The following is a 144,179-nucleotide window of genomic DNA, read 5'->3' on the forward strand; positions in this document are numbered from 1 at the left end:
TTCATCGTTCTACGAACTGGTACTTTCCTAATTTTTCCGTTTTCTTCAGTGACTGAACTGATAAACAGCGAACTGTAGTAATTCAAGTGGACTAAGGAACTTGAGTAACTTGTGAGTAAACCTTTGAAGGACGTTTCATACAAGTGCTCATTCGGAGATTTAATTTTGTATGCTTTGTTTGTTTGGTTGTTTTTTCAAATGTGATTGTTTGAAGGTGATCATTTGAAAAGGGGAGAATTGGTGGGTTTACAAATTGACAAATTGCAAGTGATCTCATTTTGTAGCTTCTTAAGAGATTTGTTATACCACAAGTGAAAGGTCAACTGTTGTGTTGAAAGTGTTAGTGTGAATTCAAAAGATAACACACATACTGTAAATTATTTTCTTTTCTTTTATTTAATCCTTTACTCAAACAGAAGAAATAATTAATCATAAGAACAAGGAATCTAAAAGAATAAACTCTGTTTAATTCCGTTTGGCACCTATTTACAGTGTACCTTTTTGTTGAAAGCTGCTAGGGAGTGGGGAAGTCTCGCTTACTTTATTAGATCTGGGGAGGGAGGAGCATATCACACTGTGTTCTCACATATGTAGTTCCACTTCAGGAAGCCACCGTGTAACATTACCATACCTGAAGCCTACCCTTGTCAATCAGTAGTGTTAAAACACAATAAGGTAAGAAACCACATACACACGCTAGTGTGTAACGAGACTAAAAAGTTTGTGGAGCGGGGACCAAGATCCTTTCGTTATCCAAACTTCCAGGGCAGTCGTAATCCATTTCCCCTACACAACGGGCTAAATACACCCCCGTTACAAAAGTGGCGTCACGAACAGGATCGAATTAGGCACATTTAATTAGTCACACGTCTCCAGGCCCACAAGTAGTTTTTGTCAAGTAAGATGATGTCTGAGCTGGAGGAACTAAAAAGAGAGATAGCAGAGATGCAGAGGAGGTTTGCTGAGCAGGCAGGGGTACTTGACCAAGCCAGGGCAGAGCAGACAGAAGCCCTATCCTTGGCAAAGGTGGTAATTGAGAGCCAGGCCTCTGCACAAATGACCCCAGCTGCCATTTATATCCTTCGAGACCGGAAGCTCCCTGATTTCACTGGTTGCGTGTCCAAACCAGGAGAGCTGAGTGTTGAAGAATGGGTGGCATCTATGAAGTCTGCATTTCAAGTCATGAGGGTGCCCACTGAGGATCGGGTTGAGCTGGTGAAACAGCACATAAAAGATGAGGCCAAAGCCACAGTGAAGTTCATGATGGACGGAAAAGAGGAGTCTGTTGACAACATCTTCACCGTTCTCCTTGACACTTATGGAGATAAAGTGCCCATTGGTACAAGGCTGAAAGACTTCTATGACCGTGCTCAGAATGCAGGAGAAACAATACGCTCCTATGCATATGACCTTCGGGAGAGACTTAATCATGATCAGCGCCGAGAGCCAGCTAGAGTGGCAGATGCTGAAAAGGTTCTGAAAGAGCAACTGGTGCTAGGCTTAAAAGATGACTTCTTGCGTCGAGAGATGAAGCGCAGAATTAAGGCTGAGCCAGAATTGAGTTTCGTGTAGTTGATGCAAGCGGCAATTACCTGGTCAGAAGAGGAGGAAGTGCAGCCTTCCAGTAATGTCAGGCCCAGTATCCGTGCCAGAGGGGTAGTGAATGTGGCTGCAGCGCAGGATGCTCCCTCCACTCTGTCTTTAGAGAAATTGCATGAGGCGATACAGAAAATAGCTGCTCGTCAAGAGGAATTATATCAAGTCATTCACGCGAAAGAAAGTAACAGACCACAGCAGAGCCGTCCAATGAAACAACCGTTAAAAGACAGTGAAGGCCGTTATATTTGTTATTCGTGTGGTGAACCCGGACACACCAGTCGCTATTGTCCACAAGGTGGAAAGACTGGGAGGGGACCAGCTCCGCCACAGTGTACAGTGGAGTCAGCTGAAGTTACAGAGAAAGACTCAGGAGGTGCAGTGCAGAAAAGCCCGGGACCCTCATTGATTAGATGTCACACAGCGGAATGGCTGGCTGATGAGTCTGCTGAAAACTTGAAGGATAGTGCTTTTGGGGATTGTCTCACTGTTGAGGTGAAGATAGCAGGTGTCAAGACCAAGTGCCTCTTAGATACAGGGTCAGAGGTGTCCACCATCTCTGAGTCACACTTCAGACAGCACTTTGGGGAGCAAAAGCTGAAGTTGTCCTCTGCATGCTGGGTCAAACTGACAGCTGCCAATGGACTAGACATTCCTGTCTTAGGTTGCTTACAGGCTGACGTAGAATGTCTGGGAAAAGTGCTTCCTAGGAAGTGTATATTCGTTCTGACTGACACAAGTTCAGACGTCAAGGAAATGAAAGGAGTGTCTGGGATCATCGGTATGAATATACTCAATGAAGTTCAGTCTCTGTTCATCTCAGTGGAAGGGATGGAAAAGGTAGACAAGTACAGTCAGCGAGATGTAGCTCAAGTCCGGAGGGTACTTGCTAGAGTTGAGAAGGAAGCAGGACATCTAAGGTCTGACGGAAGGATTGGGTATGTTAAGATTGCTGGAAGACAAGCTGTCACTATTCCTCCCCGCTGTGAGAAGGTACTTGAAGGCCACTGTGGAGTGTCTCCTAGGTTGAAAAGTAATGTGCTAGTAGAACCTGCAGCCGGAGCGAGTCTGCCGAAAGGACTTTTAGTGGCTCACGTTCTTGCTAAAACAGACTGTGGAAAGGTCCCTGTGCGTATGGTGAACTTGAGTGAAAAGGCCGTTAGGATTGCACCCCGATCTAGAGTGGCTTCTGTTTTTAAGCCAAAGGAAGTGGTCACAAAGGATGTTCTTGAATTTAAAGAAGATGACGGTATACTTCATGTCAAGAAATTAAAGGGAGACAAGGTCCAGGATTTCAATAACTTATACAGCCACCGGTTCCAGTTGAAGTAAACTTTGAAGGTCTCACACCAGCACAATGTGAAAAGCTTGTCAAGTTGTTATCAGAACACAGGGATGTCTTCTCCAGAGATGATCAAGATTACGGTTACACCACGGCTGTGGTGCATGATATCCCTACTGGTGAAGCACCACCAATAAAACAGCGTCATCGTAGAGTACCACCGCAGTTATTTCAAGAAGTCAAAAGGCATGTCCAGAACCTGGTGTCTCGGGGAATCCTCCAAGAGAGCAGTAGCACCTGGGCATCACCCGCAGTTATCGTTATGAAGAAAGATGGCAGCGTGCGTTTCTGCTGTGATTATCGAAAGCTGAACCAAGTGACGTATAAGGACACATATTCGCTTCCAAGGGTGGATGAGTCCTTGGACGTGTTGGGCAATGCCAAACTGTTCTCTACGCCGGATTTGACTGCTGGGTATTTCCAGGTGGCTGTGAGTGAGAAAGATAGGGAGAAGACAGTCGTTACCACCCCATTTGGGCTGTTTGAGTGGACCAGGATGCCGTTCGGGCTGTGCAACGCTCCGGCCACCTTTCAGCGCCTTATGGGTGTGGTGCTTGGTGACTTGGCTTTTGACGTTCTTCTGGTCTATCTGGATGATGTCATTATCTTCTCCAGAGATTGTGAAAGCCACTGTGAGAGGTTAGAACTTGTCTTTAACCGGCTAAGACAACATGGCCTGAAGTTAAAGCCAAGCAAGTGTTTCCTTCTAAGGCCGGAAGTAAAGTTTTTAGGGCACCAGATCTCCGCAGAAGGCATAAAAGTGGATGGTGAGAAAGTTAAAGCTCTGGACACATGGCCAGCTCCCAGAAACGTGAGAGAGGTCAGGCAAGTGCTTGGTTTTATGAGCGATTACCGAAGATTTGTCCCAAGGTTCGCTCAAATTGCCAAACCACTGCATGCACTGGTAAGTGGAGGAAAGATGAGCAAGACCCCAGTAATGTTCACTTGGAGCCAAGAATGTCAGACCGCATTGGATGAGATGAAGGGGTGTTTGATGTCACCACCAATTCTGGCATATCCCGACTTCAGTGAGCCCTTTATACTCACCACAGATGGAAGTCTTCATGGACTGGGGGCAGTCCTCAGCCAGAAGCAGGAGGGGATTGAGCGTGTTGTGGCGTATGCAAGCAGAGGACTAAGAGGTTCAGAAAAGAATGACAAAAACTATAGTGCGTTCAAGTTGGAGCTGCTTGCATTAAAGTGGGCGATCACAGAAAAATTTAGAGAATACCTTATGTATTCAAAGTTTACTGTGATTACTGACCATAACCCGCTACGGTACCTCTACTCCGCTAATCTTGGTGCAGTTGAGCAGCGCTGGGTAGCGCAGCTGGCCAAGTATGACTTTGAAGTATGCTACAAACCAGGCCGACACAACACAAATGCCGATGCCTTGTCAAGGATCCCCTCTAGGGAAGAACCAGAGAAGGATGGTGATGGTAAGGATTTCATCCAGCTAGGAGCTGATGAAGTGAGAGCATGCTTGTGGCCAGGCAAGAGGATTGACCAAGAGGAACCCGAAAGTAAAGCTGTGGTGCAAGCATCAATAAGAGGAGAAATAAACGGGTATAGCTGGAGCGAGATAGGAAAGCAGCAGAGGAACGATCCCGTGATCTGCCCCATTTATAAAGCAGTATCCGAGAACAAGAGACCAAGTAGAATGGATCACAGTTGTATGGAGCCAAAACTGAAGAAGCTTTCCAGAGAATTTGACCGTCTTAATCCAGGGAGTGCTGTTCAGACGCATCCTGGACCCTAGGGATGGAGAGGAGATCTGGCAGGTGGTTGTTCCTGAGCCTTTACAGCGTGAAGTATATGAGGGACAACATGAACACGGAGGTCATTTCGGAGAGAGAAGTACATTAACTCGAATGAGACGAAGTTATTACTAGCCTACAATGTCTGCAGATGTTCCATGCTGGATAAAGCAGTGCAAGAGATGTACACTAGTCAAAGATGTTTTCCCCAGACTTCGAGCCCCTATGACATGCAGTAATGTTTCAGCTCCGTTAGAGGTCCTAGCCATGGATTATACGCAGCTTGAGCAGTCTTCTGGAGGATATGAAAATGTGCTCGTTCTTACTGATATGTTTACCAGATTCACAGTCGCTGTTCCTACCAGGAATCAGACAGCAAACACAACAGCCAAAGCCCTGCCCAAGCACTGGTTTGCTTATTACGGCTGTCCGGCTCGCCTGCATTCTGACCAGGGCAGGTGTTTTGAGGCCAATGTGATCAAAGAGCTTTGTAGATTCTATGGTATAGGAAAAAGTCGTACAAGCCCATACCATCCACAGGGAAACTCTCAATGTGAGAGATTTAATCGTACCATGCACGACTTAAGAACCTTGCCTCCAGAGAAGAAGAGAGATTGGAAGACTCCCCTTCCAGAACTGGTAATGGCAGTCATGTCCATTCATCTACTGGTTATTCTCCGTTCTATTTAATGTTCGGAAGGGATGCACGTTTACCAATGGATGTTCTTGGAGAAAAGGATCTAGAAGAGGATGAGGTTGATAACCTGGACGACTGGGTGAAGGGTCATCATGCAAGACTGAAGACGGCTGTGGAGGTTGCAAATGCAGCATCTCAAGAGGCTTCCAGAAAGAGAAAGAGGATTTATGACCGCAAGTCATTTGGAGCTCTTGTGAGGCCTGGAGATCGGGTGCTACTGCGCAATCACAAACACAGGGGTAGAAATAAAATTCAGGATAAATGGGAAGGCACACCATACATAGTGTTAAAGCAAAACCATGCAGACATACCTGTGTTTGCGATCAAACCAGAAAAGGGGGGTCCTACAAAGGTTGTACACCGAGATCAGCTTCGGCACTGTTCGTTCCCCTCACCCACAACACCGCGTACATGCCGGCGCAGTGTAAGAGACAATATAGAGACAGACACAGACTTTGTCTGTTTTCCCAAAGCTCCACAACACTCCACTTACCATGCACACACAAGGGTGGGTCAAGGGGAGTCACAGGAAGTAGGGCGGGGTGACAGCAGTGAGAATCGGAATGTAATGGTTGAGTTGAGAGTACAAGATGATTCAGATGATGCTGATGTCTCAGAATCTGAAAGAGAAAGTATTCCTGAGCTTAGACACTCTGAGGCGAAACAAGGGTATCTTACCTGTGAAGTACAGAAGTGACTATGTTGTAAAATAAGAGTTCAGAGTCTTCTGTAACTTCGAGTAATAACATATGAAGTTATTCATTTATAATGTCATGTTTTTCTAACATGTTGTTTTGTGTTTCAGAGATGAATTCCCCAGAGATGTCAATGGAGTGGCAGGGTTTAGCAGGGGGGAATGTAACGGGTATATTATTTTGAAAGGAGCTTATTTTTGGGATACTTTTATTTTGGCGAGCGGTCCGCTTTTTGGACGTGCTGTGAGTGCAGCAGAGAGAGACGAAGAAGTGAGTGCAGTGTCGTGATCGAGAAGCTTGTTCGATAAAGTTGCTTCAACGGAAGATTAACGGGGCTTGAGTCGAATAAAGGACGACAGCACTAAGTGAGAGTGTGGACAGTGACCCACGTTTCATAGTGAAGAAGAGTTTTTCCAGTTTCGTTCTCGTGGTATGTGCTGGCTGTTAGAGTGACGCAGTAACATATCGTGAAGGCCACGGAAGCTGTGAGTACGTTTAAAGTGCAAACCCCGCTTTATTTTTGTCATCAAGAGTTTTTTTACACGTCTTTTTGCTGTATTTTGCACTTCTCGTGTTTTGGTTGAAAAGCATCGCCAAGAGTTGACAGTTTAACGGGACTGTTCACGTGTAATTAAGTTTCCCGCACGTGTCAGAGCACGTGAGACCGAGATCGCTGTATAATGCAGTTAATGCAGAGACGTAACCTTTCCGCCGATTCAAGTTTGAAGATTGTGTTACTACCCTGCCATCCAAGTGACATCTCAGTTTGATTCATCTTCAGTTTGGTCCTGGTTGAGACAGTTTATCTGTGGAACATTTTATACAAAGTTGAGTGAATTTTTGAACTTGAACTACGTGGTCTCCAGTTTATTTCAACGCAGACAACGCACTCTAATTCATCGTTCTACGAACTGGTATTTTCCTAATTTTTCAGTTTTCTTCAGTGACTGAACTGATAAACAGCGAACTGTAGTAATTCAAGTGGACTAAGGAACTTGAGTAACTTGTGAGTAAACCTTTGAAGGGACGTTTCATACAAGTGCTCATTCGGAGATTTAATTTTGTATGCTTTGTTTTTTTGGTTGTTGTTTTCAAATGTGATTGTTTGAAGGTGATCATTTGAAAAGGGGAGAATTGGTGGGTTTACAAATTGACAAATTGCAAGTGATCTCATTTTGTAGCTTCTTAAGAGATTTGTTATACCACAAGTGAAAGGTCAACTGTTGTGTTGAAAGTGTTAGTGTGAATTCAAAAGATAACACAAATACTGTAAATTATTTTCTTTTCTTTTATTTAATCCTTTACTCAAACAGAATAAATAATTAATCATAAGAACAAGGAATCTAAAAGAATAAACTCTGTTTAATTCCGTTTTGCACCTATTTACAGTGTACCTTTTTGTTGAAAGCTGCTAGGGAGTGGGGGAGTCTCGCTTACTTTATTAGATCTGGGGAGGGAGGAGCATATCACACTGTGTTCTCACATATGTAGTTCCACTTCAGGAAGCCACTGTGTAACATTACCATACCTGAAGCCTACCCTTGTCAATCAGTAGTGTTAAAACACAATAAGGTAAGAAACCACATACACACGCTAGTGTGTAACGAGACTAAAAAGTTTGGGGAGCGGGGACCAAGATCCTTTCGTAATACAAACTTCCAGGGCAGCCGTAATCCATTTCCCCTACACGACGGGCTAAATACACCCCCGTTACTTTTTGAAGAACACCATTGCATTGACAAAAAACATTTCTTACCTTCTTTACTGTTTCACAGAAGAAAGTAAGCCATACAGTTTTAGAACGAGGTGAAGATGAGCAAATAAAGACAGATTGTTCATTTTTGTCTGAACTATCCCTTTAAGATGCAAGTGTACCATAATAGCGCCGACTTGCATCCAAAAGTACTCAAGTACATCCACTGCTCCATTCACGACAGACCAACAACAATGTGGCCTGCATCCTCCCATTTCAAACTGTTGTTTATCTCCGTCTCGGATGAGTGGGGCTTTATGTTTTATTAGTATGCTCTCCCTGAGCTCGACAACAGATAAAGGTTTACCTGCCCACCAACAGGTGCATTTGATGCTTGAGATCTCATGCATGCACACACAGACATGGCTTTATGACGAACGCTTTGTGAAGCAACTTTTACCCCAGTGTCGCCTAGCAACCATCATCTCCATTAAGTTTAGCGTAAGGAGGACAAATAAAAATCATGTAGTTGCTTGGCTTGCTTAGCACAAACATTGTGAAGCGAGAAAAATGGGGAGAAAAGGTATTTATGAAGCCTTGGCACACACCTGTGAGGCAGCAGGGCAGGTGATGAGCTGTCTGACCTCTGGCGTCGCTGTATGTGTCGAGTAGCAGGTCTTGGCACAGGCTGCAATTAATAATGGATGGATGTTATTTACACGCGAAACAGCAAAGGCATTTCCTCCAGACCTCCTCTGATGAGTTTCTGCCTCATTTAGGATCATGTTCCTGGCGTTTCTCGCGGGAACTCTTTAAAGCTGGCTGAGATATGTCTCGCTTTCTGTCGTTCTCCATTCAGATGGCTTCTGTTCTGCTGCAGTCTATTGCCGGATGGAAAGGTTATGAAACAGACCATGAAATTCAGCTGCACATGTTGTCACCTCACACAAATGACTGTAAAATCCTGTCATGGCATACTTGCAAATTGAGGATTTACAGTATGGAATTGGTATTTGAACCACTGGGGTCTGAAGAGAGACGATTAATGTGGATTTGTACTTCATTAAAGCTCTGTGCCCCTGCGGTCCCGTGTCAGGTTCTGATAAAGGCCGTGTGGGACTCACGAGGGTGATATATTTTATCTCGTTCCATCCAGCCTTGTTCAACCAAGGTTTTCATCTACTGTAATGGATGCCTGTTTATCTGAATCTGACAAATGACACTATGTCTGCTGGAGTGGTTGGGAAGCTACAATCTGTTCATTTTTATGCTTAACTACAAAAGCCATGGGATGCGTTTAAGTGACATACTGCATACAATTCTTTGAAAGAAAGTATGGATGGAATACTAAATGTCTAGGCCTATAACTACAATCCAAGTGCACTGTGTTGAACACAAAAGAAGATATTTTGAAGAATGTGGGTAACCAGACAGTTTCTGGTCCCCATTGACTTTTTCCATACTATGGAAGTCAATGGGGACCATCAACTGTTTGGTTATGCACATTCTACAGCTTCTTTTATGTTTAACAGAAGAAATAAACTCATACAGGTTTGGAACAACTTGGGTTGGAGTATGATGGCAGAAGTTTCATTTTCATTTTTAGGTGAAAAGCTGCTTTTACATTTGCTGCTGTTCTATAAATTTTCGCAGTTGGATTGTAGTTCTTTTAATAGGAATCCACACAATTGGGAATTTAGCATGAATTTGATGTAGACTTCATTTGAAATGTCTTGAAATGAAACTGAGGCAATAACAAACAGACTCTCTTATGCTGGATCTAGGCCTAGTCCGAATCTGATCAATTCAGGTGAATTGGTTTGGCTTGGCTCAGACTATAATATATCACTGGATAGCTTTTTTTTTTTTGTAGCTAACTACCTGTTCAAAACAGTAGCTTGGATGTTAAATAATAACAGAGGAGCTTGTAGCTTAGCTAGCAGTTTTAGAATAGTTTCCACAATGCTGCATTATGTCCCACAATGCAATGCTCCCAACCTGACATTTCTAGTGTGCTGAATGAACTGATAGCGATATAATGTTGCATTTTCATTCCATTTCACCAGCTTTCTCTTTCAGGTCAATTGAGTATCAAACTATTTTAAAAATAACCTTGTTTTTGAAGTTAGCTAAACTGCAACCATGTTTATAGCTATCCTAAACATGCAAAGTAATAAGGTCAAATGACAACAAAGCTTCATAAATGTTTGAAAAGTTTGTTGTTGCATACAGTTTCACATACTGTAAAAAAAAAATACAGTATTTCACAGAAGTGAGTACATCCCTCACATTTTTGTAAATATTTTATTATATCTTTTCATGTGACAACACTGAAGAAATGACACTTTGCTACAATGTAAAGTAGTGAGTGTACAGCTTGTATAACAGTGTAGATTTGCTGTCCCCTCAAAATAACTCAACACACAGCCATTAATGTCTAAACCGCTGGCCACAAAAGTGAGTACACTAGAAGGGGTGTACTCACTTCTGTGAGATACATATGTATGCTTATATTCCATTTTGAACACAGCCATAAAAGTAAACAAGAAAATAATGAACTTATAGTTCATTTAAAAAGACGCTTCTGATGTGATCAAAGCCCTGAAAAAGGAAATAAAACAGAATAGAAAAGGACAGAACAACATCTACACCTTTAAAGGGACCAGACAGTCCTAGGGGCCAAATCTCTCAGTAGCCCACAAGCTGGTCACCGTCATTCGCATCTGACATCTTGTAGAACACCAAAAATCATCCAGCTGCATCTAAACCTCATTCCTTTCAAGTTTCAAGGAGTGAAGATGCAGCAAAGTTCAAAAGAGAGTTACCTTTTGGTGAGCTCTCGTCCTGGGCTCTTTCTGCTCTGTATTCCACAGCTCTCTCTGCGTGATTTGGAAGGCATTGTTTTCTTCTTGTGGACGGTCGATGTCCAGAGCCTGTCTGCATCTGGAAATGAGATACAATCCTCTTTTCTCACACTATAGTGCATCTCAATTAACTTCCAGAGCTCTGGTCTAAGCACACTCACTTACAAGAGCCGACTTGACTGCTCTTTTCTTTTCTGAATTTGCAGTGAAAATATTTTGGCAGCATTTTGTTTCTGTTTTTGTGACCTTGATTCAATGCAGCATTGTGTAGAAATGTCAATACAAATCTGAGTCGTGCTTAAACTAACCCCCAACAGAGCAGTTCTGAAATATTAACATCTAAATCAGGCAATGAGTGAGCAAAGTTAACATCAAACCAATGACGAAATTGGAATCAAGTCAGATAAAAAAAAGGCAAAAACTGTTTGATATTTTATTAAAAGCTATTTAAAGTTACATTTAAGCCGACAACTAGTACTACTAGCATCACAAAGAAACTGCACCCAAAAATAGTCCATTCTCGTATTTAAAGGGATAGTTCACCCAAAAATATCATTAATGTCACACAAAAGATTCTGTCATTAATTACTCACCCTCATGTCATTCCAAACCTGAAAGACCTTCGTTCATCTTCTGAACAAAAATTAAGATATTTTTGATGAAATCCACAAGATTTTTCTGTCCCTGCATGGACAGCAATGCAACTACCACGTTCATGGCACAGAAAGGTAGTAAGGACATTATTAAAATAGTTCAACCTTCATTTTATGAAAGTACGAGAATACTTTTTGTGCACAACGAAAACAAAAATAATGACTTTAATCAGGTTGAGAAACTGAAGTCACATGGACTATTTTATCGATATCCTTACTACCTGTCTGGGCCTTGCATGTGGTAGTTCTGTTGCTATGCAAAAAATAACGAATGACAATGTAATTAACAGGATTTTCATTTTTGGGTGAACTATTCCTTTAAGCACTAATTTAGTTTAGGACAAAGTATTAAACTTCAGTCAAACATTAATTTATTAGCTACAAGCCTTCATAAAAGGCCATACAACTAACAATCTGCCTGTTTCTGGAAATGATACCATTTCCAATTTTATTTTCAGGGTATGCAACTTCGCAGAGGCTACCGCTGCGCGTCGGGTGGTTCTTCGCCTCCACGTCGTGCATTCAAATCGTTTAATGCACAGCTAGCCGTTGATTATCGCTTATGCCATGGTCATTTGCCAGCATTCACATATTAAATGACACGCAAAAATCATCCATTTAGCCTAGCTAAGTAAATCGAAAATTTATCCGTTAAGTAAATAGTCTCATTCTGTATTACTATTCAACTGTAATTGTATGTTACTATGGTTACCAATGTTTATAGGAAGCGCATTAATATAGAACGTGATTAAACTGACCTGGAACTACCTGCAGTTCAACGAATTTAATCAACACCTGCCAGCCAATCAGAATCGAGTATTCAGACAGACCATGGCATAAGTAGTAATACTATAGTTTTATTTCAAGAAAGGTTTGTTTCTTCATGGGAACTGATTTGGAGAAATTTAGCATTACTTGTTCACCAATGGATCCTTTGCAGTGAATGGGTGCCGTCAGAATGAGAGTCCAAACAGCTGATAAAAACATCATAATTCAAAAGCAATCCACACAACTCCAGTCCATTAATTAAAAGCTGTGTGTTTTAAAAGAAACAAATTCATTATGAAGGCATTTTCATTTTAAACGGAGTCCATTATCCCCAAAAAATGCTTCCTTTTTAATCAGCTATTTGGACATTCTGACGCAATTCACAATTCTGACTTTGTTCTCTTTCTCTGATGTGCTCAATACTGTAATGTTCTAATGCTACAGCAGGAAGATCTCATTGCCAGGGCTCTGCACCATAAACACTTCAGATCCTGCCATGGGGCTCTTCATCAGATGAGTGCCCTTGAATGAGGATCATTACCCCCTCGTACTTTAGGGACGCTGTCCTGCTTTGACCCCGGTCTTTGCCCGCAGATGTCTGCTGAAGTCGGAGTAAATATGGCCTGTGCTTAGTAACAAAAAAAAAAAAAAAAAGACTCATAATAGCAAACAGTAGCTTAAGTTAATGAAGCAGAAATATCCTTCACTGGAAGCTATAAAGGACAGACTTTCTCATACCTGTACCATCCTGACAGAAAAGCAATGAGCTATGGAAGCCGGTTTCGGTCACAGAATAAAACATTATTCCAAGGTGGAAACGGGCTTACATAATAAGCTGCTCTTAATGAGTGTATAAATAACAAACTAAAGAACAAACTAAAAACCTTTTTTAAAAAAAATGATAAAATATATTTTAGAATGATCAGGTTTTTCTCTGGCCTTGATGTGAAAACAAACAGATAATGAGTGTTTACATGCAAAATCACTAGGTTCTTTAATATAGGCTAAATCATACAGGCAACAATTAAAATTGTTGTTCATGACCCTTGTCATCAGAAATGAATTAATGGTAAAAATAAATGATAAATAAATAAATCGCTATCAGTGTGAACGATAAACTGTTAATATATTGAGCAAAAATAACAAATTTGTCCATTAACATTTTGCTTTGCATGTTTGCATGTGTGAAAGCTGATTTTGCTTAAACCTTTCAGCTTTTCCTTGATAAAATCACTGTTTAAGGCATTTACTTGACATAAGTTCTTAAAAATTTTAAAATAATTCTCTTTATGCTTACCAAGGCTGCATTTGATTAAAAATACAGTAAAAACTAATAGTGTGAAATATTGTTACAATTTATTTATTCTTTGTGAATATATTTTTTACTCCAGTGATGCAAAGCTGAAATCTTTTGTAACATTAGCATTATCGTCTTTACTTTTGATCAATTTATTGCATCCTTGCTGAATAAAAGCATATTTTTTTGGAAATCTTACCACAAACTTTTTAATGGTAGTGCACATATAAAGTAAATAATTGTTTAGCCAAGCATGTTCATAAATGTAAAAAAAAAAAAAATATATATATATATTTTTCCAAAAGAGCAAGTATAATACTGGTTAAGTATCTGCTAAAAATGGCTCTGAAACCTGCCTATAAATCAAACACTTTAGACAACACTTCTAGTAACAAGTCTCTTTCAGAACCTATTTCAACCAGGAAATGTAAGACAAAGAAAATAAAAGTCAATCAGCTTTAGCATCATCCATTATTATTTCTGAACATACAAAAAAGCGTGTACAGTCACACTCTGAGCAGAGTTTGGTAACACAGACCAGAAGATGCTTTGGCAAGAAAAGTTTCTGATTACACCTGAAGCATGTCGGCAATGTACTCATTTTGATAAATGACACTTTTAACCTCTGAAAAGTTAGACTGTAGTCTAAAACATAAGTATGACTGGTATGATTAACTGCCAAACTCCCACAAGTCCATTTCATTCACTGTACAGTTCACTCTGAACACGTTTAAGCATATGGCTAATTGGAGTTTTACATCATTCTTTGACTTACAAGCGCTGCTGTTAAAGCCTGCACACGCAAGCACTCATACAAAGATAAAGAGTCTATCATGTCTCAGGATTTCTCTGTCTAAGCATGTGTCCAGGCCTGCGATTCTCCTCAAGGGTCACTGGCCTCCATGTCGGGCTGCTGGGACGAGGGATGAGGTGGCAGGTCAGAGGAGGAAACGGGGTCACCTGAGCCATACGTGTTCTGCAGAGAACGGGACACGTAATTCCAGTATTCCCTTCTAATGGTGTCCTTTTCCTCGGCCAGGAGTTTACAAAGCTAAAAAAAACAAAGAGGTGTAAAAGAGTGAGGAAAATCAAGGCTCTTTTTATTGATTGAGATAGCGGAGGGGAGATGTGGAAATGCATTCTGACGAGAACCACAAAAAAAAAAAAAAAAAAATAGTAAACTCCAAGATATTGCGTGAACACTAAACATATTTAAGAGTGTAAAACAACAGGGGAGTGGAAGTCTAAATGCAGCTCTGACATTTTCCCATGTAAAGAGCGTCTGCGTACAGCAGTGAGACGGCCGGCTCCCTCTGAGCAGCAGTAAAAGCCAGTTCAGACCTTATGAAAGGAAATCTGCTGCTTGCGCTCATCAATATTCTGCACTTCACAGCCTTACTGAAAGGTCAGCGGCCTGAGTTCTCCAGCTCGACCTGCTGAGGAATTCTCTAGAAGCATGGGAGAAACACAAGCAGAATCCTTTCTAGAATTGTAAGGCTTCCACAGTAGAACCCTTCTGAACCATTTTAGAATTTTAAGGGTTCCACTGTAGAAACCATTCGAAATAGTTTTCCACAGTAGAACCTCTCAGAACTGTTCTAGAACCATTGTGAGGCTTCCACTGTAGAAACATTCTAGAACCATGTGAAGTTACACAGAAGAACCTGTCAGAACCATTCTAGAACTCTGAGGTTTCCACATTAGTTCCCCTTAAAACCATTTTCAGGGCTTCATCAGATTTAATGAAACAAAATTAAAGAAAAGCCAAGAAAATTTAGGGAATAAATAAAAGGGAACACAAAATGCTAATATGGTTTCTTAATGTAAATGTCTAGGGAACAGACAATGAGTTACATTAGCAACACTTCAAAGTTTGAAAATACAACAAATCTCCATTACTTTAATACATTTTTTTCAAAAGAATACAACTAGCTTGAATAGCTCCGTTCACAACCACTACAATACAGAAATAATTTTCACTGCATGAACCTTTGACCACACTGCAAAAAAGCGATGTTCTTCATACGTATTTTTGTCGTTTTCCAGAGCAAATGTCTAAAGATTCTTAAATCAAGACATTTACTTGAGAAGCAGAATGACATAAGTAGAAATTGATCAAAATGAAGTGCGTTTATATTTAAAACAAGAAAAGATATCTGCCAAAGGGCACAGAAAAATCAATTTAATTCAAAGGGAAAGAAATTTCTGACCTCATTGGCAGATATTTGTTCTTTTTTAAAGCATAAACACTTTTGCATTTTACATCTGTATCTTGATTTATGGATGTTTATGGATATTTGTATTGCAAAAACTAATACTAAGGAAGACATTCTTTCTAGAACCATATGAGGGTAACATCAAATATCATCATTATATCATCTTTTATAATTATTCTATAACTGATGTGAGCATTCCACTGTAGAACCAATCAGAATATTATCATTATTTTATGTTATAACATTATTTGTGGGAGTTTCACTGTAGAAGCCCTCCATTTGAGGGTTACAATAAAAAATTTTCACCATGTGGGAGCTACAATGTCCAGATTCTACAGAAACATTCTAGAATTATGTAAATTCCATTTCTCTACAACTTTGAGAACTTTAGCATAGATTCTGTGCTGAAACTTAGGGTTAGAACTTACAAAATGAAGTTTGTTCAAGAATCTAATTCAGAGCATTTTCAGATGTGTAGATGGCTTTTTGTGAAACAGGGACTTAAACTGAATTTTCTTTTTGGATATACATACATACAGCAGGGAACCAATTATGTGTGCATATATCTATAAATACATATATGTGACCCTGGACCACAAAACCAGTCTTAAGTGTCAAATTTATTCAAATTGAAGCTGAATAAATAAGCTTTCCATTGATGTATGGTTTGTTAGGATCACACAATATTTGGCCGAGATACAACTATTTGAAAATCTGGAATCTGTGGGTGCAAAAAAATCTAAATATTGAGAAAATCGCCTTTAAATTTATGCAAATGAAGTTGTTAGCAATGCATATTACCAATCAGAAATGAATTTTTTATACATTTACGGTAAGAAATTTACAAAATATCTTCATGGAACATGATCTTTACTTAATGTCCTAATGATTTTTGGCATAAAAGAAAAATCAAGAATTTTGACCCATACAATGTATTTTTGGCTATTGCTACAAATATACCCCAGCGACTTAAGACTGGTTTTGTGGTCCAGGGTCACATATTTATTAGACTGGGAATCAAAGCTTCATACTTGCACCTGTTTTGGAGAACAGCAATTACACAACACTTTAGGATAAAGAGTTTTTTTTGTGTGTTTTTTTTTTTTTTTAAAGCTGTGATAACTAATGTGTTCAATTAGGATACAGTTTGGTTCATCGATCTAAGATTGTGTTGGTGTGAATGTCATGTTTACATATGCCTAAATGAACCAAACTAAGATGGGAAACTGCACCAGGTTATGACAAACACTCCAAACGAGCCAGGTGTGAAAACATCCTTAGAGATTACAATCAGGTCTAGAATTCTGCAACTTGCTGAATACCATCCACCCCACATTACTTTAAAGTTTCTTTTTTTGTCTTGGCACAAAACTACTCATTTCATACACATTTCATGGACACTTTTCCTCTGACAGCTTTCATATTCCTCATCTCGTATGCGTGCAGCTGAAAGGTTGATGTGGTTTTTTAACATATACACATGCACGTGGCCTCAATTTCAAAACAGAAAATCATTTTCAACTCCATCATCATCGCGGCACAGGATGAGAAACCCACAGCAAAGAAATCTCATTAACCTCAACACAGACACAACATCCGCACGTTTGCAGAGGAAAACACAAGGCCTGTCACGGAGAAATACTCAAGAGGCGAATAATACTTTCTCTGTCCCGATTTTCCTTCCTTTATGGTGGAGACAAGCTTTTTGACATGCAGAGGCAGCCATGTTACATTTTATATTCATTTTGTTTATTGGTATGGAACCACAGATCAATTATTAATTAACATTTATTAAAGTTGTGTTGAGTTAATATTTAAAGATAAGCGCTTTCAGCCAAAGACAGAATTCCAAAATCTCTAATTACCTTAATCACTGGCTGTGGATGACGTCTATTTTTGTACAAACCACCAAACTGTGAAATATTTAACAGATTCTATGAAATATAGATATCTATGAGTGAACCTACATGCTAAGAGAGATGAAACAATCACTACACCATAGAATTAAACCACATATTCTTTAAGAGAACACTTTACATGTGATACGGGCTAATGAAATATTTATGATTAAAAAAGCGTTTGATAGTGTTATGCATAATAAAGTTCCGTTCTTACAGTAATGTTGCAGATGGGCACATTATGTAAGTTTTGTGAAGTTTTACAACAGCAGTTCTGCTTCATTAATACGCTTTGTTGATTAATTAATGATTTAAATCACAATATACTGTAACTTACCTTAAAGGCAGCTATTTATAGTGGTTATTCACACAAAACTGAGACTTCACAGTGATTATGTTTACATGCACATTAATATCTGTATTTGATGTATGCATGACGTAAATGCATTAACACAACTGCCATGTGACTGTATACAGGTGAGTAGCAGAAAAAAAGTGGACAAAGTGTGCATAGTTTACTTGTATCTTTTTCTGGAAAAAAAGCTTAATCGTTTATCTAAAAGTGATAATTTGCTGAACATTTGCAGGCCAGATGTAGATGAGTTTGTTTCTTCATCAGAACAGATTTGGAGAAATGTAGCATTACATCAGTACATTACATCACTTGCTCACCAATGGATTCTCTGCAGTGAATGGGTGCCGTCAGAATGAGAGTCCAAACTGCTGATAAAAACATCAAAATAATCCACACCACTCTTGTCCATCAGTAAATGTATTGTGAAGTGACAAGCAGCATGTTTTTAAACCCCAAAAACACAAATCCGTCATTGCAACGTTTTAACTTAAAAACAACGCAAAATACAAGTCCATAAACCATAATTACATGCCCTGCAGTGAAAAAGTCTATACCCTGTTGTCCTCTCACATCAAAATCACTTATAATTGGTGCTTGATCTGTGCAGATTTCTCTTTTTGATTCAGACTTTTTCACTGGAGGAAGCAATGTTTTGGATAGAGGACTTGTATTTTAGCCCAATGCAAAGATTTATGTTAAAAATGTCTTAATGATGGATTTGTTTCTTACAAACAATCAGCTTTTTGCTTCACAAGACGTTAATTGATGGACAGGAGTCGTGTGGATTACTTGTGGATTATTGTGATGTTTTTATCAGCTGTTTGAACTCTCACTCTGACGGCACCCATTCACTGCAGAGGATCCATTGCTGAGCAAGTGATGTAACGTTACATTTCTCCAAATCCGTTCTGATAAAGAAAACTCATCTACATCTTGGATGGTCTGAGAGTGAGTAAACTTTCAGCAAATTTTCCTTTTTAGCTGAGCTATTTCTTCAATATATATCTTAATCTGAAAATGATCTTCATGCACACATGGCTACTGTTTTCTCCATATGAAAACTCACAGCTCACCTCCAAAGCCTTGTTGAGTGTTTCTTGCTGGTCGTAGCTGGAGTTGTTGGTCTCCAGAGCATCGTCGTAGAGGTCGACCAGGAAGGCGGTGAGATATGGAGAACTATATGTGTCCTGAAGCTCTGTCACCTGTTCCAGCAGTCCAGGATATGAGGAGAGCACACCATCCTGTAGGATCCTGAGCCACAGAACAGATGCTTTGAGACAAATCACAATATGCGCGCAATGTTTAAATTCATGCAAATACTATAAATATTTATATTTATTTCCAAGTATGAGCAACAATAATAGTGATGCTTGCCTTGGCAAACCCTGTTAATGATCCATCTTATGTTTTTGCCAATATATAGTCATAAACATTCATTCTGGCTCTTCAGTTGAAACTAAGTATTTATGCAAGACATCTACGTCTGTTAATGGTGAAAATCTGCCATCTGCTGGTTGACTTGGATGACTTCACAGGCTGTTTATATCTATTTGCAAATTGCAACACTCACCCTTTTAAATAGTTCCAAGCGCTCTCATTGTGAGGAGCTTTCTTTATTTGTTTAAGAGTGTACCTAAAGAGAGAAAGACAGAGAGAAAGGGAAAGAGAGGCACTGAATGGTTTTAACTGGCCATATTTGCTTATCAGCAACAAATAATGGTCTTAATGTGTAAATTCTACATAAACTGTTCCTTTAACAGCAGTGTCACACAACAAGCAACCACACTAACGTGCTCTTCAGATAAGCAGCTTTACATGTGCACAGTGCTGTGACTATTATGTTAATCATTTTATAGGTAATGCATTTTTGTTAATGTTATAGAACTATGCACTATTATATAGCCTGTTCCCATATTTACATAAATTATTTGCTACTTCTCATCTCAAAATTCTTTTCTCTCGCAATTCTGAGTTTATATCTCACAATTCTGACTTTTTTACTTGCAATTCTGACTCTTTTTCTTTCAATTAATCAGTAGAAATTCAGTGCAATATAAACTCGCAATTGTGAGCAAAAAAAGTCAGAATTGTGAAATAGAAACTTGCAATTGCAAGGGGAAAAAGTCAGAATTGTGAGATAAAAAGTTGCAATTAACGTTTTATTTTTATTCCATGGCAGAAAAAAAAAAAAAAAATGTAAATGTAAATTCAGAATTATGAGATATAAACTTGGAATTGTGAAAAAAGTCAGAATTTTTATATTTTATATCTTGCAATTCTCAGTTTATATCTTGCAATTATGACTTCCCCTCCCCTCAGACTTGATTAAAAAAAAGTCACAAAAACTTTTCGTTATTGGAATTTTTCGGATGTAGTTATTGAATAATCACTCTCAATTGCATAAAGCATAACTTCAAAAACCTGAGAAATATGACATAAAAGTATTCGGTCCCACTTTATATTAGGTGGCCTTAACTACTATGTACTTACATTTAAATTAATTATTTGATACAATGCATTTATTGTGTACATACATGTTTTTACATTGTACTTATATTTTTAAAAATACCTATATGTACTTACATCTGTAATTAATTTCTGTAATTACATTTATAATTACACTGTTGACCCATCCCTTACACCTTAAGCCACCCTTAAACCTACCCATACCACCAAACCTGTCCCTAACCTTACCCGTATCCCACCTCAATAGCAGCAAAAGTGTTTTGCTATACAGTATGAACACAATAAGTACATTGTACTTATTTTTTGATGTAAGTACTTGGTAGTTAAGGCCACTTAATATAAAGTGTAACCAAGTATTCATTCAAGGCCATTTTTATAACTTCGTGTGATCATTTGTATTTTTGCAATGCATTTCAGCTAGGGATGCACTATATTGGATTTTTGCCGATATCCGATATTTTTCAACTCATTTTGGCCGATAGCCGTTGCCGATACCGATATATTTCCTTTTGTTTGGATACAACAAGTCTCTCCTGTGCAGAAATTATAAGCAAATTATTTTTAATTTTGGTTAGTTTTTATCAAGAACTTATTTGTTAGAATTAAATAACCAACAATGAATTTCTTTTATAATGATAGTACATTGAATATTTGAAAATAACTATAAATAAACTATATTCAATCGCTGCATTTTTTCCCCCAGAAAGATGCAGTGGTAAGCTTTAACATTTGTAAATGGTCTAAAGCAAGAGTTGTAAAAATTCTGAAAATCTTTTAGAGCTCATAATTTGTTTAAAAATATAGCATATTACACATTAATGAATAAATCAGCATATATAAAACTTTTTTTTCTTCATGTAAGCTATAGCTTCTGAACTTTAAATCAAAACATACTCATGATTTTATGACATCAATTACTGCTTTATTTAATCAGAAACAGTCTAAATATTATTTGTGTATTTTGCTTTCATCTTATTAGAAGTAGGCCAACAGCGCCCCCTATGGAATTAAAACTCCTTACCGAACGGGCGTTAGGACCCGGGGAGGCTGCCGCTGCACGTGCTATTACTATTACTGACTATATCACACACCAAACGCGTAGGTGCATTCTCAGTTTAAATGCAGCGATCCAAAACAATGAATCTAATCATCATTCAGGAAAAACTTTGCTTCAAGAATAAGCCACACTGCTGACGTGATCTAAACAATAGCACACCCTGAGCACATGTGAGTAGGGGTCGACCGATATGTGTTTTTCAGGGCCGATGTCGATACCGATTATTACAGACCAAGTGGACCGATAACCGATATTTTTAACCGATATATTATGTCTAATGTAAAAATGAAAATTAATGTCAAAATTAAGAACAACAAGGGCTCTGACAAAAACTGCCTTCCCTTGTGTTGATTGCCCTTCTTACTCTTGTCATCCTCCATGCATCCATCTACAATAAGGGTAATATAAAGAGAGAGTTAAAAGTGGGGCCACTGCATGCTTCATGATTAAGCCTATGAATACTGTACTACCGCTAAACAGCTTGGGGAAATGTAAGTATTTGGCTTCAATAATTTACATGTTAGAAATGTATGTGGAATAGCATAACCTCTCATAATTATAATATAAAAGTGTAAATAATTTAATTGTCTTCATAGCTCCATTGTAGAAGTTGTGAAGAAGACTGCAACTATTTTAATTAAACTATAACACTAATAGCCTGTTATAGGCACGCTTGGTTCAATAGCCTATTGAAATGTCACAATTTATGTCGTCATAATCTTGGCCTGTGTGACAGTATCTTAATCTTGGGCTATGTGACAGTAATTTCGATTAGTTTTAATTTACAGTGCAGTGCAAATGAAGCCATAAAACATTAATTTCAGTTATCTTTTATTCAAATGAGAGTTAAACTCTTTTTTGGCAAACAAATGGGTTTACCATTCAAATTAAAACATGGAATAAATAGCGTATTGTGTGATTATTCTTTTAAACAAAAGTTGTTGTTGTTGTTGTAGTAGTAGTAGTAGATAAACCAAACTTTTATTTTGACAGGGTGCCATGAGGACCTCTTAAGTTTCTGTATAGCCTATGTATGTGATATGACGATCGTTTTACTCAAATGAAACGGTCAAATGCTCATGAAGCAACTCTCAGAGCAGTTCTGGGGATGTTGTTCATGTATTTATGTCCTCATTTAGTGAGACGGCAGATGCTGAAAACACCGTGAGCTTCGCGCACTTCAGTGTGTGTGTGTGTGTGTAATCAAAACCGCGTGTCTGTGCCATTCACATATACAGAGACACGCAGAACTCATATTTAAATAAGTCTTTTTGCAGCTTAATATTTACAGACACTAGTCCATAGCGCGAGTTGATTTAAGTGTACTGACCTACTTTTGATTAATTCATCCAAACTTTGACGAACTCTGTGACTCCGCGTTATACAGTAAATTCCTTTATATGACAGGATTCCGCGATTCCGTCTGCGTTTTCCCCATCACGGAAACCATAAATAGATAATATTGAGGTGTTTTGCAACTTCAGTGTAGTGGATTGTGATTCATTGCAACTTGAGCAACGTCTGCTGCTGCCTTTGAGAGACGACTGATGCGTGATGATCACTGAAACTGTAGCAAGCGCTTTCAGTGCGAGAGTGCCTTAGTCTTCCACATTGATTGGTCTGACTCGTGACTCCCAACAAATCAGATGCGCGGTGGGCGAAGACTGCTCGAGGCCACAGAGTGGTGAGTTCTGACAGGCTGCATCAGAGCCAAATAGCGCGTTTCAAAATTAAATAATTTTTATCGGCACATCGGTTTTGAAAATAACCGATACCGATAATCATAAAAATGCTTAATATCGGCACCGATAATCGGTCGACCCCTACATGTGAGTTAATGTATTCCTCTTATGGGCAAGACATATTAGCATAATTTTTCATATTGGGCCGATGCCGATATTTACATTTAAAGCTATATTTATGCTATAATTTGGAAACGAATGAGACTCACTGCACTTCTCTGTCGAGGATGGCTGGGTCGGAGTATCCGCTGGTGTGACTAATGACAAAGTGTCTCTGATTCCAGGCAGAGTTATTCCTCACATCTTCCTCTAACAGTTCCTCCACATACTCCAGCTCTCCATCCCACAGCTTATACTCCTGTGACACACAGAGATGGACCATGTACACACATGCAGATCAGCAAACTGTTACACACCACACTGGATCTGGATCTGTACCTGGATGACCCACTGCCTGTGCTGCCATGCGTGGTAGTTCTTGGCATCTTGACTAAGAATTTCTGCTACAAACTGCAGCTCATCAGACGGGTCGTTCAGCCACTCCACCACCATCCGCCTGTGATGCCTGTATATTTGCACAAATTGATTAATAAATAATAATAACCAACAGGGCTTGATTTACTAATATACTCTAAAAATGGCTTTGCAATGGTTGTTTTAGTATCAATGAGATGTCTAAATAGCTTTTATTAATTTTAATTTTTATTCCTTGTGTGTTAGGCAAACAACACGTAAACACGTCCTGGGATTAATTTCGGGATCGATCCCAGGTTGGGGACCTAGTAACATTGCCGGGTTCAGTCCCGGAACGAGCTCTGTGTGAACAGAAGCCAGAACCAATGCCGTAAAGGCTGATGACGCGTGTAATCATGCAACTCTTTTACCGGGTGTTTTGAAGGCAGATCAATGTTACAGATGAAAAAATATGTGCAAACTGTAATGAAGCAGAGATCAGGGAGCTCATCACTGCCCGCGCTGAAGCGGAGATCATTGGCCAGTTAGTGGAATGGTATGCGTTGCATTACACATCACATCCTAATGTCACGTGTCTTTAAGGGATCTTTACAGGTTGTGTGTGAACACGTGCGCAGATTCCGGAAAAATCACTGGCAGTGTGAATGAACCAAAATCAAACGATTACGGGACAAATCACAGCTCACATTATCCCTGTATTTTCCAGAATAGCTGTGTGAAAGAGGTTAAAGAAACTACAAGTAACACACTGAATAAAATGTGACATTTTAAAGCAGAAAGACTAATATATATTTACTTGACAAACATAATCTTTTGTTTTATTTACAGTTTTGAAAAATGATTTTTTTTTATAGTGTGCTAGTAAAATACGAGAGATTTTGTACATACAGCAAAACTAATGAAAAAAAAAAAAAAATTAAACATCAAACATTGGTAATGCTTTTATTTATTGATTGATTGATTTATTCATTCGCTTTTACTCAAACTTCAAATTTGCACCAAGAGGTTGAGGTGGACTTACCAGACTTGGTAGTTCTTAGGTTGATCCTCTATGATGGCTGTGATATACTTCATCTCTTCTCTCAGGTCTTTATCTAGAGCCTGCAGTAAAACTCTTCTGTAGTGCCTACAGACATCAAACACCACACTTTAATGTAGGATGCAAGTGTCTTGCACTGACTTTGTAGCTTTTTGCAGAACAAAGCAACCAGAAGGCTTGCTTATGTTTAAATCTGTAGCCACTGCAGACTTGGTTTATGTGTTATGTACATTGCCATTTAAAATGTTTGTTTTGAAAAGAAATGAATGTTTATTCAGCAAGGATGCATTAAAGCTGATCAAAGGTGACAGTAAAGACACTTATGATGTTACAAAAGTTTTCTATTTCAAATAAAAATGCTGTTCTTTTGAATTTTCTATTCTTCAAAGAATTCTAAAAAACGTATCACATTGATAAAAATAATAAATAAGCAGAAAATCAGCATATAATAAATTCTGAAGAATCATGTTACACTGAAGACTGGAGTAATGATGCTGAAAATTAAGCTTTGCATCACAGGGAAAAAAAAAATCACATTTTAAATTGTATTAAAATAGAAAACATATTTTAAATAATAACAATATTTAACTGTTTTTACAGTAGTTTTAATCAAATAAATGCAGCCTTGGTAAGCATAAAACATATATATATATATATATATATATATATATAAATAAAAAATCTTAGTAGTGTATTAAGTTTGCCATTAAAAATTCTCTGGGACCTAACATATTCACATTTAGATGTTCATTTAAATATCCTCTATCTCACCATACTGTGTAATTTGCAGCATTGAGGTCGATGGCTTCAACAGTCAATGCAAACGCTCTCTCACTCTTCTCATCGTTCTTCAGGAGCGCTCTGAACATGTCAAACACATCTGTGACTGCAGATAAAAAGACAAACATGTTCAGCAAATGACCACCTGATAATACAGGTGCATATCAATGAATTAGAATGTCGTGGAAAAGTTCATTTATTTCAGTAATTCAACTCAAATTGTGAAACTCGTGTATTAAATAAATTCAATGCACACAGACTGAAGTAGTTTAAGTCTTTGGTTCTTTTAATTGTGATGATTTTGGCTCACATTTAACAAATTAGAATATGGTGACATGCCAATAAGCTAATCAACTCAAAACACCTGCAAAGGTTTCCTGAGCCTTCAAAATGGTCTCTCAGTTTGGTTCACTAGGCTACACGATCATGGGGAAGACTGCTGATCTGACAGTTGTCCAGAAGACAATCATTGACACCCTTCACAAGGAGGGTAAGCCACAAACATTCATTGCCAAAGAAGCTGGCTGTTCACAGAGTGCTGTATCCAAGCATGTTAACAGAAAGTTGAGTGGAAGGAAAAAGTGTGGAAGAAAAAGATGCACAACCAACCGAGAGAACCGCAGCCTTATGAGGATTGTCAAGCAAAATCGATTCAAGAATTTGGGTGAACTTCACAAGGAATGGACTGAGGCTGGGGTCAAGGCATCAAGAGCCACCACACACAGACGTGTCAAAGAATTTGGCTACAGTTGTCGTATTCCTCTTGTTAAGCCACTCCTGAACCACAGACAGCGTCAGAGGCGTCTTACCTGGGCTAAGGAGAAGAAGAACTGGACTGTTGCCCAGTGGTCCAAAGTCCTCTTTTCAGATGACAGCAAGTTTTGTATTTCATTTGGAAACCAAGGTCCTAGAGTCTGAAGGAAGGGTGGAGAAGCTCATAGCCCAAGTTGCTTGAAGTCCAGTGTTAAGTTTCCACAGTCTGTGATGATTTGGGGTGCAATGTCATCTGCTGGTGTTGGTCCATTGTGTTTTTTGAAAACCAAAGTCACTGCACCCGTTTACAAAGAAATTTTGGAGCACTTCATGCTTCCTTCTGCTGACCAGCTTTTTAAAGATCCTGATTTCATTTTCCAGCAGGATTTGGCACCTGCCCACACTGCCAAAAGCACCAAAAGTTGGTTAAATGACCATGGTGTTGGTGTGCTTGACTGGCCAGCAAACTCACCAGACCTGAACCCCGTAGAGAATCTGTGGGGTATTGTCAAGAGGAAAATAAGAAACAAGAGACCAAAAAATGCAGATGAGCTGAAGGCCACTGTCAAAGAAACCTGGGCTTCTACACCACCTCAGCAGTGCCACAAACTGATCACCTTGTAATTAAAGCAAAAGGAGACCCTACCAAGTATTGAGTATATATACAGTAAATGAACATACTTTCCAGAAGGCCAACAATTCACTAAAAAAAAATGTTTTATTGGTCTTATGAAGTATTCTAATTTGCTGAGATGGGTTTTTGTTAAATGTGAGCCAAAATCATCACAATTAAAAGAACCAAAGACTTAAACTACTTCAGTCTGAGTGCACTGAATTTATTTAATACACGAGTTTCACAATTTGAGTTGAATTACTGAAATAAATGAACTTTTCCATGACATTCTAATTTATTGAGATGCACCTGTATACAGTAAGGAAAACAAACCCTGACAGCATGATTAGACTGGTTTGTTTTGTAATAATTCCAGCAGACTGTACATGATCCCATTAATTGCATGATTACTTAAAATAAAGGAGCATAAAACAGAGAGTTGAGATTATTCTATCATATGAGGAGAAAAGTGTGGAGTGATATGAGAGACATGAAAGACATGAGAAATCAATGGCCTGATTGACTGAAAAGACACTTACATTTCTCTGAATAAGCTATTTTCACGACAGGGTTTGGTCCATCATCTTGAGGAACGGGTTCTAGATCGGCCCACTCTTTTCTTTCCCTAAAATAGAAAAACAAGCACATTAAATAACAGTTCATAGAATTGCTAGTTAAATGGCTCAGTCATTTCACCAAGACTTCATTAAATTAACCTCTTTTTAAATTAATAAAGCCAAATTTCTAGTGCTCAACCAAGTGATTTAGATCATATGCATCTCCTGAATGTGATATCACTCGAGATGACATATATCACAGAGTGTCCGCATCAAACCATCCAGTCAACAGAATGAATCAATAAAGAAAATGGTTCATATGCATCTCTAATTCTCAAAGACTTCTCTCAGTTTTATTCAGTTCAACCAGAAAATAGGTGACAGCATCAACAGAACATATTTCTTTAGGCTCAATTTTCTGGATTCATTTCATGTGACTTCGAATGAATGAATCAATGTCGAAAAATTACCCTCAGAAAACACCTACTGTATAATGGTACCTGGATTAAACAGACTTTTACAGTTCTGATCAGGATTTAAAAGACTCCTTTAGCCCACGTATACCTCTGGAGAAAATGAAAACCACCATAAGAAAACATCTAATTTAGTGTTAAAATGCGATGAAAAGTACTCCTTTAGTTCTGCTCTGGATTACACAGACTGTTTACATCCTGTTCAATTCTCTTGATTCAGTTCAAATGAATCATTTTGACATATTGATTCAGCTCACGTGATTCACTCAGAGAGCTAACATCAAAGCATGTCTGTAGCGATCATAGACTAAAGTATTATCAAAGGATTACACTATTAACTAAAACGTATTCACGATTTAAGGCATTGTTAATTCTTTTCTTCTATACGCTCCCGATTCAGTTCATCTTAACAAAAACTAATACAGCTGCCTGCACACTAAAGTGCACTGCTTGTATGTACGTTACGAGCCAGATGTAATCTAAAACGTTATTAAAAGCTTATGTCTCACATAATACAGAGGAGAATAACTAAACATCTCTTACTGAAGAGAGTAGCTGCACACACACTCATTCAGTTATCATGCTAAGCTAGCTGCTAAACTCACCTATAGAAGATATAACCTCCTTTAACAGGCTCCTCATATTCCATCTCCGCCTCCTCTACAGTGTTCTCCTCTTCTACTCCGTCCTCCTCCAAATTCTCCGCCACGGAGTTGGAGATTTCTTCAACAGAAGACATTGTTTAAACTATACCTGGCTAACAGTGCAGATAGCTGTGGGAGCTGACAGATGCGTGAAGGCAGAGACACGCCTGATCTACATCGATTTCAAAATAAAAGCCTGTCAAAGTCTAGCAGTATAGAAACAGTAGGCAAGTGTATTTACATAGCACATTTCATACACAATGGAAATTCAAAGTGCTTTACATAAAAGGAAGGCTGCGTCCGAAATCGCATACTACTTGTGTAGGTACTACATTTGAATTCGAACGTACTACTCGACCGTTAAAAAAGTACTTTCTATATAGTATGAATGAGGGTAGTATGAATGGAATTCGGACGTATTACATCCGCCATGTTGATGTTGTCACGTGTCATGCGTCTTCACAACAGCGCGAAAATTTAAAGAGCCCACTTCACTGCGCGAACATCGTTAATGATTTAAATTCTTAACGCTTAACGAACTGCCTATTTAAAGAAAGCAGCGTTAACAAGCTGATGTACTACAATGAGGTTAACATAACTCCATCTGATCGGTAATGATTAGAGATCTTTTTACACACAATTCACACAATCGTTTAATCTGTTTGTTAAACCCTCAACAAGTCAGCCGTTTACTTGGATGATGTTAAACAAGTACAAGTTAACCACAATGAACAACAATGTTTTTCCCTGAGGTACTTTACACTTGAAGACAGCGGCGTCGCGGCTTTCCGCCATTTTTCGAATATGACGCTGCCTCTCCCGCGGCCTCATGGGATAGTAAAGTGTCCATCGTATGCCTACTACAGAATTCGGAAGGAAGTAGTAGGTCATCCGGGTACTTCTCGCCTACTATTTTTCGAATACTATGAATTCGGACATACTACTCGCCTTGCATACTGTTTTTCACATACTATATAGTAGGGAAGTATGCGATTTCGGACGCACCCATCATCTTTTAAAATTCTGGAAGTTTAATGCCTACAAAAACAGCTGGTAAGGGACTACAACGAACTACTTCCCGGGTCTGATATGTCACTGACCCAGATAAACCCCGCCCTCGGGAACATGTAAGGAAGGGGGCGAGGCCATGCTGTGCTGCTTTAGAGAAGAGGAAGAGAAAACTAGGGGTGCATGTAAAAATCTTTTCATATATGAATCGCGATTCTGTCTTCTAACTACTCTAATGGATTCAAAAGTTTCAAAATCAATGTTCTAAAACAGCTGTTCTTAATACTGTTCCTCGCTTCCCCCTGCTCTACATGTCTCTCTCTCTCTCATTCAGATCGTCAGATCAGCTCCAACAAACTGTTCCAATTATACATTTTCACATAGCAATGAGAAGCGTTATACATGGACGTGTGTGCGGTTGCCATACTGTATTAAAGCTTAATCAGAATAAAACCGGATATTAAAAGCTAACATAAGCAGTAGCATAATAACAGCTTATCTAAAAGTATGAGACAACAAACAAACAAACATACCATTAAGAGCCGTGCTTGCACAGGTCCTGCGCGATCCTCTTCACTAATATCCTCTGCCTCTCAATTGGGCACAAATTGATAAGAAATATAGACGACGACATTGTTTACAATATAACCGGAGCACATGCCGCTGAGCTGAGGGGCGGGACATTCAGACGCACGCTCGGCGGTTTAGCGAATCACAACACACTGAGCCAGCTAACCAATCAGAGCCCATCACGTATTTCTGAGGGAGGGGCTTCATAAAAATAGGAAGTAATCGAGGTGTTTGTCAGAGAAGGGACAGAGCAGTGTGGAATAAAGGTAAATTATATGAAAAATAATGCGTTTTTAAAAAAACAAAGCATGAACATGTTAGACTGCACCCCATAAACACAATCAAGCCAAGAAAAAAAACAGTAAACCACCCCTTTAAAATGATTTAGAAATTGATTTAAAATGCATTTAAAACAGTAAAAAATAGAAAATGATTATACATAAAATACAGTGCAATCAGTTCGGACGTAGCACAGTTCTCATTCAACAAATGCACAGCTGAACAGATGAGTTGAGTCTGCATTTAAATGTGGCTAATGTTTTAACACATCTGATCTCTTCTGGAAGCTGGTTCCAACTGCGGGCGGCATAATAGCTAAAAGCAGATTCCCCTTGTTTTGTGTGAACCCTTGGTGTTTCTAACTGACTTGATCCTAATGATCTGAGTGGTCTGTTAGGTTTATATTCAGTGAGCATATCTGCAATGTATTTAGGTCCTAGGCCATTGAGTGATTTATAAACGTACTTTAAAATCAATCCTAAATCCCCCCCCCCCCCAATATTTGAAATTCTTGCACTGATCTGCTGTCCTCCATTATGCAGCGCTCTTGTTAGGATGACGAAAAGCTTTAAAAGTAACATTTTCAGTCTGCTCTGCCTCAGCGGGCTAACAGCGCCTCAATGTCAAAATAATTGAACTGGCCAATGAAATCAAAGTAGGCGGGGTTTAGCGTTCACAGACGCTGAGAGTGCTGCGAAAATTGAAAACGTTGAAAGAGAGCGAGATAAGATGGAAGCTGCAAATCATTTAATGTTGGTCAACTGTTTTACGATATAAATGTTAAATGACCGACAGTTATATTCAGTGAAGCAAACTAGAGAGAGAGAGAGATTAAATGTGTGTGTGGTAATTATCTGCATCTGTTTGTCTGTCCCTACAAACAATGAAACTGTGAATTTAGTTCTACTTATAGGAAACTATTTTATTACAATAAAGGTTGCGGGGTAGTGTTGACATGTTTCTGTGTGCGAGTAGCCTAATGTGTGTGCGTGCATCAATTAAAGCATATATAGTGGCACCTGCAGGTGTATGGCTGTATGCACTGTGCGTACCATGAGTGCTCAGACTGACCTGAGATTTGCCCCGCAAGTAAATTATAGGCCCGTGTGTCCCATATTTCTGTCGACTGAACGAGCCATGCCAGTAATAATTAATGTATCAGTCTTTTGCATGTCAAAGTCAATTTCTGCTTATAAACATTACGTCAAATAGAAAGAAAAAATCATGCTACACGCACTTTCATGAGATCGGGTTAGACTACAAGAATTAATTTGTAGCCTATTTTAATGGGAATACAACAAATTCATGACAATGTTTTACATTCAAGCTACCCTAGAATTTATAGTGAAAAGTTATTTTAAATAATCTGGAATGCAATAAAGTAATTTTAAAGCTAGTTTTAAAGCTGTTTTTAAAGAATTCGCTGCATGGATTAAAAAATAGGCTAATAAATAATTCACATATCAGACAAAATTGCGTTGCAGAAAATCCTTTAAATTTTAAGGAATCCAGAGCAGAGCAACATAAAAATCAGAAAAAATAGACGGTGATGAGAAATGACTGGCCATCTCCTCATTGGACGGTTCATCATTGTGAAGCGCTCATGTTCAAGACGAGACGGCAATCGCATCCTCTGTTTTCCTATTTATTTTATAAAAGCACAACATTTTGTTGATATTGTGAATGCACACAAATAAAAGTAGACCCTTTACAGTTCCGAATGATGTATTACTCTTACTCTTATATTTCTTTCCACTATCAAGAAAAAAAATGCAAGTGACCGCACTGGCGCCTCCATGTCCTGCAGAGACTTCAGCTTCTATTCTTCAAACAAACGATTAGATATGCACCTATGGCACATTTATATAGTTGAAACATTTAAACTAACATTGTGATATGCTTGAACTGTTTATATCCATAGATTTTATTTTAGGCAAGTCGTGATGATTTGAGAAGGCTAAATTGAAGGCTGTGATCAGCTCACTGTCTGTCTCTGGCCGCTTGGTCGTTACTTAAAAAAAAAAAAAAAAAAACTTACATTTAACGAACAAAAAGTGCTCCAAACGTTTTTATAAATTAACTTTATAAAAAACGAAACGAAATATAATCGCTTTACCATTACATACGACCCCCCACCATATATATATATATATATATATAAAAATTGGTCCCCCCCAATGTTCAAGACATGATTACGGCCTTGCATTACAATAATCCACCCTGCTGGTGATTAATTTGATGTACTAAAATAATGAATAAAGAAATATTACTAAAAATTAAATAATAAAAACGAGAAAAAAAAAACACCACAATTAATATAAATTTAAAATAAAAATGAAAAATATATAAATAAAAATATATTCAAAATATTAATTAAACTACAATAGTGTGTCAAGTCATTAAAATTTTAGAGATACGGAAACCATTCTGAAAACCATTTATGTATGACTGACAAATATACATTACAATAAGTTTATTAGTTTATTTTAAAACGGTGTAATAAAAATAGCTGGAAATTGTATGTGCAAGGTTCAAGGTTCAAGGTTCTTTATTATTTGTCACACACACAATCATACAGGGTATAATCAGTAGTGAAATGTAGGTCAGGACAGGTCCGCTCAATGGACAGTGCAGAAAAAAAAATATGAAACATAACACGAGAATATATATATATTTATATAAATAGGAAGAATTAGATAAAAAGTAAGAAAGGATAAAATAAAATAAATTAAAGTAAGGAGTAAAATGTGCAATGAAATAAATTGTGCAATACAGTCTTACTGTGGATTTAATAAATATTAATATAAACAGGGATGTGCAATAGGAATGTGCAAACAGGTTGTACCGGGTAAGTACACATAGCAGCAGTACGGATGATGGAGAATAATGAATGGATTTACAGTTTATTAAATTAAATTGAGTCCTGTAGATGTTATGAGACTGAGTTTAGGAGTCTGATGGCCTGAGGGAAGAAGCTCCTCCTTAGTCTCTCAGTTTTTGCCATCATGCTCCTGAAGCGCTTGCCAGATGGCAGTGTGATGAAGAGGTGGTTACTGGGGTGATTTGAGTCCTTGATTATTTTTGCAGCTCTGCTTTTGCAGCGTTTGGGGTAGATGTCCTGCAGAGAGGGGAGGGCAGACCCTGAGATGCGTTCGGCTGAGCGCACGACTCTCTGCAGAGCTTTGCAGTCTTGACTTGTGGCATTACTATACCACACTGAGATGCACTGGGTCAATACACTTTCTATGGCCCCTGAATAGAAAGTTTTTAGGATTGCTGGTGAGACCCTGAATTTCCTCAGCTGCCGCAGATGGTACAGTCTTTGCCTGGCTTTCTTGACCTGTGTTTGAATGTGTGCAGTCCAAGTCAGGTCTTCGGAGATGTTTACACCGAGGTACTTGAAGCTGCTCACCCTCTCCACAGGGGTCCCGCTGATCATAAGAGGGGTGCAATTCAAATAAAGAAATCTTTGAGTGCATGGAACTGTCAATCAAATCCCCATTGTTATTAAAGGGTGAAATACACAGTCAGCAGTTTTTTTTTAATGAATATTTAATTTCATTATCGTAGTGTTCGTGACGTCACCCGTAGGTTTCTGTAAAGCGTTTTTGAAGCCTAAAGTGGGCGGAGCCGACCGCCGCCATCTTGGAAGCGCGTCACCGCGCGTCACTCCCGGATAATCGAAAATGGGCAAAAAGGCGGGACGTGGGTGAAGCTGAGCTGAAACCACGCCCCTCTATAGTGACAGCAGTGCTGCCGTGCAAAGACAAAACACCTTAACTTCGTTTTTGGTCGAAAATGAGTTATTGATCATTTTGGGACATTAATGACCTCCTGGAGAAAAGCCCTGGAGAAACCAAGGCAGAACACAGTATAACATCAGTTACCGCTCTTTGACTTTGTTTTGGAAATCTCAGATAAGTTACAGTGCTCTGCATATGTTTGCATTCGTTCGTCAATACTGTGCCAGCTTGGGGTTACACGGTATTCTGCCTTTGTTTTACTGTCCATTAAAGTCTACCGCGTTTATTGTGTACTTCTATATCTGTTGGCACTTCATTAGACAAACAAATGAGAGAGACCGCGATCTAACAAACTGCTCCATATAAGCACTGTAAGCAATAACGATTAAAACATCTAATTGCCAGATTCCCAGTGTCCTACCTACAATTATTTTCTCTGTACAAATACAAATCTTTAAAGCCAGTTTTCTAAGTTTCGCACTAGCGAGTTTCACACTCTGGAGCAGAGCTCGCGGCAGTCCACCTGTCACTCAAGTGACCACGCCCTTAATTATGCAGAACTTTAAGGCTTAATATAATTTAAACGGATGAGTTATAAAAAAATTCACCCCCCTCACAGTTGTCACGAAGGGCAAAATTAGCTATATAGATCAAAATGTTTTTTTGTACCAGGCTGTAAACATGTTTTTTTCTGCTGTAAAGTTGGGCATTTTAACATGGAGAGTCAATGTGATTGACTCCCTTTTGGAGCCAGCCTCCAGCGGCCAGTCGATGAATTGCAGTTTTAGTCACTTCCGTGTTGGTTTCACGAGAGGGAGCGGGAGGTTGCCGCTTGGGTTTGAGTCGTTCGTTCATCACGTGACAGCCTCATAAGCTAAACCTATGCAGTCAGAGCTGGAAAGAGAATTGATCAGTTCATCTCCCGAGTCGTTCTTTTGTCATGTGAAAAAAAACGGGAATTAATTTATATATACAATATGATTTAAACTTCGTAATTAATTATTCATCAGACTCAAATTAACAAATACTCATCACTGGTCTATTTTATATTTACATCATATTTAGTATAATTAATTTGAATGTTCAATCTAAACATTCTAATGTGAATAAAGGCAGCCTAGAAAAATGTTACATTTTAAAATTTCTATGTGATTAATTAATAATATTAATTAATAATTAATGATATAGTGCTGCTCACTAATATTGGCACCCTTGGTAAATATGAGCAAAGGCGACTGTGAAAATAAATCTGCATCATTCATCTTTTTGATCTTTCATTCAAAAAATTCACAAAATCCTAAACGTTCATTGAAGTAAAACAATTTAAAGTGGGGGGAAACTCACGTTATGAAATAAATGTTTTTGTCCAATGCATGTTAGCTACCATTATTGGCACCCCTAGACATTCTTATGAGTAAAATATCTCTGAAGTATATTCCTATTCATATTTAAATTTAGCAGCACACCAGGGTGACTAGGAACATGAAATTATCCAGCCGTGGCTTCCTGTTCCACAGGATTATAAATATGAGGAACACAAAGGCCAAATTCCCTTAATCATCCATCACAAGGAGTAAAACCTAAAAATATAGTTCTGATGTGCAGAACAAGATTGTTGAGCTTCACAAAATGGCTGTAAGAAAATGGCTAAATTTCCCATTTTCACAATCAGGGCAATAATTAAGAGGCTCCAATCAACTAAAGATGCTACAAATCTGCCTGGAAGAGGACGTGTCTATATCATCCTGATGCACGCTGAGGAGGAGAGTTTGAGTGGCTAAAGACAAGGATCACAGCTGGAGGATTGCAGGAATGAGTAGAGTCTCGGGGTCAGAAAGTCTAAAAAATATATATCAAACAGCCCCTACATCACCACACGTTGTTCAAATGGGTTTCAAGAAAAAAAACTCCTGGCTCATCCAAAAACAAACTCCAGCATATTCAGTGTTCAGACAGGACTTGAACTTCAAATGGGACTGACTTCTATGGTCAGATGAAACTTAAAAAAAAAAAAAAAAAATAAATAAAAAGAGCTATTTGGCAGCAAACCCACCAGATGGGTTTGGTGCAAACAGGGATAAAAAGTAGCCCATGTCCACATTTAAATATACTGCTGGATGTATAATGTTGTGAGCCTGCTTTTCTGATGGAGGTCCTGGACATCTTGTTCAGATACATGGCATCATGGATTCAATCAAATGCCAACAGATAAAAAATCTAAACCTGGCTGCCTCTGTTAGAAATCTTATAATGGACCATGTTTGGATCTTCCATCAAGACACTGATCCAAAACAAATAACAAAATCAACACAAAAATGTGTCACTGAGCACAAAATGAAGCTTCTGCCATGGCTGTCTCAGGTCCCTGACCTGAACCCTGTAGAAAATGAGAGGAGTGAACTGAAAAAGCAGCACCAACATGGAGCTGGTATTCTGAGGGATCTGGAGTGATTCTGGATGAAGGAATGGTCTCTGATAGCATGCTCGATTCTTAAAAAAAAAAAACACCCACTAGCTTTTCTATTCTATTTGTTCTTTTTATTTATATATAATATATATATATATATATATATATAAATAATAAAAAAATAAACTTGCTACGTGTACCGCATTAAGCTAACTGAGACTTGTCATTGCACTTTCATTTCATTGCTCTTTTATTGATTTTGATTGCTTCCATTGTTCTCATTTGTACGTCACTTTGGATAAAAGCATCTGCTAAATTACTAAAACGTAAAATGATTAAAAACTGAAGTTGTTATTTTTTTTAAATGCAATTTAAAACTGTTTTATATACAGAAAGTTGTTCTTTAACAAAGAAGCACTGAAACCATTCTGGATGTTTACATTTATTTTAACAGTTAAACATACAAAATAGATATTCGTACAAAGACATGAGAGGTTTTGCTAATCACAGAGCACCAGTTAAGGCCTTTTAAAGGAAAGTGCCATTGTTTGAGAATATTCTACTGAATTACTGCTTGCCATTGCCATTGATAGGAAGTTTCTTGAAGTTTTCACACTCCAAGAGGGCTTTGATTTTGGGCCGGGCAGCAATCTTATCCACATAGCCCTTGAGAGCTGGCAAGGAGTCCAGAGAGGCAGAATAAAGCACTTTATGATTCAACAGAAGGTCAAACAGGTTGTAGTCCGCAAATGAGATCTGTGAGGAGATTTGAAACATGAGTGACAGTCAGAATTCAGCATGTACTATATTACACTTATAAACACTTCTGGTGTTTGTGCTGGATTTCTCACCTGATCGCCAACTAGGAATCCAGATTTGCTTTTGGACAGAATAGATTCAAATGGTTTGAGGTGGTTGGGCAGATCTTTGCAGTACGCTTCCTTACCAGTCTCCTACAGATGGGGACACAATAAAATAGAAAATAATGAACTAATTTCTTAGGTAATATCATATGATGTTTACTGTGCATTTGCCCTAAAATGGCTCTAAAGGGCGGCCATTTTTTTCCCCCAGTGTCTAAATGTCTGGTGTGTATGTATGTGTGTGTATATATATATATATATATATATATAAAAACATAAAATGTTTGAAAAGTAATATTTTATAATTACATTAAATAATATATAGTATAAAGTGTATTATATTATTTTTTATCTCAAATTAAATATAAATAAAAAAAGTAAAAATTAAATGGAAAAAAAGAAAAGCAAAAGAAACCGGAATGAATTTCTATATAAAATATGATTTAAACTTTAATTACTTCTCATACTCAGACTAGATTTACAGTCACATCACTACTCACATATTCTTGGTAGATCATCTTGATGTATTTTAGGCGAAAATCTTCAACTGCATCGTTCATCATGTCAATAAGAGAAGCCTCACAGTCGTTTTTTCCATATGCACCTAAACGTGTAAAAGAACAGTTTGTGGTAGTTTGGTATATACTGTATATTGCATAATGATAATAAAAGAAAGTATGCATTATGCAACAAGGAAGATTTTAAACAGTAGTATGCTGAACTGATGCCACATGACATTGCATGTTTAATTCAGTGTATGACATCCAGTTATTGCAAAGAAATGTTTAATATGCAAATAAAACTGCATACATTTTTTTAATAAAAAAAAATGCATGCATTTAAATATTATAAATATCAAATTAATAAAAGTAGGTTAAAAAAAATATGGAAAAAATCTATGGAAATTAATATATATATATATATAAAACTTAATATTTATAAATCTCTCTCTGTCTATAATTTATACTTTTGTACACTTCAATACTTTGCATTACTTTTAAACTTAATAGGAATAGATTCTTAGATTTTTTTCTAAATTTTTAAAGTCTAGTTTTCGCCAAAACCTTTATAATTGGTTTACAAATTTTATTTAAATAAGTAATTTTTTATTTTTTTTCTAAAGTGTTCCAAAGTTAAGATTAAAAAAACATGTTTTTTTTCATGGGGTTAAACCAAGCACAATGTAATGAAACATGTTTCAGGGATAAAGGATTTTGACAAAAAGAACATGTTTGTGGATCTTCTAATATTAAAAACTTGTTGGTCATCCTGGAACGGGAACGAGCAATCTGGTCCCACTGACTTGAAACATGATAAAAACTTCTCCCAACAATGGGACTATATTGGGATTTCATGGAGCATTATAAAACAAACTTAAGTATGCTTGATTTTATTCTAATGCATTAAAATGGTGATAGTTACCATGTTTGCGACCCACATGCCTTAAAATGGCATTGGACTGAAACAGGACCAGGTCACCATCTTCAAATTTAGGCAACTGTCCAAAGAGCTAAAACAAATCAAGAAACAAGTTACAGAAGGAATAGGCTACAGCTTGAACAACATTAAACCATGCATAGATTTATGTTTTCTAAAAATTTAAATAATAAAAACTGGAAAAGGTAATTCTGTAACTCACACAGCTGCCTTTCTTATCACCCTTCATCCAATCATCTATGGACACCAGGTTCTCCTTAAACTGCTGCTCATTGTCCGCCAGAATCATCTTCAAGGCACCACATCTGCCTGTGAGATGCACATGACACAGTCAACAGCATTCTACAATCCTCTTAAGTGTGCTTTCACATGCATTAAAGACATGTGATTAGACAAGTCTGCAAACACTTAAGTTACGGCCAACAAAGGAATTTTTTTTCCTCCAGTGTGTGTGGGCTGGGGTTCACAGCCATTCCTCCCAATCTAGGGCAACGGCCTCCAGACAAATGTCACATTTTGATTGGACAACCAAAAGCTGGCTGGCTTGAGAGAACATGCAGGCTGCCAAAGATTAGCAGTGGAGCGAAGAATATTTAATTTTATTCTCTGAACAGAGAGGTTACATAATACATAGACATTAAAGTGCACCATCCAAACTTAAATTTTTATAATTCATGAATGAAAACATTTTGTAACATGATTTTGATGTACCATTCCCATTGTAATGCAATGTCTGAATTTAAAATTGGTTTCAAAGGATGAATTTTGAGATTTAAGATTCAGCTGATATATAATTTCTTATGATTTCTAAAGCATGATAGAGAAAAAGGCAACTAAAAAGACTTTCTGTGACAAAGGTCAGAACTCCTGTTATGATGTAGATTTTTCAGGTGCACTCGTCATAAATTAATCCATTACTTTTCCTACATAATTTAACTAAAAAAGTGGAAAAATATCTATTAAGGAGTCTTGGACCTTTCCAACGATATATAGTTTGTCATGATTAGATTAGGATTTAATTGTAAAATAGTGAAGTAAACTTAGGCGTCCCACAGAGGGGACGGGTGACAGTTAAGAGGTTAAATATTACACCAAACTACGCAAAACTCGTGGTTTTGATGCGCAAAAATGGACTTTGGTTTGTCTGTGCTATGCGCGTTTTTTGCGTGCATATGATCTGCATCTACACCACAACCCTAACCATCGCGTAGCACAGACACTCCAAAGTCCATTTTTGCATATCAATACCACGAGTTTTCGTTTTTATTTGGCATACTATTAATAGGCAGTGTCATGAGATCGGGTTATATAAATTATGCAAATATTTCAAATCTTGTTAAAGTCGCATGCAAATTCAACCAATAACTTAAATATGATTCTTTTTTAATAGTTGCATATGGCTCATACTGCATGCATCTTGCACATTTGTTTGCAGCTCCGTTGCATAATACTGCCTCAACTGAACCACTTCACGAAATCATTTTCTGAGCGGTTAGACACGCATGTGACAATATTATAGAATCAGCCTTTCATACAAACCTTTGACTGGAAAGTACGTGAGTGTGTAGGGAGCCACTGTAAAAAATAAAAATAAAAAAACAGTAAAACAGGAAAACAGTTAAGAGAGGAACTGCACAACACATGAACAAGAAAGCAGCCTAAAAGGAAGGAAGTAAATCAAGGCTATTGCGGCGATTGTAAAGGCAGATTTGCACGCTAGCTACATTTTGTTTACTAGATTGCATACAAGTAAAGTTCTTCACGCACACCCTCTAGAGCTTTTGAGCATTACATAACACATGCTTTCATTTATGCACAGTGACGTACTTCGAAATAGTCATGCAAGATCATGCAAAACGTTATAAATAATGATAACAAACTGCAGTTTTAAAACTTATGTCGATCGGTTTGGATATGCGTGCATTGAACGGACTCGAACAGATCCATTTAAATAGCTTAATCTATGTATATCTTCAGACTAACGTGCAACGACGCCGTGAATAATTTGATATAGCAGCGCTACAAGCAATACATCCGACATAATCTAAAGCACGATCATACGTACTAAGCTGTAGACAGTCAAAAGGTACTTACTCGTGTAGAATAGAGTGGGTAGTGAAGGCTGAGTGTTACAGACGATGCGCGAGCTGCTCCAGAGTCCTGAAGTGCAATGCAGAGAAATTTGCTCGAAGCTCCATTTATAAGCCTTTATTTTTGATGAGTCATGCACGCGCCCTCATAGCACGCAAAGCGCGTAGCTCCAACCACTGCTGCATTCAGAAATTCATGATGACATGACAGCACTCATAAAAACGCATGATTGACTGCCTCTGGGTCATTTGTGATGTTATAGTAGGCTACATGCAACTTTAAAAATAATTTTGATGCTGTTTAAATAAGAGCAAACATTTAGAAATATGTTTCTGTTAAGCAAGCATTCGAACTTATAACTTTTTATAAAAACTTTTTATAACACCTAAAAGTAAAGGTAGAAATGAAGCGAAAGTTAGTCATTGAGGGACTAAAGCTTACATGATGTCAACTGAAAAAGAGAGAGAGAGAAAAAATGAAAGGCAGCTCAGTTCAGTTCAGATAAGGTTGTTTTTATGTCATATTTGCCAAGTATTTATGATTGCATTGGTCTGGTACAGAGTCTCTTCCATTTCAGACAGCTGGCCAAACAGCTGTTTAACTAACACACACAGAGAGACAGAGAGAGAGAGAGAGAGAGAGAGAGAGAGAGACAGACACAGAGATGCAGGAAAAGAGAGGAAATAGAGAGAGAGATACCTCATTTTATTACTTACACTGCAGTAACTATCAGTGCATATTTGTTTATCTCAGAGGAGCTTGTTACTCAGTCCACCTAACAGCTTTTAGCACTGGAGATTACTTACTGTAACCAACCAGATATAAACAAACATCTGGTTTGACTCAGTCTACAGAGTTCATTCAGTCTGATGAGTCAAATATACAGTGGTGGCCAAAATTATTAGAATACTAGTATTTTCACCAGCTAAAAATTAAACGTCAATTATAGCGTGGAGGGTATGGAAGCAGAATAATGACAATAGTTTTTGAAACATAAAGCATGCTGAATTCCACAAATCGAAAAAAAAAAAAGATGCATTGCAATTAACAGTGCTTGCATTTTAATGCCTTGTATTTCCAGGGCTTGCATTTTTAGGTCCTGAAATTTAACATAGTTGTTTATTTAAGCTGTGAATATTTCAGTTCAAAATATTTCACAGACATTTTCATAATTAAAAATTCAATAATTCATATTCACCTTCCAGAATTCACTTCCAAAATATTCAATCTGTTTAAAAATACGATGTATAATATTCGACAGGCAAATTTCAGTCATTTGATTTCACTTTCCAAATTTGCTGCCACAAATTTAGTGGTTAAAATTCGGCAGAAAATTCAGCATTGCACATCCGGGAACCGCAGGAATAGCAGTAGAGCACCGATGCATGATCTCCAGCTGCTGTCAGCCGCTCACCAGCAGGTGGCGCAAGCGGCTGTTGATGAAGGCCATATGTGGATTAAATCACTCATTTACAAAAACTGATTTGCAGAAATGGAACTAGCAGAAGTTTTGATTACCGGGGCCAGCATAAACATGTGGAAACGCTGATTGTGTGTATGTTTAATTCAACATTTTCGCTGTTTCCCGTAGCCTACATATAAGCAGCTTTCTCTACCACAAAGGAGATTATAATGCTCTTTTACCCAACGCTGAAGTACAGAACTAACATTACATCTGGGGAAGACATGTATTGCTTTCGGTTGCTTATTTCTGTAACTTTGTATCATCTGTACTTCAGCGTTGGGTAAAAGAGCATTACACATTCTTATCAATTCTATCACATTATTTTGACATTAAGTTTTGGGCGGGTTTTTGTGAGTTTTTGGCATAGGTTTTTGGGCTGGAAATCGTCCATCCAATCTGGCAACACTATTAGAAAGTCCGGAGACTGCTATATGGAGGAGAAACTTTTTGGTGTCTGTCGGGGGTTTCCCGGAGCTGTATTTTTAAAGTTTTTTGCTAATATGACAGTTTACTTAACAGCAAAAACCAAAGATTTTAGAGCTCTCGCGCTATAGCCTAATACTTTGAGTAGACTGACAGGACAGCTGATTTGGTGGTTGCCTAGCAACATAAAAAACCGCAGTGCACTGCTCTTTTTTTAAAAGTGACCAAAAAGGCAGTGTGGTGCGCCTCGTGTTTTTAGAACTAAAACTGTGATCGGGGGCCTTCTGGCATGATGGCGCAGTCGATTGGTCTAACCACAGTCTATGGGTCTAATGCTGCGTTCACGCCATATCGTAATTACCGTAATTACCAGATTCCAACTTGTAAAAAGTGTTCACGTCCTCGCAGAACTCGTAATTACAACTTGTGAACTGGGACTTTTCTGAGAGCTACGACTTGTACCACGTGACAGCTGTACCACCTGACCACCACAGGCTCTGTTTAGGCGTTGATAGTGTTGCCATAGAAAAGCAAAATTCCAAGTCAGAGGAGGTGAACAGCTCCAAAGGCTGACCTAATGACATCATTGTCACATGGCATCATTATCACATCTAAATCTAAATGCTGTTGCAGTACCAAGTGAAACGCATTATGGGTAGTGTAGTTCAGAGAAATGTTGTTTGTGTGACCCGTGCTCTTGCTGTGCTGTGTAGTTCAGAAAACGGAGAAAGAACGTTTATATTCTGCTTTTATTTCAGTTCATTCAGGTCAGTCCACCTAGGAGTTTTGTGCACTGTAACTCTGACAACTTTTATTTGCATGAGAGAGTAAAATGGCATGCATCGTCTAACTTTGTCCGTCTCATCATTGCACGTACATGAATTAACGAGCTGCGTATTGCTGCCGCTGGGACTGATGAAGTGGAGAAAGTAACAGCAGTTTTCAAATGACTAAATTATAATATTTGCTCAGGTGGGTGCTGGGGTCTTATCTATCGGATTGCAAAGTATATCCATTTTGTTAATTAACATTACACATAGTACATGACATGTCTATTTAGAGTTAAGCCGGTCGGCGTGGTAACCAAGGCTCACATAGTCATAGGCCACTATTGTTAAGCTGGTCGGCATGGTAGCCCAGGCACACATAGCCATAGGCCACTATTGTTAAGCTGGTCGGCATGGTAGCCCAGGCACACATAGCCATAGGCCACTAGCGTTAAACTGGTAGGCGTGGTAGCCCAGGCACACATAGATAGTAATACATGCGGTTCACATGGCTTTTCGGAGCAGCAGCAGTACATATGTCTTGGTGATAGATCTGCTTGTTGGGGGGTGTTTTATTCTTTTGTTCTTTTGACTTGTATTGTCCCTTCTATGTCTCCTGCTTTGTGGGTTTTTTTTTTTTTTTTTCATGTATGTTGTATTTGCAGCAGCAGTATTTCTTACATGCTCCCAGGAGCATGTTGTGGATCTATTGGCAGTAGCAAGTCTCTGTACTTGCTCTGCCACAGCAGCAGCATAGCAGATCTATTCCGCCAAGACCTAATTAACATTGTCTTGTACATTACCATGCCAATCCCTCCTAGAGTTGTCATGACAGAAATGCAGAGTTCTGGCATGAAACTCTAGATGGCGCAGTCCGATAGGTCTAACTCAATCTGAACTAATGACATCATTATCACATGGCACAGCTGATTGGTTCTGTCCTGTATGATTATAGTGACCAAAATGATCACGGTTATCAATATTATCACGGTATTGTTAAAATGTGCTGGAGATGTTCAAAAAGTATGACACATAAATCACTTCACCAAGTTTTATATTTAAAAATCAACAAACAATATATAAAATGACTTTTTGTTTGCATAATCACTAAAACAATAACATTACCAATGATTTTAAATGACAACTTGACTGACAACAGTTTAATAGAATGTTCAAATATCTAATGTAAATATTCAAATAAAGCTTTGAAAAAGTTTCATAAAAAGGTAAACCTCACATTTCAGCCTTTAAATAAAGGAAAGGATTAAGTCAAAATGATAATTGATTAATAAATGATTATATGTATTTTATCTGCTCCATAAATAATTCTAAAAATAACTTATTTGAATTGTTAAAATGTGTAGAATCCACATAAGCTTGTTTTTCATCAACCGATCAAAATTTACAGTAGGTCATGCAAATTCGGTCCATTTTTGGCCAGACAGAATTTGCACACAGGCTGAATGTAAATATAAGTCTCTGTAAATCCACTTGCTGACAGCAGGTAGCGCTTATGGAAAAGCTGAATTACAGCTGGTTGCCGTAAACTCCGTGAACAAAGCAGTATTGCGATTAAGAACACATCGCGAAGATGAAAACAAAATGCCATCTACATGGAGCGAAGATGAAACCAAAATGCCATCAAATCGTTTCTGAAGACAGTCAAAACCTTCAGAGGTACATTCATATAATTAATTAATTCATATATTCATTTGTATAATTCCCTTAGCACTCTTTTAAAACCTCTCAGCTTTTCCGACCTATTTTCACTCAAAACTAAATACTCTGCATGCTGTGCGAACGTGAGACTGTTACTTAAAACTGTGCTGGACAGTATTTATTTATTCTGAGTTGTTCAAATACGTTAAAATATGTTCGAAATATGTTCGAAATATGTTCGAATATGGTTTTAATTATAATTAAAATATGAAACGGTAATACTAACCGTACTAACGGTAATACTAATTTTATCATGATTTATCGTCAAACCGGTAATCGTTACATCCCTAATTGGTAGCCAATGAGCTCTCTGCTCAACATTCAAATATATGACTAGTGCCTTGCTGTAGCAGTTCGCAGCTGGCTTCAGAAACCCTCCACCTTCCCCAGCTCCACTTGTATAGATCTGCTACGAGGTGATTCATTTATGCTATAGGACAGGGGTTATTTCATGTATGTTACTTCTGCAGCAGCAGTATTTCTTACATGCTCACAGCTGCATGTTGTATTGGCAGTAGCAAGTCTTGGTTCTTGCTCTGCCACAGCAGCAGCAGCGTTGTCATGACAGAACTGAAGTTTAAAGAGAGGGACCAACATGCATATAGCAGTCTGACAACATTTCTGGCCTCATGCGCAAATGTCTGCACACCTCCTTTTGCCAATCGGTTGTTGTGCATTTGCAGTTGTTTCATAGGAACTGGTTCATCCTGTTCAGCTCTCGTTGTAGGTGAATGCAGTGAACTCTGTAAAAGTGCAAAATCACCATTATACACCTGTTTTACAGCCTACAGTATAAACTATATAAGAAACACACAATCTAAACATTTACAGACTTGAAATACTATCACATGTTATGTTTGGATAAAGGCCTTCAAGTTGATCCATGTAACTCTTTAAGATGGAAAAAGTGTCCAGACATGATTATTTAGGAAATGCTGCTGCAGCAGATTGTGTGCATGAAATCTCTGGATGAGAAGACACCATTAAATGTTGCTTTAATTGGAATGAAATGCATTAGTGAAAGTGTGTGTATATTCTGTCGCACTGTGGAGCTTCTGTCACTAAAACAAATTCCTTGTATGTGTAAACATACCTGGCAATAAAGCTCATTCTGATTCTGATTCTGATGTTTTGGTTTGGGTTGCATGCACTCATAATTTTAAATTGAAACATGCACCTTTTAAATTCACCTAAGAGCCGACCAGAACTCATCCGCAGGATGTTCCTGGAGATATTATCTTTTCCTGACTCTGTAGTGAGGTATGTCGCTGGCCAGTGATCAAGGTGGTTGTGCAACAGCATTTTACTGATGAGAATTAGCTCATTTAGTATTTGGACAGAGAAGTGCAATAAAAAGTTTAATATTTACCATAATATTGTGTGTGATATTTTTAGCTAGTCCTGTGGAATTTTAAATTGATTTTTAAAAAAGGCAATTCAACGTTTTATGTTACAATTCTGACTTTTTTTTTTCTTAGCAATTTTGGGTTTATTTCTTACAACTCAAACTTTTTCTGTAAGTTCTAAGAAATAGACAGAATTGTAAGATATAAACCTGCAAATCTGAGAATAAAAGTCAGAATTGTGAGATGAGAAAAAAAAAAAAAACTGAATCGTGAGATGTAATCTCAGAATGAGGACAAAAAGGGCAATTCTGAAAGTAGTCCAAATTGTGAAAAAAAGTTTGAATTACCATTTTATTTTATTTCATTTCATTTCATTTCTTCTAAAGCAGGGATAGGCATTATCGGTCCTGGAGTGCCAATGTCCTGCAAAGTTTAGCTCCAACCCTGAAAAAAAACCTCACCTGCCTGTAGCCCTAGTAATTCTGAAGACCTTGATTAGCTGGTTCAGGTGTGTTTGATTAGGGTTGGAGCTAAACTTTGCAGGACAGCGGCACTCCAGGACCGACGTTGCCTACCCCTGTTCTAAAGTAACAGGTATATTTGCGAGATGTAAACTCGGATTTGTGAGGGGAAAAAAGGTCAGAATTATGAGGGGGTTTTCTTCTTAGAATTGTGAGTTTACATTGTGCTATATGTCTTGCAAGCTTATATCTCATGTGTCTGAGTTTACATCTCAAAATTCTTTTTAAATTTTTTTTTTCAGAATTGTGAAGAAAGTAGCCAAAATTGTGTTAAAATATGTAATTTTATTTTATTTTCTATGGCAGAACTAGGCGTCCATAGGGTTTAATATAATTATAGAAAATATTTTTTTTGCAGTCTATGATACTGGTGAACAACCAACTGCAACCAACTTTTTAGCAATAGAAAAAAAAAAAAATTGAAAAGAAAAGCAAAGACAGTTCAGGTCAAGTGAGGTGGTTTATTGTCATACTCACCTACATTGCGGGCCAAGTTGAATTGTATTGGTCTGGAACAGAGTCAAGTCTCCCTCTTCCAGTTTAGCTGGCCAAAAATCTGTTTAAAGACATACACAGACACAGAAGCAGGAAGGAACAGTAAGAGAAAGAGCAGGACAGGTGACAAATGAACACATATTTAGTATTAGGTACTGTTTTAGGAATTAAGAATCTATTAAAAATGCATATCTGACCAATGGTGATTATTCCGGGCGATGATGATCAGTGCTGGACCTGAGATGCATGGGGGAAAAAATGAAATGCTAAGCATTTCCCAGGGCTTTCAAGCACAAACTGCACCATTTATTTAAAATAAACCTTTTTTTTATAAATATATTTCCTCATGCACATTCCAGATAAACTAATAAGATCTGTGTGGCAGTTAAAGCATTCATGCTTGGCTTTTCCTATAATGATTTCTTAATCTCTGAGGAGTGTGTTGTTCCTCTCACCCGGGTAACAGCCCAAGAGACTGCTAGCTAACACAGCATAAACAAACAAGGAGTACTGTTACTGTAATCGTAAACTGAAGGAGCCAAATAAGTTTTAGAAGTGATATTCTGCAAGCCTGGCATGTCAAATATATGTGCTTGCAATGTCCTTTTTGCATTTTATAACTCAAGGAGCAGTAGTAAATGTATATTTATGGTGAAATTCTAATTTGTTTTCTAGGCCTCAGTTAGGGAGAACTTGTGGGTGCTATGCAAATGCTGCCCTATTTGCTGGCCTTAATCATTTTCAAACCTATTGCTCTGTTCACTGTGACTTGCATGTTTCGACAGTGAAAGGACAGACCAATGCAAACAATTCTATCTCTACGTAAATCGTAGGGCATGTTTGTCACACTTGAGACACAGGCCCCTCCTGCCCTCCGTCAGTCTTTGTGACTTTATTTGCAGTGATTAAGGCGAGACACTGCAGGTGAATAGGGTAAAGAAATTAACTAATAGTTATCGCCTTACTTACCTAGTTGATTGATTACATTGATATTTGCAAACATTTTTTGTATTACAAGTTTTCTAAAATGTTAGGTTTAAATATGCAAATGAGGCATTATTTAATGAAATATGCACTAATTTGCATACATTTCTAGTACAAAAATCTAAATGAAGTCAGTTTCATAATTCTTGTTTAATTAGTTTTTGACATATTACAGTCAAAAGTTTTTACAGAGGGAATTTTGGGTATCTCATTTTGTCACTCCATAATTCAGAAAATACTTAGAACAGACAGAAAACACTATATTTTGACAATTTTGGGGGGATTAAAATGTTGTATATAATCAAGCAAATTGTATATATGAACAAATCCCTCTGTAAAAACCTTCAGGATATAGACAGGAATAAAAATGTAAAGTTTGGTGTGTGTAAGTGCTACTGAAGTGGAGATTTATGGCTCAGTGTAGGAGAAAAAACTCATTTTGAGAAAACGGCCTTTAAAAATATGTGTTGTAATTGAAATATATTGACACAAATAGATAAAGTGCTATAGAAGAAACACTTAACAGTGTCTTTTGGATGTTTTGGTTCTACTAGTCTGAAAAAACACTTCATGAAAAACCAAAAAGCCCAAAATCTCAAAATTGACAGGTGCATAAAAATAAAAATAAAAACAGTGTTTTTGCCTGCAGTGTCTCCCCTTAATCAAGAACTGGTTCTTCCTACCACCTGAAGAGCTGTGTCACCATAAACAGATTCAATTCTGTAGCAAACATACTGCTGTAAGTGTACTTGAACTTAGCAGCTGATTTGTCCTGAAATGACCGTCATTTATCAATGCATAAACACTGAAAAGTGCTCTGCTCCCCTGCTGATGTAAGTTACTAAATCTAGTTCTTTATTTACAGGTTCTTATTTAAGGCATTGGCAGTGTAAAGTTAATAAGATTCAACAACAGGACAGACGTTTAGCCTATCAAAACTGTAACGGGGCTGACGAGACGCGAGACGTGCGGATCCAAGTGCAAGCTTTTATTTATAGGCATGGTCATAAATACAGGCAGGGTCGAGCAATGGCAAACAGGTATGGTCTGCGGTCGATGATCTGCGAACAGTATCCAGTGGGCAAGGCAGAGAGATAATCCAGGGAACACGGGCTAGAATCCAATAGGGGTGCAAACAGTGTCCAAACTGCAAGGCAAGGGTTAATCCAGGGAACACGGGCTAGAACAAACACGGGAAAACACAATCCAAAACAGGCAGGGGAAAACTAGGAAAACTAACAGGGGCTCTGTAGAGTTTCTACGGCTAGGGGAGCGGTAAACGCATAGAAACATAAAAAATGGATGATGAAAGTGATCTAACCATCTTCTAAAGTAGCAACTCTTTCAAAATAAATCACCTGGTAAAAATAAAAAAATGCATAGTGGTTCAATCTGCAATTCTAAAACCCAAATTTAGAGAAAATTTGATGGCTGGACTGTCATCTTTGAGGGATTTATTTTTTAGGTGCTGAATCTCTATACTGCAGTGTAGTTCATTTAGATGCCTTTACATAAACCAATGTCAAATACTTTTGACTCTAACAACCTATATTATTAACAATATTTTATTATCCTAATATATTATGCTAATGCTAATGTATTAATGTGATATTAAAAGAAACAAATACTTTCATGATTTATGCATATTGAAATTCTTTATCTAAACATAGGTTATGTCTAATAAACTGCTGATATATATTTAATATAAAATTTGAATATTTTTTTTTTTCAGAGAATGTACCCAAAGGCCATGCAGATTACAGCAAGGAAAAGGATGTCAACAGATGACGAAGGGGAAACCAGTGCCACCGTGAACACCCCATGTGGTCTTTCAGGAAAACAAGCAAAACTTGATGTAGCAGGAAAGTGAATTCCCTGATATTTGACTTCATAATTGAAAATGTGCAACCCTTCTCATTAGTGGAGAATGCTTCCTTCTGCAATCTTATACAGGGAATTAGTGGAGGAAAAACACCTATGTGCAGAAAAACTTTGATGCAGTGGATTTAAGAAATCATTTCAAAGTATGAAGACATCTCTGGTTGAAAAGCTTCAAAGCATCGAAACAGTGTGTACCACAGCAGATATATGGACTTCTCATCATAGAAGTTATCTTGGGATGACCTGTCATTGGGTCGAAAAGGAAACACTGGAGAGGAAATCAGCTGCCTTGGCATGCACAAGACTCCGGGGACATCACACCTATGATTTAATTTTTGCAGGAAAAATAAGTGAGATTCATAGTGAATTCAACATCCAGGGTAAGGTCAAAGCCTTCCAAGAATTTGAAAATGTGAATCAAGTAGAACGCACTTTTTGTGATTACACAGACGGTGTGCAGTTTTTAGATATTAGTGCAATTCTTCAGGAAAATTCCCAAGAGCCTAACTTTTTCTTGCCGCCGCATGATCAATGTGCTGCACACACATTAAATCTCATTGCCACACGTGATCTGGAAAAGGCTTCTTCACAAGATGTCTCAAGAAAATTGTAACCCCTTGAAATAATCAATAATTTTTCAAAAATTAAGAAAAGTGTGTGTTTTATGGTTGGTCACAGTTGTGACTGGTATCCCATTATTGATTATTTCAAGGGGTTACTGTGTATACTGAAATTAAATGATTTCTGCAGTCATCAAAATTCTTATATATCAGTTATTAACCCATTTTAAACTGTTTCATCACATATGGTTACTATTATCCATAAAAAACCCTTATATAACACTGAATAGGTATACTAAGAAAATAATGATCCCACCTGTCACTAATGTTGCCATCAACACTCAACAAAACTGAATAATTGTGAATTCATACATTAATACTAGACACCTTAAAAATAACATGTACCAAAAATCTTTGATGCAGCTATCATCATCTCATGGTGCAAACAGGAAATAAACTGCTCTGGTCATGTGACAATTTGCAGTAAACATGTGAAGCTGCACATATTTAATTGAGACCCTTTACTTTTTCCATATTTGCAGAAAATGCTCTAAAACACCGTAACATTTTTAGAGCTTTAGAAATGAAAACCTTCTTTACAGTCACTATTGTGACCAGTTATATTAAATGGGTTAATAAGTTCTAACTATATCTCTATACACTCAGGCTTGGTTCTATAGTTAGATATGTAGTAAGCTGTATTCTAACTATATAACTATATCGTTCTATAAGAAAAAGATGCACTGATGAAAAATGAACATTTTAACATTTCTAGATTGATTCTCATCTTGTCTTGTTCAGTAAAGACTGTCATGTCATGATGATGATACAAATGTATATGTTCATTTCAGCACACGCCCATGCAATCAGGCCAAGAAAAATATATATGCTCATACATGCAAGGCCTCTCCCTTTCTTTCTTGCCTTTTGTCACTGTTAATCACACCACTTGCAGAAAGTATGCTTCAAACACTGACTTCAGATAACAAAATGGCATTCAATACCCAGACTATCATGTTACAGCTCCCAGTTAACACCCTGCTTTCTGGATCCTCATGAAATGTTTAGGTGCAAATTGTTTGGACAGTTTTAAATGAACTGAACTGCATATTTGTGATGCCCAGTCCTGACAATATAGCTCAAACATCAGTTACAGTATATGTCAATGTTATATATTAAGTGGTTAATGTGATGTTTGCATGAATGAATGCGTATCAATAAAATTCAGATAACAGAAGATAGCTATATTTCATGTATATAATTATAATTATACAAGTGATTATAAAGTATGGTGCTGAAGCTTGTAAAGAATCAGCGTCATCTGTAAGTAAGTCCTCCACACCCACACAAACCAAACAAACCTTTACAAGTCTGAGCCTCAAAGTTCACTGAACACATACTCAATAAAATGCCAGTGAAAAGCTTCCAGTGCAAGCATGCTGTGCATTACAGAACTAAACTAGATCAAGACAACAGTCTGTAATAAATACAGAAAATAAGTACTGCTTTTAGACAGTATGCTCTACATAAGAAAAACTGGGGCTAGTTGTCACAATACTACTCCAGTAACGTTTCTATGGAAGCCTGTTTCTGCCACGAGATATATATAAAAAATAATCTTTTTATCTCACAAATCTGAGAAAAAACGTCAGAATTGTTTGATAATAAGTCACCATTACCTTTTTATCTGTTGGCAGAAACAAGCTTCCATACATTTTTCATTCTAGCTGAAGAGAGTTAACTTTAAACTGCCTGACAATTTGTTCCTAAATATCTGATGAGCTTCACAGAAAGGTAAACAAGGGCTGTAACATTAGTCCGGGTATTGAATGGTGGTTTGTAATCTGAACTCATTGTTTGAAGCATGCTTCTTTGTGATGTGACATAAGAAAAATAAGGGTAAGGGTGAACTTGTTTATATCTGAATGGTTGGGCGTGTCATGAAAGATACACATGCTATTCACTGAGACAAAAAAGAATGTATACAACACAGCTTACAATAATAAACATAGGCCTTGGTAAGTACGTCCTGCAGCCTCTTTAGGATTCGTTGGTGTTGAGTGATACATTACTATTGTGTTACAGGAGTCTTTTCAATGACAAAACGTGTTTGTCAGAAGTGGGATTCGAACCCACGCCTCCAGAGGAGACTACGACCTGAACGTAGCGCCTTAGACCGCTCGGCCATCCTGACAGACGAGCTCACGACGCGCAGATTGAGACCACAACTAGTCATATCATCTAGTTCTTTTACAGACCGTGAATATTTCCACAGTCGTCAATCTTTATGAGTATTACTTGGAAGTTGCAACAGAAGCGACTAGTGACGCTTAGAACCAGAAACGGAAAACGTGCCATGCGTACAGTCAATCTATAATAAAAGTCCCCGAGTTTATTTTAGCATGCTTGGTGGAAAAAAAAAAGTATGGTTTAGAGCACGCTTTTCGGCAAAGCTACTTTGAAATGGCATGGATTGTTAAATAGATATTCAAATAAAATGAACTGACTTGATATAAATAAATATAGCATGATTTTGACATTGTTATGAAGCCTGATAGAACTTCCGCACTTTTGTATTCCCGCCAACTGACAGATAAATGCATTATGGATGTTGAAGTTTTGGCAAAAGTGAACGAGACAGCCCTTCCCTCTGTTTTTAGTCATGTAGCGCCGATGTCAAAAATATTTCGCGTTTTAAGGCAGCCAAATTTCATTAAAGCTCATTTCCTTCTATGGTGTTTTTTTTTTCTTGTCAGGTGACCAGATTTCTGAAAAGGAAACTGGGGACATTTCCTTGTTGAGTAGGCCTAATCAAAATAGCCTATAATATCTCAAAAACAAACAAACACACGGGGACAATACATTCTTGTAGGCTATGTTTTGTTTTTTAATTATTGTTGGTTCTTCTTACGATTATTATAAATATATCATTTTTGATATTTTAATGCAATTCACCAAAATCACACAGTGAAAGACAGTAACCACTGCAATTCAAAACTGTGACTTAAAATTACAGAAGCTAAAAAAAACTAAATACGAGGACATAAAACTAGGCCTGGGCCAATATTTCACATTTAATATTTATTTTAATAATTTAAATATTTTGTAGTTTCAATGAAAATTTTTCTATACACACTTTGAGTAAACTGTATGTTAGCCTAGATTTATTTATTTATTATTTTAACTTTCACATGGTATTTTATAAATGCTTTCGAAGGCTGTTGGTGGGTTTTGAACGTGCTGTAAAACGACGACATTTCCAAGGACAGGTCTAAGATACCAAAAACAGGGAACGTCCCCAGAAAACAGTCACTGAATGGTCGGAACCCTCCAAACCAGCGGCCCACATTTAAAAGTTGCTGAAGTTTGCAAGCATCAAGTAACTCTAAACCCCCATTACTCCCTCCGGAGTGTAAATTAACTATTTTATAACACATAATTGTTGTGTGCTCAGGTCCATGGTCCGCCCTCCTCACTTATCTGGGTCAAATGCCTTTTGATAAATGTGATTCATCAACTATGAGAAAGGTGACACTTAATATTACATATTAAACTCAGAGGAAAGAAAGGGTTTGGTTGGTCTTTTGCATTCTATTGAAATAAAGAAAACCAATCAAATGCTTCATATTTGTTGTGTCTGATCATTTCAAAATAATATTTCAAAACCTAAGAATGTTGTGTTGAAATTAATGGCATTTCTTCAAATAGCACAGCTCTTTAGTCACTGCATATAGACTTGTATTGTTTGCAGGCCCTTTGCATAATATTTCATGTCACAACTGAACCATGGGACATCACGAATAACTTCTCCAGAATGTTCTGCTGCAACTCCTGAGGGTCAGGCCACGACCATGTGATGAGTTTAAAAAAAAACAGACTTTCATATAAACCTCACGCAGGAAGAACATGACTCTGCATATTGCCAAAATTTGATATCAAAAGCAGTATCAGAAAATCTTCCACCTCAGGGTTGATTTTATTTGTGGATGTGTCGTGTGTAGACATCAAAGCATTCTTAAGAACACTGATTCAACCCTCTGGTTGTGTTTGGACTCCTGTCACACTTGTGTTCCCGGCCAAAAATGATTGGATTCATTCTTTTTGTCAACTTTGTTTTTTTTGTTGTTTTTTTTCATTTAGGACTGGTTTGGTGTTTCTATTTGCATCTGATTAATCATAACCCTCATTTATCTGAGAGTAGGTACCTCGTTTTGTGAGTGAAAAAATATTTTTTTATGAATAATTTTCACAATATTAAACAAAAAATTATAAAAAAATTGCACTGTTTATCACACTAGTGTGCTTTAATGTTTAATGAGGAAGTTTGCTTTTAAATGCTTTTATTTTGTATAAAATTGCAAAAAGTCACACTTGTGGTGTTCCCGGTCAAAAATGACCAGACTCCAAACAACTGCTTATAAATCTCTCATTTTGCTATATTATCACCAAATATTGGATTCATTCTTTTTGTCAACTTGTTTTCTTTCATTTAGGACTGGTTTTGTGTTTCTATTTGCATCTGATTAATCGTAAGCCTCATTTATCCGAAAGTAGGCACCTCATTTTTTGAAAAAAAATGTGCACTGTTTCTCACACTAGTATGCCTTTATGTTTAATCAGGAAGTTTGCTTTTAAAAGCTTTTATTTTTTACAAAATTGCAAAAAGTCACACTTGTCAAAAATGCCATTGAAAGTGAATGGGGAGGAATGAAAGTAAGAGAAACAACTAGTGTTCAGGAGCATGTTGTGCTTGCAAACATAAAGGCCTTGGACCTGTGCGTGTGTGGATGCATGTATACTCACGCTATCACACACACACACACACACACACACACACACACACACACACACACACATCTATGCATACAAACTATTGTGAGTATTACACCTATTTCATCCTACCCTGAACTGCATGCAATATGCTTTTATGAATCTGATATTATAACTCTCTCTCTCTCTCTCTCTCTCTCTCACACACACACATACACACACACACACACATGCTCAAACTGCCTTGTCTTTGGCCTGCATTGACTTCAACATAATCTTTTTTCCATCCTTCGACCAGAACGTTACATCAACTTCAGCTGGGTCCTCAAAATCAGAAGATTGCTCCTCTTCAGTTGTTGCAAGGTTTTCAGCTTGTTCAGTGATGTTTTCCTCTTCCAATATATCTTGCAATGCATCTTCACTGAAAGATTCATCTTCAGTTGTCCCTTCCTCGTGTGAATGACAAGCAAGGCACTGTGAGGCATTTGTATGCTCTAGCATTTATTTGTAAACTTTCATCTACTCTGTGAGAACACGAAAGCCTCAAAACCTATTGTCATAATGTTTTGTCTAGAATATGTGGTGAAAGAAAATATTCTTTTGAAGTCAGTGCAGGCTAGAGACAAGGCAGTATGAGCATGTGTGTGTGTGTGTGTGAGAGAGAGAGAGAGAGAGAGAGAGAGAGAAAGTTATAATATCAGATTCATAAAAGCATATTGCATGCAGTTCAGGGTAGGATGAAATAGGTGTAATACTCACAATAGTTCGTATGCATAGGTCTGTGTGTGATAGTGTGAGTATACATGCATCCACACAAGCACTGGTCCAAGGCCTTTATGTTTGCAAGCACAACATGCTCCTGAACACTAGTTGTATCTCTTACTTTCATTCCTCCCCATTCACTTTCAATGGCCGTGTGACTTTGTGCAATTTTGTACAAAATAAAAGCATTTAAAAGAAAACTTTAAAGCATACTAGTGTGAGAAACAGTGCAAATTATTATAATTTTTGTTTAATATTGTGACAATTATTCATAAAAAAAGATTTTTTTAACTCAAAAACAAGGTACCTACTCTCAGATAAATGAGGCCTACGATTAATCAGATGCAAACAGAAACACAAAACCAGTCCTAAATGAAAGAAAACAAGTTGACAAAAAGAACGAGTCCAATATTTAGTGATAATATAGCATAATGACAGATTTATAAGCAAGCAGTCATTTTTGACCAGGAACACAACAAGTGTGACTAGGTGAAATAAAACCCACAAGAAATTACGAAAATTCTAAAGAAATTTATGAGAAGTACTTATACCCTATGTGAACAAAGTCAGTAAGTTTGAGTCCAATGCGATAACGTTAACTAGTATTTTTGGGAAAAAGAAAATCTTTTCCGGGTCAATTTGACCCGAACAAAACCAGAGAGTTAAAGCATTGTGTAAAACTTTAGTAACGGCACATACTCACTCTTTCCATTTGTCTTATATAATTTGTATCAGCACTGATGAAGGACCTTGAAGAGCCTCCACATCCCAGTGCAAAGACCTCATCGAAAGCATGTTTGTTTCAATAGAGACAGTTTCTCACATCTGACTCCATATGAAACACTTGCAGAATGGGCATTTGCTTTAGGTGTCACTTGTAGACCTGTGTGATGTGCTCACAATAAATGAATTGCAACACATTTGTTTTCATGAATAGGTTTTATTTAGAAAACATTAAAAATCAATGCTATTGTATTACAGTAATATTTATATATGTCATAGTTACATTTCTCAGATTGCCCTCTAAAATCATTTGATTGATAATAATTATATGAAAATGCATAGCTTAAACATCTAAGTAAATGAAAAGAAAATACAAGCAAAAACAAATCTGAATTGACATTTTCACACATATTTTTTTGTTGAGTAGCCCTGCTCTGATCCTAAATATATACTGCAGATATACTGTGTCTATCATGAAATATGCCATGTACTGATTTTCATTTGGCTACAGCCTAAATATATAATTCATCAAGAGAGCCTTGAGTTTTTTGAGAATGCAGAGTTGCACTTTGTGAAATGAAATGGCGCCCTCTATGGACCAACAATTCATAATGACACTAAAAAAAAAACACTCAGTTGAACAGCATTGATTCTCAAAATCCAGGTTTTTACACAAAAATATTTTAAATATCATGATCTGCACAAGCTCATTTCTGCTCTGACATCACAAAACCAACAAACAAAACACATCTAAAACAAACAAAAACACTTCTTAAAGGAATAATGCACTCACAGATGAAAATTCCCACAAGCCGTATTGACTGTTTTGATGGTTTTACATTATAAACCAACATTTGCTTCTCTGTAAAAGTGCAGCTCAAATTTCTTCCTTTTGTATTTCAGACAAAGAAATAAATAATACGGGTTTGATAAATGATGATGACAGAATTTTCATTTTTGGACAAACCATTGCTTGAAATAAGATTCAGGCAACAAGTACTGAATATGAATTAAACAGAAAGCCAGTAAACAGCTAATTAACTTCTGTTCACACAGTTGAAGTGACTTTAACAAAACAACAACTAAAGTGACCAACAATAAATAAATAATATTATTAATAATAATTTGTCATGTGTTGACAACTGTGACATACAGATAAACATTTACCCTGCATAGATTTGTGCTAGAAGCTCTCAGAAGGTCTCTCCATCCTAAAGGTTTTATGGACACTTGACCACTAATATTTCATCTATTAACTTTGTAGTTTTACAATTACACTAATACAGGTTCCCAAGGAATGCTGGGAATGGATAAAGACAAACAACTTCCCTGCCTAAAGTTGATTGAGAAATACTGTACATTTTGCTAATTGAAATATTCAGAATTACCTCTATTTTACATAAAATGCATGATATTTTACACACACAGATATGTGCAACAAACACAACTAAACATAAATAAATAATAAAAAAAAAATAAACATAAAAAAGTAACAGTTAAATATAGCAATTTATATAGGACAGATTTACATATATCATCTAGAATCTTTGATTATACAGTCACTACACACATTTCAGTGCTCTACAGGTACAGGAGGTAATGAACACTTGTGTACTGAATATTGCACTTCCAGTTATTATTAAATTAAGTTGCAGTAAAATACACTCTCTACACTCTCAAAAATATTTAGATCTAAATTGAAGATGTATGCATTTGAATTGTTTATACATTTCCATCCATTCGGATCACAGAGTTTTAACATGAACTAATAAACATACTGTGATGCATATGTGTCAGTCATCCATAAATGAAACAGGTTACCAAGTTTTGTAATAGTAATCAAATGAATGCATTTTAAATACAGTACGCAATTATTAGGTTTATATATTTGTCATCAATAATTATTTGTTTCAATCTAAATTTTAACTATTTGAATATTGCTTGTTCATACTTTTTTACTGAATAAATGTAATTGTTTTTACAATGAACAGATTTATGCTGAGCAGTCTGAATAAATACTACTTAAATGTTACTTAAAATAAAATAAAATAAACATTAACTGAAAAAAAAAAAAATCATAAAAAACAGGTAGTTGCCAAGGAAAATGTTCTTATTTTAATTTGGATTAATTTAATGTACTATTTAATTTGATGTACTAAAATAATTAATACAGAAATATAATTACTAAAAATTAAATAATAAAAACGAGAAAAAAAAACATCACAATTTATAAAACTTTAAAATAGAAATGAAAAATATATATATAAAAATATATTCAAAATATTAAACTACAATAGTGTCTCAAGACATAAAAATTTTAGAGATACAGAATCTTTCTGAAAATCATTTATGTATGACTGACAAATATGCATTACAATAAGTTTTTTAGTTTATTTTAAAACGGTGTAATCCAAATGGCTGGAAATTGTATGTGCAATTCAAATACTGAAATCTTTGAGTGCATGGAACTGTCAATCAAATCCCCATTGTTATTAAAGGGTGAAATACACAGTCAGCAAAAAAAAAAAAAAAAAAGAAAGAGTCACTGCACATTTTACCTTCTAGTTAACAGTAACTTAAAGGAGAAGTGTATAATTTATGCCCTCATCTGCCAATGTTCAGACAAAGCTCAGGATCTCTGCATATTAAAGTGGAATAGAATAGAATAAAGAATGGCTTCACCGTTGATTTGTGTCAGTGTGGATGGACAGGTCGCGGGTTGAGTTTGTCACTGAGTTTCTGTATGAGGAGTGAGAGCTCTTCTGTGGCCTGAGATTTCTCCTCCAGCAGCTCGTATCGCAGACTGGAAATATCCTGCTTGATCTCCTTCAGCTCGCCTACAGATCAAACGCAAATATATATGAAAATATGAACACATCTGGAAATGTGCAGTTTTTGATAATTTTACCTAAACTTGGAGAATTAGTATATCCGAATCATATTAGCTTTATCATAGAATCATCCTTTTTCAATATCCGATTGCTTGGTTTTATGGCAAACAAGAATCTTAATGTAAATCACACTTCACCTTCATTCACTTCATCATTTTCTTTGTCCACTTGTGCTTTCAGTACATAGCGTTTGATGAGACGCTTCATAATTTGCTGTGTGAGGGAATCAGACAAAATGAAGATCAGAGAAATGGATAAGGGTGAAATCTGCAGTGATGATTCATCATATGAGAGAGAGAGAGAGAGAGAGAGAGAGAGAGATGTGATGGTGATCTTGCCTGATAGCGTGTGGGTTGATTTAGGATGCTGTTGAAGCTGTGAGAGTCTGGCATCCTCATGCTGGACTGGGTGAAGAGGTTCAGCTGTAAGCATTGAGAAATATTGATTATTAATGATGACCTCACAGGGGTTTCAATAACTGATTAACTGATTTCAGTATAGTTGAGATCAAAAATATCTGAAATTCACAAGTGGTGTTGATTCCAAGTTCAACACCACAACAAAACCTATTTATTTACTTAAATGGAGTATGTATCTCATCTCTATCTATCTATTCTATAATAATATAATATATTTAAATATAAATTTAAATGTTAAAAAATGAAGAAATGGCATGTAGCCATTTTTACAATTAGGTAATAATACAAATAATTAAGTTAACAGTAACAAACAAAACAAAAAAACAACAAAATTAAATCACAAGAAATTAAACAAAAACAATAGAATAAAGACACTAATTATATAAACAGTGCTTGCAGCTTCACATGTAGCTAACTGCAGTTTTAAGCATGTAAGTAAGCATTCAGAAATGGATAAAATTTCAGAAGCAAATAAATGTAAAATAAAATTATCTATAACTTTTGACCACCAGGGGGCGTAACAAACCACTGAAATCACTGAAGACTTTCTCAGCATTGTTGTTAGTGTTAACTAAAACCATAAAGAATATTGTCAGTAATTGAAATAAAGCTGAAATAAAATAAAATAAAATATATATAATAATAAAAATAAACACAAAAAAATATTAAAAGGCAATACAAAATAGTATATTATTCCACATTAAAGCTAGAAATATTGGAAAATCCTGAAAAAAAAAAAAAAATGTCAAAAGCATATATTGAAATAACAAACTAAATTAAAATATAAACTGAAAAGATATTGAAAATGTCACTAAGTACTATAATAGTGAAAATGCACTGGTAATTTTCTGCCAGGACATTATCCAGTAATCCAGTAACGGACATTTCCATCAACCCTAAAATATAATGTTTTAATACAGTATAATTCAAAATACAGTAAAACACCTGTAAAAAAAAAAATCTATATGATGATGTACATTGTGCCCTATTTTACAGATTTCTTACAGTGAAGTTCAACAGTTCTTACTGTACAGCCAGACTCAAACAACAGTCTGTGGTAGTTGTTTGAAAATCACAAATTACAATCTGATACGATTATAATTGAACTCACAACAGTTTGAATGAATGTTCCCTGATGCTCACACAACTGATTCAACATCAACAACAGCAGCCATGCAGGCAAACGCCAGATGAACCCCTCTCTTCCGTGTCTTGTAGATGTGGCTCTGCACATGTTCTTGTCAGTTTTTCAATTACGCAGCCCACGGGAGACGCTGGCCTGATCAGAGTGAATTAGATGGAGGCCTCTGCCACAGATGAATCACAATAATGCGGTTACTCTTGTGATTTTGTGGCCACGTGCTCACGCTCGCACAGGAGATGAAGTGACATTTGCCCTGAGGAAGCAATGATCATCTCTCACCTCTTCATCAGAGCCTGCTCCCCTCAATTCCGTATTGAAACGCCATCGATTCTCCCGCAGGCTAAATAAGGACAGAACTATCTGTCTTTTTTCATGGAAAAGCTAAAAAAAAACGGTTTGGCTTGGGAAATGTCGATAAGTTAATGACATAGGGAGGTATTATCCGGGCTTTATTGGACAGATAGATCATTGTGGCTTATTCTCACTGAACAAAAAGAACAGTCTTATTGAGAATGGAGGCAGAAAATGAATGGTGTTGAGTGAATTATCACACTGAGAGCAGGGCGGATGAGAGGAGAGGTGCTTCATCCTTTAAAATCTGAATGGAAGGTGGAGAACTGTGTCAGGCTACAGATTTCAGAGAGGAGGAAAGATATATTGCATCATTCAAGAGCTCACACACTCACTCACACACACACACACACACACACACGTCTGGTTTGCTATTCTTGTGGGGATATCCATAGGCGTAATGTTTTTTCTACTGCCCTACACCAACCCTACACCTAAACCTACCCCTTACAGGAAACGTTTTAGACATTTAGCATGTTTAGATTTTCAAAAAACTTCATTCTGTGTGATTTATTAGCTTGTTTACCCGTGGGGGCCTCAATTTAGGTCCCCACCGTGACACGAGTCCCCATGAGTCTGTGTATTCAGGTTTAAGTCCCCACCTGAATAGAAAAACAGGTACACACACACATGTTTGTTTTGTTCCATAGGCGTAATGGTTTTCATACTGTACAAACCGTATTTTCTATCGCCCTACACCAACCCTACACCTAAACCTACCCCTTACAGGAAACTTTCTGCATTTTTACTTTCTCAAAAAAACTCATTCTGTATGATTTATAAGCCTTTTGAAAAATGGGGACATTGGGCAATGTCCTCATCAGTCACCTTCTCCTTGTCATTATACAAATTTGTGTCCTCATTTGTCACAAAAATGCTCACGCGCACACACACACACACACACATGCACACACACACACACTAAGGTTCTGAATGGAATTGAAAAAGTCTTTTAAATAAAAATTCAAACCATGAATTTGAACTGCAATAGCAGGAATTGTAATTTACATTTTAAAAAGTGCAATTTAAATAGAATGAAAGTCTATGGAAATCCATATAACTCTTAAAAATCTATTTTTAATACATTTCATTTTTCAGTATGACTTACTTCAAATACTAAACATGTTATTATACACAATATATTGGATATTTCTAAAATCATTAATTGATATAAATAATTAATGTTTGAAATGCCAGCTATAAAAAGAAAGAATATTCTTAGAAATATTATATCATTGTATTTTGTATATTTACCTGTATCATTGTATTTTATATAATGGATTTATGATTTAATACATATGTATTTAAATATATCTAAATATATTTAATTAGATTTCTAATTAAATTTTATCTATCTATCTATCTATCTATCTATATCATTAGATTTATAAAAATAGAAAACAGGTAGTAAATAAAATATCTATGGACTACTGTATATTGTTGAATTTTCATTGAACTCCAAATCAAAACATTCCTCTTCTTGTCGTTCAATTTAAATTCTAATTCACCTTTCTGTGTATTTTGGCCAATTCAATTCAAATTCACACTCATAAACCAAAAAAAGCCAGTTCTTAAAATCAGTATTTTGTGCAACCCTGACACACAAATACAAGCAATAAACAACAACAGACACACACCCTGGACTTCGAGTTGTCCATGCCCAGCTCCACGTCTTTTTTCAGGCGGCGCCGGCGACACCGGAGCAGGTTGACCAGTCTCTTGATACACAGATAAAAGGACTTTGGACTGGGGACGATGCTGAACGGAGGCGGGAGAGTCTTGCCATTGTCAAAATACGAGAGCCAGAGTTTAGACCGAGCGAACTTCCACTCCACATCTGCATCATCCTGCGAGAAACAGACCATTAGATACTGTATAAAACTATTAGAAATCATCAAGAGACAGGTCAGAAACAGGGCGAAGATATCATCTCATCATGTATGTTATTTTCTGCTTTATTTAGAACTGAATAGTCCTGTGAGAGGCTGAAGCTTTGATCTGAGGTTAAGACTAGGAATAAGGGTTAACCCTTATGTTGTGTTTTGGTCATTTTGACCCAGGGAGGATCTACTTTTTCTAGACAATGCTAGTTAATGTTATCACATTGGACTAAATCGTGCTGATTTTGTTCACACAGTGTATAACAATCCCCCCGCCCCCCAAAAAGGATATATATATATATATATATATATATATTTTTTTTTTTTTTTTTTTGATAAATAAAAATGTTTGATAATATAGCATAATACGAGGTTATAAAAGGATATCAAATTTAGGTTATCTATAGGATATATAATGAGGTTAAGTGTTGTATAAGAATTCAATTTTCGGCCAGCAATAGATTCCAAATGCCTCTTCTCCAGAAATCTCAAGTATGGGCCATTTGCACAAGTATAATTGCTCAGCGAGAGTCGGAACCCCGTCTGCGGCCCTCAAAGGCTCTTAGAGTCCTTCAGAAAGATTACAGTCATTTTAACAGCAGCATTATCAAAAGTCTCAGACATAATTTTCTCCCAGGGGACTATTGGAGACACAGAGGACAAGTTTGATCTGATTCCAGATGCATTTTTGGCAAAGAAACCTTTAAAGGAATAGTTCACCCCGAATATGAAAATTTGCTGAAAATGTACTCACCCTTAGGCCTTCAGAGATATAGACAAGTTTTTTTTTTTTTTTTTTTTTTTATCAGAACAGATTTTTCGCATTACATCACTTGCTCACCGATGGATCCTCTGCAGTGAATGGGTGCCGTCAGAATGAGAGTCCAAACAGCTGATAAAAACATCACGATAATCCACAAGTAATCCACACCACTCTTTGTCCATCAATTAATGTCTTGTAAAGTGGAAACCGTTGCTTCTGGCCAAAATATGAGTACATAATCTATAATAATGCTTTCTCCGGTGATAAAGTCCTTCTTCTGTTGTCCTTTCACATCAAAATCCACCAACATATTTATTTAGAACTGTTTTGGATGGTTTTTGCTTGTAAATGGTGCTGGATCTGTGCGTATTTCTCTCCTGATTCAGACGAGACTACTTTTTTTTTACTGGAGGAAGCAATGTTATGGATAGAAATAATGTTTAGTTTCTTGCATAGATTGATCATTTCGCTTCATGAGTCCTCAATATGTCATCAGAAGCCACAGGTAAGCCTATTCATTTTGAGTTCCTAGCTTTATTCGCAAAGACAGACAGCTGCTGACTTGCACTTTATTTGCACAAAAGACCATGGTTTCAGCTAAAAATTTTCTTAACTTCTACTCAAGAAAAAAGTCACCTACATAATTTTTGGGTTAAGAATCCCTTTTAAAATGTCTTAATGAATTTGTTTATTACAAATGCACAGTTTTTGCTTCACAAGTTGTTAAATGATGGACTGGAGTGGTGTGGGTTACTTGTTTATTATTGTGATGTTTTTATCTGTTGTTTGGACTCTCATTCTGACGGCACCCATTCACTGCAGAGGATCCATTGGTGAGCAAGTGATGTAATGCTAACTTTCTCCAAATCTTTTCCCATGAAGACACAAACTCATCTTGGATGGCCTGAGGGTGAATACATTTTTAGCTAATTTTAATTTTGGAGTGAACTATTCCTTTAACAATCTATAACATGACCACACCCTTAAAAATAAAGGTTCATTATTGTCATTGATGGTCCCCTGAAGAACCTGTAACATCTATGGGATCTTTCCATTCCACAAAAAGTTCTTTATAGTGGAAAATGGTTCTTTATATTAAAATGTTCTTTACACTAAGAAAAAAAGGTTATTTTAATATCAGTTTACGCAAAGGTTCTTAGGGGAACTAAAAATGGTTCTTCTATTGCATTGCTGCAAAAACTGTACATCTTGATTATCTTGATTAGCTTGTTTGTATGTTTAATTTTGACACAAGTTTTGGCACAAGTATCGGTGTTGGTGAAGTTCTCTAAATTGTGGATGGGAAAAATAGCTCACCTCTATTTCCTGGTACGAGCTGTTTATCATGGCAATAAGCATGTTGAGCAGAACCACCACCATGGTAACATTGTAGATCCCGTACAGCACATAGCCAATGTTCTCGATAAACTTATGATCATATTTCAGCACCACAGAAGACACCTCAGACAGCCCAAATATGGACCAAAAGAGAGTTTTAAAACTCTCCTCAACCCTGTGAACACAGACAAGAGGGAAGAGAGTGTTTAAGGTCAACGTGAAGTGTCCGTAACCCATTTTACATTTTTGTTTCAGTCATTTTCTTATGTATGTCCTTCACAATTACTTATAGTGGTTGGTGTGAGTGAAAACATATGGTCTGCATATTTTGCCTTTGAATGCACATCAGAACAATTACAGTAAGTAACTTTCAAGTAAAATCCACAGGTGCTCTAGTCTAGACAATCAGATGAAATTTTCTGGGAAAGCAAATGTCTAGAGACTAGATAAGGAGAATGACAGCAATGCAAATCTGTTTTACATCCCTGGAGATCAGCTGTGTAAATGAACATCCTCCACTCACGCAGACGCAAGAATGATGGGACTGAGGAAACAACTCCAGACTTGAATCTCAGGAGTCTACTGTGAGTACATACAGTACAAACACACACCTACTGACTTGTAGGACTTGCAGGTTTCATCGCCTCTGACTTTCTGTGAAACAAACCTCATCCTGTTGTAGGTACTCTAGTGTGAAATGAGCACTTGACAGCCTCACATTTGATGCTGGGAAACCAAGACTTCATTTCCAGGGCTCTAGACTGCGACAACCATTTTTTGACAATGTGCGAGTTAAAATTTGACGTGGTCGCATTTGTGCGAGTGCATGGTCTGCGCAGCTCCAAAGCATCTGCTTCATACAGCACGCGCTGCAGAGCCGCGGCACATTGTAGCAGGAGTCAGATTTCACTGATCACTCGAAGAGAGGCGCTTTCAGCGCGAGCGCTTCAGGTGTATAGCCTGGTTTACTCGCTGCGTTAGCACGAGCACGAAGCGGACTGAGCGCAACGCAGGATTTGGTTTTCAAACTAAAGTAAAAGACCGCTTCTTAAACCAGAGAAGGTGAACATGTTGGTGTTCTTGTAGAAAAAAAACATGCAAGTCCTGTCGGTGACAGCCAGTTTAGTTTTACTTTTCTTTTTTTTGTTGTTTTGAAAAGCTTGTTACATTTGCTGTTTACCTCACGTTAGGCTATGGAGGCTTTCCTCAATTTTTTTATATTATTATTTATTTGATTCCCCAGTGTTTGCTAAACATTCTGTAATTTATTAGTCGGCAGCCTATATAATACAGCATGTGATGTGTCCTGTGCCATGCCTCGTCTTATTCGTGTTATGTAGCCTAAGCTAGTTTGTCATTGTAACCTACTGTTTTATTGTTGTTGTGCTTTTTAATTAAGAATAACAATGAATCCATCATTTGTTTTAGTCTTAAAAAGTGAAAGGTGTATAGATGATGATGATCCTGACTCGCCGTCTCCTCATTAGACGCGCCTTTAGAGAGAAGTGCATCTTCACGGATTATAATGAAAGAGTTTTTGTTATCGATTTGATTTATTTTAAGTAGTAATTTAAAGCTTTCTAGATATATTTATCATGTCTGTGAGGCATGTATTCACTGACTTTCGGCTCATTTTTGTGAAGCGCTCCTGTTCAAGACTGAGGCGGCAGAAAGCGCATCATTGTTTTCTTAAACGCACAACGTTTTGTTGATATTGTGAGTGCACACAAATAAAAGTACACCCTTTACAGTTCCGAATGATGTATTACTCTTACCTTTATGAGCAAAAATGACGGCATATTTTAAGGTGTTTCCACTGGAAAAAATGCAATTTATTGCGCTGGTGCCTCCATGTCCTGCGCTTTAGCTTCGACTCTCCGCACAAACTATTGGATGCAGCGCACATTTATCTAGGTTTAACATTTAAACATTGTTATATGCTTGAACTGTTTTAGTATATCTATAGATTTTATTTTAGACAAGTCGTGATTATTTGAGAAGGCTAAATTGATCAAACATATGATCAGCCTGCCGGTCTGCCACTGGCCGATTGGTCGTTACTTTAAGAAAGAAAAAACTTATTTAACGAACAAAAAAATGCTCCAAACTTTTTCTAAATTAACTTAATAAAAAAAACCCAAAACGAAATATAATCACTTTGCCATTACATACAAAACTGAACTATTTTAATAGCTGAAACAGTATTATAATCTGATTTGGGAGAAGGGGAAAAAAAGACGGGCTCAACTCGGGCCGGTAATTCTGTTAAACTGTCGGACACGTGCCGAGCTAGGGCCTGAGCGTCTCGGCTAGGGCCTAAATTTGAGGCCCGTGCAGGGCTCTACCGGGAATGCGATCGCGATTTCTACCGAGGGGGGTTCTACCGGAACGTAATCTGTACGGAGGGGGGAAACCAACAAACCAAATGTCCCCACAAGTAATACCAGTAAATTCTAACCTTATGGGAATATTTTTTAGGTCCCCATGATGAAACAAGCTTATAAATCATACAGAATGATTGAAAATGTAAAAATGCAGAAAGTTTCGAGTGATGCGTAAGTTTAGGGTATAAGGTTATAGAATATACGGGTATGTATATTGTTATTTTTACTGTTATCGTTACTGTTTGCCATATATTTTTGTAGTGTTAAATATTTGTTCCTGTTTTGTTTAACTGAATCTGAATTAAATAAAGCAAATAAATACATTTATTTTTAAACTGTATTTATTTAAAACTGTAATTTTGTAATTTATTACATTTGCTGTAAATGGTTAGCCAGCTTTAGAGCATTAAGAATGGGTGTCTCAACTGTACCATGCTACTGTTTCAACTGTACACCATATGACACAATATGACCATGTTTATGAGCTAATTGTGGAAAATATAAACTACTTATGGCTATTATCAATGTATGATATTTTAGTACACAAGCAAAAGAAATATGATGTGAAAAATCACTTCATTTCAGCATCTAGTTTTTGTGTAGTGATGAAAAAAGTAGAAAGTGTCTCTACGGTACTCAGTCTACCCTACGGATGGGGACCCAATCCAAACCCAACACCCACCCCCCAGAACGCAGGTGGGCCCGAGTGAATATGCTGTCCAGGGGGCCCAGAATCCGTAGCGGCACCCCTGTGAGCAGCTGCATGTGGTATATTTATGACCATCTTGCACAAAAGTCACATTTATTGTGGTAAGATGAGAAACAAAAAAAGTCCATCTAAAACAAGGCAAATTCACTGCTAAAAAATCACTTAATTACTTAAATTGTCTATAGTTTTGTTATTTTAAAGGGTTTCAAACAATTTAAAAATAATTTTATACAAATAAACATAGTTTGGTGGATTTAATTGCTAATTAAACAAAAAAGTTAATAAACCAACGAAAAAAAAAAAATCATTTTAAGACATCAAAATACTTTTTGTAAAACTAATTGCTTTTAAGTATTTACAAATATGTGTTAAGTTGGTCAGGATGGTCATTTCAACACCTGACTAGTCAGTTTCTGAGTTTTACTAGTTTTTCTGGATTTTATTGTTGTTGTTTTATTTGTAATAATTGTTGTTAGCGCAAGTATGTTTCCTATGTGGTCTGGTAGACATGAAATGAATTCACTTGAATTAAGCTGTCCATAATATTAATTTTATATAGTTTTTTTTAGTTAAATAAAATAACTCAAATTTAAAAACTAATTAAAAATATAGTAATTAAAAAATAAGATATTAAAATAATTTTTGTGAAACTAATTGCTAATTTAAAAAAATATATATTTAATTTATTGTAAAAGTAATGTTGATGTACTTACAAATATGTGTTAAGTGGGTAAGGATGGTTGACTAGTCATTGCAACAGCTGACCAATCAATTTGTGAAGTTGACTAGACTAGTTAATTTATTTTTGTAAAACTAATTGCAAATTAAAAATTACAATTTAACTTTAAAAATAATAAAAAATTATTTCCTTGTTTGTTTTATCTGTAATAGTTGTCTTTAGCACAAGAATGTGTAGACATTAACTAATCCATATATACCTGGTTGACTCAACTAGTGCGTGTGTGTCACTCACGTGGTGAAGGCGGGGTTAACCTTTGCCCCCAGGTAGTAAGAGTAGAGGATGAACATGCCAATCATGAAAGCGAGGAAGACCATGATGAAGAGGACCATGAACTTGAAGATGTCCTTCACGGTTCGTCCCAGGGAGATCTGCAGCGGGCCGAAGCTCTCATTGGCCGGGAGGATATAGGCTATACGAGAGAAGCTCAGGACCACAGCAATGGCGTACAGACCCTCGGAGATCAGCTGAGGATCCGATGGAAGCCACTTGTCTCTCGCTGAAAATACAGGAAATTTAGGTTTAGTTGTTTTACATTTATTTTGTTTCAAGTAACAAAAATTGTATGTGTATGTGGATGTTAAAAAGTCATTATATTTAATAAAGTTTTAATTCATAATATCATAAAACTACCAACATACTGTAACGTTAAGTTTTTTTTTTATATATATATATATATATATATATATATTTTAAAGGTGTGCTCTCTCAGATTCTCTTTGAAACAGAGCAGTGCTCAGATTCTCTCTCACCGTATGTGAAATATTTGATGTCCGGCGGCAGCGTGACCATTGAGAGGTCTGGAACGTGGATGTTCTCATCCACATACTCCTGGGCTTTCATTGCCTGTAGGAAGGCGAAAAAGCGGGCGGTGAATGCTGCGATGAAGATAGAGAGCATGCCGAAATCCAGAACGTTCCACAGCTGCATGATATATTCCCTCGGCCCCTCCGTCCAGAGCTCCTTACACTCCGACCACATCATTCCTGCAGAAAACAGAGGCGTTCTGATGGTCAACACAGCAGTAGCTTATACCAGTATTGTGTGCTATGTAGTTAAAAACATAGAAATAAGCTTATTTCTGTGAGTTGAATGAACTGAACAAGACAAGTTTTGCAGAGTAGCTATCATTTCTTGTGGTAACTTCAAACGCAAGCAATTCAAGCATCTACACTGTGCCAGAAAATACCCATACATTCATCCTTCACTCTTTCTTTCTGACAGAAAACAGATGGATGGAAATGTGCTGGAAACGAATGTGTTAAACAATGGAAGGTATTTCTGATGTATTTGTGTAGATACAGTATATGAAAGATATATGAGAATAGTTAGGCAAAATCATATCCAGGTCACAAATTCAGAAAAATGTATTTTTGCATAACAAAATTAGGTCCCACTTTATATTAGGTGGCCTTAACTACTATGTACTTACATTTAAATTAATCATTTGGTACAATGCACTTATTGTGTACATACATGTGTTTAAATTGTATTATATTTTTACAAATACCTATATGTAATTACATATGTAATTAATTTCTGTAATTGCATTTATAATTACACTGTTGACCCATCCCTTACATCTTAACCCACCCTTAAACCTACCCATATCACCAAACCTGTCCCTAACCTTACCCGGATCCCACCTCAATAGCAGCAAATGTGTTTTGCAATACAATATGAACACAATAAGTACATTGTACGCATTTTTTGATGTAAGTACATAGTAGTTAAGGCCACCTAATATAAAGTGTGACCCAAAATTATATTGAAATTTGATGGACAATTCTACCCCAAAATTCACATAACCATTATGCATATAGGCATTTTATTATGGAGGATTTTGTTTGTTTGTTTTTTCTTTGGCCCATGAAACTAATTTAATGTGTGAATTGTCATGATAAAATGTATTTCATTTTTGTTTTTTAATCAAATTATATACATTTGTAATAAATAATTATACATTTGCATACTGATAAATTAACTTTGCAATTTCACTCTGCAAATTTATAATTTATTTTCTAAAAACCTATCAGATGTTTCTTAAAATATAAAAAATTCTATTTAAAATGTTTAATTTTTATAAAAAAAAAAACCATACTCAAAATTCTGAAAATATGCTTCATTTTCTTTGAACAACATATAATTGCTTATTTCTTACATATTATTTTAAGAGATAAAATTTAGACATGGATTTGTAACATTCACCCAGTTGATCAGACAAGAAAATCGTAGAGCTGACAAAACAGCACAACTGATTGTGGACTGAGCTCATATTCAGATATGGAGATATAAGAACATAAGAGGTGAGGAGGAGATAAAGAGACAGCGAGAGAGAGAGAGAATTAATCAGACAAATCAAAGAGCCTGAGGAGAACATAGTCTGATAGGAAAATTATGATGGGGCCTCAGCGAATCCTGTTAAAATGATTAACTACATTGCATTATATTTTTAATTTTAAATATAAGCTAGAAGAATGCCAAAGGAAATCCAAGTAATAAAAATACTTCACTCAATTCACTCTCACACTGAAAGCATGCTGATATGGAAAGGTTATTTTCATCTACAAAACTACCCCCCAAAAATTTAAATGCTTTATTTCAGCAGAAGCCATACGAATGAGTGAGAACAGTGACAGGAGGTTGTGTTGATGGGGGAATGGTCAGGGGTTCGGGTTCAGAGGGGTCATGTTGAGTTCTCAACCAACACCACAATATAATGAACCTGCCCACACACACTTCCTCAATGCTATACTTGTATGAGTCACATTCTGAACATACATTCTGAAAAAACACAGTTTGAATGAACATTCTGAACACGCTATGAATAAATATTCTAAAAACACACTTTGAACAAGCATTCCACAGCATGACACACTGTCAATAAATGATCTGAAAACACACTATAAACAATCTGAATACACATTCTGAATGCACACTTGAAATGAACATGCCGAACACACACACACAAAAAAATGTAATTATCCATAATCTTAGGGTAAACTAAATGCATAAATCAAAGAAATGCAATTATCCATAAGCTTAGCACACACCACATGACTCAAGGCTTGTAGTGTGTGCTTGGTTTAAAAAAAAGTCACACTGCTAATGGACTTCACGCATGGTCACTTCTGCAGTCAGTGCAGGTTTGTTCAGTTAACACAAGCACAATAAGGATGGCTTTTACACTCTAACATTTCAAAGGTGTCGTCATTTACTGAAAGACTGTCACTCTGTCACTATCCAGGTGGAAGCCAAGCAACACTTTTGGATTTTTGCACCATGCAAGCAAACACTTTGCAAAAGTCACATGGGATCATGAATTATTAAGAGCCACTGCAGCAACAGCACATTATATTTGGTGACACTGACCTCAAGTTAAACTCAATTTCAAACCTAGATGATGAAAACAGTCAAAAAAACCCAACAACAACAACAACAACATAAAAAAACCCCTCTTAAAATGAAAAATAGGAGAGGCAGACATCACATGACATGTATCAGTTTTCCCTCATCTAATGCATTACCCCACCATCTTGTCCTGGATGAAATGGTGAAACATTTTCTTACATCAAATGTAATGAAGTGCACTCAGCGTGGGTGAACTCTCTGAACCACAAACGAAATAGGAAAATGTTCTAAACCCAATCCAATCTGCCGGTCGCCCTCTCAATGATGCATTGCCTGTGAAAAGCCTTGCATTACTAGCTCCTTTCACAATGCAACAGTGATGAATGAACATGCCTCATTTTAAATGACTCTAAAATAATATGCTGAGCAGCGTTTGTTTGCTTGTTTTGTGTTTCTTAAAGGGAGTGTGGAACCTTGAAACATCCTCAAAGATAAGCTCAGGTAGTTCAGGTAACATGGTTTCAAAAAAGAACTCACTAATTAACACTGATAATAAGATAATTTCTTGAGCAGCAAATCAGCATATTAGAATGATTTCTGGAGGATCATGTAACACTGAAGAATGGAGTAATGATGCTGAAAATTCAGCTTTGCATCATAGGAATAAATTACATTTTAAAATGTATTAAAATAGAAAACAGTTACTTTAAATAGTAATAATATTGCACAATTTTACAGTGTTTTTGATCAAATAGACAGGGCCTTAATGAGCATAAGAGACTTATTTCAAAAACATGAAAAAAATCTGAACAACCCCAAACGTGCAACAACCCCAAAAGTCTAAGGATGCCAGTAACAGTGACAAAATGAATCTTAAACAGATACATTTACACTAAATATACCTGCAAAACCTAAAAATATAAACATTTAACTAAAAAAAAAAAAAAAAAAATTACACTTGAAAACTGTTGAAATGTTACAAAGGTCACTACTTTCAGAAAGTTTTGGTTACACTCTGTTTGGTTCAGCTACTGTTACACATATGTAACAGGCATAGTCTGTTACACAGCTACTTGTGCACTTAAGTACAATCTTGATACACTTTATTTTAAGTAGCTTATGTTTGTGTAATATTATGTAATTGTAATGTAATTAGAAATGTACTTAAGTTCTGTACTGGTGGGTTAAATTAAACTAAGGTGCAGCTGGATAAGGTGTACAGTATAGATACACATGAAGTACACTTAAGTACAATCTTGATACGCTTTATTTTAAGTAGCTTATGTTTGTGTACTTACATTTATAATTACATTGTATAAAGTCTGCAACAGATATGTAACAATCTTTTGGTTACATAAGTAGCTGTGTAACAGACTCAGTCTGTTACATGTGTAACAGTTGTATAGAGAGAATGAAATATCTTAGAACAGGGAGAACCATATTTAGTGCTTTTGGTTTCATTTAACCCATATTTATCATATTTAATATATTATGTTCATGTATTATCTGCACACTTACAAAACACTACAATGTATATATAATATTCACATACAATTATATTCAAATTAGATGTATATAGATCATATAGAAAGTTCATTATTAATATATTTAACATTATTATATATATAATATATGATCATATTCAAAATATTATATTTACATTATAAAATAATATTTAAAATATGACATAATATTTGAATATAGATAAACTGAATGTGTCAGGCTTGTGTTTGTGGTTTTCTGTCTCGTGCTCCCCTTTACCTCTTGTATGCCCATATTTAGTTCTGTTCCTGTCCTTATTGTTTCATTATGAGTTCATTTGTGTCCAGCTGTGTTTGTTTAATTATCTTGTTTATTACTTAAGCCCTGTGTTTTCTATGGTCCTGTGTCCAGTATTAATGTCGATGTTGTGTTTCTGTGAGTCTGTGAGTGTTACCCTTTATTTTAAGGTGCCCTGTTACAGTGTAATTATAGATTTAAGTACTGAATAATATTAATTCACTACATGTACTTATTATATGGTTAGTGTTAGGGTTTGGCTTAGGGTTACTTCCATGTAATTATGCATAATAATCAATAGTAATTATAAAAGTAAATTCATGTAACGTGTAACAAGGACACCTTCAAATAAAGTGCTACCAAAGTTACTACCCAGCACTAACCTGGAAGGAAATGAGTGTTTAAGAAAACACATTATTATCAGTCACTTCAGAGAACATTGGCTCTAACCTACTCAAACTCTATCAGTCTCATCAGGTTGAAACCATTGAAAGGTTCATTGATCATCCTGCTTTAGTCCTGAAATGAGGAACTCTATTTCTGACAGTGCAGGAAAGAAATATTTTAGCCTCTTGAATAAATGGCCCGTACTACTAAAACGGACAATTTTATATACGACAGAACAACCACAAATGAGATCTCTTCAATCTCTCAATTGCTTCTCCTATACAGTAATGGGATTAAATTGTAATCGAATATCTTGCAGATCTCTTTTGGTCTAAATGCTAGCTGTACAGAGGGATCATGTAGAGCTGAAATCATTTAAATGAATGAATATTGATTACAAATGTTGGTGCATTACCTGCTACCCAGATCATGATCAGTATTTCTGTCCAGGTGAATTGTGTGGTCTTGACTCTGAAGATCTGGAGCGGGTGGTCAGTGACGGTGACGTTGGGAAGGGTGGTGATGCCTTCAAACCGATCGGACGCATTGAACACCAGCAGACACAGGAAGATGATAAAGGAGGCCGCATGAGCAACAAACTTCATAAAAGGACTGCGTAGTATTTTACCAAGCTGAGAAAACATGGAAAAGATAATGTGTAAAATTTACTTTTCAACAATTTTCACTCAGCAATTGACAAATAATTACAAAGAAATGGCATGTAACACACTGAATTAAATATGAAATTTGAAATAGAAAGACTGAAATAGTATTTTGGTAAAACAAATAAAAAAAATACAAAAAATTGCATGCATCTTAAAAATGGCAGATACTGTAGACAGAAGTGTTATTTTACTATCACTGAGATAATATTATAGTTTGAATTAATAATTTAGATCAGTTTTATTTTTAGATTTTGTTTTCAGCTCATTTTAATTTTAGTTAAAGTTTTAGTAAATTTGTTGTGCTTTTTTATTAGACTTTTTTGTTTTATATACTGCGTGTCTCTATCATTTTTGTTCATTTTTATTTAGTACATCAAGTTAAACTAAATTAATATGAAAATATTTCCTTGGCAACTATAACTGAAATATTTTTTTTATTTTGTATTTTATTTCTGTTAACGTTTATTTTATTTCAAGTTACAAAATGTTTTTAATGGTTTTGTGAAAAATTAACTGGACAAGAGGTGAGAAAAATAAAGAGAGACTATTGCAGCATTCAAAAGCTGCATATTCTGACACAATAAGACTTTTTGTAATTTATAAATTGCAAATGTGTCACCTTACTGCCAGGGTTATTATAGTTAACTAAAACTAAAACCATAAAAAAACTAATTGGAAATAAGGAAAAAGGAAATACTGTTTGCCAAGGAAATATTTCTCTTTTTCATTTAGTTTAACCTGATGTATTAAAATAACATTTTATGTTACTATTTTATTTTATGTTTACCATTTTATGTTTTTATTTGTAATTTTAGTTTAAGTTAACTATAATAACCCTCATAGCAACAAAAGCGACTTCACAAAGTTTACACCTGCAGAGAAAATATTCCTAAATAAACTATACTAATAAATAAAAAGTAGGTGTGTCTAAAATTGTATTGCAGGACCAAGTCATGTTTTTGACAATGTGTCTAAAATGTGTCTTACTTTGCTGCACGGGGCGAACCAATATCCCACAGCTAGCAGAGGGAGTCCCAGCGCCACCACCAAAACCACCAGACACTTCACTGCAATGGTTTGCTCCCGAAGACCAGACAGATTCTCATACCAGATCGTCAGCAACTGCTGCTGACAGTTCGGATGAGCCACAAACTGCAGAAACAGGGACAGATTCAGTATTTAACTCATCTGTGGTCATGAAGTATTTTGGAAGCACCTTACTTGAAGCCTTTACGTATATTGCATATTTATTTATAATGTACATTGTAAAACATTATATCTTTGCATGTACAATTATAACTAAAGTTAAAATGCATGTAGATTCCTTGTTACATCTGAAATTAGTTGTTTGTGTTTTAAAAGCATTATACTTTCTAAAGGTGTAGCAATTATAAGTATTATAATGCATTATATGTGTTTACACTTATTTATGAGCTCATTCATTGTGTATAAAGGCTTCAAATAAAGTGTTACTCAGGCCCCTTTAAATTGATCAAGTGACAGTAAAGACATAATGATAAATATGTTTCAAAAAAAAAAATCCATTTGAAATAAATGCTTTTCTATTCATAAAAGTATCCTGAAAAATTATAATAGTTTCCACAAAAATATGAAAGAGTTTTGAAAAAATTGATAATCATAAGAAATGTCTCTTGAGCAGCAAATCAGCATATTATAATGATTTCTGACAGTGAAGACTGCAGTAATGATGCTGAAAATTCAGCTTTGATCACAGTAATAAATTACATTTTAACATACATTCAAATGGAAATTAGTAGTTACTAATATGTACATATAAGGTACCAAAATGGACTCTTTAATTACACGTGTACCTTTTGAATTGATGAAAACTAGTTACAAATCACTGTTTAACACTACAAATAACGTCTGGTATGACTTTGTTTAAAGATATAACTTTGCGTGCGAGGATGGCATCTTGCAAAGTTTGCTCAAGACATCTCCATAGCAACAAACCACAGCGACATCCCAGCGCACACGTAACTCATCTGGGCTGAATGGTGCAGAGACGAGTTCTGCTCATTATTATGTTATGTGGAATCACTGACAAATGAACTGGACAGGAAGGACAATAAAGAGTTCAGTGGTCCAGTCCTGCTCTCAATTATTCAGTAGATCCTTCACCACTGATGACCATTCAAAAGTAGCTGTGCATTCAACCAAATAAAAAAAAATAAAAAATGCATATAACTTTAAATCAAATAGTGTCAAATGGTTTAGCTTACTATAACCCTGTTAACGTAAGATGATTAACAAAATCTAAGACCATTTGAGACCATTTGATTTGAAATTATATATGCTTTTTGAAATATTATTTTTAAGAAAACATTTTTCATTTGAATCACTGTCCAACTAAACACTTTAGTTGATTTTTGCAATGATAATAATAAAACGTATTATTTTATTTCAACTAGCTAATTGCAAAGAAAACATTTCTTATTAGTTTTCTAATTACTTTAACTTGATGTACTAAAACTTAAGTAAAAATTTATAAAAACCATAGACATTTTTGAAAAAGAAAAACGTTACAAAAACAACAAAATTATTAAATCTTTGGCTAAAATTTAAATGAAAAATAATAATTATAAAATAAAAATAATTATTTTCAACTTTATTTCACATAAGTCACATTATCTCAGTAAATGACATCTTGCTGAAGCAATTACTTTTTTTTTTTAGTAAAAACGCTTGATAATTTTGCTCGTTCAGGTTTGCTGACATGGAAATATCTTTGAAGAGAGAATTGAAGGCAGTAAAATAGCTGAAAGGGCTCAGATTTTTTAAAGAAACATTTTTACCTGTAAGAGTGTTAATGAGAAGTTTTGCTACCAAAGAAAATCCTCTCCATTCCACACCGGTGTCAGGAAATCCAACACGTGTTTTGTGGGCCGCACACACACACACACACACACACACACACACACACACCACCTCCCGTGTGCCTGTCATTCTCTATTAAGGTAGTAGGTTAATTAATTTGAGTCCTAAGAGAATAACAGGTGTTAATTTCACGCCTGTCCTATAAACCCCTTCCTGCCATAAATTACGAGGCTCAGAATAAATGACTTGAAAATACATCCACATAATTATATGAAAGAATGTGAACTCAGGACGAGAGAACAGCTATGAATAACAGACCACAATTAGATTACTGAGAAGAGAGAGAATGAAATATCTTAGAACAGGGACAACCATTTTTAGTGCTTTTGGTTTCATTTAGCCCATATTTATCATATTTAATATACTATGTTCATGTATTATCTGCACACTTACAAAACTGTAACACTACAATGTATATATATAATATTCACATACAATTATATATTATATTCAAATTAGATGTATATAGATCATATAGAAAGTTCATTATTAATATATTTAACATATATAATATATGATCATATTTAAAATATTATATTTACATTATAAAATAATATTTAAAATATGACATATTTAAAATATTGTGCTCCCCTTTACCTCTTGTATGCCCATATTTAGTTCTGTTCCTGTCCTTATTGTTTCATTATGAGTTCATTTGTGTCCAGCTGTGTTTGTTTAATTATCTTGTTTATGTTTATTACTTAAGCCCTGTGTTTTCTATGGTCCTGTGTCCGGTATTAACGTCGATGTTGTGTTTCTGTGAGTCTTCCTGTCTTGTGTTACCCCGTTTTGGATTATTTATTAAAAACTTAAGTTTGAGTTTATCCTCATCTCTGTGCTCTTCGTTTGCCACAGTCTGCAATCGTGACAGAATGTAATATAATTAAAAATATAAATAATAAATACATATGTGTGTATGCATTAGTATATATATATATATATATATATATATATATATATATATATATATATATATATATATATAAAACATGGTATTACATGTAATGTTCTAATGATATTATATTATATGATATTATATTATATGAAAATGTTAAGATAAAATATTACATATACATTATATATTAAAATATTATGAATAAAATTTAACATGTTAAAATATTCAAATATAGCTATATTAGAGGAATATAGATCATATAGAAAGCTTAATATTAATACATTAAATATTATATATAATATCTGACCATATTTAAACTATTTTATTTACATAATATAATAATATAATATTATTAATATCATTATAATATAATATTATAATACATGTGATAAGTAAATACTGTATGTAATATAATTAAAAATATAAATAATAAATGTATATACACGTGTATGTGTGTCTGCATTATTATATAAAATATGATATATAATATTTCTATATATATATATATATATATATATATATATATATATATATATATATATATATATATATATATAAATAAAAGATGGTATTATATGTAATGTTCTACCATTATAAAAATAATTATTTCAATGTTATTATTATATTATAACATTAAAATAGTGTATATATATATATATATATATATATATATATATATATAGAGAGAGAGAGAGAGAGAGAGAGAGAGAGATAGAGAGAGAGAAAATATATAATATGAATATATTATACTATATAGAAATTTGATATAGAATAAAAAATAAAATGGAATATTAAAATATTAAAAATTATGTTTAATATTATTTATGTTAATAAAAGTATATATTAATATAATATAATAATAATATATAAAATATTCTAATATAATGCATTTTTATATTATAATATAATATCAGAATGTTATATTAGGATATAAAAACGTTGAAGAATCCATAAACAAGTCAGCTAATTATTTAACATTACAATAATTTGTTCTAGCAGGTGTATTGTTTCCCATCCAACCAGACAGCATCACACTAAACACTGGCACTCCAAATAGTTTAAATCCCCAGAGAAACATCAAAGATTATTGTATTTCACTAAACTGTGCCTGACGTCCACACGATCATCATAAGCGCAGTATCTGCACCCCGCGGCGGCCCTTTCACTCCTGTCATTAGTAAAGAGCTGCCCTAGAGCCACAGCAAGCACCATCTGATCCTCTGCGAGCAGCCTGCAGGGACAAACCGGCTTATTACAACACAACTATCAGCATCAAACACATCTCCATCACTCTCCTTCAGAGAAAACTAATGCTCACTAAAGTCTGAATGTCTGAGTTTGGACTGCCCTGCCACAGCTACCACGACACATTCAAGAAGATGTATGGAAGCAAGAAGGAATAATACATCTAATAGGTGAATGAATATTAAACGCACAGCAGAACTTAAAGGAGGGATCACTCCTAACTAGACTGCAACCATCCAAAACACCCTAGTAACCATACTATATGAATCAAAAATGAAATATATTTAATATTTATAAGTACTATTATAACAAATGTTTGAATAGAGATAAAAGAGATTAAAAAACTTTTAATTAGCAGCTACCTTGCAACCAAATTCGACATCCCAGCAACCACCTTACAATACCCTAGCAACCTCCCAAACAACCCTAACAACCAACCAAAGCACTCTAGCAACCATTTAAACTTAAGAATATTTTAAAATCAAATACAGATATATTATATGTAATTTTCAAACATCATGTAAAAATAAACGATTAAAATAATAAATAAATTAAATAATATTGTTTTTAATATTTATTTTTTATTAAAATAAAAATATAAGATATTTCTAATGAAATAATATATTTTAATTAATATTTCTATAAAAATCTAGTTTCTGAAATTTTCGCTCCTATTTTCAGGCATTGTTTGTTGAACAAATCTTGAACTAAATTGAGCAGAATAATGAAACTGTTGTCTTCTGCTGTATAGTTACTGTATAGAAGAAGCAATGGCCACTAATCACTAAAACCACTCAAATTAAATACAAGCAATCTATATTAAAAGGTAATATTCAAACAAACTAAATATAAAATATATTTATTAAATTAAAATATATATTAATGATATATTTTAATATAGATTAAAATATTACATAAAAAATATTAATATTTTATTAATATTTATGTAAAACTCTACTGAAATTTTCACTCCTATTACTTTAAACATTTTATCAGCCCAGTTGGTTTAACTGCTGCTGCTGTTTCCTGAATAATGTCACAGCAAGGTCATGTAGCATGGTTTTGATTTTGAAAGATGGTCTGAGAAGTCTCTTGGTGTGCGTGAGATCCATTGGTTTTGTCTAGAGCAGCCGTTGGGGTTTCGTGTTTCTGCTGATAAGTAAATGCTGCTTGGAGGGAATCCAAACAACGGTGACAGACCCTTGAAAAGGTTCCTGAGGTGTTGTCTTTGTCTCAGGTTGCACTCACACAAAAATGGCATCTTCCTCAACAGCTGGTGAAGCTCCAATCTGATCAGGGTGCACGGGTTTATATCTGTCTGCTGGTAACACAAACTAACTCACAATGCAATCAGACTCATTGCACCAGAGAGGCCCATTGCATTCTTGAGGAACAGCTTCTGTCTCTCTCAGTGTGGTGCACATCACTTTTGTCCAGTATATCACTTCATTTCTGTCCTTATTTAGACAGAAAACTATTTTTTCACTGTACAATCTCAGAAACAATGTCTAGATTATTCACGCGCATATATATTACAGTATTTATTATGCCTTCAAAAATGTTTCTAAAACATTGACATGTCCAGTTTTCTTCTCGTGATTAGAACATTAAAGGTTACAAAAATATTTCTTAAAACAATCTACCAAAAAAAAAAAAAACCTTATTTGAACATTGTGTAAATACATAAGAAACAACAAATCTCAAGTTGACAGTTTAACAGCTGAGCCCAAGCCTTCATTACTAATTCGATACTAATTCGATAATGTCACTTATCGAATTAGAACTAGTAACGAAGGAACGTTGAGTTGCTCCATTGAAAACGTATTGTATTACTGTAAGAGTCAAGTATTATGAGAGAGAGATAGACTGAGCGAGTGTGATTACCTGCATTTGATTCAGAATTCATTCTGCTCAATCTCATATTCAGAAATAAAACATTAGTTTGAATGTTCACTGAGGAAAGCGGTATCTTTGTCGTACTATCCTTTCATCTGTTCAGGGTGATTTCCGATCACAGTGCAGCTCAGTGCTCATTTGTTGGCTGCGTCTTATAAGATGTTCTTGAAAGTAAAAATAACTTCTTTGTTTACAACAGTGTTTCAGTCTCTTTCAGTATAAAAGTCTTTACTGCTTGACTCACTCATAAAAACAGTCTCTTGTCGCCATCTAAATGGCCAAAAGTACAAAGACAGCGCTCTAATATACAGCATTAAAGTTACATAAAATATAATGTGATGAGATTTTGCCCTAAGCCAAATCTATTTGCTCTGGAACAAATCACAGATTATTGAGACCAAACACTACCCGTTACCTGATTTACCCAAAATGAGCGAAAACGAATCTCATGTTTAACCACTATAGAGACATCAGAGCCAGCGGCAAATTGCAGAAGAACTCGTCAAGGTAAGGTTGCTCTCAGTGGGTTTATGAGCACTGAACGGCCGCTGACACCATGGAGCTCACATCTCCGAAAATGTCTAAGCAAATTTTCAAATTCACACTATCTTTAACAAGCTGCATACTTGAAATCTAAACAAGTACATTCTCACCTAAAAAAAAGTACTTAAAAGTACATTCTGTGACACAAAAACTGCATTATTTATAAAATTATAGTGGATTTGGGAGTCCAGCATGACACTCGCTGTGAGAAAGACCACAAGTGGAGTGATATTACAAACAGTGAAACGGTTGGAGTTCTGTTATCACTAGAATATCACACTCCAGTCAGCCAATCAGATTCGATGACCAGAAAGAACTGTTGTGTATACATATATAAGAGTTAATTTGCAAAAACCGATAAACGCCACCTTTAAAGAAAATTAACTGCCTACCGTGCATTACTCTCCACATATAGCGCAATCTGGACCCTAAACATGTTTTGCAAAAAAGCCAGTATTGTCCACTTTGAAGGCATCGCAAGTTCATGTTTTACAGCAGAAAAAGAAAAGATGCGCTATACTAAGAGGAGTTTCGTCAAAGCTGACAAAAAGTGATCGAGGATAGATAATTTCAACGAACTTGATGAACCCGTGATATCTTCTTCGGGGCATAAAAGGAAAATAAAAGCCGAAACTTTTTCAGGGAACCTTGTTAAAGCAGCACGTTACAGTGGTGAGGAAAAAGCTCCCTGTATTGCATGTAATCACAACCATACAGTCTATGATCACTACAACAAAGCTTTACATTGTCAGCTGAGGAGATTACAAAGATTAAACAAGTTTTTTTGCTTAAATCTGAAACATGAGATCTGGAGTTATCTGCTTTTGCTAAAAAACTAACTTTTAAAATAAAAATATAAAAAAACTACTTTCAGTGAATTTTAATTTTGTAATTTACCTGTATTTGTTTGACTTATTATTACTTAATCAAAACAACCCAACTGCAGTTTGATTAATATTACTTGGAATGCACAATAAAAAAAACAATAAAAAAAACATGATTTATGAAAAATAAAATGCACGTTTTCTATTTAGGATTTTATAAACAAATATAATAAATTTTGAAATATTTATCTTTTTGATTCACACTGTTGTTTTTATAACCCAGCACGGCAGAACGAAAAAAATAAAAATGAGAATAAAAAGAGGCAAAATGTGCAAAGTGCAAAATGCTCATAGTTATTGCACATAATCACAATCAGGCCCTTATGTAATAACTGCAACAGGCCTACTGCCAACCGCTTTGCTTAAATTCAATTGTAGATGTGCTCGTGTGATTAGTCACCTAATATGTCTGTCAAATTAGTCTCTTATTGAATAATCAGCTAGTTTCAGGCTGAATTCACAATATAAAATACCATTTCTGCCATTTAATGATGTGGAAAAAACATTAAGAGTAATGTAGCAGTATATTTATTTGAATTTAGCATCGTTCTTGTGACTCATTACTGATTATGGCCAACATGCAGTCCACTTGAATAGTTAACCACTTGTTTTCTGTTCTTCAAGTGACAATACAACCAGCCATTGCTGAAAAGTAAGCAACCGCCCACTGCATGACTTTTAATCTAACAGGATGCACTTCTCAGGCATGAAAAAACACACAGCAACCTTCAAATTAATCATCGTAATGCGGACGGTTGACTCTAAACTCATTTCCTAACACAACCCAGAGCCTCACACTCCACATCCTCCTGGGAGCATTTAAGGCTCTTGAAATCTCATCTTTAAATTACACTTTATGTCAGGGTGGTTGCGTTTAGGCTGCGCGGCACTGGAGCTGTTAGCCTGATTAACGCTTCATCGGATTGACAGTGTGTTTGTGGGTTTGAGAAAAGCGGACAACGTGTGTGTCCAGTGATTAAACAAAACTAAGTCAGCATTGAGGATTATTCACACGTTCACAATAAAATACATGTGATTAATTGCAGCCCTCTTTATCTACTGCTCTCTGCTTTTTGCCATTATTTTTTCAGTTAAAATCCAAGACATCCTTCACCCAAATATCTCAGACAATGTAAACCAAAGCAGCTTTAACAAACACCAATCCTCGTCAATCCTAAATAGTGTTTTAGCAGATAGGCTGATTACAAGGTCATTTAATAACTACATATTGAGGTCAACAATCTCCAGAGATGCACACTGTGGTCAATATGAGAAGTAAGCTGTGAGATTCATCGATTTATGCGTCATTATATTTGCTTTGAGTGTTTTTCTATGCATCAGTTAACTCTGAATGCACATCCTGCAGCAAAATAAATACACTATTAATTATTCCCACCCATTTCTGTGAGAAATCATATTGATAATCAGTATTGTTTTCTTGTTTTCCTGTAAAATAAATAATCTAAAACATACTTTTTTATGCACTGATGAACTTTGAATACTGCGACAGAATAAATACAAAAATAACTAAAAATACACTACTGGTCAAAAGTTTGGAATTTACGACTTATATAATGCAATTTCATTACAATTTTAAATAATATATATCATTTCTATTAGAATAATCTTCTATCTGAATATATTTGTAATTTATTCCTGTGATGCTAAAGCTGAATTTTCAGCATCATTACTCCAGTCTTCAGGTGTCACATGATCCTTCAGAAATCAATTCTAATATGCTGATTTGCCGCTCATTAATTATTCGTACTTATTGGTACTTAATTATTAGTATTCTTATAGTTATGATGCATTTTAGAAAGTAGAAAGTTCAAAAGAACAGCATTTATTTGAAATAGTATATATTAGTATATAGCTTTGTAAATTATGGGCAGCTTTACTATCACGTTTGATCAATTTAATGGCTGAATAAAATATTCATTTATTTTTTCCAATTAAAAATTTGAATAATATTTATTGTAGTTACTGTATTTTTGATCAAATAAATGCCTTTGTGAGTACTTTTTTTCAAAAACATAAAAATATCTGAATTATTCCAAACTTTTGACTTTTGTTTTTTCTGTAAAAAACATCTAAACATCCATAAAACTGTATTGGCATCGTTAGATGGACACTTGCCTTCTTAACCTCATATTTAATGGCCAGTTTGACTCGGCTGAGCAGGGAGCGATGATGCTGGCCTTCTTCGAGTTCAGCGGATATATCTCCGTTCAAGATGGCCTCCACCTCCTCCGTGTCCCTGCACAGATCCAAAACGCCAACTACAAAGTCTTTACACTGCATAGACAGCTTCCTGTAGTCATTCTGTAGAGAAGGAGAGAAAGAGCAGAGAAGGTTTGTTTAAACACTGTAAAACAAGAGCTCACGGTCCACAGGGGTCCACAAGGTTGTCAGGCTTGAACAACCACTGTAACATCTGACTCAAGGGCAACAGCAGGAGATGGAGTATTTGTCAGAATCCATCAGACTCCAAACATAACACAGCCCCAATAGTTCTCTAAAATTTTCCGATGTAGTTTGTCTAGGAGATTCTGCCAAGATATGCCAATTTTTCAAAGGGGAGTTTGTGATTGTAATGACTGTGATATTTATGGAAACACTGCAATTATCTTTGGTTTTGGCTAAAGCAGTTATGTTCTGTTCCTAGAAAATGTATTTGTCCTTGAAGAGTAACTTAGTACTCTCCTGTTTGATATCAAAACATTACTGTCATTATGGAACAAACACTTTCAGCCGGTGAGAAGCAGAACATATTGTGACCCACAAAATATTTGGACATTAAAAAATGTATTAATGTGATTTTATTAGATAACAACATATCAAATCAAATATCTGGATCTGCATGTGTCAAATGCTGCAGGATCTTTCCTCTTCATTAATGTATATATTTTCTTCTTTGTGTTTGAAGTGTCAGTGTGTTCAGCTCATGTTTTGGTGATTTTTTTTTGTGGATGTACATTCATGCAGATCACACAGATGTCCAATCTAAGGAATCACTGGTGTAGAGAATCACATTAACCATCAAAATGAGCCACTGACCAAAAGCAAACACTTGATTTTAACGCTTAAAGGAATAGTTCATCCAAAAATGGAAATTTGCTGAATATTATTTACTCATTAGTTCATCCAAGGTGTAGATCAATTTGTTTCTTCATGGGAACAGATTTGGAGATATTTAGCATTTCATCACTTGTTCACCCATGGATCCTCTGCATTGAATGGGTGCCGTCAGAATGAGAGTCCAAACCACTGATTAAGACATCACAATAATCCACAAGTAATCCACATGACTCCAGTCTATCAATTACTGTCTTGTTGTGAAAATGTGTATTGTATGTAACAAATACATGGTCAAGACGTTTTTAACTTCAACTGAGTCCTCTATCCATAATATTACTTTCTCGAGTGGAAAAAGTCCTCTCGTCTGAATCAGGAGAGAAATATGCACAGATAAGGCACAGTATACAAGCCAAAATCAAAACATTTCTGAACAAATATTTTTGTGGATTTTGATATTTATTATGGCTTATGGACTGGCCATATTGTGACTGAAACTGACACAACAAATTGTAGCCAATCAGCATTAGGGGGCATATGACGGTGGAAGAGAGAAAACAACATTGTGACTAAAACTGACACAACAAATTGTAGCCAATCAGCATTAGGGGGCATATGACGGTGGAAGAGAGAAAACAAGCAAGAGGGAGATATGAAGAACATCACTGGAAATTCCGCTCCATACGTGAGTAACACTGGTTTTAAACGTAATTGATTGTCTGGAGCTGCTGTGCTGTTGGGAACTATCAACAAACTCTTCATCATCTGTGCTTTATTTTTTGTGAAGCATTATTTTGTTGTGCATCTGCTATTATAAAGGCATGCACTTTTTAGACATCCACACTTGCATTCCGTGTGTAACGGAAGCCAGTAAGTGAGACTTGTGCAGCTAAACCCCTGAACTCAAGAGGTGCGCTGACAACTTCAAGAGAATGTGATGTTTAACATCATTGCTAGTGCATTCACCTCACATACATGGCGATCAGGGCTCAAAACTGACTTGGAACAGGGTGGATTATAGGGTGTTTTGGAGGTGAAGCAATTTTTTTTTTTAAATAGCTTATTGCACCTTTAATGATAGATTTGTTTCTTGCAAACACACAGCTTTTCACTTCACAAGACGTTAACTGCTGTACTGGAGTGGTGTGGATTACTTGTGCATTATTGCGATGTTTTTATCAGCTGTTTGGACTCTCATTCTGACGGCACCCATTCAGGATCCATTGGTGAGCAAGTGATGTAATGCCAAATTTATTTTATTAAGAAACAAACTCCACATATTGGTTGACCTGAGGGTGAGTACATTTTTCTGCAAATTTTCATGTTTGGATGAATTATTTCTTTAGAGTCTAAAAACTAAATTTAGTCAAATGTTTGCTTGTAACGTATGCTTACACTATATTTCTTTCCAATAAATGACACTTGTTTGACATTTTATATCTAATGATATTAAGACATTTTTATGTGTTACATGTCCAAATAATTTTTAAGTCCACTTTAAATATTTTGTGTCATTATAAAACTCTTTGGAACAGAAAAGAGTTTACATAATCATAAAATGCATCACAGCATAAAACAACAGAAAATGAGCTAAAGTCAATATGAAATCAAAACTCATCCTATTACTTCCATAACACTGGGCTCAATGTAAATGACTTACTGGTGCATATTATTTCACACAAAAAAAATTAACCTTTTATTAAAGTTAATAAATTACATGATCTCAGAAATGTATTTCCTTTTTAGCTAAAATAATTAAAAATCATCAAGGCTGTTCAACCAATGGTCACAATCAGTGTTTCAAGAGGGAAAACTTGGGAATGCAACAACCAATTTTCGGGTATGTAAATCAATTTTTAAGTCCCACCCTATATTTTTTCTCTTTAAATAACCAGTGTTAGGTAAAATGGGTTGTGAATATACTTTCATGTTGACTTTAATGCAGAAATAAAGAAGTTATAACACACTCAAAAGCACATTTAGGAAAAATGATTCAAGAACAGCATGCCAACAGTTTTTACAAGTGAAAAATGAAAACTTAACTTAAATCTTAACTCTTAACTATTTCCAATAGCAATGAATTGTGTTTTCCAGAACTCTAGAAGAAGATCCTGCATTGATTCACTTGACATGACTAGCTGTTTCCTGAGAGTTGCATTGTTTATGTGAATCATCCTGACTTCCTGAGTGATTCTTTGACTTCTTCAAGACTGAATTATTAAACCATAGCGCCATAAATCTTTTACCATGAGGAAAAGTCAATACTTCACTTCTTAACCTCAGATACACTCAACTCATGATGCCAAATGGTTCTTTGCTTCATTTAAAAACATTATTGACAGTACTAAATAAGCATAATCAAACAGTGTGCTCCACAGGGTTCACTTGATAGACATCAGGTAGACGTCATATCAGCGTGATCTCTCAGCATGCACTGCTGCTGAGGTTCTGTTTAAAACATTACATGCCGTGTGCTTTATTATTCTCTGTGGGAGAATATTATACGTTCTCACACCACCAGGATGACAACAAACAAGCAATATTACCGACCATATGTTACATGAGAATCAGACACCAGACATCACGACAGCTTTTATCCCATGCATGATGGATGTACAATGGTTGCATGTGACAATATGACATTCATTTGGTCAATAAGACAGAATGCAAATGTATTTGCTACACCAAGAATGAAAGTAATATTTAGGTGAATCTCACAGCAGAAACATGTCCAGGTCATATTTGACTCCAAAATCAAGAGAAAAAATATAAGAAATATATAAAATCTTATATTTCAAACCTTATAATTAAATATATTACTATATTAAATATTTTTAGATAGAAAGCGGGGTCCCACGTTATATTAGGTGGCCTTAACTACTATGTACTTACATTTAAATTAATCATTTGATACAATGCACTTATTGTGTACATACATGTTTTTACATTGTACTTATATTTTTAAAAATACCTATAATTACATCTGTAATTAATTTCTGCAATTAAATTTATAATTACACTGTTGACTCATCGCTTACACCTTAACCCACCCTTAAACCTACCCATACCACCAAACCTGTCCCTAACCTTACCCGTATCCCACCTCAATAGCAGCAAAAGTGTTTTGCAATACAATATGAACACAATAAGTACATTGTACTTATGTTTTGATGTAAGTACATAGTAGTTAAGGCCACCTAATATAAAGTGTGACCGGAAGTGGAGTCTGATTTTAGGACCATTAACATATATATATATATGTATATATATTAAAATGCAAATGCAAAAAAGGTTATAGTTATAAAAGATTTCTTAATTTTCATTATGCAATTCATATTCTTTTTAATTTTGTTTAAAATGACAGGTTTTGTGAGATTCACACATTTATGCATTATTATATATCTTATCAGTGGTTATTTGTGCACCAGTGAACTTTGAATACATGAATTCTGCAACTTATTAAAATACAACAAATGATTAATTCTGAAATAAAAGCTCTTGTACTGGTACAGAGCTGAAGAGAGAGCTCAGTTTATCTGAAGTGAATCTCTGGCTCTGCACTATATTGAACATGTCTCACGGTTCTGCTGCTGCTGCAAGAACTGATAGCGATTCAGCGATTCAATTGTCCAGACAGACAGGCCAGCCTTGACATAAGAGCTGAATCAGCAAACATGACAATTAGTTACTGTTAGTCGGAGTTAGTGAAAATTATGTAGTCAAACATATTTACCAGAAAGAAGCCATTGTGCTGCGATGTCTCTTTATTACGGTTCTTTTTATCCTGTTGACGGCGGCAGCACACACAAACACACACACACGCAACAGAAGTTAAAATGTTGTTAAAATGGAGATAAATGTTAAGATAAATGAGGCAAACATAAGATGAACTCTGATTCTGTGAAAGTCTGGGATGGAGAAGGAAATTTACAGTTTGACATACAACAAAATGTAGATCGCAACTGGCCGCGTTCACACTGCAGGTTCATTTCGAATAAGACAAAATAAAATGACTCAGTTCAGTAAGGGAGTCAGCTGTGTTCTCATTAACAGCTTTGAATGATTCACTTATTGAATCTCATTTAAATTGCGAACATTTTGTGAATATTTTTACTGATTCATTAAAACCAACTCATAAGAGTCATTTGTTCACAAATCAGACAACACGGTTCATGCTTTGTTCGGTGCTGTGTCACTTAAAGATGCGATCAACTAATGCAACCTGATAAAATGATAAATTACACAAAATAATTATTTATAGCAGTGTGAATCTAAAGTGACTCCTGTTTTACTTTTATATGCAATATACTTCTTATATTTAAAAGTGGTTGTGACTCCCAAAACATTGCAGTGTGTACATGGCCAATTAAAAACTATTATGCAAATTGTTTAAAGGAAAATAAGTCTGCTGTAGTATCAAAACATTCACAAACAATTTTAAATTAAAAGCATTTCAAGAAACAAACAAACAAAAAAGAAAATGGCGCAAACATAAAAATACAATTACAGTTTAGTCTCACAAGCGAGTTTGAGATCAGTTTGTGAATCTTTTTGACCGATTAATCAAAACCAACTTATAAGAGTAATTTGTTCACAAATCGGACATCACGGTTCACGCCGTGTTTGTTGCTGCCTCACTTTAAAGATGTGATTAACTAGTGAAATCTGTTAAAATAAAATGACAAAACTTGCTTTTTAATGCCCACATTTTTTTTCGACTGTATTTTACATTGTTGCATCAAGTGTGAATCAGGAGTGACTCCTGCATTATTTTTATATGTAGTGCAGTGCAGTGCAATAATTTATTCACTCTTATGTTTAAAAGTGGTTGTGATTCTAAAAACCTTATGTACATGGCCACATATGGTGCAAACTAAAAAATAAGATAGATGGACCATAAGTGAGTTTGAGATCATTTTGTGAATCTTTTTTGACTGATTCATCAAAACCACTTGATGAATGTAAAATCACAGTTCCTGCATGTAGGCCTAGCCTATTATTTCTATATGCAGTGCAGCTAATGTAGTAGATTAATTCACTCATATTTAAAAGTGGTTGTGACTTCCAAAACTCTGCAGTGTGTACGCGGCCAATAAAGAAAAACGATTATGCAAATTAAATTAAAACATTTAAAACAAATAAAAAGCCATTAAAGCAAAAACAAAAGCATATTAATCCAGTCCCACAGCGGCGGCCATCCTACCTTAAACTCTTTCTCGATGTTGGCGAGTTTGGTGAGCTCATTGCTCAGCTCCAGTGCGGTCAGTACCGGGTCTTCGCTGGACAGAGAGAGATACGCCGGACTGGCCAGTCCGCGGTACGCATTTATCCTGGAGCGCGAGTGACTGAACGAGTCCTTCCTCTGCTTCTCCGTGCAGTCGGCGCATTTACAGAAGTAATCATGCGGCCGCTCGATCTTGGCGCCCTTTATCAGCAGCATGTGCACGACCTCGTATTTCTGGCAGTGGGCGGCCAGGATGATAGGCGTGATATCGGGCGAGAACCGCGTGCCGTCCTCGTCGTACGAGTAGAAGTCGTCGTCTTGCAGCTCGCAGGGGCTGCGGGTGAGTCGTTCGCCGCCCGCAAAGGACGGATGTCCCAGCAGGGCCTCCACGATACGCACGTAACCTTTAGAAATCGCCAGCAGGAGCGCATCCCCGACACGGGCCAGGTTGTCTCGCCGCAGGAGCAGCTCGGTGACCTCCAGGTGTTCGTTGCCGACGGCCAGCTGTAGCCCGTTCTGTCCCATGTAGTCCATGCAGTTCACGTTGAGTGTGGGTGATTCTTCCAGCATCTTCCGGACCACCGGGATGTTACCATACTCCGCCGCGTCCAGAAAGCGCTCTTCCTCCGCCGTGAGGCTGCTGCCACGGGAGTTGAACATGAACGCCGGGCCGCGAACTGCCTGTCGTCGGCCCTTTTCTCGCGGTAGGGTCATCCTGCGATGGGGGAAACTATCCGAAGATTTCCTGCAATTGAAAAATAAGTAGGCTATTTTTACCTTGTGAACATTAGTCAAGCTCATCCAAGTGGAAGTGACTTTCTCTGCACTTGGCTGCTTGATTATATCTCACGCCTGTGACAGATAGCCAACAAGTTGACTTTCTCACTGAGAGCTTACAAGTGGTGTATCACCAGGGACGTGATTCCACTGGGACGGAAAGCAGAACGGTGAGAAGAAGGTGATTCGGGCCGGACGGTCCTGCTGAAGGTGAGATCGCCCTCTGGTTTTTAATCGCTTTTTAATGAAACGCAACAGATGCCACAATCAGACAACAGGTGAGTTCATTGACGTCTGTGCTCAAATCGAGCTGACTCATGTTTAGCGAGCACTTGAGGTGAAGAGAACATACAATAGCAACAGTCAGTGAGCTTGAATAGAGTTCATTTCCCTCATTTGGATGGGTAATACTTTTAATAATTTTAATAATATTGGGCCTTGTAGTTAGTTTACAAACTCTTCAGACATCATGGCATTGGCACTCATTCAAAAGATGCTCATATTAAGCATCTCATATAAGTCTCCTCTATATTCCTCTCTACACACTCTTCAATACAAAGTAGCATACAAAAACATCAAAACATTTTGGGGAATTGGTTGAGAATTTGGCACTGGGAGGATTTTCACACATTTTGACCAATGATTTTCCTGATTTTCCATTACTTTTTCCACAGTCATTCGTGATGACTGATTTAAAAAACAACAAAAAAACATTTTAAATAATAATTTTTTGGAGACTGCACTCACAGAGAGCAATTTCTGGTCAAATACTTAAGAGCAAAGCATGACTGGAAAATGTTAACATACAGTATATTTAACACATTCAAGATTATATATGAAAATATGAATTTAAAAATTATATTTTACACATATTAGGATATTTTACACATTTATCTTAATTATAAATATCTTGATTTGTGTTCCAAAGATGAACAAATGTCTTACAGGTTTGAAACGACATGAGGGTGAGTAATTAATCAAATAATTTTCATTTTTGGGCGAACTATCAATTTAAACTCCCTTGTATTAAAATCCACCAACACTGTTTACTGAGCCGTATTCATGCTGTATTAAATTAAACAAACCTTTGACTGACACCCAAACTTATCTGCTTTAATAAAATATAATCCTTAATGAAAAACACAATGTCAGCAAAAGTCAGAAACACATGAAAATAGAATCAGAAATGAAAACCCACAGGCAAATTAAATTGTATATTGTATACTCTTATAAAAACAACTCGTTCAAGACATAAAAGGACTTCAGCACAAACCTTATTTACTACATGCATTACCTGGTGATAAAGTAGGGTGTGAGTAAATTAATGTTTGTTTAATTTAAAGGCTGAATTTATAGTCTGAAGCGATATGGACCCAGTCTCTACTGCAGGATTTACTTGAGCGGGGAAATTCATTTCACACAGTCCAGGTCCCTGGAGCTTCAGACGCCCACGTCACCAGAGGCCAGAAAGGAGGGGAAGCATTCAACTCGAAACTCTCCATGCAGACACTTCTACCATGCCAATTCAATAAACGCAAAGAGCTCGGCCTCCACTAAAACCCCTCGACTAGCAAATACAGAACATGACTTGAATCTTGAAGGTATGAATTAATAAGTTTAAACTTCCTACTGTATATGTAGTAACCAAAAATGTGAAAGTCTTATATTTGAGCTTTTACAAGATTTTACAGGATTTATAAGATTTACATTACATTTTATTGATTTGGCAGATGCTTTTATCCTGAATTAAACATACATACACACACACATATATATATATATATATATATATATATATATATATTCACCTGTATTCCATGAGAAACTTTTTTTTTTTTTTTTACAAAATCAAAATTTATTTTGTTATTTTAATGTTTAACAGTGGACATATCATGTGGAACAACTTTTAATGAATTAGGGAAAGATTTAATAACAGCTTGCGCCAGCGCAAACCGTCTTTTGGCGTTAAAAGACTACTGTCAGGATTTACTAAAGACGCGCAGTGAAGAATTAGCACTGAAAAGGCATGGACACAGTTATTTTTGCACCTGACCTTATTGAATATGCATTTGTAGGAGTTTCCCTTTCAAACGCAAAATTTATGGGAGGAGAGTATTAAAATGAATCATGCAATGCGATTTTAGTTTGCGCTCATCAAATTACTGGTATTTGCACCATTATTTAATGGCCAAAAAAAAAAAGCATATCTTAAAGGGTTACTTCACCCAAAAATGAAAATTAGCCCATGTTTTACTCACACTCAAGGTTTCTTAGGTGTATATGACTTTCTTCTTTCAGACAAATCCAATCAGAGTTATATAAAAAATTCTTCCATGCTTTATAATGGCATGGGCGGGTGTTTTTGTTCAACAGTCCAAAAGTAGTCAAATAAAGTGCATCCATCCATAATAAAACATGCCTCACACGGCTCCAGGGGGTGTCCCTGAATTCCCTGCGTTGCATTTCAAATTTTGTTTGAATTTGATGTTTTTTCTTTGAAATAACTGTTTCTTCTTAGTTTTTTCTTATCAGTTATGCTTATTTGGGTTGTATGTTACATCTAATGTTATTAAATTAATGTTTATTGCATATTTCAGTTTAATGAGTCTCGCCATGATGTTGTTTTATTGATTGTGTGAATGACACTGTGCACCTTCTATATATGTTATTATTTAAAAGCTGCTTGTGATGGGCTTTGGTTCAGAGTGTGACTTTCTCATCACCACCTGCATTTGGTGGTTATCAGTGTATTTCAAAGGTAAAAAACAGATTTCAGTACTTCAGTAGGTTGGTATATTAACATTATATCAGTTAATGAAATTATGGTATTTAACTGTAAATTTAAGTTAAAACCGTAAAAGCTAAAATGTTTACTTGCACTTTTTAAGTTTTGTATTTGGTTGGCCAGATATTTATGGAATTGGTTATTTCTCAAAAAAATTCTCAAAAAAAGTATCAGTTGAAATAGTCAAATGTTGTCAAATATTTTTTTTCTATATTATCACCCATGTACTTAACTTTGCAACATTTGTGCTACAGACATAAACAGTACCTCAAACCATGTGTTATACCTTTCTTATTGATCAGACTGTGATTTTTGTCTGATGCATGAACAAATATGTGAAAAAATCCCAATGTAACGTATTTTAATAACTAAAAATTATACAAATAATATACAGGGAAAGTATTCAGACCCCCTTAAATTTTTCACTCTTTGTTATATTGCAGCCATTTGCTAAAATCATTTAAGTTCATTTTTTTTCCTCATTAATGTACACACAGCACCCCATATTGACAGAAAAAACACAGAATTGTTGACATTTTTGCAGATTTATTAAAAAGGAAAAACTGAAATATCACATGGTCCTAAGTATTCAGACCCTTTGCTGTGACACTCATATATTTAACTCAGGTGCTGTCCATTTCTTCTGATCATCCTTGAGATGGTTATACACCTTCATTTGAGTCCAGCTGTGTTTGATTATACTGATTGGACTTGATTAGGAAAGCCACACACCTGTCTATATAAGACCTTACAGCTCACAGTGCATGTCAGAGCAAATGAGAATCATGAGACAGAATTGTGGCAAGGTACAGATCTGGCCAAGGTTACAAAAATATTTCTGCTGCACTTAAGGTTCCTAAGAGCACAGTGGCCTCCATAATCCTTAAATGGAAGACGTTTGGGACGACCAGAACCCTTCCTAGAGCTGGCCGTCCGGCCAAACTGAGCTATTGGGGGAGAAGAGCCTTGGTGAGAGAGGTAAAGAAGAACCCAAAGATCACTGTGGCTGAGCTCCAGAGATGCAGTCAGGAGATGGGAGAAAGTTGTAGAAAGTCAACCATCACTGCAGCCGTCCACCAGTCAGGGCTTTATGGCAGAGTGGCCGGACGGAAGCCTCTCCTCAGTGCAAGACACATGAAAGCCTGCATGGAGTTTGCTAAAAAAACACCTGAATAAAATTCTCTGGTCTGATGAGACCAAGATAGAACTTTTTGGCCTTAATTCTAAGCGGGATGTGTGGAGAAAACCAGGCACTGCTCATCACCTGTCCAATACTGTCCCAACAGTGAAGCATGGTGGTGCCAGCATCATGCTGTGGGGGTGTTTTTCAGCTGCAGGGACAGGACGACTGGTTGCAATCGAGGGAAAGATGAATGCGGCCAAGTATAGGGACATCCTGGATGAAAACCTTCTCCAGAGTGCTCAGGACCTCAGATTGGGCCGAAGGTTTACCTTCCAACAAGACAATGACCCCTAAGCACACAGCTAAAATAACGAAGGAGTGGCTTCACAACAACTCCGTGACTGTTCTTGAATGGCCCAGCCAGAGCCCTGACTTAAACCCAATTGAGCATCTCTGGAGAGACCTAAAAATGGCTGTCCACCAACGTTTACCATCCAACCTGACAGAACTGGAGAGGATCTGCAAGGAGGAATGGCAGAGGATCCCCAAATCCAGGTGTGAAAAACTTGTTGCATCTTTCCCCAAAAGACTCATGGCTGTATTAGATCAAAAGGGTGCTTCTACTAAATACTGAGCAAAGGGTCTGAATACTTAGGACCATGTGATATTTCAGTTTTTCTTTTTTAATAAATCTGCAAAAATGTCAACAATTCTGTGTTTTTCTGTCAATATGGGGTGCTGTGTGTACATTAATGAGGAAAAAAAATGAACTTAAATGATTTTAGCAAATGGCTGCAATATAACAAAGAGTGAACAATTTAAGGGGGTCTGAATACTTTCCGTACCCACTGTATGTATAACTTGCATACATAGCTTGTGTTCAACTTGATGTACAACCCGAATTCCCGGAAATGTTGGGACGTTTTTTTAAATTTGAATAAAATGAAAAGTAAAAGACTTTCTAATTCCCTAAGTCCTGCTTGATATATCATTCTCTAACTACTGATATTCTATAGAATGAACTGAATCGAGGATTTTCGTTCAATCGCAGCTTTTAATTTCAAAGTACAGCTCATACAAATGTTTAGCTATTCTTTATGAAAATGCTGATGTAAAAGGTTAGCCGTGGTAAAAAAATACATTTGACCAAAGCAATCAGAAATTCCTTGTTGAGTGCTGAAACTATTTCTATTCCTCTCATTAAAACACCCTCCTTGGGATCCAAAAATGGATCGATTGGCATACATTATGCAGATCCTTGTTAATCAGGTGCAAAAGTGAGAGTTTAAACATGCTTAAAATGTTAAAACGTGCCTGTGACATGCACTTGTTCATCATTGCACAGCAATGCTTCCTATAGACGTGCATAATCAAGAGAGAGGAAGACTATCTGTCATTACGCAGGACGCAGCTCTATTTATTCAGAAAGAACATGCTGTCTTTGAAACATAAACAGCTGTGGGTATTTCAGAGTCTGGACAGCATGTGCACAGCACATCCACCACTAATGAGATGCATCAGTCACACAAATGGACATTTTGACTCAGTGATGTATTGGAAGACCATTTCCAGTTCTGAATTAATTATCATGTATATCCTGAAAAGCAAATGTCAGCATTGAGGTTATAAATCAAGATGTGAATTCACAGGCATCGTACTTCACTAGTGGCCACATTTTTCTATATTATAACCCATGTACTTAACTTTGCAACATTTGTGCTACAGAAATGAACAGTACCTCAAACCATATGTTATACCTTTCTTATTGATCAGACTGTGATTTTTGCCTGATGCTTGAACAAATATGTGAAAAAATACCAATGTAACTTATTTTAATAACTAAAAATTATACAAATAATATATGTATAACTTACATACACAGCTTGTGTTCAACTTGATGTACAACCCGAATTCCGGAAATGTTGGGACGTTTTTTAAATTTGAATAAAATGAAAAGTAAAAGACTTTCAAATCACATGAGCCAATATTTTATTCACAATAGAACATAGATAACATAAACATTTTTTTAAACTGATACATTTTACAATTTTATGCACAAAATGAGCTCACTTGAAATTTGATGCCTGCTACAGGTTTCAAAATAGTTGGAAAACCGTGGTGTAGCATCTCCTCTTCTTTTCAAAACAGTTTGAAGACATCTGGGCATCGAGGTTATGAGTTTCTAAAGTTTTGGTGTTAGAATTTGGTCCCATTCTTGCCTGATATAGGTTTCTAGCTGCTGAAGAGTTTGTGTTCGTCTTTGACGTATTTTTGACGTTTAATGATGCGTCAAATGTTCTCTATAGGTGAAAGATCTGGACTGCAGGCAGGCCAATTCAGCACCCGGACTCTTCTACTACGAAGCCATGCTGTTGTAATAGCTGCAGTATGTGGTTTTGCATTGTCCTGCTGAAATACACAAGGCCTTCCCTGAAATAGACGTCATCTAGAGGGGAGCATATGCTGCTCTAAAACCTTTATATACCTTTCAGCATTCTTAGTGCCTTCCAAAACACGTAAGCTGCCCATACCGTATGCACTTACGCACCCCCTTACCATCAGAGATGCTGGCTTTTGAACTGAATGCTAATAACATGCTGGAAGGTCTCCCTGTGTCCTCTTTAGCCCAGAGGACACGGCGTCTGTGATTTCCAACAAGAATGTCAAATTTGGACTCGTCTGACCATAGAACACTTTTCCACTTTGAAACAGTCCATTTTAAATGAGCCTTGGCCCACAGGACACGACGGTGCTTCTGGACCATGTTCACATATGGACTCCTTTTTGCATGATAGAGCTTTAGTTGGCATCTGCAGATGGCATGGCGGATCGTGTTTACAGACAGTGGTTTCTGGAAGTATTCCTGGGCCCATTTAGTAATGTCAATGACAGAATCATGCTGATGAGTGATGCAGTGTCGTCTGAGGGCCCGAAGACCACAGGCATCCAACAAAGGCCTTTGGTCTTGTCCCTTACGCACAGAGATTTCTCCAGTTTCTCTGAATCTTTTGATGATGCTATGCACTGCAAAGCCTTTGCAATTTGACATTGAGGAACGTTGTTTTTAAAGTATTCCACAATCTTTTTACGCACTCTTTCACAGATTGGAGAGCCTCTGCCCATCTTTACTTCTGAGAGACTCTGCCTCTCTAAGACATCCTTTTTATAGCCAATCATGTTACAGACCTGGTATCAGTTAACTTAATTAGTCGCTAGATGTTCTCCCAGCTGAATATTTTCAAAATATCTTGCTTTTTCAGCCCTTTGTTGCAGCAACTTTTGTGAGACCCGTGGCAGGCATCAAATCTGAAATGAGCTCATCTAGTGGATAAAAGTGTAAAATTTCTCCATTTAAACATTTGTTATGTTCTCTATGTTCAATTGTGAATAAAATATTGGGTCATGTGATTTGAAAGTCTTTTACTTTTCATTTTATTCAAATTTTAAAAAAACGTCCCAACATTTGTAAAATTCAGATTTAAGTAAAATAACCAAAAACTGAAATTAAAATGGATAAAAACAATATATAAACATATATCTGTGTATATATTAGGGGTGTCAACGTCAACGCATGCGATTAATCAAAACATTTTAACGCGTTAATATTTTTTTAACGCAGATTAATCGCTTGATAAGGTTTGACCCCAACTTCTTCCCGTCATCGCAGCGCGGAAGGTTATCTATCATTGTGTGATGAGGGTACAGCACCAGTGTTGCCAGGGTAATGGCACAAGTGGGCTATTTTGAAAATACAGTTGCGGGAAAAATTACAGAGCCGTTTTGGGCTACTTTTTTAATGTACCGCAGCCGCCCAAAGTGTATATAGACAAATAAAAATTAAAAAGATCCTTTTACTAATGTGTATTATACTTGGAATGTATCCCTGGCAACTTAAGAACGGAGAGGCGGTTGTAACATCAAACAACGTGAGTTTCAGCCAGAGCAGCAGAAATAAACATGACAACAGCCACTATAGATTATATAAGATAATAAACACACGATTACGATAGGATATGGTCTGTATGTGATTTTTTTTTAGTTTAATGTGTACATCTGAAATGCTAATTTGTGCAGCGATATAAAAGGCTATGAATAGCATAATTAACAACAGTAAACGACCAAATTCCACATGTGATCCTAAAAGGAAGTTATTACAAACACTCAATGGTGGTTTGAAGTGAGTTCTGAGTAAAAGTGTACTATTAATCTCATAAATTGTCTTATGAAGCATGATGCTAATATTAGCTCTAATGCAGCTGCAGAACAGATCCAATTCTTCTTCATAATGCATTTTGTCATAATACTTCACGTAAGGTCGCAAAAAATGTTTTGTTGTATTTATTTAGAAAGACTTTTGATAATAGTTGGGTCAGTGTATACTGGGATTGAAGCCATGTGGCTTGGTAAACGTTTTATTGCCAGTTTAAAGGCTGATAATGGCTGAATAAAAACAAAATAATAATGATAAAAGAATAATAAGGATTATGTCTCATACCTGGCGGAAGTGTGAAAGGTTCTGTTTCCTTAAACTAGTTTGTCATGCATTTCTTTATTTCAACACATTTACAGGTAAATCCTAGTACCGTATTGTCCCGAATATAAGACGACCCTGATTATAAGACGACCCCCCTTTTTCCAGATGTACCTGTTGGAAAAAGGCTTTTTGAAAACCAAATCTTGTTTTTTTTTTCTCTCTCTCTGTAAAACACATTTATTCTTAAATTATTTTCATATTGCATATTTTTCCAATTCTAATTTTTGTTTTGAAAGTAAAATGTACCAACAATGACATTGGAAAATTTTGATATACCATTGAAATAACAGGTAGCCCATCTGAATTATATAACAATTAGGCTATCCAACTCATAGTAGCCTGCCAAAATGTTATTATCAGTAGACGTGAAATCTTATTGTAGTCTTCAAATCTGGGTACTGTCTTCTGTTTTAAAATGACTTACAGCGGAAGTTTGGTCCCATCAGGCTAACATGACAGTCACGATCATGCTGCTGTAAGCTTTTCTTTTTCATTTGTTTTCATTCGCGATCTTTACAACACACATTGCATTACATATTTCATGGCACACTCGTTTTATGCGTTTTTGGCGCCACCTATTGTTGTGGGTGTATTATTGACATGTCAAAGTCTAGACCCTGAATATAAGACGAAGGCGTTTTTTCAGATGTATTTCCAAGGAAAAAACATCGTCTTATATTCGGGTCAATACGGTATTTTAAATTGGCGATTAATTATGATTAATCACAGTACAGGACTGTGATTAACGCGAATACATTTTTTAAATCGATTGACAGCACTAGTATATATATATATATATATATGTGTGTGTGTGTGTGTGTGTGTGTGTATATATATATATATATATATATATATATATATATATATATATGTGTGTGTGTGTGTGTATATATATATATATATATATATATATATATGTGTGTGTGTGTGTGTATATATACACGTCTCTCACATGGACTGACAAGGAGTATACTTTAAAGGCTTGCGCACTCAACTGTTTGCGAAATGGAGCTTTGTGCTCGAGTATCCTACCTCTCTCATTCGGCACAAATCCAAATATTCCATAATATTTCCATATTTGTGATGCAACTTATCTGAATGCTAAACTATTATTTATTATGTAAATGATAGGCTTTGTACTTCAGTCACGTTCCAACTGTGACACAGAGGCGCGCGCGCTGATGTTTGGCTCACTGTATTTTATTTTGATAAAGTACCAACTGCGCTGTCAAGTTAGCAATGCAGGAACTGATGTGTTGTGTGTTTGTGTGTGCGTGCGTGCGCAGGGGCGGACTTAGCGATTTGGGGGCCCTAAGCAAATTCCAGGTATGGGGCCCCCCATATGTGTCCTTTTATGCTTAACCCCTATTTTGCTCGCTCGCTCTTGTTTTTAGTTTATTTATCCCTTCACAACCAGTAATTAGTCAACTTGCTGCTGTTCTAAAGCCAAATTAGGCTACCTTATTATTATTTTTTTTTTTCGGATCACAAAAGGAAAACATGATCAAAAAATAAATAAATAAATAAAAAAAGAAAAGAAAAATGCGTGCACTTGTCTATTTAATAAATTGTAAAAATGTTCAATCTTTTTACAAACATAAAACTATCCCTTGCAACTCATTCCATATTGCAAGTGTTTATAACCCTTATTTTGCTTGCTCGCTCTAGTTTATAGTTTATTTGTACCGTCACAACCAGTAATTTGTCAACCTGATGCTGTTCTAAAGCCAAATTTGGCTACCTTAGTTTTTGAGATTACAAATGAAGACATTATCCAAAAAAAAAAAAAAAAAAAAAAACTTGCACTTGTCCATTTAATAAATTGTAAACCATTCCAATCTTTTTACAAACATAAAATTATCCCAGGCAACTCATTATATATTCCAAGTGTTCTGAAGGCATACTGTAGGCTTTGCCGAGAAAAAAATCGAAAATGAAACCTATTATTAAGGGAAAATCTCCAGTCATTGCATTCATGCAAGTACGCGGCAGTTCACGCCGGTGCGCCTAGGAGAAGCACACAAGAGAGTCATTTTGAAACATCAAGATAAATAAAATTGTGACTTGAAACACAATACTTTCTTTACTGAGGTGAATCTCTGTTCTGAGACAGTCAGACAGTGCGCAAAGAGCGCTCCCTTATAAGCATCACTATAGCAGTCTCTCACTTCAATTCATTGCGATCTCACGACGTTCCGTTAATAAGCTCTACACTGCACAATGAATCTCTTATTTACATCGTATCTGCACTTTGTTATAATGAGATGATCCCCGAACTTGCAGAACTCAGCACTTCACAAAAACTCGGCATTTTGATCGGTAAGTGGATTCTAACTTAAACACTTTTGGTCACTGCGTTCAAGAAATCAGCGCACATGTCTGTGAACGGCTACATTGCTCAACGCTGCAAATATGTTTCGCCAATATCAGATGGGGCCCCCTGATTCCACGGGGCCCTAAGCGGCCGCTTACCTCGCTTATTGGTTAAATCCGCCCCTGTGTGTGTGTGTGCGCGCGCGCGCGCGATCACTTCAACTGTTTCCTCATACCAGCAGAATCAACTTTAAACACTTATTGTCTTATTAATAATCACTGTATAAAGATCTGTTTTTATTTGTGTACACTCACAATAAAAACAAAACAGATTTTATATATATAACATGTAATAATATTTAGTATTTTCACATCTAGATGGAAAAATTGTAATTTGCACTACTGTCTGTTCAAAATAAATGAAAAGAAACTGAGCATAGTAGATTTTTTTCCCCCTGTTGTACCGAAATCATATCGAACCGTGACCCCCGAACCGATATATATATATATATATATATATATATATATTTAAACTGCTAAAAATAACATAAAAACACAACAAAATTACTTGACTTTTGCACACACACACACACACAAAAAAACATTTTTATGAGAAAAAGTCAAAAATCTTGTTAAGAAACATCTTCTTTTGGGGTTTAAACATGAGTTAAGTACTTATTTGTTTACAAAATAATTGTAATTTATGTTGTTATTTTAATGATCAACAGTGGACACATCATGGACATTTCATTTTACAAACATGAGCTGGTAAAATACAGGTCAAGTAAGTTCAAAATCAATATATGTATAGTGTTTGCTACTAATCAGCTGTATGTCATGCTTTTATAAGACTTTTTTTTTTTTTTTACCCCAAGTCAATAAAACTCAAAGTCTCAAATAAACTGATGGAGGGGGAGCTATTGATACCTTCATAACCTGAAGCTACCAATCAAGACCTTGGATATTGGATAAAATAATGTTTAATAGCATTCTCTGATGGTGGAAATGGCAATTGAAACATCTTAAATAACCAGCTTCTTTGCCTTGTGTAAGCTAGCTTGCATTTTATATGCTATATTTTCTAACCTTTTTGCTGCAGAACTGTAAATGATGCACATTGGAAATATTGTTACCTGGATCTTCCTTTGTTTTATTACACATTAGGGTACAACGGGGCTAAAGGCAAACCTTAAGAAAAAATGTGCTATTCACTGCGCCTAAAATGTATAATTGCAGAAAAATATATACATTTGTATTGAACATTAATGGAGCAACAGATTTTGTGTGAAAATAAATCATTCAAGTTGTTTATTTTGTTTAAAAATCTTATAACTATGAGGTGGCAAGGGGGACCTTTTACCCCACACACGGGGTAAAAGGCACACGGTATCGATACAAATACTTCAGCTAAAATAATATTTTTTAAAATAACGTCTAAGTTAATACTTGTTCAAAACAATCACTTTAGCAAAGTTTGTACTATTTTATGCTTATTTTGAAAAATAAAAGAATACATTTTTGGTCACTAAATATACTTTCATTAAAATATGTTAATATAAAAAATATATTTTAAAATACAGAAATTATCATTTTAATAAGTAAAGATTCTAAAAGCACTGAAGAAGATCCAATAATAATTGAATATACATTTACAGTAGTAACAACAAATGATATTTTATTATATGATATGATTAATATCATGTTTTTAAATATGATGGTTTCATTCTAAACATGGTGATTCTCTTTAATATGGACACAGGACACCCAACGTAGCGATATTTACTGAATCTGAATCTAACCATGTCATGTCAACAAATGGAAAAGTCAGCCATCTATTAATTATCATGTTAATTACTGTGCCTTTTAGCCCCAACAGCAGAGGCGCTTTTTACCCCAAATACCATACTTTTACATATTCTTTCGTTATTTAAAAGCTGTTGCTTTAATTATCTTAAGCAAAACTGAAAATTGTTAAGAAGGCCTTTGTCTCAAAATATATGCATTCGTTTTAGCGATTCTAATTTCCTACTTAAATCTACAACTTTTTAAAAAACATAAAATATTAGATCAAATAAGCACAGAATCAATTTTGCTCTGCTGCACGCGATCACATCAAGGAGACAAATATTCACGTGCATCTTTGAATGTTTTGGAAAGTGCTACGCCACGTTTTTGTGCCATCTAGTGGTTTAGATGAAAATACTATGAAAGGTGCCTTTTAACCCGGGGCATCTTTAGCCCCGTTGTACCCAACACTTTTGATGAACTTTTGAAAAAATAAAAAATAAATAACTTTACCAACTTGTTCATTTCAGGTGGGAATGATATAGTTAAAAAAAAAAAATAATAATAAAATAAAAACAATAATAATTGCTAATAATTTGTACACAATAAAGACTGGGGTGGTTGATGCTAATTGTACTTTGATATTTTGAAAGGCTGTCTCTGACAGACATTAGCTCACTTACAAATACAGACAAATACAATAAACCCACACGCATAAATTAATCTTCAGTGGAGAAATGACCTTCCACTAGGTGTCGCTTCGAGGTTTATATCATAGCTTATATTAGGAAAAAAAAAAAAAAAAAGTATTTTATATCGTCTAGCATTTCAGTGCCATTTTTTTTTTTTTTGCATCAAGTTAATGACAGATCAGCAGGACTGTTTCAACCGGAACAACATATTTAATGTATTTTAATTAAAAGAGATGAATATGTGTACAGTGTACAGAAATATTATGTAGCTATTATATTTTTCATGTAATTAAAATAATTTATTCTGCCCTTTTTCGCGTTATGTTTAATTTCACTACTTTATCACTGAAATCCAAGACATTAGTGTGAGTTTGTAGAGTTGTATGAACACTCACATGTTGTACCGGTAATATCCCGATGAATCCCTGACGGTCTTGACGGATTTCAGGTGATGTGCGTCCACACCGCCGTTCTCCTCTTTCCAGCACTGCTCATCTTCATCCTCAGAAAACGACACTCTTTTCTGGTATTTGGATCCTCTGCCTTTCATGGACATCCAGACAGCGGCTGTGAGAGCTGCTCCGGGACTCCAGCGCTGCTCACTGCAGGTGATGCTCTGACTCCAGCATCAGGATCAGCGTGTGCGCGCGCGCGTGTGTGTTTGAGATGAGAACAGCGGGAGACTGAGAGGAGAGTCCAGAAGCCCTGCCCACATCCCAGAAGCCTTCAGTATTAACAAGACAAGCACTGGTCACAGCGTATGTGTGCTAAATTAATTATTTTGCACGAGTTCACTGTTAAGCCCGAGACACGCTGCACGATTTTCGGTTGTCCCAGACGAAAAATTGGCATCGTGAAACAATCGTGACGAATCAGTGTGTATCGGGCTTTAGAGAATGAACATTTTCAAAGAGTTAGAAAAATCTGATAAAATTGTAAAGTGTTTTGAAATAAACACTATTAAAATAATGTATAATTATTTCAGTAAAAATGATATGTAGGCTATATTTTGCATAAATTTTTATATTGTAATATAATTTATATAACATTTATATAATATGTGTGTGTGTGTGTGTGTGTACACACTAGGGGTGTGCGATATTGAAAAAAAATTATATCTTGATATTATTTTGGGATTTTTTCAATAACGATAATTAGACGATATTTTGCCAAGTGTGTTGTTGTGCTGATATCTGACTACCCGTGGACAGCTGCAGTTTTTGATATTCTTCATAGGCCTATTCTGTGTGGTCAGTTAACATCAGTGATAGAAATTCATCTTTTCATATAAGTTTAAATTGATTTTTAACTTTTATGGGCAATTTTACCTTTAATTTTTTTTTTTTTTTCTAAAAGTGTGCATCTTTTGAGTCAAATTGTTACATTTAATCAGTCAATTAGAATAATAAGTCAAGTCACCTTTATTTATATATCGCTTTTACAATACAGATTGTGTCAAAGCACTTAACAGTATCAAATTGGAGGATAGAGTGTCAGTAATGTATAATGATAAGATTAAACACTCAATTTTCAGTTAAAGGCATTTCATTATTGATTTCAGAGATGTCATTGTCTAGCTCAGTTTAGTTTAAATAGTATCTGTGCAATCAAATCGGCGATAATCGCTAGAAATTAAGTGTCCCCAACTGAGCAAGCCAGAGGCGACAGCAAGGAACCAAAACTCCTCTGTGACAGAATGGAGAAAAACCTTGGGAGAAACCAGGCTCAGTCAGGGTGCCAGTTCTCCTCTGGCCAGACGAAACCCGCAGTTCAAAAGTTTATATTTCTATTTTAATTTTGTTGCAATTTCTAACAATAGTAGTATTATGTAGTTAGGTATTTTATTATATTTTAGTTATTTTGTTATTTTTGGTTGATATATCTGGGGATATATCTCTGGGGGTCATCTGGGTGTGCTGGTCTCCCCTGACGATCAGGGCTGTAGACATCATCTCTTGGTGCTGATCCACCATCTGATCGGATACGGACTGAGAAACAGACTAGGAAAGAAACAGACAAATATTAGCGTAGATGCCATTCAACTTACGATGTAACGAGTACATCGTGTGTTATGGGGAGTGTTCCCGGTTCCGGTTGATCTAATTAATGCAGCCTAACAATCCTTTAACGGATTTGAATAATAGAAGCGTATTAATGTGTTATGTGTAAGCCAGGCTAAAGAGATGGGTCTTTAATCTAGATTTAAACTGACAGAGTGTGTCTGCCTCCTGAACAGTGTTAGGTAGATTGTTCCAGAGTTTGGGTGCTAAATAGGAATAGGATCTGCCGCCCGCAGTCGATTTTGATATTCTAGGTATTATCAAACGGCCAGAGTTTTGAGAACGCATCAGACGTGGAGGACTATAATGCGATAAGAGCTCGCTCAAGTACTGAGGAGCTAAACCATTCAGGGCTTTATAAGTAATTAATAAGATTTTAAAATCTATCCGATGTTTGATAGGGAGCCAGTGCAGTGTTGACAGAACCGGGCTATTATGGTCATATTTCCTGGTTCTAGTAAGGACTCTAGCTGCTGCATTTTGGACTAACTGTAGTTTGTTGATCAAGCGTGCAGAACAACCACCTAATAAAGCATTACAATAGTCTAACCTTGAGGTCATAAACGCATGAATTAACATTTCTGCATTTGACGTTGAGAGCATTGGTCGCAATTTAGATATGCTTTTGAGATGAAAAATGCAGTTTTACAGATGCTAGAAACATGGCTTTCAAATGACAGATTGCTATCGAACAGCACACCTAGGTTCCTGACTGATGAAGAAGAATTGACAGAGCAGCCGTCAAGTGTTAGATAATGTTCTAGGTTATTACATGTGGGGTTTTAGGTCCGATAATTAACACCTCTGTTTTTCAGAATTTAGCAGTAAAAATTATTCGTCATCCAGTTTTTATATCGACTATGCATTCCGTTAGTTTCTCAATTTGGTGTGTTTCACCGGGCGAAGAAATATAGAGCTGAGTATCATCAGCATAACAATGAAAGCTAACACCATGTCTCCTGATAATATCTCCCAAGGGTAACATATAAAGCGTGAAAAGTAACGGCCCTACTACTGAGCCTTGAGGTACTCCATACTGCACTTGTGATCGATATGATACCTCTTCATTCACTGCTACGAACTGATGGCGGTCAGATAAGTACGATTTGAACCATGCTAAGGCACTTCCACTAATGCCAACAAAGTTTTCTAGTCTATTCAAAAGAATGTTGTGGTCGATAGTGTCGAACACAGTGCTAAGATCCAGTAGAACTAATAAAGAGATACAACCACGATCAGATGATAGAAGCAGGTCATTTGTAACTCTAATGAGAGCAGTCTCAGTACTATGATACGATCTAAATCCTGACTGGAATTCCTCACAGATATAATTTTTCTCTGGGAAGGAATATAATTGTGAGGATACTACCTTTTCTAGTATCTTTGACAGAAAAGGGAGATTTGAGATCGGTCTGTAATTAACTAGATCTTTGGGGTCAAGTTGTGTTTTTTTAATGAGAGGCTTAATAACAGCCAATTTGAAGGTTTTGGGGACATATCCTAAAGACAATGATGAATTAATAATAGCCAAAAGAGGATCTATGACTTCTGGAAGCAGCTCTTTTAGTAGTTTAGATGGAATCGGGTCTAACATACATGTTGTTGGTTTAGATGATTTAACAAGTTTATACAATTCTTCCTCTCCCACAGTAGAGAATGAATGAAATTGTTCCTCAGGGGATCTATAGTGCGCTATCTGATGCGATACTGTAGCTGACGGCTGCAAGGATACAATTGTATCTCTGATAGTATCGATCTTGGAAGTGAAGTAGTTCATAAAGTCATTACTGCTATGCTCTTGGGAAATGCCAACACCTGTTGATGCTTGATTTTTCGTTAATTTAGTTACTGTATTGAATAAATACCGAGGGTTATGTTTGTTTTCTTCTAGAAGAGACAAAAGTAATCAGATCTAGCAGTTTTAATGCTTTTCTGTAGGATAGGGTACTTTCCGCCAAGCTAAACGAAATACCTCTAATTTAGTTTTCCTCCAGCTGCGCTCCATTTTCCGGGCTGCTCTCTTTAGGGCGCGGGTGTGGTCATTATACCACGGTGTTGGACTCTTATCCTTAATCTTCCTTAAGCGTAAAGGAGCAACCGCATCTAGAGTGCTAGAAAAGAGAGAGTCCATAGTTCCTATTACATCATCAAGTTGTTCTGAGCTATTGGATATACTGAGGAACTGAGATAAGTCAGGAAAATTATTTATAAAGCAGTCTTTTGAGGTAGAAGTGATGGTTCTACCATATTTGTAACAAGAAGTTGGCTTTACAGCTTTAGCTATATGGAATATACAGGAGACTAGATAATGATCTGAGATATCATCGCTCTGCTGTAAAATTTCAACGCCACTGACATCAATTCCATGTGACAGTATTAAATCTAGAGTATGATTTCGACAATGAGTAGGTCCTGACACGTGTTGTTTAACACCAATTGAGTTTAGAATGTCTATAAATGCTGATCCCAACGAATCTCTTTCATTATCAACATGGATATTAAAATCACCAACGATTAGGACTTTATCTGCAGTCAGTACTAACTCCGATAGAAGATCAGAAAATTCTTTAATAAAGTCTGTATGGTGCCCTGGTGGCCTGTATACAGTAGCCAGTACAAACATCACAGGGGATTTATCATTAACACTTGTTTCTTTGGATAACGTTATATGAAGCACCATTACTTGAACGAATTATACTTGAAACCCGACCTCTGAGAGATACTGAAAATATTTCTATAAATTGTAGCAACACCTCCCCCTTTACCTTTTGGACGCGGTTCATGTTTGTAACAGTAATCTTGGGGTGTAGACTCGTTTAAAGTAATGTAATCATCTTGTTTTAGCCAGGTTTCTGTCAGACAAAGCACATCTAGTTTATGGTCAGTGAACATATCATTTACAAAAGTGCTTTTGAAGAAAGGGATCTAATATTCAATAAGCCAAGCTTTATCATGTGTTTATCTGTATTATATCGTTTTTTATTTGTTGAACATCAATTAAATTGTTACTATTACTTTGGTTTGGATGTTTTCTGTATTTTCTAGTTCGGGGAACAGACACAGTCTCTATAGCGTGATATCTAGATGAAAAAGATTCTGTGTGCTGAGAGTTAACTGACTTTGGCGACGTGAGGCGGCTAGCAGACGATCGGTTTAGCCAGTCTGTCTGCTTCCTGACCTGGGCTCCAGTTAGTCAAGTACAAACTCTAAGACTATGTGCCATATTTCTAGAGAGAAGAGCGGCACCACCCCAGGAGGGATGAACACCATCTCTTTTCAACAGGTCAGGTCTGCCCCAAAAATTCTTCCAATTGTCTATAAAGCCTATGTTATTTTGCGGGCACCACTTAGACATCCAGCCATTAAGTGACGACAGTCTGCTATGAATCTCATCACCCCGGTAAGCAGGGAGCGGACCAGAGCATATTACAGTGTCTGACATCGTACTTGCAAGTTCACACACCTCTTTAACATTATTTTTGGTGATCTCCGACTGGCGAAGTCGAACATCATTAGCGCCAACGTGGATAACAAATCTTACTGAATTTACGTTTAGCATTAGTCAGCACTTTTGCCAAGATGTCAGGCGCTCTGGCTCCTGGTAAACAATGGACTATGGTGGCTGGTGTCTCTATTTTCACGTTCCGTACAATAGAATCGCCAATAACTTGAGCACTTTCATCAGGTTTCTCAGTGGGTGCGTCACTGAGTGGGGAGAACCTGTTTGATGTTCTGATCGGAACGTAAGAGTGGTGTTTTGACCCGCGACTATGCCGCCTCACTGTCACCCAGTTGCCCTGCTGCACGGGCTCAACCGAAACCGAACAATGTACAGGACTCCCTGAACTAGTCGCATCCAAAGCAGTATCTACAGCCCTCACATTCTTACTGTCCTCAACTAAAGTTTGGATGCGTGTCTCTAGTTCTAAAACCTTCTCTGTCAGCCTAACTATTTCCCTGCATTTATCACATGTGAATCCCTCGCTGCTGACAGAGACGGATAAACTATACATGTGGCAGACAGTGCAAACAACAATAGCAGGAGAAGAAGCCATTACTCACCGTGATTGATGAATGATACCAACTTAACTTACCACTTACCACTGTTGTTTGATGAGCTCGTGAAAAACGGAGCGAGGAAAAAATAAAATAATAATAGGCGCAAATAGAAATGCAAATGGAACCGCGAGTGACAAGCTAACGGCTAACAAGCTGCACTTGCGGTTTTTAAAGGCGAACGATCAAATTAGTTAGATTAGTTTGAAAGATAACACCAGAAATATGGTGGGAATTAAGTTATATATTATCACTTTAGACAAAAGGGATTGAAAGTAAGGTAGAGATTCAATAAAAAGCGAAGGTACACGGAGCTACATAAGACATTTAGGCTGTTACCAAACAAATGAAACCAGTATCAACAAAATTAATCTTTGCAGAAGTTGCATCTGAATGGCATTTAGATGTCTTTACACAGTTTAATGCACCTCAGAGGGACATGGAGTGCTTTAACTTGCAGTTACAAATGCATAATGTTTTGATATTTCAAACATAAAACATTGAATACTGATATTTGAAATTATTTAAAAATGAAAAGATACTTTAAATGTGAAATTAAAATTGCCAGGTAGCAGCAAGTCACTGTTAACAAGTGAGTCATTGCGACTGAACCGAATAATTGGTTGATTAATTCAGGAACGAAACATCGTCATGTTGCTCAGAGACGTAAAACAGCGCTGTGGCTGTTTGGAATGATTTTTTGTCGGCGAAATGGAGCAAAAAAACGTGAGTCTCTTAATATTAAACATTATTCTCTTATTATTAACTTATAGACCTAACTTATTTTCTGCCCCCATATCTTGAATTTTGTGTTCATTCTCAACACATTTTAATATACTGAATTGTGCAGTGAAAGAACAAGCTCTAAATGCACATGTGCACTGTTTAACCCACTAGACTTCATCACATAATGTATGCGTGCATTCCATAGGTGTTTTGTTTGGTTTTTGCAAAATACTCAATAATGTCAAATTGCACATCGCTAAAACAACAATTACGATATTATCGCAGATCATATAGCACACCCCTAACACACACACACACACACCCACACACACACACACATAATACATAATGTAATTTCATGAAACTCTATAAACATAATGACATCATTATTCACATGGTGCAGCTGATTGGTTTCTTTTGCATTAGGACGCATGCTCAACATTCAAATACTTGACTAGTGTTTGCTGTAGCAGTTTTCAGCGCACCTCAGAAACCCTCCCCCTTCCCCAGCTCCACCTGTATAGATCTGCTGCTGTGGGCAGGGCCGGCGCTAGCAATAGGCAGAGCAGGCAATTGCCTAGGCCTCGGGCTTTGAGGAGGGGCCTCCATAACCGTAACATCCCCTATACGCCAGTCCACCAGTCAAGACTGGCAGAAGTACTAGCCTCACTGTTCATTGGATATAGTTGAATTGTCACTCATCTGCAATTAAACCAAATAATGTTGCAATTTCAAAGCGGGTCCCCCTTCTGAATGTTTGCATATCGAGCACATCTTTCAGGAGCTGCGAGCAATGCAAAAGACTCAATAGGCAGGCAAAGAAGTACAGCTCCTAATGCAGGTGTGTGACTTGTTATCATCTATTTTGGAGTGATTGCAATATATTTTAAATATAATGAATGAAATACAATGAATGACATCGCGCCGGGAACTGACTAGCAAAATAGCTACAAAAGTAAAAGCAGAGAAGTTTGTATTCAACTCAAATTCAAAGCAAACACACTAGAACATTTTTTTTAATGGTTTAAATAAAGGATCTCAGGTGTATCTTCTAAATTCGGCTGATGATTATAGGATTACTGCTCTAACATAACACTTATAATTTCAGTTTCAACTTACTAAATAACTTTTTTTCTGCTTAGTAGCGATCGTGTCTTTCTGTTCCACTTGATTTGTGTGTGTATATATATATACATCATATTCAGGGTAACAATGCAATATAATATCATATTATTGATATTAATAATATGACAATATCTGCTGTCAATGTTGATTAAATGGGAGGGGGAAATTCTGCCCATACCTAGCTAGGGAAAAAATTATAAAATCACTCACTGAAATGGAAAACTGTGATTCAATTAAATAAAACAGCAAAATAATAATAACAGCAACAATAACATCTTCATCAAACAAAAAAGAGATTATCTTAGATAAAGTTTGATGAATATGTACATATAGTACCGGTCAAAAGTTTGGACCCATTAGCCTACTATTTTTAATATTTTTGAAAGAAATGTCTTATGCTCATGAAGCCTGCATTTATTTGATCAAAAATACAGAGAGAAAAAATAAATAAAAAATACAGAAATATTCAGCAAGGATGTGTTAAATAGACAAAAAGTGATAGTAAAGACTTATATTGTTATAAAAGATTTTTAATAATCAAGAAATCCTGAAAAAAGTATCTCATGTTATAAAATAAACATTAAGCACTGTTTCTAACATTGATAATAAATCAGCATATTAGAATGATTTATGTAGGTTTATGTGACAGTGAAGACTGGAGTAATGGCTGATGAAAAATCATTTGCATCATCGTTTTGCATCACAGAAACATATTTTAAAGTATAGTAAAATAGAAAATCATTATTTTAAATTGTAATAATATTTCACAATATTATTGTTTATTGGCTAAATCCAGGTTTGATGAGCATAAGAGACTTCTTTATATAACATTTAAAATAGTAATTTTCCATTTTCTTTTTTCTTTTTTTTTTTTTTTACTCTATAAGTATAAATATACAAAAGTTAAAGTTAAATGTTGTATAAATAAAAAGGTTAGGAATCATATTTGTTTCAAGTGCTTTTTATTGGAGGTGGAGGGGTCTCCAACATGATTTTTGCCTAAAGCCTCCTAATGTCTAGAACCGGCCCTGACTGTGGGATTTCATGTTTTTTATGTATGGCATTATTTTATACGTCATACAGTGTTCCTTACATGCTCACATGTCTGTGGATGTATTGGCAGTCTCAGTACTTGCTCTGCCGTGGCAGCAGCAGCTTAGAAGATCTATTCCGCCAAGACCAAACACATTAACATTGTCATCTATATTACCGTGCTAAACTCTCAGAGAGCTGTCATGATAGAAATATATATACAAAAAGTACAAAAAAGAGACAAAAACACATGAGAGAGTATTGCTTTAGTGCAAATGTATTAGTGAAACAAATACTTTGTCTGATAATCCAGTCTGATGTTTATCAGTTAGCAAGACTAAGATTCTGTGCGTCCTCAGACGTCTTTTGAGTTAATGGATCGACAAACAAGGAAACTGATTACACAAGAGAAAGCCCGTGGGCATCTTGATCAATAGCAGCATTGACAGACAATTACAGGTGAAAAGGTTGCTTGGCGGTGTAGTTTGACAAGCCTCTTCATATGAATTTGATTAACAAAAGGGCAAAGGTCAAGCCAATCAATAATTATTTTAGTGATGTTGCAATTAAATGAGGTGGTTTGCCTCTTTGAAAAAAAATATGACATGGGAAACTTGTTTGGTGCTATTCTGTGCATACAGTCATCAGAAGTGCTCTCCTAACTAAATTACTGTTGGTTTGGGAATTACAGATAATTATAATTATGCTGAACAGTTGTCTAAATTTGGATAATGCTCAGCATCTGTCATTGCCATTTAACAATCCTTTGGGAAAAGATTGACCTAATTTAGTCACAATCCAGTTATGTTCAAAATGAAAATAGATATTAGAATCAGGCTGAAATTTTCACTAGACATTTCCACAGCAGACTTACATGAGTACAATGTTGATCACAAGATGATCTGCTTTCAAATGCCATGTCACATTTACTGGCCTTTTCACATTTATCTCAATGAAACCAGAGCAGAACCTACAGAAGGTCTCTTGCGAACACAGGAAATGTAATTTGTTGCTTGTGACTAAGAGGCGGAGTGTGACTTTACAGAAATGAAGAGCTCTTGGTTCTCTATCATGACAGCCAGAGAATGGGGTCTGACTCTCATGATCAAAGCATACTCCATATTTTTTCTTCTAAGAACAGAAGAACATTTAATGTCCCGCTGTATTATCGGCCTCTTGTATTGAGTAGAAGACACGGAGAAGCCAGATGCACTTAAGCAGAATTGAATAGATGTTCGGTCAATATGAAGCACAGTGTGTGGCCTCGTTGACAGACCTACAGGTATCAATGTCGAGTGGAAAACAAAAGGACCCCAAGTGACATGGACATTAAGCAAGACCAGAACATATTATTATTTTGAGAGATCGAGCTTTTAATGTTTAAACAGCCTCAAGGGAAGGTTCAAGTGGAAACTGAGTAAAAGACAGAACATTTTTTGTCATAAGGAATCTCTCATACACGATAAATTCACACCATTTTCTTAGAGATTAAATAGAAGCTCACTCAGCGGCCATATCTGCAATGTCTCCGACCCTTTTCACATTTTTAGGGTTCTCAGAAGTGGAAATCGTCATAGTTTAGTAAACGTCTATGGTGGTGAATGGAAATGACTAGGTGTTCTTTCTCCCAATAGCAAATGAAAAATCCATAATAGTCATTTCATGACTTTCCATGAGAAAAAAAAAAAAATCAAGAGATTAATCAAACTATGATGGTGAATGACAATTAGCCTTATATAATTCATTGGTATTTGTATGCATGTGTGTGTTTGTGAACAGTAGCGCCGTTTTGTCTCTGTCAGGGAGCTCAATCTACCTGAGGTGTTTCTGAAATCTCTGCGTGTAGTCGGTGCCATTTCCATGGCACAGGTGAGTGTGGCGAAATAGGCAGCCCATAGGGAAGGTGTTTAATTATTCCACTTGAACAGCACGGGATTATCCAGATCAGAGGCTCCTGAGGCGGACAAAGCAGGTGATTGAGAGGCATCTCTCTAGATGGACTAACCTGCCCTGTCACTCTTTTGTTAAGTGATTTGGGGATATAATCAATGTGCTTCATGGGTCAATGCAGATCTCAGCTTCTCTAGAAGTGAACTTAATTGACCTATGGGTCAATTAAGCCCCGCCCCCCTTAGTTACTTTTGCTCCCTCAGACAAACAAACGGAGTTGCTCACTGTCTTACAATGACAGCTACAGTGTGAAAACCTTGTCCCATAATGTTTTTGCTCAATTTTGGACAGAAGGCCACCAAATGGGAATTAAATATTCCATGGAGGGATTTATAAAATATTTAAAAATAAATACAGTGGGTAACTCGAAGCGAGGGTTTACAGATCACAATGCAAGCGGGAGAAGTCTTATATTACGGTCGGTCATCACGATCGAGGATGACAAAATGCAGGATAAACACTGTTCATGTATCGCAGGCTACGATTAAATTAATGTACATTTAACCAGTTTAATAGGGAGAGGCACTGAAATGTAGACCTTCGTTTATGTGTTTTTGACCTACACTGTACAAGACGCAAGAAAAGTCCGCTATTTAGGTTTGTACATTAGCATGGACTCACTAACTTTAACGTTAACTAGGTTTAGCCAGAGATACCTTGCTAAAGCACAAGATAACATTAATGTTCTGCTTGAGCAGGTGAAAATTGTAACTTAATGAGTGTATGACAACCAGAAAATGAAAGTTTTTGTCTTCATTTGTATTGGGATGAATACTTAGGGACATTTTGCTCTGTTTTGTTTGGATTCAGGAAATGTGATAAAATAAATGATATTGCCCATCCTCACAGGATACCTGGAATCAGTGTTACAAGTACCCCAGGCACATCGTTTTTTCCATTATTGAAGCATAAACCCCATAAAACCGATGCGAGCTTCGGGTCTTCTAATGTTTCTCTATGGCGCTGAAACCTAAAGATGTCCGAGTTCCGCTCCCCATGCAACTGATACTCGACTGCCATTGGCTAGTTTGCATTTGAGGGGAGGGGCTTACCAATAGGTCAGTTGTAGCGTGTGGTCTGTAATGTTATATTAAAAATTAATGGCAGTATGCCACGTACATTTTCTGTTCATCAATATTTCATGCTGTCACAGATTCTTATCACCTTCCTGTTCTGTGGAACCAGAAAGGATGATTTACCGATCACAGATCATTTACACACCTGTTTCTGCAAATATAGATTCATGTTATTTTGGGGCCAATGATGCATTTTATTTGCTTAAAATTGAGTGTTTATCACTAATTGCATCCATCTCCCTTGATGCCAACATGTTCACATGACAACACACAATAAAAAATCAATAGTTTTCCAATTTGGAAATCAGAATTATTAGGAATAAAAAACTACTGGGGACATAAGAGTCATTATACAGTTTATAGAATTTACAAAGACATAATCTATGAAAAATTCAAAATTTTGTTTTCTACACTGATAATAATAGGAAATGTTTCTTGAGCAGCAAATCAGCATATTAGAATGCTTTCTGAAGGATCATGTGACACTGAAGACTGGAGTAATTATTCTGAAAATTCAGCTTTTCATCACAGGAATATCAAATAGAAAATAGTTAATTGTAATGATATTTCACAATATTCCTGATTTTACCATATTTTGATCAAATAAATGCAGCCTCAGCATAAGAGACATTTTTTTTAAATCTCACAGATCCCATATTTCTGAACGGTAGTGTGAATTTGTTCATGTATAATGATATTCACATACAGCCATTACACTTTATTTATGTTTACAAGTCTTACACTATACATTTATAATCAATTTATCTATCTGTTAATATTTATTACATTTGTAATTGCCATTTCTTTTGACTGCAGTCATAGACTGTCCATAGTAAAGTTATGTTAAGGATACATGGACAATATCTTGGAAGAATGCTTATCTGATCCCACAAATATGGTTTTAAGCACCATCTCACTATAATCTATCTGAAAATATTTTATTGAATTTCAGAATTTAATTATTAACCATCAGGAATGAATTGTGATACTGTCTCTTTCTCATGCAGGTTAATTCACTTCTAATTATAGTCCGGTTCCATTCAAAGACTCTGCAATCACTAATTCAGCTCAGAATTTGACATCTAAGAGAAACTAATTGGTTCAGACACCTAATTTTAATGCTCATATTTCCTTTTTTTATGCTTATGCTGTTCCAAATTGGGAGAATATAAGAATATCCTAGCCACTGTTTCCTATATAATGAATGTTAATGGCTCCAAAATTACAAAATAAACATCACTAAAGTCCCACAAAAGTGACCTTTAATAAGTCTGATGTCATACGGTAAGCTTTTTTGAGGAATGAATCGATCGAAAGCAGTTATTCACTGATAATCTTCCCCTGCTCTTTTTACTGCAGTCAACAAAGCAATAAAACCAGATCTAACATTCAGCAAGGGCAGTGCAAGACAAATGTTAGGCCATGTATCCAGTGGGACAGATTGATGCTTTCAATTGTGTATATAGTCCTCCTGCCAGGGTCAGATGTGCAGGATTCCTGCCCTGTGGCATTGGTCCAGGGAAATATTCTCGTGCAAACCTGAAGAATCAGAGCAGTGCTGTCTCTGAAAACAGACAAATTAGGATCAGGTCTGATGACACAAATGTTGACGATATGGGTGAACTATTAACTACAGATGTTGCTCGCATCCAACCTGGGTGTTCTCACTAGCTTCAGCAGTTCAGATAGCTTTGGAGAGATGTCCCCGTAGTTAAATTATGGTCCCTCCAGGAAAAAAAATTACATAGTCTGGGACTCAACCTTGGCAGTGAAGTTAATCATTCTCTGCCAATATATATCTAATATATAAAAAAAAATTATTACTGTCTTATTTGAAGAAAGACTTTCAATAAAAACAACTGAAATCACACAAATTGCTTTATTAAAAATATCATTGTTTTCAATTTCAGATCACCCACCTACTCTGAAGGAGGTTGTACTTCTGTCAGTTCGACAGGTTCTTCAGATGAAGAGGAGCAGCGCCGTGTCAAATGCTCAAGTGCTTCAACTCCTGAGAGTTAAAATTACCTGCTAATAATAAAACCCTTCAAAGCTTCATAAAGCAAATGATTTACAAATCTACAGAGTAACTAGCAAGTATCATAAACAGCCATATTGATAAATACTAGTTGCTGGTAGCCATTGACATCCATAGTATTGTTTTCCATACTATGGAAATCAGTGGCTACTTTTTACTTGTTTGGTTATCAACATTCTTCCAAATATCTTCTTTTGTGTTCAACAGAGTAAAGAAATGCATACAGATTTGGAACAACATGAGGGTGAGTAAATGACAAACGTTTAAGCAGAAATACATCAAAAATAAAATGTCTGTTTGCTATAAGCAAAATAAATGAGTGAGTAGGTGACTTCATCATGTAAAGTTGTAAAAGTAATCACATGTATTGATTCCTGACCTAGAATGGAGACAGAGGGCATTACACGCTATTGAATAATGATTCTAACATTGATTCTGAGTTCATTGTATAATTGACATGCAGTGCTGCATCTGCAGACTGACTCTAGTCTTAACCGCTTTACATAAGGTTTACCTCCCATGTACACTCAAAAAAATGATTCGGTCTAAATTTACATTTTATGTAATTCAATTGCATAACAATTTTCCATCCATTTAGATTACATAGTTTCAACATAAACAAATCAATAAACTTAATGTGATTCATATACATCAGTCATACGTGAATGAAACAGGTAAGATTTATGTAATAATTCACGGCAAAGTCCCCACACTGTTCAGTGTTCATGTGTTTCCACACTACTGAGTGTTAAAGTAGCATTGAAGTAGTGTTGGAGTTAAGAAGATAATTATGTGATGATTGACCATTAATGATGAACAGCTGCTGTTATCAAGCAGAATCACCGAAGGAAAGAGAAACACAAGAACTACAACTGACTTCAGCCACAGACGAAGATGAAATCAACTGAAATAAAAGAAGACATTAAAGTCTGTGTAAAGATAATTCTGAGACTTGTTTCTAAACACATTACAAATGTTAGAAATGTATTGCTGAAACACATTACATAGACTCTGAACTATGTAGTACTGAATTGTGGAGTTAAACAGTTTTTCACCAATTCTGTGTTCAGGATTTTTTGGGTGGAGCTAAAACGGTGGCTCGATGACGCAATAGAGCCACCGAGCGTTGCCCCGCCCCTAACACTATAATAACTATGTTGAAAGGTCAAGTTCTTAGTTTGTCTTTTTGAATGTCTGTGGCAGGGCAGGGACGGTTCTAGGGTGGATACCCGGGTCTAAAAACGAGAGCTGTACCGCTTTCTCTTCTTTCAAATCTCACCAAAGCTTGCGCTCTTGTGGTGTTTGCTGTTGCTAAGCAACCATGAGCCGCGCTCGCCTTGAAGACGAGAAGGTTTCAACTCACTGCAGCGCTGCCGCGCGTCTACAATTAAATAACGAACTTGCATGCTCAAACATGTATGGCTGTATAAATCCAATTAACCTACTAGAGGTAGCATCAGTAGCATCCATTCAGGTTGTAGCGGTATTTGCTTATTTTTCAAAGATTTTGATAACTTCTTTTAGTTACTTGGCGGTTTTTTTATCATTCAAATTTGGCTGGGTGGTTAATAACACATTTTTCTGTTGTGTGACAAACTCAGAACACATATTTTAATATTACTTTACACGGACTTTAAATCTCTCAAGATCTGATTAAACAACTCCACAAACAGCATCAGATTGACTTTATTTCTGTCAGACTTCTAGAGAAGCTCTTATTGAGAATTAACAGAGGTTTAGATGCTTTGTTTTGTTTGAAATCACCATCAAAGAGACCAGTTTTGTTGGGCTCTTGACCCTTGACATTTTAGTGTTAATATTACACTTGTTGGTTTAATTGTGTGCTTATATAAAACACACTTAGCTTAACCAGCAAGGCCAAAAAAATAAAAAATACAGTTGTGGGCAAATTGTCCACCGATCTCATCTCAAGTACAATTTCTGATCATATGGAATATCGTTTCAGATTTGTGCATAGCTTCAGATCTAGCAGTATTGTAAATAACAGATCAGTAAAGTTTACTAATCACGTTGTGCACAGACATCAAGAATCAGTGTATGAATCTCAACAATGGTGACAGTCAACAAAATGCTTCGTTGCAATGCATGCTGGGAACCAACATAGTACAAGACTCTCCCATGTATCCCAGCATGCATTGCAGCATGAATAAACAATGCAGCTGAATTGACTATTTTTTTTTTACGTTTGCTGTTGTAGTTGTGACTTTTTAGTAGCATGTGTTGATGTTCAGAGTTTTATCTGAATATTTTGTTGACTGTCACCATTGTTGAGATCCATACACTGATTCTTGATGTCTGTGGTCTTTGTGATGCTATAGATGAAAACTTTCTGTGCACAAAGTGATTTGTAAATTTTTCTAATTTGTTATTTACAGTACTGCAAAATCTGAAGCAATAAACAAATTTAAAGCAATACAACCTCCATATAATGAGAAATTGGACTTGAAATGAGGTCAGTGGATCATTTTCCCACAACTCTTTTTTTTTTTTTTATTTGGTTTTGCTGGTTAAGCTGAGTGTGTTTTATATAAACATACAGTTAAAGCAACCAGTGTAATATTAATGCCACAAAGGGTCAAGAGCCCAACAAAAGGAAACACTAGTCTCTTTGATGGTGATTTCAAACAAAACAATAAAGCACCTAAACCTCTGTTAATTCTCAATAAAAGCTTCACTAGAAGTCTGACAGAAATAAAGTCAATCTGGTCAATCTGATGCTGTTTGTGGGGTTGTTTAATCAGATCTTGAGAGATTTAATGTCTTCTTTTATTTCAGTTGATTTCATCTTCGGCTGTGGTTGAAGTCAGTTGTAGTTCTTGTGTTTCTCTTTCCTTCAGTGATTCTGCTTGATAACAGCAGCTGTTCATCATTAATGATCAATCATCACATAATTATCTTCTTAACTCCAACAATGTTTCAATTCTACTTGAACACTCTGTAGTGTGGAAACACATGAACACTGAGCAGTGTGGGGACTTTGCTGTGAATAATTACATAAGTCTTACCTGTTTCATTCACGTATGACTGATGCATATGAATCACATTAAGTTTATTGATTTGTTTATGTTAAAACTATGTAATCTAAATGGATGGAAAATTGTTATGCAATTGAATTACATAAAATGTAAATTTAGACCAAATCATTTTTTTGGAGTGTAGTGCACTTCTTTGTTTTATATCTGTTATCTAGCATCTGATATATCTAGGCTTAATGTTATAGATTTAATATGTGTTTAATGCCTCTGCAGACGCCGTAGAACAACTGTAATGTAAGTGTGAATATAATTTTAGTATTATGGCAGACATTGTATGGCAAGAGCAAGCGAAGAGACAGTGCGTCATCACATTCTGCAGAGATGAACACTATTAGATCATATCTGCCTGAGGAAACACAATATGAATTGCTTTCATTTCGCAAGTCACATTAAATTAGATTAAATGATTTCTAGACTTTTGATGTACAGTAGCAGGAGTGTAATATAAATAGGTAAACTAAAACACTTGCTTTGCTGTTTGGCAAAATTGATCATAATCATTACTATGTAAGCAATCATTTACATTTAATTGTCACATTTAATTCAGTGCAATTTAGGCTACAGATTTATAAATGGTTTATGAGCAGAAGTACAAATTTCTTTCTTCTTTTAAGAATGAGGCTGAATAACTTTTCACCAGATTTTTTTTTTCAAACACTACCTGAATAAAGGGCATGAAATAAATGAATACAGAAACTCCTAAATCTCCACTAATTGTAAATTGCAAACCAATGCTAACTCACAGACTGCTTTTTTGGCAGTCACTTTATACAAGAAGCATATCCTGTCTGCTCTTTTCTCTGAGTCTTTTTGAACAATTCATTCAACTGCGGCTCAAAATGAATCAGACTGGTCACGCTGTTATGTTGTTGATTAACTAAGCAGAAAAAGCCCCAAGACTACATTAACTGAGTGGTATGTTTCTGGTTCACTAAAAAGAACCAACTCTTAAGAGTAATTTGTTCGAGAAGTAGATTACTATAATTGCGCTGCATTTGTTTGTGTTTGTTTTTTGTGCTCAACCCGCAAGAGTTTAACAATATCTTTGTCATTTTATCCAATAGCATTCGATCCAAGCTAAAAAACTGTCCGTCCAAAGCCACGCCCCCTGAACGCATGAACGCACACAGACCAGAGGACCAGAGGCATGTTTTATTATGGATGGATGCGCTTTATTTAACGTCTTCTGGACTGTTGAAAAAAAAAAAAAAAAAAAAAAACCCCACCTACTCCCATTCTAAAGCGGTGCGTTCACACCAGACGCGAATGAAGCGTTAAGTCAATGCAAAGACGCGAATAGACATCCTGCGGCGCGATTCGCCCGAATGGCGAGGCGCGAATTGAGCTTTTCGGGCGTTTGACGTGATTCGCGCGATTTGCGCGAGTTGAAAAATCTGAACTTTGGCGAAAATTCGCGCGCGTTAACCAATCAGGAGCTTGCTCTAGTAGTGACGTGATTACGACGTACTTAGCGAGGGAGGCAGAAATCCGAAACAACAATGGAGGACAAAATCATCGTCGCTGTAATGTGGATACCCAGAGCTGTACGATACATCTTCGTACTTTTATAGAAACAGGAATAAAATGGATCTTGCTTGGTGTGTTACTTTGTGCACAACATATAGTAAATCATAATTTACAGCCTATTTGTTACATAAAAATATTTCTATGTTAAGATGAATAGGCTACTTAGGCAAACATTTGTACATTCATTCTAATTATATCCTATTGCAGATACACTCACAATATTATAGTAAAAAATAGTTATTTGTGATTGGACCAGTGTTGTGTAATGAGACTGGAGCCGCCTGGCAGAAGCCCCTCCTTGACGCGAATTCGCGTCTGTTGTGAAGTGAATTTCACGCGCGAATGAAGCGAGTAAACTCAAAATGTTCAAGCGTCCAACTACGCGCGAATGACGCTATTTATTCGCGCAAGTCGCGTCTGGTGTGAACGCACAGTAAGGATAATTTTAAATATAACTCTCATTGGATTTGTCTGAAAGAAGAAAGTCATACCTAGGATGCCCTGAGGGTGAGTGAACTAATTTTCATTTTTGGGTGAACTAACCCTTTAATTTAACATTTGCCTCAGTTGTTGTCAGCAGTAGGAGCCTCTTGCACGAATGTTACATTTTCCTTGTAACAATTTATGGCAATTACATAATCTTTGCAACTAGAGTAATTGGCTGCCTGCAGAGCTTTCAAAAGGCTGCAGAACAGGTTTTTGTGTTTACTTGACACAGAGTAAAAGCCTCATTTCAATATCAAGACAGAAAAAGCATTTTCAGCACTGTGAATTGTTATTATGCGTTGATGCTTCTGTAAACAATTGTAAACTTCCAGGCCACAAATGTCAATTTCTAAATGTTTCAGGCAACATACACCATTTTTAATGTAAAAAAGGCCTACATTTAAGGATTATTTATTTGAATTGCATATAAAATTGCATCAATTTGCATTACAAAGTAATATTTATTAATAATAATTTAATATTTAAATAAAATATTAAACATCAAAAAACACATGTAATATTTATTCTACTACTACTACTAATAATAATAATTACTTATTACATCTACCTGTTGCATTTATATGTGAATTCAAATGTATGAAAACCGATGTGTGCTGGCTTACCCTCAGAAAACCTCAAGATTCAAGCCTTTATTGGTTGATTGGTCATGTCTATGGGGTAATAAACCTGATCCCCTTGCAAGAATTCATTTTTAATATGCTTAGCTGGTATGACGCAGGAAACTAACAAAATAAAAGCGACAATGAGCGAGGGAGGATTTCATAGAGGAAGAGAGAGAGAGTAAATATATCCTCAGAAACACTTGCTCATTAAGGACATGTCCCTGTGGCAGACACAGTCATTAAGAGCTTTCACACGGAGAGCAGGACAAACTCATGTCACAGCGCTATAATCCGCTCAATCGCCTCTGATGAATGAACTTACAGATGAACTGGAAATGATGTTCAATGGAATTGTGAATGTGAAGGTGTGAAGATGTAAATTGCATATTTTACTGAACTTTCTGAGAAGGAAAAAAAACTGAAAGGCTCCCTCATTAGTGCTTTTGTGCTGTATGATGGTTTGGTGCTCAAATGGGCTTTAAACCTGCATCCCAATGCTGATTAATCAAACACTCAAGCAATTACACTAAAAGCAGCACATTTAAGATGCATCACCTCATTTAGATAAAAGGTCAATTAATCTAAAAATGAACATTGTGTCACAATTTCCTTCAAAAGATGTCTTTGTTTCTTCAGTGAAAAGTGGTTTTAAGTTACTGATGAGATACACACTATATTAACAGTTAGCCAGTAATTTACTCTGCAAATAAAAGTGTCTGATCATTAGGAGAGTTAATGAGAAAAAGTAGTATTGAGCTGGTCAGTATTTGTCACGGATCCACCCACAACTTCTTCCACACCAACCACCTGCACCCGCTCACAATCACCAGAATACTAATTACCACCTGTCATCACTTACCAGCCACTATATCAGTCACTCACCACATTCCCTCGTTGGCTGGTCTCGAGGTCGCAAGCTACTTACCTTCTACTCACCTCATGGTATTCCAGGACCTCCTGTGCCGTACGCCTTCATGACCGACCTGTCTCTAGGAAGAGGAAAAGCCTGGGTGTTGGACTCACAGTCTGTTTACCGATCTCTTAGATCGTCGTTTATGTTGTGTTTGAAATCCTTTGAGTTTGAGTTAAGTTTGTGGAAAGGAAATAAATTAAGAAAAGTACTTCCACTAACCTTGTGTCTGCCTCTCCGTCCACACCTGACAGTATTGAGCTTTTGACTATGTCACATGTACAACATTAAACTTTCCCAAAATTATTCTTTTCTAAACCTTTTTATTGAATACAAAAATACAGCTTCTTTAAAATCATTTGATGAAAACATCTCCAGGAGTTTTTTTTCATCTTAATATTAGCTAATCAGATAAATCTCTTACCAATTAAAAGACATTTTCTTAGCAGTACAATATAAACTGATGTATGAATATATGAATAAGTAGTGTTTGCAATATGCAAAGTAGTCTATCAGTATGTATAAATTAAGTGCATCATGTATAGTGCTATCAATGAATATAGTATAGTATACTAATTTAGTGCTATCAATTAGTTATTATTGGTACGCATGCCTTTAGTGTAAAACTTTTAACGAGTAGAAAAAAAGAGATACAAAAATGATTCAACTTCCTGAGATGTTATGTCATGTTCATACTAATAAGACTTTACATGATGTAATTATGACTTTAACCCCCGGTTTCACAGACAAGGCTTAAGGCTGTCCCAGACTAAAATGCATGTATGAGCTGTCTCAACTGAAAATATCTTGCTCTGACATGTCTTAAAATATGTCAGCGCCGTTGTTCTGTCTCAAGATGCACACCTGTAAAGTTTTCTTCAAAGACATTTTTATAAAAGCTGCTTAAATATCTTCATTTACCTAAGGCCTAGTCCTGGCTTAAGCTAAGCCCTGTCTGTGAAACTGGGCCTAAAAGTCAAAATTATGATATAACAAGTCATAATCATGAGATAAAAGGTAAAATTATGACCCACAATGTCAATAATGAGATAAAAAGGTTAAATTATGGCAAAAAGTCAATTATGAAAGGAATTCAAAATTATATTTTATATTTTAAATGTTGTGATTATGCCATACTAAGTCGTAATTGTGAGATACAAAGGCAAAAATTAGCATCATTTTTAATTAGTGTCTCATAATTATCTATAATAATCTCATAATTATGATTTAGTAAGTCATAAATTGAAACGAGTGAAAAAATAAACAACTCCCGGAGATTTGGAGAGTGGAGATGTTGAGTTTTTATCATGTTCTTCATATTAATCAGGTAAATCGCTATTAGATATTTGGCAATTTTCTCAGCCCAGACATAAAAAAAACATCAGAAACAGGTCAAGGACAGTCGTCTTTTAAATAGACACTGTTCAGTGCTTCTCACTCATTCTCTTTCCTTCCAATTCTGCCACTCTAAAAGAAAGAAAAGCCCTCACTTGCTCTTGTAAATGCTTTAAATAAATCCTATCAATAGGCAATCAACTCTTCCAGCCCCGTGGTGCATCCTTTCAACGAGTGGGGCGGAATCTCTCGCGCATGCTGAAGTACCACAACGCTCAAATATATTCAGCTATATTCAAGCTATATTCCTCTTGTGCCTTCTGAATACTCATCAGGATCACCAGCTTATTTCAAATCACATAATTAAGAGTTTTTTTTTCAGTGGGTCCTGACATGAAGTAGTGCAATATAAGCTGACGTATGAATATATGTAAAATAAGTGTTTGCAAAATTCAAAGTAGTTTATTAATATTCACATATTCAGTGTGTCATGTATGACTCCTATTATGCTATCAATTAGTGGATTTTATGTCATATTATTGATATTGTGATGAATATGTGCTGCATGCAGAATTATATGAATAGTGATTTAGTCTTGCATTCATTTGAATCTTCTCTTTGCTATGCTAATGCAGACATGTGCTCTTTCTCCTGCTGTCAGCTTTGAAGTGGACATGCACATGTTTGTGAAGATCAGACAGGTCTCAAAGTGCTTCTATTCTACCAGACAGCTTTGATTTTCAGACTAAACAACAGAAACAACCCCGGTTGAAAGTCTCAGAGCCAGTCAAGCTGCGGCGCTAGTGCTCTCGCTATCCAACACATGCTATATGAACAGTGTTTGTTTGAGGGGAACAAATGAGTCCCAGAAGCATCAGACAGAGGCAGTTACAGATGGTCAGGAGCTGTTACACAAAATATACAGTCTTGACAGTTTTCAAAAGTGGAAAAGCTATCAATAACAAGAAAAGAAAATGGAGAATACTGTAATATTGTTAGCAGGAATAAGAAAAAAAAACATGCTTTGTTAAGTTGTAATTATAACTTTAAATGTAGAAATTATGACAAGTCACAATTATGAGATAAAAGATGAAATCTTGAAACAAAAAGTCAAAATTATGTGATGAAAGTATGACCTGAAGTCAAAATTGTCATACTAATTCAAAATTATGTGATCAAAGGTCAAAATTCAAAACTGAGATAAAAAAAATAAAATAAAAAATCTAAATTGTGACTTTAAATGTTGACATAAGTCATACTTTAAAATTCTAAATTATGACAAAAAGTTGAAATTACGACAAAAAAACAGTTATGATATACCTAAATCAAAATTATGAGATTAAAAAAGGCAAAAAAGACTCAAATGACAATAAAATTAATTATAATTTGGATTTTTTTCATTTCAAAATTACGACTTAAAGTATGCCATCATTTTGACTTTCAAAGTCATGATTAGACTTTGTCAATTTCGAATAAGTTATCATTTAAAATTTTATCTCATATTAATTTAGTATGTCATAATTTTGACTTTTGATCTCATAACTATTAGTATGTCATAATTTTGACTTTTGATCTCATAACTATTAGTATGTCATAATAAGGACTTTTGATCACATAATTATGAATTAGTATGTCATAATTTTGACTTTTTAAGTCAGTTTTTTTTTTATTTCATAAATTTGATTTGGTATGTCATAAATATGACATTATGAATTAGTATGTCATAATCTTGACTTTTTATCTCAAAAGTTTGACCTTTTGTGTCATGTTTTTATGTTTCAACTTAAAGTCATAATTGCTGTATGTCATAATAAGGACTTTTGATCACATAATTATGAATTAGTATGTCATCATTTCGACATAGAATTTTTGGCTTTTAAAGTCATATGACTTATATCATAATTATGACATTTAAATTCATCATTTTGACTTTTCATCTCATAATTATGACTTACCAAAGCATGATTATTTTTTCTTTCATGGTGGAAATGGGCTTCCATAGAAATATGGAATATCTTGAATAGAAATTCCATATGGAAATTTCGAGTGAGGGCAAAAATTTCCCAATGCAGGTTTCACGATGGGTTAACGTTTTTTTTTACGGATTCACTGCGTTGACCAACAGAAAGTTGCTTGTTTTGAAAAAGACTTCTGTCTCACCCTCACACAACATTCCCGTTTGCATGGATTCCTAGAAGTAACTACAGTAGATTTCACCAGCAAAAATTTGGTAAATGTGAGCGCACATTAAGTCTTCTTTTTTACGAACATGCAGGGTACAAAATGAACTTTTTGTGAGAGATGCATTTTATGTCTTTGATATAGCTTTAAAATTTCAGAAGCAGACCAGGGTTGTAAATAAAAGAGCAGAACATTTCTAAAATGCTTGTTTTATATGACAGATATTGTGAGGTTGGCCTTTCCAACTCCATAATGTCAACATAAAATATCAATCACATATCCTGGACAGTCTTTTATATATGAGGCACTTTGGTGCTGATATAAAACAAGGCTAAGATAAATTAGGAGAAGAGTTATTGTTCTGGCTGCATATGCTCTTTTTTCTTACAGAAGACAGGCTGTTGACAAAGCATTGGCTGCAAGCATATATTATTTGGAAAACTAAATTAGACTAGAAAAGAATGAATGACGAGATCATGCTTGTCTTCCTACTCACCCATCTGGCAGACTGACTGATTGACTGAGAACAAGATATTGTCTCTTGTCAAATGCAAACAGGTGCCTAATGAAAATGAATGCTCATTAATTATAGCATGAAGGGAAATTAAAGTTGGCACTGCAGACAAGTGGGACGCAAACCAAGGTTCAGAGGAGCATGTGGTGTACAGTTAGGATGGGAGATGTTAGACAAAACTGGGCCTCCTTCATGAAGAACGGATTTCTATGCAAATCGTTCATTAAACCTAACTAAACATTGGATGGAAAGTGAAAATGTGTGCAAGGTTATAAAACCCATTAAGACAATGACATCCATTCTTGATGTGTTTTTCTGGCCAAAATATATGCTAAATATTTGCTGTAAACAGCGCAGGTTTTCAAATTTTTAAACTGAAAATGTTTTGATTAAAACTTTATATCTATCTACCTTATTATCTAGCTATCTTTATTTATTTATTGTACATTATAAGAAAATGACTTAAAAATAAAATTGCCCAAATTCTATTAAGTAGCTAAAACATATCAAAAATATATTTATGTAAATGTAATTTAAAACAAGCAAAAGAAATATACTTTTGGCAATTTTTGTATATTCTGAAATTTTTAAATAAAATATATCTACATATATTTTAGGCCATAAGGGATATTACTTATCCAACAACTATACTCTATGTCTTCAAAGAACCATAACACTTTACGACAATTAATTTACTATTCTTTATTTTAATATTTTTTAATTAATAATAAATAAATTACTTTTACAAAAGGAATACAATCTACAAATAAACAAATCTGCAAACACTTTAACATTCTTACATTCTGTCAACTCTAAAGCAATCTGCTAAAAATCACTTGCTGATTATTTTCACATCACAAATGTTTTAAAACTTTTTACTCAGTTCTGTTCACTACAAAACCGTTATAATATTGTCCATTAATCACTTTCATTTGGTCATACTGATAGGTAGGATAGAGGTAGGTAAGTTATACCTACTTATGAGTTCTGTTATACATGCTAACAGTAGAGAGATTTTGAATAAAACAGACTCTACATCTCTGACAGACAGGACATCTAAGCTCCGCTGTATGTTTTCTCATAAAATAATAATACAGAAAAAAAAGAGGTTTCAGCCGGCTCACCCATGTCTGAACTAGCATTGACATTGTCCTCTGGACTGTGACCGTCTTTGTGAACGAGAACAAAAGTCGAGTTTAAAGCAAGCGTCTCTCTCTCTCTCTCTCTGTCTGTGTTTATCTCAGTGACAGGCTCATGTCTTCCTCTCTGTCATTCTCTGTGGCTTAAAAAGGAAGCTCAGGCAAACAGATGTCAATCAATTGTCATAGCAATTAATACTTTTCCATGTGTTGTGGCACTACAACACTACAACAACATCCTATCTACTCACACATATTAAATACAGTCTTCAGTTAAACACTTTTGAACATGGCTTCATTTTACACATAGTTTTATTTTATGTGTTCATGATGTAACCACGGAGATCTTTTAACTTAGCATTTTATGTATAAGGTATAACTTTGACATTATTTTGTTTCCACTTATTTCCGTATATTAAAATGTTTCCCTCTGTGGACCTCATGTCTGTTTATGTGTACGGCTTATGAGAAAATATAAAAGTTTATTTTAATGCTAGTGGTTACTAGTCTTTTTCTTCATTCTTCCTTATATCACATTTAGTAAAAACTTACTCAAATAAAGCTTAGTTAATGCATCCATTAACCTGAAGCAAAGTTGAAATAACATCTGTGGATTAGCATGTCAGTGCAATTCATACTCTAAAAACTGCATCTTCATCTGAAAAACCCATTTAATTGCTCTTATAGTATTTGGAACAGGTGCATGGAAACATTGTCCTGAAACTGCCTTCTGTCTACCAATAAAATGTGGGAAAGTTTTGTAATTGCAAACCTAATGATTTATCCTGAAACAACAATAATGCAACCATTGAATTTTTTTTTTCCAAAACTCCAAAAGCGTACCTACATAAAAATTGATCATATCAATTCATGAAGAGTCATTTTTGCATGTTTTTGCACAATACTAAGTTATCACCTCAAAACGCTTTTACCATAGTGCATGACTTGTACACTAATACAGTGCCATCCACTAATATTGGCACCCTTGGTAAATATGAGCAAAGGCGGCTGTGAAAAAGAATCTGCATTGTTTATCCTTTTTATCTTTTATTCAAAAAAGTCACAAAATTTCAACCTATCATTGAAGTAAAACAATTGAAAGTGGGGAGAAAATCTCATGATGAAATAAATGCTTTCTCTAGTTCATGTTGGCCAGTTATTGGCACCCCTAGAGATTCTTATGAGTAAAATATCTCTGAAGTATATTCCCATTCATATTTACATTTTTTAGCACACCAGAGTGATGAAATTGTCCAGCCATGACTTCCTGTTCATTGTAAAAAATATTGTGCCCATTTTACTCAATAAAAATAAGGCAACTATTTTCATCAGCTTAAGTATTTTCTTGTTTGTTCTATTAGACTTAACATGTTTCCATCTTGAACTCTTAATGGCAACTCAAATTTTTCAATTGGCATCTCAATTTTTGTTAAATTTACAAACTATAGTTTTAAGTTCATCAAACATAAACCTTGTTGTTTTTAAAGTAATATTTACCAGTTTATCCTTACAAGCCACATTTTTTATTTTAAAGATGCATTCAATCTGTATTTAAATATTTCAAAATGTTTCTACAATAGTGTAATGGAACAGTAAACAGGCGTCTCAAAACAAATCATTTATTCACTTTACAATGTTACAACAGTGCAACAATACAAATTACAGAGCATCATTAACACTACTGGTAACACTTTAGAGACCAATTCTTACTAACTTGCTTATTAGCATACATACCGACTGTTGCTTATAAAGCACATATTAATGCATTAAAACATTAACAACCTCATACCTAAACTTAAAAACTTTACTATTAATTTTAATGAGGGAAAACTCTTAGTTAATAGGGAATGTGTTCTCTAATTCTAAAGTGTTACCATACATCCTCTTCAGATTAATGTATTCACCTTTACATAAAGCTGTTTACAGGCTTCATGGAGAGCAAAAAAACAAAAACAAACAACAACAACAACACAAACACCTAGTTTATAAGATGGACTCACTCAGAATAAAACAGTGTATTTAGCATTTTGAACATTGTAAAACGCTATTGAATGCTATTTATTTTAATTTGCTGATGTAATGTTTTTAATTGAATTTGATATTTTAACAGAGTAAACTTTGAAACTTAAAATGTATGTTCTGCAGTCCTACAATATATAACACTACTACAAGCTGAGCACACTTCACTTGGGTTAGTACACCCAAAAAAGAAAATTCTGTCATCATTAACTCACCCTCATGTTGTTCCAAATCGTTAAGACTTTTGTTCATCTTCAGAACTCGGATGAAGATATTTTTAATGAAATCTAAGAAGTGTCTGTCCCTCCCTTGACAGTTTATGAAAGGACCACTTTGACGCTTAAAAGAGTTCATAAAGAGATCATAAAGAGATCGTAAAACTAATCTAGAAGAATTGAGCAGTTTAGTCAAACTTTTCTGAAGAGACCCGATCACTTTATATGATGATCAGATCTACCTTAGCTTTTATTCACATATGAACATTCATCAGAACAGATCAGTTATGGCAAATGGAAGCTCAAGCATTCTTGCACGATGTGTGAGAACCAATGAGGTTCATTCTTGTGTTATGCAGCACGTTTGAGCTTCTGCAGGAACCAATGAGGTTTGTTCTTATGTGTCAACGAAGTACTTCTGTTCATGTTCACTGATCAACATTTATATATGTGAATAAATAATTAATAAATTAATAATAAATAAATAATAAATTCAAACTGTTCATCATATAAAGCTCTTCAGAATTTTTATTAAAAACTGCTCTTTTTAAAGCATCAGTGGTAGTTGCATGGACTGTCAAACGAGGGGCAGAAATCTGTCAGATTTCATTTAAAATGTGTTCATTTGTGTTTTGAAGGTGAATAAAAGTCTAATGGGTTTGGAGTGACAAACGAGTAGAGTAAATGACAGAATTTTCATTTCAGAGGTGTGGGATTATTGATTGGATCTTCTTGGATTTCCAAGGCATCTTCATCATCCAGATCCTGTGAAGTAAAAACAGTTTAAGTGGACAAAGATTTTACTTTCATTTAATTGAAATTGTTGATTTAGAGTGATTTATTGCTTTATTATTATTCTATTCTATTATTCTATTCCACAACAACTGCTTGTCTACCGAAATAAAGAAAAACAAGCACAAACTAAATGTTAACTGGTAAGAAGTAGGAACATAGTAATTATATTTAATTTATACCCCATGACAATTGTGCCTTTACAACATTTCAGCATCAATGTGGTTGTATTTAATGTGATTCTTACCTTTTTCGGTGCAGTTGGTCTCTGATGGAGAAGATTTTAGTCTTGTCCCTTGTTCCTCACATGATAACAGTTCAGTAGTGCCCCAGTCAAAATGAGAGCTCAATTTTGATGTCAAGCAAAAAAGCAAAAAAGTAGCAATTACAACGCATGTTCCCCAAACACACGTCTTAGCTAAATGCAACTCAGTCATTTATGTAAATGCTTTAGGATAAACTTTTTTCCAAACGTTTGAAGACATATTTCGTATAATTTCAATGCATAAAATACACAAGTACTGTATATTTACGTTGTATACAAGCAGTTAACTTTAAAATGAAAAACGTTGATTAAGGTATACAATGGTAATTTATGTAAACCAGCTAATAAAACAAACATGTATGATTAACGTTATATTCGTCATGGCATCTTTGGTGATATTAAAGCATAATCCGCTCATATTTAATGTATTTCTTACCTTTTTCGGTGCAGTTGGTCTCTGATGGAGAAGATTTTAGTCTTGTCCCTTGTTCCTCACATGATAACAGTTCAGTAGTGCCCCAGTCAAAATGAGAGCTCAATTTTGATGTCAAGCAAAAAAGCAAAATAGTAGCAATTACAACATGTCATGTTCCCCAAACACACGTCTTAGCTAAATGCAACTCAGTCATTTATGTAAATGCTTTAGGATAAACTTTTTTCCAAACGTTTGAAGACATATTTCGTATAATTTCAATGCATAAAATACACAAGTACTGTATATTTACGTTGTATACAAGCAGTTAACTTTAAAATGAAAAACGTTGATTAAGGTATACAATGGTAATTTATGTAAACCAGCTAATAAAACAAACATGTATGATTAACGTTATATTCGTCATGGCATCTTTGGTGATATTAAAGCATAATCCGCTCATATTTAATGTATTTCTTACCTTTTTCGGTGCCGCTGGCCTCTGACGGAGAAGATTTACGAAGGATAAGCGTGTGAGTCACAAATGAGCTCAATGCTGATGTCAAACTCCTTAAAATCAAAGAAAAATAAAGCGATTACACATGGCACTTTCCCCAAACTCCGACACAGAAACGTCTCCGCCTAAAGTAACAGTTACTCCGACTGTTCAGTCATTTGTGTAACGTTAAATGCTTACGAAGCTACCTTTTTTCCCTTAAATTTAAAGACATATTTCATATTATTTCAACAAACAATTAAGGAAAACAGTCAAATTACGTTATTAGTTGTATACAAGCAGTAAAGTATCTTAAGGCATATTGAGCACATAGTCCAAATTACAACTAAATTACAGCCGTAAAATCCAATTAATCCATAACTACATAACTCACATTCTTAATACTGAGTGGATAAAAACGTTAAAACAAAAGTATATTACTTAAAGTGTCAAAGAAAATGAAAATCGGCGCGAAATCGTTAGCCAATTTTAGCTTCAAGGCTAAATGCAGGAGTACTTATGAACCAGTTTATAAAGCGCAAACATTTTGCTTTATCATTGCATATTTTGTGACATTTAAAGCATTCGACAATTAATATGCTCATATGTGATGTGGTTTAAATCGTACCTTTTCAGCACCCTTTGGGTTGATAGCGATGGAGAAAAATGGCATCACCACTGAATGGAAAATTCAAAATGGCCTCAGTCGAATCGCGTCTTCAGCAGCCTAATAGTCTTTAAGTACATTTTACTTAAATAGATCTCAAAAAGGCACACCTCTAAAAAGCCTCGTAAAGATTACTCAATATTATACATACAATATTTAATTGTAAAAAACATTTTGTAACAAACTGATATTAAGTATGTTACTCAAATTTTCAAAGCAAATCACCACACATAGTTTTATTTGTTGAAACTATTGATATTTTCTTGTTACAATTACAGCTCCACTGAGTCATTTTTCTCAGTGTTCCACAGGATTATAAATATGAGGAAAACAATTAGGTCAAATTCCCTTAATCATCTATCACAAGGAGTAAACCCTAAGAATATAGTACAGAATATTGTTGAGCTTCACAAAATAGAAAGTGGCTGTAAGAAAAGAGTTAAAGCATTGAAAATCCCCATTTCCACCATCAGGGCAATAATTAAGAGGCTCCAATCAACTAAGATGTTAAAAATCTGCCTTGAAGAGGACGTGTATGTATATCTTCCTAATGCACAGTGAGGAGGAGAGTTTGAGTGGCCAAAGACTCTTCGAGAACTCTCCAATCATGATCTGGCACAAGTTCAAATTGCATTGGACAATGTGAAGTGGAGCTGCCATTTTCCGTTCTGATTCATAAATCGGTTGAATATTACATGGGACAGACAAGCTTGTGGAACGACCTGGATCTGCGGTTTGTCTCATTTTATTTATAAATCAAATTACATCGCTGAGAAAATGGATGCTAAACTACTAAAAAAGCACTGCACAAAACCGTGCAGCACCAAAAGTTGCATCGGTGGCCAAGAGAGCTCAACGCGCAGCAATTAGAAAAAAACACTTGCAAATTAAGAAAACAACTTCATCAAATTGACAACACACAGGCTACAAATGCGCAAATACAAAGAAACGCGCTGCAAATAAAATTCTTTATTTGGTTGTGTTGTGAGCATTTGCAGCGCGTTTCTTTATTTGTTTGCGTTGCAGGCATTGCACCACCTGCTGTCAAACTGGTGAAGATGTTTTCTTGATTTGCTGGTGCTTTTTCTATTTGCATGTGTCTTCTGAAGTTGCAGCGCATTGAGCTCTCTCGGCCACAGTAGGGTTCATCATCAAAGAAAAAGTGTCAAATTAAGTGACGTTGACAACCGACAAAAGGGGGCGCTAATGAAATCTATTTTTGCTTATAATAAACCGACACTACCGCGAAGGAGAGCGGGCTCGTGATGGCAAGCAAAAAACGTGAAGATAGAGGCCGGTTGGGAGAAGCAAAAAGGAAAAAAAAGCGAACAGTTATGTCAGGATATTTTTGCTATGCTATATACAGCATGTAGCCGCACTATAGTAAAATCCCAGGACAGCCCTAGTCCGAGCGTCCACTGCTATTTGTCACTCTGCATTGTCTGGCATGAATATTCCATTCATTCATAAAGAGACAGCAGCGATTCTGCAATGGTTACACTTGAGAGATATTGAGTTAGAAAATAAAGTAAATGAAGTAGCCTATAAGGTGATTGCTCCGATTAACACACACACACACATACACATACATACATATGAATACTCAAATTGACGAATGTAGTTTAAAGTTTATTATTATGTCATACATTTTTGCTTTCTGCTCTTTTTATGTAGATTTCAAGTATATTTAAGTTCATATAAGTATATTTAATATATTTAGTATATCAAGTATATTTAAGTTCATGTAATATATTTATTTCAATCCCTTGCTGAAAAAATTAAATACAAAAAATAGAAACCATCAATAGAATTTGTAATGGTTTTACTGGTTATAATGGAAATTGTCATGGACCCTATTGGTCTCTACTGGTAATTGGTTGCCTGTTATTGTTGTTAAATATTATTGTTAAAACCACTAAATCCTAATGGAACATGTCCCAAAACACACTACAGGAAACCATTATTTAATGGTTTTAATGATTAAAAGTTGATGGTTTGTGTAGCAGAGTGAGGTATAGCCCTGATATAATTGCCTGGGCTGCGTTCAGCCCCGAAAAAACGGTGCAAAACGCTTATTAAACGGAAACGGTGGTGCGTTGAACACCTTGTTCTGATGACGCAAGAGTTGCAAATATTGCAGCTGAGAAGGCCATTCTTTGTGTTCTTTTTGAAGAATTTTCAGAGCCTGATGAAATCGGTATAAATACATGTTTAATACTGCAAAATACACTCGATGTTACAGTCACTGCCCTTGCTGTCCAGAATAAAAGAGAACATCCCAATCGAGTGAAGGGATTTGTGGAAACTGTGGTTCCTAATTATTGTGATCCAACATTTGCCTCACATTTCAGGATGAAAAGACAAACATTTCAGATGAAGGATAATCCACTTCTTAACTCCGAGACTGTGTTATGATCTATATGACCTTATTATTTTTATTGTGAGTATTAGGCTTATCATTATTGCTGATCACTGTTGTTGTGCTATGATATTGTAATATTTACCATTATATAATCAGAGGAGCATAGAAACGTTTATGAAAGTGTCACCCACAATACAATAGCAATATAAATATGTAGTATTTTTATGTTACATTAATCAGTGTCTAGCACACCTTCCTAAGGAAAGGACATGGACCAGAAGACATTGCAATTACTACATGATATTTAGACAGACTTAAAGAAGTTTCAGATCTATACTTGTGCTCTTATTATTTCAGTTATTTTGCCTCTAATGTAAATAAACATTTGCAAACAATATACTTGCTCTTGTGAATTTATTTTGATGTTAATTACATTTACTTACAAATTCATCATCATCATGTAACATATGCTACAGTATGTTACTATAAAACTCTTACGACAAACATGTCTTCTAATATCTTCAAATGCTGCAGCGGACACATATTAAATGACTTCATTTGGACCCATTGTGTGAGCTGTCTCTTTAATACCGCGTGGTTTATATACAAGTTGCTGCTGGTTGGGCTGACATTTTTGACACACCCACCAAACAAGAGAAAACGTATCTCAAACCCTGTTGCACACCGTTTCCAGGAAACATGTCGTTCAACCTGCAAACCGTAGCAAAACGTTGGGCACCGGTGTGAGCCTGAACCTGGTGTTACCCAAATAGGTGAACCAATCAGTGTTTGTACTTCATTATGATTGGTTAGTTAAGTTTCATGAGCCTATATTGCCTGTGTTGTGAATATAAAAGAGGGAAGTGTTTGGCTGCTTGGGTTGCATCATCCTTGGTACTGCCCCTTTGTGACATGTGCTGCGTTGAATGAGTGCTAGCAGTTGGGTTGTCCTCCTGTCTGTCATGCGTGCTGGCTGTTGGCCAGTTCTCAGGTTAGTCCCTGTTTTAAAAATGCCTTTTGCCTGTTCAGTGGAGAGGCTTACTACCTTATACCTTACTACCTTACTCACCTGGTGAGCGATCATGTGTATTGCAGCATTTTATCGTTTCCTTGGTTTGTATGGAGAGTTTGTTTATTTTTAACAAGAATTTTTATTTTTTATTTATTTATTTATTTATTCTTTGTTCAATGTCCGGCAGGTTTGATTACACATCCAGGGGTTTCCAATGATCTTAATTGAAGCCTAACGAACATCAAGTAACTGACTGCACTGCTGCTCCGTTTCATCTTTGTTATAGTTTCAACAGTTTGTCTGGAACTCACCTGGGTCCCTTCTGTTATTTTGTTTGTTTTATTTGTGTTTGAAGCACTGGCACAGGATTGCGCTGGTCTGCGAGTAAGTTAGCTGGGAGGCTAAGTTTCTGTAATCTGGCTCTTCTTGGCCATTTTATTTCCCTCCTCAGTGCCAGTGGCTGTGTTTGTTTGTGCTTTGGTGTTTTGTGTGTAAACTGTTATTGAATTGACTTTTGATTTGTATGCAGTTTTTATTTATTTATTTATTTGTGTGGATTTAGGTCTTTAAAGTGGGAGGGGTTGGCATGGTACCCTGTACTGGTGTGTCCACATGGAGTGCTGTGCTTAACATTTTGCCTTGTTTTTCACAAGTGTGTGTGTGGGGTAGAAATTTGAGGGTCTCCGTTGGCCACCTGCCTCTTTACCTCTTGATTTTCTTTTCATTTAATCATTTTGTATGTTACTTGTATTGTGTTTGTGATGTGATTTGAGACCTTGTGTGATGTATTGACTGACTGTGTTTTTATTAATTCTTTGAAGAAAGTGATTCTTGTTGTTATTACTGTATTTTTATGCTCCCCTGCCTTCGGCAACGAACCTGTGTGCCCTTGTATAGGGCTGTTCTGTCCTGGTATATTCAAGGTGGCATAGTCAATGACAGGATTTCTTATTATTTGTAATTTGTTTTTTTCTTTTTTTTTTTTTTCCTACCTGACCACTTATTGCCACATTTGTAATGGCATTTGTAGTGGAAACCATTAGAAATTATGTGACAGTTTCTATTTTTTTTTTTTTTTTTTTTATTCAGCAGGGTCACCATGGGTTTTGTCAAGTTATTTGCCGTAAATTCAATACATTGATTGCTGTAATATTGTGAGATGGTAGCGGCTGTTTGTAGTTGTGTTGGGCCTATTTGGGAGAAAATCCAGGGCTGTTTTTTACTCCCAATCTGCCCCTGCTAGGGAGGGTTGTACCAATGATTCGCTCAGCAGTCCGGACTACCCTCTGTAGTCTTCTGAGGTCAGATTTGGTAGCTGACCTTAACCAGACAGTTATAGAATTGCAGAGGACGGATTCAATGATGGTGGAGTAAAACCAGCAGCTCTTGTGGCAGGTTGAAATTCCTCAGCTGGTGAAGGAAGTACAACCTTTGTTGGGCCTTTTTGACAATAGTCTATGTGAATGTCCCACTTCAGGTTCTGAGAGATTGTGCTGCCCAGGAATCTGAATGACTCCACTGCAGTCACAGTGCTGTTCATGATGGTGAGTGCAGGGGGGTTTCTCCTGAAGTCCACGATCATCTCCACTGTTTTGAGTGTGTTCAGCTCCAGGTTGTTAAGACTGCACCAGACAGTCAGCTCTTTAACCTCCTGTCTGTAAGCAGACTCATCACCATCCTGAATGAGGCCGATGACTGTGGTGTCGTCTGCAAACTTCAGGAGCTTGACAGAGGGGTCTTTAGATGTGCAGGCTTTGGTGTACAGGGAGAAGAGCAGTGGGGAGATGACGCAACCCCAAGGGGTACAGTTGCTGGATGAGAATTTTCCCAGCCTCACTAGCTGCTTGCTGTCTGTCAGGAAGCTGGTGATCCACTGACAGACAGAGGTGGCTGAGTTGGCTGAGTTAATTTGGGCTGGAGGAGTGATGGGATGATCGTGTTAAATGCTGAGCTGAAGTCCACAAACAGGATCCTCCCATAAGTCCTTGGCCTGTCCAGATACTGCACGAGGAGTGCAGTCCCATGTTGACTGCATCATCCACAGACCTGTTTGCTCTGTAGGAAAACTGTAGGGGGTCCAGTGATGTCCTTCAGATAACCCAAAACCAGTTTTTCGAGTGACTTCATGACCACAGAGGTTAGAGCCACAGGTCTGTAGTCATTAAGTCCTGTTATCTTGGGTTTCTTTGGGACGGGGATGATGATGGAGCGTTTGAAGCAGGAAGGGAATTCACACAGCTCTAGTGATCTGTTGAATATCTGAGTGAAGATGGGGGCCAGCTGGTCAGCATAGGATTTCAGACAGGCTGGTGTCACACCGTCTGGGCCTGGTGCCTTCCTTTTCTTGTTCTTTCTGAAGACCTGGTGCACATCATCATCACTGATCTGGAGTACAGGTGTGGGGGAGAAGGGGTTTGCTGGAGGTTTTAATGTTTTTTTTTAAAACCTGCAATAAAACTCATTCAGATCGTCTGGGGGATGGTGTCTTGTAGTTGATGTCTTTCAGACCTTTCCACACTGAAGCTGTGTCACTGGAAGATAATTAAATCCTTAGCTTATCTGAATAATTCCTCTTTGCCACTCTGATCTCCTTTTCCAGTGTGTATTTGGCCTGTTTATACAATAATCTGTTCCCATTCCTGTAAGCATCTTCTTTGGCCTGACAGAGCTGTCTAAGTTTTGCAGTGAACCATGGTTTGTCGTTGTTGTAGGTTAAATGAGTCCCGGTAGGAATGCACATATCCTCACAGAAACTGATATAGGATGTTACAGTCTCTGTGAGCTCGTCCAGATCGTTTGCAGCAGCTTCAAAAACACTCCAATCAGTGAGGTGGAAACAGGCTTGTAAATCCCGCTCTGCTTCACTAATCCATCTCTTTACAGGCCTTAATACAGGTTTAGCTGATTTCAGTTTCTGCCTGTAGGTCGGTATAAGATGACCCAAACAGTGATCATAGAGTCCTAAAGCTGCCTGTGGAACAGGGTGATATGCATCTTTTATTGCTGTGTAACAGTGATCCAATATATTACTGTCTCTGGTGGGACATGTAACATGCTGTCTGTATTTTGGCAGTTCACGGGAGAGATTTGCTTTATTAAAGTCCCCAAGAATGATTAAAACCGAGTCCGGGTGCTGTAGTTCTGTCTCTGTGATCAGATAAGCAAGTTTCTGTAAAGCTGAGCTCACGTGCGATTGCAGAGGAATGTAAACACTCACGAGAACAAACAAGTGAAACTCCCGCGGCGAGTAGAAAGGCTTACCGTTAATGAAGAGCACTTCCAGATCGGGACAGCACATATTCTTTAACACCGTTACATCTGTACACCACCTTTCATTGATGTAAAAGCACGTCCCGCTGCCGCGTGATTTCCCCGTTGATTCTGCGTCGCGAT

At 36.1% G+C, this 144,179-nt stretch overlaps 3 protein-coding genes, 1 long non-coding RNA gene and 1 other non-coding gene across 9 annotated transcripts; all 5 read right to left on the reverse strand.

Moving 5' to 3' along the window:
• Nucleotides 1-13,194: 13,194 nt before the first annotated feature.
• Nucleotides 13,195-30,089, reverse strand: fnta (farnesyltransferase, CAAX box, alpha). 2 transcript variants are annotated; one of them, XM_058798924.1, is made up of 10 exons: nt 29,971-30,089; nt 28,391-28,508; nt 27,295-27,380; nt 25,381-25,495; nt 24,592-24,696; nt 23,535-23,661; nt 23,306-23,454; nt 19,402-19,464; nt 18,905-19,082; nt 13,195-14,413 (listed from the first exon to the last, which is right to left on the reverse strand). In XM_058798924.1, the coding sequence occupies exons 2-10, from the start codon at nt 28,432-28,434 to the stop codon at nt 14,246-14,248; spliced, it is 1,035 nt and encodes a 344-aa protein (XP_058654907.1). In that variant the 5' UTR covers nt 28,435-28,508; nt 29,971-30,089; the 3' UTR covers nt 13,195-14,245. The 2 variants fall into 2 exon arrangements, with proteins under 2 accessions (XP_058654907.1, XP_058654906.1); XM_058798923.1 differs by lacking the exon at nt 29,971-30,089 and having other exon boundaries at nt 28,391-28,706.
• A 3,505-nt stretch (nt 30,090-33,594) lies between these two features.
• trpc3 (transient receptor potential cation channel, subfamily C, member 3) lies at nt 33,595-107,446 on the reverse strand. 4 transcript variants are annotated; one of them, XM_058797489.1, is made up of 14 exons: nt 107,108-107,446; nt 92,683-93,448; nt 91,213-91,263; nt 86,541-86,726; nt 77,031-77,195; nt 75,794-76,010; nt 70,614-70,847; nt 70,096-70,360; nt 66,009-66,204; nt 63,686-63,895; nt 60,473-60,556; nt 60,272-60,347; nt 59,926-60,080; nt 33,595-33,717 (listed from the first exon to the last, which is right to left on the reverse strand). In XM_058797489.1, exons 1-13 carry the CDS (start codon nt 107,266-107,268, stop codon nt 59,938-59,940), a joined length of 2,754 nt encoding a protein of 917 aa, XP_058653472.1. In that variant the 5' UTR covers nt 107,269-107,446; the 3' UTR covers nt 33,595-33,717; nt 59,926-59,937. The 4 variants fall into 4 exon arrangements, with proteins under 4 accessions (XP_058653472.1, XP_058653471.1, XP_058653474.1 ...); XM_058797488.1 differs by lacking the exon at nt 33,595-33,717 and having other exon boundaries at nt 57,455-60,080; nt 107,108-107,445; XM_058797491.1 differs by lacking the exons at nt 33,595-33,717; nt 107,108-107,446 and adding an exon at nt 93,601-94,242 and having other exon boundaries at nt 57,455-60,080.
• Nucleotides 36,663-40,962, reverse strand: gstp1.2 (glutathione S-transferase pi 1.2). Its single transcript, XM_058797495.1, has 7 exons — nt 40,831-40,962; nt 40,276-40,311; nt 38,939-39,045; nt 38,722-38,809; nt 37,800-37,903; nt 37,288-37,389; nt 36,663-37,192 (listed from the first exon to the last, which is right to left on the reverse strand). Coding segments are annotated over exons 1-7 (627 nt in total). The 5' UTR covers nt 40,832-40,962; the 3' UTR covers nt 36,663-37,003.
• trnal-cag (transfer RNA leucine (anticodon CAG)) lies at nt 53,100-53,182 on the reverse strand. The gene has a single exon. It is a non-coding gene; the product is annotated as a tRNA-Leu (tRNA).
• A 28,826-nt stretch (nt 107,447-136,272) lies between the features above and the next one.
• LOC131553103 (uncharacterized) lies at nt 136,273-137,461 on the reverse strand. Its single transcript, XR_009274117.1, has 3 exons — nt 137,374-137,461; nt 136,731-136,819; nt 136,273-136,371 (listed from the first exon to the last, which is right to left on the reverse strand). It is a non-coding gene; the product is annotated as an uncharacterized LOC131553103 (long non-coding RNA).
• Nucleotides 137,462-144,179: the final 6,718 nt, after the last annotated feature.

Source organism: Onychostoma macrolepis, chromosome 14, assembly GCF_012432095.1.
Source record: "Onychostoma macrolepis isolate SWU-2019 chromosome 14, ASM1243209v1, whole genome shotgun sequence".
Lineage (NCBI taxonomy): Eukaryota > Metazoa > Chordata > Actinopteri > Cypriniformes > Cyprinidae > Onychostoma > Onychostoma macrolepis.

Excerpts from the sequence above, each read along its gene's own strand:
- fnta (XM_058798923.1), bottom strand. The coding sequence starts at position 28,524 with ATGTCTTCTGTTGAAGAAATCTCCAACTCCGTGGCGGAGAATTTGGAG. Across the intron at positions 23,455-23,534 it reads ACAGGCAGTGGGTCATCCAG|GAGTATAAGCTGTGGGATGG; the intron begins GTACAGATCCAG and ends TGTGTGTCACAG. Across the intron at positions 19,083-19,401 it reads GCTTGGAACTATTTAAAAGG|GATCCTACAGGATGGTGTGC; the intron begins GTGAGTGTTGCA and ends TCTGTGGCTCAG.
- gstp1.2 (XM_058797495.1), bottom strand. Across the intron at positions 39,046-40,275 it reads CACGTACTTTCCAGTCAAAG|GCAGATGTGGTGCCTTGAAG; the intron begins GTTTGTATGAAA and ends TGCATCTCACAG. Across the intron at positions 37,390-37,799 it reads AGATGATCTACCAAGAATAT|GAGACTGGTAAGGAAGCGTA; the intron begins GTGAGTAGTGAT and ends CCCCATCTGTAG.
- trpc3 (XM_058797489.1), bottom strand. The coding sequence starts at position 107,268 with ATGTCCATGAAAGGCAGAGGATCCAAATACCAGAAAAGAGTGTCGTTT. Across the intron at positions 93,449-107,107 it reads GGATATTACCGGTACAACAT|GAAATCTTCGGATAGTTTCC; the intron begins GTGAGTGTTCAT and ends TTTCAATTGCAG. Across the intron at positions 70,361-70,613 it reads CATCAAATATTTCACATACG|CGAGAGACAAGTGGCTTCCA; the intron begins GTGAGAGAGAAT and ends CTGTATTTTCAG.